Source organism: Lycium barbarum, chromosome 7, assembly GCF_019175385.1.
Source record: "Lycium barbarum isolate Lr01 chromosome 7, ASM1917538v2, whole genome shotgun sequence".
NCBI classification, from domain to species: domain Eukaryota; kingdom Viridiplantae; phylum Streptophyta; class Magnoliopsida; order Solanales; family Solanaceae; genus Lycium; species Lycium barbarum.
The window spans coordinates 128,061,505-128,205,683 of record NC_083343.1 but is presented as its reverse complement, the minus strand read 5'-3'; the positions used below and the strand labels follow the sequence as shown (position 1 = coordinate 128,205,683).

Here is a 144,179-nt window from a genome sequence, read left to right as displayed (position 1 = left end):
TTAAGGAGTCGCCACCTAATTAATTTAACGGTGAATTAGGACACCTAAATATTAACTAAGGTAAAGTTAAAAACTAAACCTCCGTTAATGGTCTGCTTAACCAATGTGATTCTAGGTAAGGGCTCTATATTATCCTAAAGGGAAGGGGTTAGGCATCCTTTAGAATCCGTTAACTTACGGTTATCCGACCAAACTTAGGTTAATTAATTAAGGTTGAATATAATACTTAATTCTTAAAAAAAAATAGGTTATAAATATTATTGAGATTTTAAGGGAAAACATAATGATGCTATTTAAACTGACTTGAAGAAATGCATAGTAGTCCACTTAAAAAATAAAATTTATAAATGTTTGTTAAGCGAAAAATAATAATTTTGTTATAAAAGTGAGACTACAAAGTATAATGATTTGTATAGAAATAGAAGCTTTAAAGAGAAAACCTAGCCAATATGATGTTATATCAGTATAATAGTGTAAGAAATTTAAATTTGTTTTAAAAATAGAATACAAGACGATGAATCTCTTCCTCTTTTTACTGATTTATTTAATTATACTCGACTAGAAATAGACGTGATTGATTCAAACTTGAGGAGTTATTTAAAATATGTTTGAATTTATGGTTGCATATTAATGATGTTTTGTAATTAAGATAATAAAATTATGACTCCTTTAACAAAAAAAAAAAATATGAATTTTATACTATCACCTTTTTTTTTGAAAATAAATTCTATCACCTATTCTAGAAGTAAATATTATGGAAATAACTTTAATATAAAAAAGAAGAAAAAATGGAATTTATGGAATTAATTGTTGATCTCCCTTTAAATTAACTACCCATTACTAAAACTAACCTACTAATTCATTAGTATTCTTCTAAACTAAAAATGAAAGTGTCAGTCATGCGTAATGGAAATCAAATACTTAACAAAAAAATAGAAGGGATGGATGCCAAATAAATGGATCTGGTTCGTTTGGACCACTGCTGCAATCTTTTTCTGTCTCTGGGCTTTGGCCCAGAATTTTTTTTAACACTGCCTCAAATGGAATGTGGTTCTGTTTTTGCTATATGGACCTCGGCCCGGAATTTTATTTGCCGCGGATGGATTGAATGAGGGATGACTCGAGAAGATTATTTCGTTGGGATTTAGCCCAACACCAAATGCGGAGGGAGACGAGTCCCTCGGACTCGTACGCGAGGTTCATGCAAAAAAAAAAAAAAAAAAAAAAAAAAAAAAAAAAAGAAAGGACAAGAGAGATTAGTATATAATCAATAAGGTAACACATATAAAATACAAATTCAAAACAACTCTGTAGGTTATATATATACTATGTATATTTAGGTATATTTCATGTATACATATTTACAAGAATGTATAGAAGGAACAAATCTAAAATTTAATGCTAGCGAGATAAAGGATTCAGAAATTAGAAACAAGACCAACAAAACAAGAAGAGGACCGAACCAAATATAAACAGTGATAGTGCAACATCCACAGTTGAAATAAAAATGCTTAAAACACTCAAAACTGAACATACGCATGTTGCATTTAATTCATTTTAGGCATGCTGGGGTATGGAAATCAGTTCCTATTCTAAGATATTGACTCATGCTTCTTTTATGCTTTTAGGACTTAAAACTCAGTCTCAAAATAATCATGCAAGTATCACAAGAGGCCAAAATTATTTAGGGATAAGGAAAGGTTCATACAGGACACAAAATTTGCACAGAGATATGGGGACAAAACTCAAGGGCTGCAAGGAGATCTAGGTAATTCAACAGGGCAAACATGCTAACCAATAGCACAGACAAACAAAGACAATCTCTTAAGTCGGCCAGATGCAACACATTTGAAAAAAAGAACTTAGCAAAACTGTAGAGAGAACAAAGAGAAATCTGCAGGGGTTCCTTTAATCCATGGCATTAAAGAAACCTCAAACCTTTTAGTCACAATAGAATATTTTCAAGGACTGAGTTTAATATTTGCATCGAGATTGTCCTAGGATAGGGACTGATCTCTAATGTCTGCTTGGTAAACATCACAGTGGTGGTTGGTAAAACCAAAAGAACATGCTAAACATACCTTACTTGATTAATACTGGAAAAGGAAATTCGACTGTATATTAGCATCATTTCAAACAGAAGCCAACACCCCTGTTAATCGAACCAAACAATGACCTTAACACAGAATAGCTAAAACTGACCAGAGTAAGCAAAGGGAACAAACCATTGTAAACAAAGGGATAGAGCAGAGCTGCTCAATTCTAGCGAACTTGAGGGATGAGAAGTATGCGAGTATATATTTGGATGATAATAGACTTATTCAAAAACATAAGGATAATCTTGGGTTAAGAACACATCAGACCATAATAAACATCAACTTCTAGGTTTCAATTAGTCCAATCACAGCATTACATCCACTTTAATAATAGACTAACAGAACCAAAGCTTAGTATTAGACAGGATATCTGGAGGAAAATATACATTAAGCGCATTCATGTGATACTTTTAAGGGTAACGACTATATGCAAGAAGGCAGAATAGCTTCAGATTCTGCAGAAGGTAACACAAGAGCATGCAACCAAGCGTACTGTCACTTAGGCAGTCAACCAAGCCTATGGGTATGTCTAAGTGGAATTATATAGACCTAGATGCATAATCAACCATCCCAGTCTAGTTATTAGCAAATTAATAATCCACTCCACATATTGGGATTAAAATAATAATCTCAGGATGTTCAAACTCGGGTGATGGCCTTGAGTTTACTTAATCAACAATATACGACACCACTTTTAAAACAAGCCTTATAGCCATTTATATTTGATCCGACATAGAGATTAACACCAACCAATCGAGCCTTAACATCAACCAGTCAAACCTTAACATCAACTAATCCCTTAAAGTCTATTGAGCCACGAATGGTACAACCAAGCCAAAGCATGTTAAAATAAGCCAAATAAGAAGGCAACTACCAGAAACTTATCATAATAGATCGAAACAAAACAGGGAAGTAACTACCATAACTTGCACATAATAAACTTAACAAAACAGGAAACCAAACACCATAATCTAAACATCATAAGCTGAATGGAATCAAGGAAATCAGTCCCTATAGACATGATGTATCATATAAACAAGAAAAAACGAACAACAGCCAATGCCAAATTAATGTAGAACTGGAACGAACATAGAAAAACGCCGACGATAGGAAAATTACCTTCTTCGGGTGCAGCGAAGTGGGTACGGGGGTTTTCAGATTTACCTCGACGATTGCAAAACGGAGCTCGACAGGCTCGGATTCACAGCAACGAACAGACGAATAAACAGACAAACAATTGTGTTAACATTTTTGACTCGATATTTCGAATTGTCACAGCCACTGCAAACTTGTTATTTTTAGGGGGGGATTTTGGACGACTCAGAGAGCTCTATTTTTCAGGGGTGTCAAGCTAGGGAGGAACTCTTATTTGATTAGCAATTTCACGGCTAAACAGGCTCTTGTTCAAAGAATTTTCTGAGGTTCCAGAGACTTCGTATTTCCGGGGAAGGGGGGAGGTTTCTTTTTTCTTCCTTTGAGCGATTCAACTCGTCCCCTTTTATAGGGGTTTGCTTTGTGCTTGAGGAAATAGAGAGAAGGAGGAGCGGTGGAAACAGACGCTCTGGTGGGGTTGAGATGAAAAGGAAGCGGCGGTGGTGGGGTTGGATGTGGCGTGGTGGGGTGACGATGAAAAGGAAGCGGCGATGGTGGGGACAGGGGTAAGTGGGGAGGAGCGGGGTGCGAGGAAGAGGGAGAAGGGAGGAGGAAAGGGAAAGGGAGAGACGAAGAGCGTGGGAGTGGGGTAGCGGTGTGCAGGCGGCGGTGGTGGGGCGAAGGAGATGATGACAAAGAGGAGGGAGCGGCGGAAAAGGGGATGGAAAAATGAAGGGGAACCCTTTTAGGGTTTCCCTTATTTTGTCTGAAAATGGGTCGGACCCAGTCCATAAATGGACTGGGTTGATTTTTTAGACCGGATATTAAAAGAATGGGTTAGTGAATTAAACATGGATTGATCAAAAATTGAGATAAGAAATATGGTTTAGTCTAAAAAAACATTAGGAATTAATCTGACTTTGATTTGGGGTCCGGTAAGTCAAAATACGGACCGAGTGCAAGAAATAGTTTGGCTTCTAAATTTGAATAAGAGACCTATTTAAATAACTTGTGTTAAAATATTGCTCAACATGAAATATGCAAACATTAATGCTCAGATAAAAATGGCGTCGTAATAGTCGTGCAATAATATTTCGAAAATCCACAGTAAGATAAATACTATTATTTAATTATGCAAAGATAAATGTGATGCGTGTGCGTAAGCTGGTAAAATACTGAAATGATAAAAATTGTGAACTGTAATAATAATAATAATAATAATAATAGTAATAATAATAATAATAATAATAATAATAATAATAATAATAATAATAATAAGAGTAACTGCAACAGAATAATAAAGTGCCGGTATTGATGAGAAGTTGATAATTTAGTAAAAAATGACTATATATATATTTTAATTTTTCTAAAAATATTAGAGGCGTAAATAGGTATTTTGGAAGAGAGGCGGGACAAAATTGGGTGTCAACAACTTGTCCCTCTTTGCCCGGTAATGATGAAAGAGTTGTCGGGCAAAGACGTTGACTCAGTAGCCTATTTTGTCCCGGCTAAAAGAAACTTGAGAGGATTATGACCGAACTCCGGCCTCTGAGTTGCCTACATATCTCGGGCTGTACGAGAATCAGGTCGAGTGTAGTTCTGGGATACTTACGACACTTGAACCCCGATTGGCGCGAAGCTTGCAAAATATTGTCCCAGTGTTGAATTATGATAACACTGGGTATTATGATAGAAACTTGAGAATTCTTAAAAAAATTGAATTGATAGAATGCAAGAGAATACTTGTAATTAGAGACGAGTGTTCGAGGTAGATCTTTGACCCGTGTCGGAAAGTCTGATTATCCTTCCCGACAAATTGCCCCAGTTCGCTGCCGAAGAAATAGTTCCACGAGTTGATGTGTGATGCCAACTTCGATATTGCCAAAAAGCCAACAGCTAAAAACAATTGTTAGCAATAAAGAAATATATGTGTAAATAAGACGAGGTTGGAGAAGTTACACTTGCAATCCCTGTTTTGAAAGTTGAATCCACATTCGGAGGTGGGTGCCTGAACTGAAATATAAAATACCCGCATTCGGAGGTGGGTGACTGAACTGATATATAAAATACCCGCATTCGGAGGTGGGCGCCTGAACTGAAATATAGGATACCCGCATTCGGAGGTGGGCGCCTGAACTGAAATATAAAATACCCGCATTCGGAGGTGGGTGCCTGAACTGATATATAAAATACCCGCATTCGGAGGTGGGTGCCTGAATTGATATATAAAATACCCGCATTCGGAGGTGGGTGCCTGAACTGATATATAAAATACCCGCATTCGGAGGTGGGTGCCTGAACTGATATATAAAATACCCGCATTCGGAGGTAGGCGCCTGAACTGAAATATAGGATACCCGCATTCGGAGGTGGGCGCCTGAACTGAAATATAAAATACCCGCATTCGGAGGTGGGTGCCTGAACTGATATATAAAATACCCGCATTCGGAGGTGGGTGCCTGCACTGAAATATAAAATTCCCGCATTCGGAGGTGGGTGCCTGAACTGAAATATAAGATTCCCGCATTCGGAGGTGGGTGCCTGAACTTGAATATAAAATACCCGCATTCGGAGGTGGGTGCCTGAACTTAAATATTAGATTCCCGCATTCGGAGGTGGGTGCCTGAACTTGAAATATAAGATTCCCGCATTCGGAGGTGGGTGCCTGAACTTGAATATAAAATACCCGCATTCGGAGGTGGGTGCCTGAACTTAAATATAAGATACCCGCATTCGGAGGTGGGCGCCTGAACTGAAATTTTAAATCCATGTTCACTTCCACGGTGCAAAATATAAATCCACGTCCGCATTTCATGGTACAAAAATAAATCCAACATTCATTTTCACATCCGTATTATACGGTGTAAAGAATAAATCCACTTCTACTTCCACGTCCGTATTATACGGTTGTTTGAAATAAATCCACTTCTACTTTCACGTCCGTATTATACGGTGTAAAGAATAAATCCACTTCTACTTTCACGTCCGTATTATACGGTGTAAAGAATAAATCCACTTCTAGTTCCACGTCCGTATTATACGGTTGTTTGAAATAAATCCACCTCTACTTTCACATCCGTATTATACGGTGTAAAGAATAAATCCACTTCTACTTCCACATCCGTATTATACGGTGCAAATAAATCCACTTCTACTTTCGAAAAATAAATCTGTATCCACTTTCTATAATTATATGTGCATTTTCTTTTGTAATATAAATCTACTTCTGCCTCCTTGCTCACATCCACAATGTAAATGTAAATCCACGTCCACTTAAAATGGTATTGTAGAAAGGTATCCACGCTTATACCCACAACCAATAACGGGTGACCACAGTCAGTCCCTTTTGAAGAAAGTTAAGTCCACGATTATGTGTATTTGATCCATCGAGAAATGCCACGAGCTAAAGCAACTGTTAGTGATAAGGATATGTAAATAGCTGGGTTTGAAAGAATTATACTCACAACCCTTTGTTGAGAAGATAAATTCGTGTCCACTGCTGCGATCGGGATTTCATAACGAGTGGTACGACGTCCACCGTTCATCATAAGCTACCTTTGCATCCAAGTTGAACAATATTTGCATTTTAAAGGAAGCTAACTCTTGGATCATGTCTATAATTTAAAATATGCACCACGTTCATGTTAGTTGAACCTGTCTCATCAAAGAAAAATTGTGAGTTTAAAAGAAAATTGGTTGACTTGTGCATGTTGGGGAACTTGGCCCTTGACTTGATTTTTGTCTCGGTCGCGTCCACGTTCTTCGATGTCTCACCACATATCTTGCTTTGCCGGGGAGTTTCAGTTATAAAACATATTTTGCAAAACATGAGTAACGAGATTTGTATGACTCTGAGGGGCAATATCTAAAAAATGATTGTGAAGACTTGATTTTTTTGAATTTATTAGAAATATAGATGGACTTTTATTAAAAAAACGGTTAAATATTTAAGACAACTTTTATGCTATTTCTAAAATTTTGTCCCAGTTTAAGTCCTGGAGACGCTTGATTCTGGACAATTGAAAAGTAAGAACTTATAATGAAAGCTTTTGAAAGTGATTTGACCGACTTCAAGATTTTGTCCCAGTTTCCAGTCCTGGAGGCACTTGATTCTAAACAAATCGAAAAGTGAGAAAGTTGTAATATTTGGCCGATTTCAAAAATTTGTCCCAGTTTCAAGATACTAAGACACATGAATTTAAACGGTGGGAAGACCAAAATCTTATATAAAAAATCCTTATGTATGTTATAGGAATTAAAATGTTTGGACAAACTGAAAAACTTTAAAATAGAAGGGCCGAACCCGCCTCGGGTTGCCTACGTATCCCAAAGGAATCAGGCCAGACGTAGTTCGTGATAAAAATAAAGACTTTTGAAATTTTTTTTTAATAAAGGGGGGGCCGAACCCGATATGGGTTGCCTACGTATCCAAAAGGAAATCAGGCCACACGTAGTTCCACCCATACAACAAAACACTGAAATATTTTGAAAAAGTGGCCGAACCCGATGTGGGCTGCCTACGTATCCAACAGGAAGTCAGGCCAAACGTAGTTCCAACCATAAACAAAGATACTGGAAATGATTTTAAAAGAGTGGCCGAACCCGACATGGGCTGCCTACGTATCCAACAGGAAGTCAGGCCAAACGTAGTTCCAACCACAAACAAAGATACTGAAATGATTTGAAAAGAGTGGCCGAACCCGATGTGGGTTGCCTACGTATCCGACAGGAAGTCAGGCCAAACGTAGTTCGTTACATAACAAAAATGACAAACTCCGAATTCAAAAAGGCCGTAACAAAACATAGAGGCAGCATGACAAAAGGAACTAAATGTTCTAGTTGATGCCTCCGGCCTATTACAAAAGGAAATTTAAACTTAAATTACTGAAACTCCCGGCGGGCTGGGGCTAAGATAGAGGTCCAATTCTGCAACTCAGGTCCTGGCTCAACAACCTATAAAGTCAATATTTCAGCAAAGTCTTTGATTATCACAGCATGATCATCTTCATCTTCCACGAACAGGTTCTTGATTCCCTCCATGATATCATCATAGGCAACCTCAATAATTAGATCTGAAGGTTTTGAGAAAGTTTGATCAATGGTAGGAATAGGTTTTGGCAATGGAACCTCCTTCCTTTTATTCTTTCGTGCTTTCTTCACTTCTTCCTCAGTTGGCTCATATCCCAAACCGAATGTAAACTGTTGCGTAGGGAGAACGACTGGCTCAACCCGCCCATTTAGTGTTTTCCCTAGCCCAAATCCAGGTTGGTACCCATTTCTCAGCATTTCTTTTGCAACCATAATCGCGGCGCATGACCTTTTAAACTCTTGAGTTTGACAGACTTCACCCACTTTAGTGACATTCACAACCTCCCAAGCGTGGTAAGCTGCTCCGTCGAACCCTCCTTCTGCCTCAATGAATGGGATCGATTGCTCTCGATAGAAAGACGTATCCCCTTCTCCATGTATACATATTTGTTGCTGATCCCACTCGAATTTGACAGTTTGGTGCAAGGTAGATGGTACAGCCCCAGCCAGATGTATCCACGGTCTTCCTAACAGCATGTTGTATGTCGTGGAAATATCCAGTACTTGAAAATCCATAATGAATTCCACAGGACCAATCAACACTTTCAACTCTATTTCTCCAATAGGGCGCCTTTGAGCCCCATCAAATGCTCGAATATTCACATCACTTGTCTTGAGCTCACTAACATTATATCCGATCTTCTTCAGACTTGTTAATGGACAGATGTTAAGTCCAGAACCCCCATCAATCAACACTTTAGCCACAAACATGTTACGACACTTGACAGTTATATAGAGCGCTTTGTTATGCATGCATCCTTCTGGCGGCAGTTCTTCATTATCGAAACTGATTCGATGACTGTCAAGCACGCGCTCGATCATCCCAGCTAACGCCTCACTAGTTGTTTCACCTGGAACATATGCTTCATTCAAAATCTTCAAGAGTGCATTTCTGTGCACATCCGAACTCAAAAGCAAAGAGAGAATAGGAATTTGGGCATTGGTCTTTTTCAACTGATCCACAACTGAGTACTCACTAGCTTTAATTTTCCTCAGAAATTCTTCTGCTTCGAATTCAGTCACGACCCTTTTGGGAGGTACGTTGGTTTCCTTAAGTTGCCCCAATCTAACTAGTTCTTCTGGAGAATAGCACCTCCCAGACCTTGTCATTCCTGACGTCTTAACCTTGTCAGTGATCGTGTCCTTTCCTCGACACTCCATCACAGTTTGTTGATAATTCCATGGTACGGCTTTTGTATCGAGCACTGGCAACTGATTTGGTGCTCGAGCTACTTCCACAGGTATTGATGAAGCTCCTAATATCTCGACAGGCACACAACCCCTTATCACTACAGCCGGAGAAGCAACGGCTACAAAATCATGATCCTCCACACGATCCACAGGCACTATAAATTCGGCTGGGTCGTCAACATTTTCATCTATTCCAATCATATTTATCGTGGCCCCATCATGGGTCGGGAGTGGATTGTTAACCACATTTGGTGTTGGTGGTTTGACCGTGATCTGTTTTGCTTCAATAAGATCCTCAACCTTATGCTTCAATGCGTAACAACGATCAGTGGAATGGCCTTTTACCCCCGAATGATATGCACATGTTTTAGTGGGATCAAAGCTTCTGGGTAATGGATCTGGAATTCTACCTTCTACAGGATATACTAATCCTGAAGCTTGCAGTCTTTCAAAAACAACGCTCAGTGGCTCTCCTAATGGTGTGAAATGGCGAAACGGTTTATTTGGGCGAGGTGCGGATGCATTGTTTGGATGATGAGTTTGTGATGGTGGAGTTGGATATGTTGGTGGTCGTGGAGCTCGATATGCTGGTTGTGTGTTGTAAACAGGGTAGGATATTTGTGGTGATTGAGGTTGGTAAGATGACAAAGCTTGGTCGTAGGGATGTGGAGAATATTGGAAATATTGTGAGTGGTGAGCGTTAGGCTGGTATCGCGGGGGTTGTTGATGGTGGTATGATGTGTTTCCCAAAGCCATTACCGATGCTGCTTCTTTCTCTTTTTTCTTTCCGTTCCCGAGAGTACCTGTTTGTATGGCCCTACTAGTAGACTGTAAAGCCGCAAGACTTGTTATTCTCCCTGTCTTAATGCCATCTTCAATCATGTCCCCGGCTTTGATCACCTCTGCAAAAGTTTTTCCACCCATTGTCACCAAACGTTCATAGTATTCCGGCTCTAGCGCTTGAATGAAGAAAGTAACCATTTCTGTCTCCTCCATGGGTGGGTGTACTCTAGATGCTTCTTCCCTCCACCGTATAGCATATTCTCGAAATGATTCGGTGAACTTCTTCTTCAACTTTGTAATTGAGATTCTGTCAGGAGCGATCTCAACATGAAACTTGTAGTGATCCACAAAAGCATTTGCCAAATCATCCCAAGTACGCCATTTGGTTGTATCTTGCTTAGAATACCACTCCAAGGCTTTTCCACTCAAACTCTGATTGAATAGTTTGACTCTTATCCCTTCATTCTTCCCCACACCAATCAACTTTTCACAATAGACTTTCAAATGGAAGAAAGGGTTCCCCGACCCATCAAACTTCTCAAATTTTGGAATCTTGTAACCTGGTGGCAATTCTACCTCAGGAAATGCACATAATTCTTCATATCTCACGCTTTGGTTACTACCAAGTCCACGCAAACTTCTCATGGCATCCTCCAAACTTTTGAGCTTTCTATTTATCATTTCATCATTAATTGACCGTGCCTCATTTTCAACTTCGACATAATGATCAACATCTGTGCGACATTGTCCCTGGATTTGTGTCATGGGTGGAGCTGTGGTGTAAGTATATATGGGTGGAACTTGATGCGTATTGGTAACATCATGTGTCGGCGGTATGAACTGAGCTTTTGAAGAGGTGGCTGTAAATAAAAGGGGAGCATTTTGAGTGAGGGGTTCGGAACGAACCGGCTGGGAGGTGGTAAAATAATTTGCTTGGTTAAATTCGTCCAAATTTGGGAATGGAGGTGGCATAGGCAAAGTCTGACGAACCCCATGAGATGGAGTCATATGTGGTGGCGTTTGAGAAAATGACCGGTTGTGAAGTACCATGTGACTTAATTCAGTAACTCGTCGCTCCAAACGAGCAATGATCTCCAAATGTGTTTCTGGTTGATTAGAAGATGTGGGATCACTCGTGATCGGTAAACTAAGAGATGGCTCAGATGAAGTGGTTGCATTGATCAAACTTTGATCCATTTTAGAACGAGTCTTTTTAGTTAACCAGATGATTAGTGATGAGTCAGAGTCTGATTTCTTGGCTCTAGACCGTGTGAAATATGGATGCTCCGCCAGTTCCCCTTTAGCACAAGTCAACCTTTTTATTTTGAAAAATCAATTTTAAAAAGAAAAAAGATAAAACAAGAAAAAAAAGAAAAAAGAAAATGAGTCAGTATACGGTAAGGACATATTATTGCATATAAACACATTATTGCACATAATACATCGCGTTCTAATAATGCAAGGGACCTCTTTATGCCAGAGGTAGGCCTAACGAACATTTGAAGGACAAACATGTTTTTTGATGTGTCATTCCATAACTCTTTCTAAAACTAGTTTACAAGAGTAATAAAAATTTATTACATGCCAGTCAATAATACAATTCAAAGTTAATCTAAGATATCTAATACTTCAACTCCACTAATTTCCTTTGGCTGTCTTCAAACCTCCGGCATTAATTTTGGATGCTCCACAACAACCTGCAACAAAAGGTTAGTTTCCTTGAAATATTTATCTATAGAGTATTAGGTCCACATAATCCACATATTTGTCCTCCAAATAATGCGCATAGATAGTGAGTAGTGTCACTTAGAGTCATAGACTCATTTGGACATTCGGTAAGGTTGACTAATGGACTTAATACACCAAGGGTATTAAGCCTCCTAGGTTCAAAATGATGCATGTCCTTACAAGGTTTTGGTTTTCGCTCTACCTAGGTAGACTAAGAATGGTTTTCCTATGACACAAGGCTCCCCCAAGCGGACAACTTGGAAGTGGAAAGTCCGTGGCCGTCGACTGCACCGCCGATCGACTAAATCCACAAGACCAATCCAACTAAAAGGGTAATTTAGTAGTGCACGGGCGCAAACTGCGAAGCCGCTTTAAGTGTGTGAATATGTGTGAGTTTTCCAGGAGTGGAAGAAATATGAGCGGAATGCCAATTTAAGGAAAGCAATAACATACATATTACATAGAAATGCATATAAAGAATAAAACAATAATAAACATTTAAAAGCATATAAAGCAAAAATACAAAAAAAATAAAGCAAAACAAACAAAACATCCAACAAATTATTTATTAACCTAAGTTGTTATGGTTAAGAACCTAAAGTTCCCCAGCAGAGTCGCCAAGCTGTCACACCCCCATTTTAACCCGGTGTCAAAATTAGGAGTAATGACGTATTGGTGATTCCTATTTTGTTTTGATTTTAAGGAGTCGCCACCTAATTAATTTAACGGTGAATTAGGACACCTAAATATTAACTAAGGTAAAGTTAAAAACTAAACCTCCGTTAATGGTCTGCTTAACCAATGTGATTCTAGGTAAGGGCTCTATATTATCCTAAAGGGAAGGGGTTAGGCATCCTTTAGAATCCGTTAACTTACGGTTATCCGACCAAACTTAGGTTAATTAATTAAGGTTGAATATAATACTTAATTCTTAAAAAAAAATAGGTTATAAATATTATTGAGATTTTAAGGGAAAACATAATGATGCTATTTAAACTGACTTGAAGAAATGCATAGTAGTCCACTTAAAAAATAAAATTTATAAATGTTTGTTAAGCGAAAAATAATAATTTTGTTATAAAAGTGAGACTACAAAGTATAATGATTTGTATAGAAATAGAAGCTTTAAAGAGAAAACCTAGCCAATATGATGTTATATCAGTATAATAGTGTAAGAAATTTAAATTTGTTTTAAAAATAGAATACAAGACGATGAATCTCTTCCTCTTTTTACTGATTTATTTAATTATACTCGACTAGAAATAGACGTGATTGATTCAAACTTGAGGAGTTATTTAAAATATGTTTGAATTTATGGTTGCATATTAATGATGTTTTGTAATTAAGATAATAAAATTATGACTCCTTTAACAAAAAAAAAAAATATGAATTTTATACTATCACCTTTTTTTTTGAAAATAAATTCTATCACCTATTCTAGAAGTAAATATTATGGAAATAACTTTAATATAAAAAAGAAGAAAAAATGGAATTTATGGAATTAATTGTTGATCTCCCTTTAAATTAACTACCCATTACTAAAACTAACCTACTAATTCATTAGTATTCTTCTAAACTAAAAATGAAAGTGTCAGTCATGCGTAATGGAAATCAAATACTTAACAAAAAAATAGAAGGGATGGATGCCAAATAAATGGATCTGGTTCGTTTGGACCACTGCTGCAATCTTTTTCTGTCTCTGGGCTTTGGCCCAGAATTTTTTTTAACACTGCCTCAAATGGAATGTGGTTCTGTTTTTGCTATATGGACCTCGGCCCGGAATTTTATTTGCCGCGGATGGATTGAATGAGGGATGACTCGAGAAGATTATTTCGTTGGGATTTAGCCCAACACCAAATGCGGAGGGAGACGAGTCCCTCGGACTCGTACGCGAGGTTCATGCAAAAAAAAAAAAAAAAAAAAAAAAAAAAAAAAAAAGAAAGGACAAGAGAGATTAGTATATAATCAATAAGGTAACACATATAAAATACAAATTCAAAACAACTCTGTAGGTTATATATATACTATGTATATTTAGGTATATTTCATGTATACATATTTACAAGAATGTATAGAAGGAACAAATCTAAAATTTAATGCTAGCGAGATAAAGGATTCAGAAATTAGAAACAAGACCAACAAAACAAGAAGAGGACCGAACCAAATATAAACAGTGATAGTGCAACATCCACAGTTGAAATAAAAATGCTTAAAACACTCAAAACTGAACATACGCATGTTGCATTTAATTCATTTTAGGCATGCTGGGGTATGGAAATCAGTTCCTATTCTAAGATATTGACTCATGCTTCTTTTATGCTTTTAGGACTTAAAACTCAGTCTCAAAATAATCATGCAAGTATCACAAGAGGCCAAAATTATTTAGGGATAAGGAAAGGTTCATACAGGACACAAAATTTGCACAGAGATATGGGGACAAAACTCAAGGGCTGCAAGGAGATCTAGGTAATTCAACAGGGCAAACATGCTAACCAATAGCACAGACAAACAAAGACAATCTCTTAAGTCGGCCAGATGCAACACATTTGAAAAAAAGAACTTAGCAAAACTGTAGAGAGAACAAAGAGAAATCTGCAGGGGTTCCTTTAATCCATGGCATTAAAGAAACCTCAAACCTTTTAGTCACAATAGAATATTTTCAAGGACTGAGTTTAATATTTGCATCGAGATTGTCCTAGGATAGGGACTGATCTCTAATGTCTGCTTGGTAAACATCACAGTGGTGGTTGGTAAAACCAAAAGAACATGCTAAACATACCTTACTTGATTAATACTGGAAAAGGAAATTCGACTGTATATTAGCATCATTTCAAACAGAAGCCAACACCCCTGTTAATCGAACCAAACAATGACCTTAACACAGAATAGCTAAAACTGACCAGAGTAAGCAAAGGGAACAAACCATTGTAAACAAAGGGATAGAGCAGAGCTGCTCAATTCTAGCGAACTTGAGGGATGAGAAGTATGCGAGTATATATTTGGATGATAATAGACTTATTCGAAAACATAAGGATAATCTTGGGTTAAGAACACATCAGACCATAATAAACATCAACTTCTAGGTTTCAATTAGTCCAATCACAGCATTACATCCACTTTAATAATAGACTAACAGAACCAAAGCTTAGTATTAGACAGGATATCTGGAGGAAAATATACATTAAGCGCATTCATGTGATACTTTTAAGGGTAACGACTATATGCAAGAAGGCAGAATAGCTTCAGATTCTGCAGAAGGTAACACAAGAGCATGCAACCAAGCGTACTGTCACTTAGGCAGTCAACCAAGCCTATGGGTATGTCTAAGTGGAATTATATAGACCTAGATGCATAATCAACCATCCCAGTCTAGTTATTAGCAAATTAATAATCCACTCCACATATTGGGATTAAAATAATAATCTCAGGATGTTCAAACTCGGGTGATGGCCTTGAGTTTACTTAATCAACAATATACGACACCACTTTTAAAACAAGCCTTATAGCCATTTATATTTGATCCGACATAGAGATTAACACCAACCAATCGAGCCTTAACATCAACCAGTCAAACCTTAACATCAACTAATCCCTTAAAGTCTATTGAGCCACGAATGGTACAACCAAGCCAAAGCATGTTAAAATAAGCCAAATAAGAAGGCAACTACCAGAAACTTATCATAATAGATCGAAACAAAACAGGGAAGTAACTACCATAACTTGCACATAATAAACTTAACAAAACAGGAAACCAAACACCATAATCTAAACATCATAAGCTGAATGGAATCAAGGAAATCAGTCCCTATAGACATGATGTATCATATAAACAAGAAAAAACGAACAACAGCCAATGCCAAATTAATGTAGAACTGGAACGAACATAGAAAAACGCCGACGATAGGAAAATTACCTTCTTCGGGTGCAGCGAAGTGGGTACGGGGGTTTTCAGATTTACCTCGACGATTGCAAAACGGAGCTCGACAGGCTCGGATTCACAGCAACGAACAGACGAATAAACAGACAAACAATTGTGTTAACATTTTTGACTCGATATTTCGAATTGTCACAGCCACTGCAAACTTGTTATTTTTAGGGGGGGATTTTGGACGACTCAGAGAGCTCTATTTTTCAGGGGTGTCAAGCTAGGGAGGAACTCTTATTTGATTAGCAATTTCACGGCTAAACAGGCTCTTGTTCAAAGAATTTTCTGAGGTTCCAGAGACTTCGTATTTCCGGGGAAGGGGGGAGGTTTCTTTTTTCTTCCTTTGAGCGATTCAACTCGTCCCCTTTTATAGGGGTTTGCTTTGTGCTTGAGGAAATAGAGAGAAGGAGGAGCGGTGGAAACAGACGCTCTGGTGGGGTTGAGATGAAAAGGAAGCGGCGGTGGTGGGGTTGGATGTGGCGTGGTGGGGTGACGATGAAAAGGAAGCGGCGATGGTGGGGACAGGGGTAAGTGGGGAGGAGCGGGGTGCGAGGAAGAGGGAGAAGGGAGGAGGAAAGGGAAAGGGAGAGACGAAGAGCGTGGGAGTGGGGTAGCGGTGTGCAGGCGGCGGTGGTGGGGCGAAGGAGATGATGACAAAGAGGAGGGAGCGGCGGAAAAGGGGATGGAAAAATGAAGGGGAACCCTTTTAGGGTTTCCCTTATTTTGTCTGAAAATGGGTCGGACCCAGTCCATAAATGGACTGGGTTGATTTTTTAGACCGGATATTAAAAGAATGGGTTAGTGAATTAAACATGGATTGATCAAAAATTGAGATAAGAAATATGGTTTAGTCTAAAAAAACATTAGGAATTAATCTGACTTTGATTTGGGGTCCGGTAAGTCAAAATACGGACCGAGTGCAAGAAATAGTTTGGCTTCTAAATTTGAATAAGAGACCTATTTAAATAACTTGTGTTAAAATATTGCTCAACATGAAATATGCAAACATTAATGCTCAGATAAAAATGGCGTCGTAATAGTCGTGCAATAATATTTCGAAAATCCACAGTAAGATAAATACTATTATTTAATTATGCAAAGATAAATGTGATGCGTGTGCGTAAGCTGGTAAAATACTGAAATGATAAAAATTGTGAACTGTAATAATAATAATAATAATAATAATAGTAATAATAATAATAATAATAATAATAATAATAATAATAATAATAATAATAATAAGAGTAACTGCAACAGAATAATAAAGTGCCGGTATTGATGAGAAGTTGATAATTTAGTAAAAAATGACTATATATATATTTTAATTTTTCTAAAAATATTAGAGGCGTAAATAGGTATTTTGGAAGAGAGGCGGGACAAAATTGGGTGTCAACAGTGTTAATATTATTACACTATCAGTACATAGAAATTAAACCCATCTAAAAAAAAGTATGGACTTCTTTTTAGATGAATTATTGTTAGAGGGCACTACTAGATTCAATTTCATGTTACTAAGTACTAACGATGCTAGAAGATGCTAAATATTAAATTAGCTACATAGTTTTTATATTTATGAGGGCAATATTTAAGAGAGATTATGAAAGGTAGAGAACTAGTAGCCTGTTTGGTCAAGCTTCTAAAAATAATTTATTTTCAAAAGTACTTTTCAAAAAAGTACTTTTGGCTAAAAACAGTTTGTGTTTGGCCAATTAATTTAAAAAGTACTTTTGAGCAGCAATTAGTGTTTGATCAAGCTTTTAAAAAGTGTTTCGTATTTTTCTTAAAAGTACTTTTCAAAAAAGTGCTTTTGGGCAAAAGCTATTTCTTTTAGCTTCTGAAAAACTGCTTCTGCTACTCCCCAAAAGCACTTATTTTCTCCTAAAAGTTTGATCAAACACCTCGCTTTTTTTTTTTAAAATAAGCACTTATTGAAAAAATAAGTACTTTTGGAGAAAAAATAAACTTGGCCAAACAGGCTATAAGAAAGCTACCAATATTTTAACCTGATTAACCTGATTTCGTTTATAATCTATCAATAGTAGTAGTAGTTTCTTGTTTGCAAAATTATGACATGAAAATATAATGGAAATCAGGTTAATCGACATGAAAATATAATGGTAGCTAGGAACCCCCCCCCCCCCCCCCCCCCCTCTCTTTTTTTCCCCATAGTTCACGATTAAATGTCAAAAAATCAAAAGTGCTCATTTTGATAAATTTGAAAGTTCAGAACTGCTTAAGGGTATATTTGAGGGGACCTATTTCAAAAATAAGGGACCATTTTTTGGTCATTTTTCCGGAATTTTCTAGGCGTTTGGAGATGATGTGATTGAAAAATACTTTTAAGTTGAAGTTGAAAAAAACATTTGAGAGGAACACGTTGAAAGTATTGTAGTTTATTTGTCCAACCTTTTAGGAAAGCTAAAAGTGCGTATATAGTTAAAGATGTCTAATGAAGTTATTAAGAAAAAAAGAAAAACGTCTTAAATAGAACTCTTTATATTCTAATTTATGTGACATTTTTTTCTTCTCGAGATTCAAACTGCATTCCATTTTAGCCAATAATTTAAGATGTATTTTTCACCAAATTGATATGAAAAAAGTTGCTACTTATAATATTTTCATGTAGTTTTCGAATATATAAATTTTTAATCTTAAAAATTGAGCTAATTTAATCCAATTTAGCTTCAAAGTTTAATCAAATTGACACTCAAAAAGCAAAAAATATCACATTATTTGAGATGAAGAAAGTAGTAGAAATTATTTTTCACGAGCGGTAAAAAGAGTAGTAATTTTGTTGGAGAAACACTTTTGAAGCATTGATTGAGCATAAATTATTGCTCAAATACTCACACTCACACAAAAATGGGAAGCAAACATCATCATTGATCTACAATCAAAATTCTTTTCTTTTTTAAAAGGAAAATTTATGTTGTGTGTCCATTTAGACATCTAGTTTGTCAATTTTAGCTCACCTTTCCACTTCTTACCCCAATTAACTCTTCGGCAATTTAATTTGCAAGAACCACGCTCCGCTTTTATTTTTATTTTTTATCTACACTTTCCCTAAGCTTCCCACTTCACTTCTCCTCATAGTCCTTTTTCTCTGCTCCTCTCTCGACCATGCAAAACTTCAAGCAAAAGCTCAAACATAAAAACCCACAAAAGAGATGCATGCATTTTTCCCTACGTTAAAAATAATGTAATTTTTAGTCACAAACTTCAAGTTAAAGCTCAAATCAAACATAAATACAAAAACCCAGAATAGATATACAATTGGATAGAAGAAGAAATACCTTGTTAGAATATTACCTGAATAAGAAAAACACAGAAAGAAGAAGAAGAAAAAGAAGACAGTTTACTTCTGGAAGACTTCTCCTCAATGGGTTCGAATTTGGAGGTTTATTCAATTATGGTATCTGCTTTAATTCACGGAAAAATTAAGTTGAGTGTCCATTCGGATTTACATACATGGATGGTGGTGTGCAGAGAGATATGGTGGTGTTTTAAGAGCCCGTTTGGATTAGCTGGAAAAAAAAAGTGGATTTTAAGTAAAGGTGTTTAAAGTATTTTTTAAGTGCTAAAAATTATTTTATAAATAAGCAATTACGTGTTTGGATAAAAGTGCTGAAGCTGAAAATAAGTTGTTGATATGTTTGGTACACAAGTGTTGTTAAACACTTTTTTTCAATCAAAATGACTGAAATACCCTTAAAGACGATTACTATAAGATTTTTAATTCTAAATTGATTCAAATTAATTTTAATTCAGTTCCAATATAAACTGATTATTTAAATTAATATTATAAATATATGTTATTTTTAATTTTAACAATATATAATTTGGATAAAGATTGCACCATAATATAAAGTTTTAGGGATAAAATTAATCAAAACCACGAAAGGCCATAATTAGCGTGTACAAACCAAGGAGCGTAGAACTCAACGAGAGCGGCACGATCTTGACCAATCTCCTTCTCGAATTTTCTTCGGTTAAAATGGTAACTTCATCTGCCAATAGACTGACCAATGGCTCCTTTTAGTATATATATAGAAAGCATTTTGTTTTGGTACATGTTTTTCTATTTTCGAATCAAGTCTGTAAGAAGGATGAATGAAACGGCAGTCACCAAGAAAAGAGGGAGAAATATGATAGTTTAGGATTTTTAGTAGCGAGGGTAACATTGAAATTAGAAGAAAATATATGGGATAAAAGAGTAAAATCGTTGGTCAAATCAAAATGACTTTTAAGCCGAAAAGAAAAAAGTTGGGGTAGACCCACTTCTTGATTTTGGCTTATTTTACGTTGTTTTCTATTTTGCCAAATACTCAAAAAAAATTAAAATGGCTTATCCAAACGGGCTCTAAGAGTAATTTTTGCACCCCCAAGAAAATACATTGTTGATACGTAGTTATACAATGTTTATACATTGTTATACAAAACATATATATTATTTATACGTTATGCTACAGTGTATAAGAATGTGTTGTAATATATAATTTATTTATAAGGATTTTTATGTAAAGTTACAAAAGAAGTTGAACAACTTTATATAACTATACAAAATAAATATATTATTTATACACCGATAATGCAGTGGGCTATATTGGCTGCAAACTAGATTCTTGAACCATACTTACGGGTTATTTCCCCTTTTCAAAGTCCAAAATCCCTGTTGGGCCTCACTGGTTGAGTTTTTGGGTCAAAGTTCCTTCCATTTTTTGGCGCGGCTTGCCCTTCTTTTGGGTGGTCTTTAATTTTTGTCCCTCAAATTATTTGTCTTTAATTTTTGTCGTTCGCTTAAAAAGGTGGCCGAAAATATCCAGAAATTTTGGGTTTGAACTTCCGCTCAATTAAAAAAAAAATCGCAAGATAAAGCTTTTGCAAAAAGTCAGTCTTATGCTGCATATTTTGCCTTAAGACATAACTAAAAGTCTGTCTTACGAGGCAAAGTCTGTCTTCTCCGGCACAGGTTCTATGTAACTTCATCTGAATAGGCATAGGTTCATAAAACCTATGCGTTACGAAACTATTATTATTTTTTATTCCGCTGGGTTTCGAACCTAGAAAAAGGACAAAATTAAAGACCAGCAAATTGAGGGACAAAAATTAAAGACCAGTCCGTCTGAAGGGAAATCGTGCAAATTGCCCAGTTCCTTTTCCTAATTTCTGACTGGGCTGGAAAGCTATGTACATTCAAGCTAATTAGCCCATTAAAGCTCCGTTCTGAAGGTCCACTCTTTATTATTTTCTTCTTAATTTCCGTATTTTATAATTGTAGTGACTGCTTCATTTGTCTTTCATGTGTTATGCAATATAGATTCTTATGGTCAAGGTTTATATGTCCTAATGTTTAAATAATGTTAATTCTCTTCATATTTATGCTGAAAAAAGAAGGCCAGATATATAAGTTTGTAAGAAGAACAGGAGAAAGTAGGGGGAAAAAAAAAAAGATTGGCCTGAAATTCATTTTTCCTGTGAAATTTCAAGTTTTTTGGCAAAAACTTCTGTAGTAGCTTAACAACAACAAACAATGAACAACATAACCAGGGTGATCTCATAAAAATGGAGTCTGGGAAGGCTAGGATGCAGGCGGACATTACCCTTACTTTTGTGGGCTAGAAAGGTTGTTTCCAGTAGACCATCGGCTCAAAAGAAAAGTATTCGAACACAGGATTGTAAGAAAAAGGACAACAAAATAGCAAGATACAAAACAAACGTGGCAACAGATAAAAATACACATCGAGGAATAAGAAACTACGTGTATCACTGAATACTACTGCTACAAGGAAAAGAGAATAGGAGGAGCCTAGCCCCCTCCCTCTCTCTCCCACGCATAGTGCGACAACACTCAGCTACCTACTAACCTTCTATTCTAATTCCCGACCTTCAAAGCTTACTAGATGTTAGGAGGAAAGTCATCTGCTATGTCAGCATCTTATGTTTATTAGACATAGTTTTTTATATTGTCAGGTTTTCAATGGGTCGGAGGCTTAGTTAAGTGTCTAGATGAAAACTTTGGACAAATTTAAGGGTTGCTATGTATTCAACCATAAATAAATAACAATAATTATACTCGATCTGTTCCCTTTTTATATGGTTTAATTTCTTTCTCTTTTTAATCCATTTCAAAAGATTAACACATTTCTATAAGTTTAACATCTCATTATGCCCTTAATGACATGCTCTTATAGTAATTATTCTGAGGATGACATGCACTCAGAATAACTGTGATGACATGTTGAAAAACCAGAAGGATACTAAAAACCAGAAGGATACTAAGGCATATGTTAAATATATTTAGTTTGTGTCAGAAGTCAATGCTTATTTCTTAAATTTTGTACACATTCAAACACTATCATACAAAAAACAAAAAGCACAGAGGGAGTAAACTAATGACAAACATGATACAAGACTTAATACCTCCAGTCCATAGTCAAACAAATATATATACACAGCAGATATAATATCTTAACTAAAACCTTGCTAAAAGGGGAAACAAGACCTCCAACTTTCCCATCTTTTGCTTCAAATTTGCCATCCCAAATTAAGCATACATGTCCACTTGCCATGCTTTGTTCAGTCTTACTTGAAATTACTTATAGTCCAACCATCAACAGATGCATGACCTGAATAAAGAAACCAAGACCACAAATAGAGAACAAATAAGGACCTGCATAATAAGCTAGCTCATATCAATGGAAAAACCAGCTTTTACTATTTAAATTAGGAGTCCAAATAGTTTTCTATCTGATCATGTAGGTTTTAACTGAAATACAGATTTAGATTACAACTAATGTGAACAATCATTACTGTTTTTGCGGTAGTATACATTAGTTCCATGAAATAAGCATTTTGCTGAAATGACTCTGCATAATAGATTTGCTTAAACTCGATAACACATGACTTCGAACTTGTTAGACATGGCACTGTCTTAAGATTCAGAGGTAGTTTTCTTACTGAAAAGAAAGCTAAGTATGTTTAGCACAGAAGATTGTACACGATATGCATGGGAAATGCTTTTGTTGGAGTTAACCACAGTCTTTACTCTTTAGTATGAGGGTTAGTGAAGTTTTAATGGTTTGTGATGAAAAATTTGACAAGTTTATGAGTCTCTTTATTACTAACCTTCTAGATATTATCTTCCCTTTGAGTACTTATACCCTCTTCCATTCCTTTGGTACTGTTGATGGACAAATGGTCTGGAATAATCCGCCTAACTTATGTCCTGCACATGTAAATAAGGGATACTTGAGAATTCAATTGATGATATATGGATTGTGGAGATATAGGGGCATGTTAAATCTCAACATAAAGGTACAATTCAGTTCTTAGAATACGCGATTAAGTATTTAAGCAAAATGGACTGCAGCTAATTTGTGACCTATTATGACTAAATACCTGATAATAGTATTTTGGGTTTAATCTTGGGAAAATTCTTCGTGCCGAAAAATTTCCTGAATTGAACTTTGTAAAAGTCTTCCCCTTGAACCTCTTCAAGCCTGTTTTGGAAGGTATCTGGCATGTCTATAATCGTTATCTCCTGTATCTTAGTTAGATATTTCAATCCATCCGGAACCTTCTCCAATTTCTTGCAGTCTTCAATTTCTAGATAAATTAGATTGGGCATGGCCCCTGTCTCCACCCTCCAGCTTTCTAAATTTGGCAGCCCTTGGATCTTAAGAGTTTTAAGGAGGGGAAACCCTTGTGCAGAACAACACATTTCCTTTCCAACGAACGCGTTTCCACGTAATGACAAGGTAAATAGTTTAGGCAGCTTCTGCAGAATAAGCATAGGGTCTTCTTCAAGTCCACTCCTTCTCAAGGTTAACTTAGTGAGGCTTTGTGAAAAGAAGTAGTGTTCTGGTAGCTTACTGATATGTCCAATTAAATCTAACTTGCGGAGGTGGTGACAACCTAACAGTCTCTTCAGAAGGTTTAGATCTTTTTCTGAATTAAATCTGTAGTAAATGCGGAAGGATGTTTCCCTGAGTCTCCCCGTTTTGTGGGTAAGGTGTGTGATAATCTCATCCATCTCATTCAACTCCAGTGATAAAACAGCTGCGAGTTTCTGAAGTTTTGTTAACTTGAAGAGATCTCTAAAAGGAGAAACTTGTGTATCAAAGTTCTTGAGCATTTCCAAGTGGCTTAAAGGACTTAGCTCCAACTTATACGTGTTATGATGTGAAGGGGGAAGATATAAATTCCGCAAGTTTTGCAACTTCTGTATAGTATTCGGCAAAGTCAAGTATGAGAAGAAATTCACCCTCAAATCAAGTGTCTGTAGGTACTTAAGATTACCTACAGATGATGGAAGTTTCTGAAAGCGTGAATGTCTGAAGCTCAGGTATCTCAAGTGCACCAAATTACCAATCGCTTTGTGCAGGTTTTCCTCGAAAGAAAACTTCTCAAGGTGCAAAACCCTCAAAATTGTGAAGTTATTGCACAGACCTTGGAATATAGGCAGGGGATATGCTGTTCCTTCGCGCCCTGCCTGTATTGGAAAGAACAAAGCTGATCTAACATGCTGAAAGGACTTATCATTAGTAGAGAAATAGTTCTGGACTTCATTGTCTACGGTGATAGAGAGTCTACGTACGGTGCGTGTTGATGTTGCTTTAGCTGAAGAAGAGCAGCGCATCGATTGAACCAAAGGCTGAGGAGAAATTGTCTTGAGAAAGTTTTCCTCCTTTGCTTTCGACAAACATGTATCTCGCATGAGATCATGAAGTCGACAGGATTTGATCCTTCCGGTTGTTTCGTCTAGTTCCACTTGAACCATGTACCTTTGAGCTAATTCGTGCAAATAACATTCCCCTACTTCCATCATTGCTGTCTCCTCTCCTTGGTTACCTTCCAATGATATAATACCTTCAGCAGCCCATAGCTGATACAACCTTTGCGCAGATATCTTTTGGTCCTCCGGAAAGTTGCCCAAGTACAAAAAACACGGCTTAAGCTGATATGGTAAGTCATAATAACTTAAAGTTAGGGCACCATGAATTTTTCCATCTTGTTCAAAACTTTCACCACTCATGCGAAGGTTAAGGTTTTGGCTCGTCCTTCTCCACTCATCTATTTTAGGTCTTCTAGCCAAAACTCCAGCAATCACAATAATGGCTAAAGGCAAGCCTCCACATTTATTGACCATCTCCTTTCCAAGCCTCTCTAATTCCAAATCAATATTTAAATCTGCATAAAAACAAGAAAGAATTTTCATTTCGCGCTGAGTAGTAGTATGCTATAGTTCCTCGGTCCCGATTTATGCGAAGGTGTTTGATTGGGCACGGAGTTTAAAAATGAAAGAAAGACTTTTGGAACATATGGGCTAAAACAAGCCGTAGATATTTGTGTGACTATAAATTATTTCAGAAATGGTAAATTAAATATTTTAAAGTTAAATTGTTACTAAGTATAGAAACATGTCATTTTTTTGGGCTAACTGGAAAGAAAAGATTGTCACATAAATTGAGACAGATGGAATATTCAATTGATAACACCCTCCAACTTTTGTGTGTTAGAAAATGGAATAGATTATTAGTTTCTAATCTTATTTCCTTTTCTGATACTCTTGGCTTCTTTAGTTGATTGTTGATGCTAAACTTCTTGGATTTTTAGACCTATTTGAGGAAATTATTTAAATCAGATTTCATTGAATTGAAGATAATTACCTGGAGTGTTTACTCTGGGGAATGCTTTCTTATGAAGCAACTTCCAACTCTCCTCAGCATTCAAACAGCTCGGTTCACAGATAAAACAAGTTGGATCTATGTGTGTACAAACATCCTTCTTGCGCGTTGTGAGCAAAATTTTGCTTCTACTCTCTTTCCCCTTAGGAAAAGCATGCTTTACACTATCCCAGAAAGTTGTTGACCAAATATCATCCAGCAATACCAAGCATCTTTTACTCTGCTGAATTTTGTAAAGTTCCTTAACGAGCTCGTCGTCCATCATCTTGTTAATTTGTTTTCTGATTTTCGGTTCAAGTTTCGTGAGGATCCTCTGTAGAACATCTCTTGCTTGCCATTGCTTTGATATACTAGCCCAAGCAAAAGCCTGAAAATGACTTCGTACATCATTGTGATGATATGCTTTTCGGGCAAGTGTTGTCTTGCCTAGACCTCCCATCCCACATATCGCCAAAACTCCATGAAAGTCTACATTTTCATCACTTGTCAACTCTTCAACCAACTCATTCACCTCTTTTTCTAATCCGACGAAATCTTCATCTACAAGATGAGAATAAGATCTTGTTAACCATTGACTTTTCTCAGATGAGGGTTCTCCTGGGGATATAACTCTAATTCCAGTATCAACATAAGTTTTCATGCACCTTCTTATGCTATCAATTCTTGACATAACATCCTTCGTTTCCGTCCCTATGTTGTGTAGAGCTATATTCTCTTTCCAAATCGATTGATCCTTTCTTGAAGTAATTTTGTGGGAGTATTTCTCAAGAATATTCTCCACATCATAAGCAACTTCCCTAATATCTGCTAGCCAGTTCCGAACTGTCTCGTATTCAGGTTTTTTAGCATCTGCATCTTGTAAAAAGCATTGTATTCGGTTTATTTCTGCTCGAATAGCTTGGATTTGGTTGCCAACATTTAACAGGAATTTCGCCTCGTTCTTCAGTGTGTCGTATAACATTTGCAGGAGACCAAAGAGAGAACTATCATACATTTTGTTTTGTTTTGAGAAAATTGTACCATTTAGGGGATTTAGCTATTAAGGTTGCTTGAATTAGAATAGAATAGAGAAGCTTTTGCACCTATTCAGTGAAATTTTGGCAGCAGACAAATTTCCTAGAAACTTCGTACTTACAGAAAAGTATTTTAAGATATTAGACAGTGACAGATTAACTACTTAAACAACTTGACTAAAACAAATAAGTTGATTGTAAGCTTTTCTTGATCAAGACTCAAGACTATATATTGTATTTATCAGAATTGACTTTGGAATATTTTATAGATTTTGATACCTCTAGAATCGTATTTTTTCCTACTTTGATACAGAAAGACAGATTTACAATATAATATGTGGATTCACGTGAGTGTCCAGATGCCGTATATGTATTAAAAATTTCACCAAATATCTATAAATGTTCTACTGTGAATCAAGTTATTATTATATGTTAACTTAAAATTGTTGTATGAACTCATAAACTTCAGTTCCTGAATCCGCCTATGGACTTTTCTGCTGTCTCAACGTATGTTCATTCATGTTACACCAGTGCTTATGCTTGCATAATTTGTTAGACTAAATATTATTTTAACAGATTTGTAGATGCTGCCGGCCATCGGTAATTATCTGGAACAGATTTATATTAGTGTAACTCTTTTGATATTCCAACTTAATTGTTGGATGTTGATAGATTGACAAGTACATTACTTTCATATATTTAATTGAAAATTCTCTGTTTTTAATGAAGGTATAATTAAGCGACTTTTCTTCTTTCCCCCCACATGAATATATAGCAGATAATGCATAGATGGATGTACATTGTACACCATACCTATTGCTGTCCACTCAAATCTATCATATCAATTATTGACATACCAGAGTAGAGAGTGAAATGGATCTACGATTAGGTGAATCCTTTCTATCTGCTCAAATTTTGATGGACAGAATTACTCGATATTTGTGTTGGTGGAAGCTAACAGATACCCTATAGAATTAGTCGTGTGGCAAGTTGGCCCGAACATGATTATCAAAAGAAAAAAAAAGTTAAACATTTTGATTGAGAACTCTTCTCGACTAGTGGTTTTGTGATGAAATGTACAATTGAAGTGTGCTTTCTAGCTTGTTTAGAGTGTCAAATGAGTGAGTTGGACATGTTAAAATGGGTTGAACTGATAAAAAGGTTAACACACCCAAAATTTGCTTTGGCCAATTTGAATGAACAATTGGACATAACTTAAGCCGTCCAACTCAAAGTTACGTGATAAAAATTTATGTGCATCCGGTGTTTATACCAAGATTATTTAATAGCACATGTCTTAACTTACACTCTTATTGTTAAATCATGGAGTAGTTATTTAATACACATTAACCTTAATTTTGGCTTAATCATGATAAAGTAGTATGATTTGATGTAAACATCGGGTGCGTGCAAGTATTTACCGAGTCACATTTGTTTGTTTGTTCTTTTATAATTTGTTTAAATTTGACACTCGTAAATGCCGGTGCAGTCAGTTGATTCTTTCGAATTGTATGACCATATCTTAAGAGGGGTATATTTTCTTGCTTGCTTTATTTCATGCCCAATATAGGCTTGATGTACTGGGATCTTGATAGTTGTAGTTTCCTCAATTTCCAGGAAGTTCATTCCAAGTTTATCATATTTCGATGACTAAGGAACCTGTACCATATTTTAGTAGTTGTTCACCATCTTCCTATTTACTTGTCAAAGTCGTGTTCTGGTCATGGGAGCATAATACTCACGGATATTTAAAGTTTTTAAAGTAAACATATATTTTTTCGATTAAAGGGTGCATCAATTTTTTCAAAGCAAACTACGTATTAGTTCCGGTAAAAATTTACCCACACCGAGTGTTTGCACCAAACTAATTGCATGTCCTGTGTATGAATATACGATAACATCACTTAATCATGATGTATACATCCATTCCATTAAATTACTTAACTACAGTAATTAAATTATATGAGTTTGGTGTAAACACGCGGTGCGGGTAAGTATTTACCCTTCCTCAGTTCCTTTTTATTTGTTGTTTTCCCTTTTGCAAGCATATTAAGAAAATTACTTCGAAACATTAATTAAGAATGCTATCGGCTATATTAACCTTTATCTCTAATTTTCATACGAAATTGTAAGGACTTCTTAAAAGTTTGTTTACTGAAAATTTATTAGACAGGGGTAACTTGAAATTCTAATTGTATGTTAATTTCAAATTGTCATAGGAATTCATCAATTTTAATTTATGAATCTGCCTACAAACGTGACTGTTGTATCAAAGTGTATTCATTCATGTTGCATCAGTGATTATGCTTTCATAATTTGTTGACTAAACATTATTTTAACCAATTTTGGAGACGTGCTAGCCATCGGTAATTATCTAGGACAGATTTATATAGTATAACTCTTTTAATATGCCAATTTAATTTGTGGATGTTGATTGTCTGACAAGTACATTATTCTTATTTAATTGAAAAATTCTCATTTTTTATAGAAGGTAAATTTAAGTGGATTTTGGTCTTTCCCCTCACACGAATGGCATAACTTAAGCCGTCCAACTCAAAGTTACGTGATAAAAATTTATGTGCATCAGGTGTTTATACCAAGACTATTTAATAGCACATGTCTTAACTTACACTCTTATTGTGAAATCATGGAGTAGTTATTTAATACACATTAACCTTAATTTTGGCTTAATCATGATAAAGTAGTATGATTTGATGTAATCATCGGGTGCATGCAAGTGTTTACTGAGTCACATTTGTTTGTTTGTTCTTTTATAATTTGTTTAAATTTGACACTCGTAAATGCTGGTGCAGTCAGTTGAATCTGTCCAACTAGATGACCATATCTTAAGAGGGGTATATTTTCTTGCTTGCTTTATTTCATGCACAATATAGGCTTGATGTACTGGGGTCTTGATTCCAGGAAGTTCATTCCAAGTTTATCATAATTCGATGACTATGGAACCTCTACCATATTTTAGTAGTTGTTTACCATCTTCCTATTTACTTGTCAAAGTCGTGTTCTGGTCATGGGAGCATAATACTCACGGATATTTAAAGTTTTTAAAGTAAACATATATTTTTTCGATTAAAGGGTGCATCAATTTTTTCAAAGCAAACTACGTATTGATTCCGGTAAAAATTTACCCACACCAAGTGTTTGCACCAAACTAATTGCATGTCATGTGTATGAATATACGATAGCATCACTTAATCATGATTAATTAATGTATACATCTATTCCATTAAATTACTTAACTACAGTAATTAAGTTACATGAGTTTAGTGTAAACACCCGGTGCAGGTAAGTTTATTTACCCTTCCTCAGTTCCTTTTTATATGTTGTTTTCCCTTTTGCAAGCATATTAAGAAAATTACTTCGAAACATTAACTAAGAATGCTATCGGCTATATTAACCTTTATCTCTAATTTGCTCATAGGAAATTGTAAGGACTTCTTAAAAGTTTGTTTACTAAAAATTTATTAGACAAGGGTAACTTGAAATCTTGATTGTATGTTGTAAAACTATAAAAATGTAAAAGACAAATGATGAAAATTTTCCTTCCCTTGTATATGTTCTGTACAGTGCACGTTATATAGCAATACATGGAATGAGAATAGCAAAACAAATTGTGCAGGTGTCCTATTTTAATTTGTCACTTCCTAACAAACTAATTATTACATATCATATTTTGTAAAAAGAAAATTAATATGTAAATGTGGAAATTGCTTGGAAGCTTCTTGAATGTGTAGCAACGTGTGCAAAATTATTTTGAATCAGCTGCTAACCTTCCCATGTGAACACTTCTGCACTTCTTTCTTTCACATTTCCACATTTTCACACACACATTTGTATATCTTGTATATTCACACACACACTTCCTTTTCCGGTGAACTGTTTTCTTTGTCAAGTTCATCAATATTTCCAACATATGTTAATTTCAAATGTCATAGGAATTCATCAATTTTAATTTATGAATCCGCCTACAAACGTGTCTATTATCAACGTGTGTTCATTCATGTGACATCAGTGCTTATGCTTTCGTAATTTGTTGACCAAAGATTATTTTAACCAATTTTGGAGACGTGCCAGCCATCGGTAATTATCTGGAACAGATTTATATAGTATAACTCTTTTAATATGTCAATTTAATTTGTAGATGTTGATTGTCTGACAAGTACATTATTCCTGGACCGTTCATATTTAATTGAAAAATTCTCATTTTTTATAGAAGGTAAATGTAAGTGGATTTTCGTCTTTCCCCTCACACGAATAGCATAGCAGAGAGTTGTCAAGGTCTACTAGTTTGATGTAAACATGATGTGCAGGTAAGTTTTTACTAGTAGCCAATGCATAATTATATATGTACAAGGATAAAACAATTGAATAAGTTTACAAAATTATTTCAAACTAGGTGTCACGTTTCCCTTGAGCAATTCATAACTGTAGCAAGTTTTCCTCAATTGTTTCTGTTTATATAGTCTGCAGAGTAGGTGTCAAGTTAACCATCTTGACTGGGAACTCTTCTTGACTAGTGATTCTGTGTGATGAAATGTACAATTGAAGTGTGTTTTCTTATGTTTACGCTAGTTAGTTAGGGGTGTCAAATGGGCGAGCTGGATTAAATTTGAACGGACTAAAACGATGTTAAGTGCATAGATAGCCAGTTTTGGGACTAGTGTTTAAGTCATGCCCTATGTCTATAAATTATAAGTGTCATTTCGGAACAACTTCACCCTATCTTCCGAGATAGCGGTAAGGTCTGCGTACACTTTATCCTCCCCAGACCCCACATTGTGGGATTTCACTGGGTATGTAGTTGTCGTTGTTGTTGATTTAGGAACAACTTCAAACATACAAGAGTGAAGTTGTAAAACTCACATACATAATTGAACTTCAATCATATGTGGTTGAAGTTCAATCAACTCTTTTTTTTTTTTTTTTTTGAAGCTGGATTGAAGTTCACAAATTTTTGCATGCACTTCAGACACGTTTGACAAAATTTATGCCATGTTGCATGTACTTCAGCCACAGATGACTTAAATTCAGCCATATCTACATGTAATTAAGCTGAACAAGTTTTTGCCAAGAGATATCAGCTTATTCTTTGAATTTTAATAATTCAACACACGAGTTGACTCAGACTCGTGTAATTAATTTTACATTAATGCTGGTGGGGTACTCGAATCTTCAAGCTAGATGACCATGGTGAGAGGGTCGTATTTCCTTGCTTGATTTATTTTCTTCCACAAATTCTCAAGCAGTAGGCTTAATATACTGGGATCTTGATAGTTGTTTCATCTATCTCCAAGAAGTTCATTCGAAGTTTACCATATTTAGATGACTAAAGAACACGTAACATATTTATGTGTTGTCCATGGGAGCAAAATACCTAACGGTAAAATTAAAAATTTCACTGATGGTATTCAAAATTTAATATTCAGCAGCATAATATAGGGCAATAAAATTTTCAAATCAAACTACGTAGTAGTAATACTTAGTTAATAATAAAAACACTTGTAATAAAACTAGCAATTAAATAATTAAAAACTAACATAAAGAAATTCTACTAGTGATAAATATAATTCAAATATATTATTAGAATCGTACTCGACATTTCAACTATCTAATAGGTCATTCTCCTTAACTAGATATCATGACTTTTCCTTATGCTATAGTAATGTGCTAACTTTGATTCTTGACCAAAACTCGCAAATTGAAAAAACGAAAGGTCTCAGTCTAGGAAAAATTGCATCAAGTTTAGAATTAAAATATATTGAATAAACAAAGGACTTTCCGAATGCGGCAGATTGCATCTTTTCAAGACATATCTCTAAAACGATAAACATGATAATGCTACTTTAAACCAAAGAATACGAACTAGTATTCACTAACTTCTCTTATAATCGAGAAATCCGAGTACCAGTGGCGCACTGTCCGTAATTCCGTGAGCGATAGATCCATCTCACTATTCTTCTCCACTTAAATATCGGTGTTTTTTTTTTTTGAGTAACGTTCGAACCCATACAATTGAACTTAATAAAATGTAAGTTACTATCCAATTTTGGAGGATCGGTGCTGCACCATTTAAAAATAGGTGAAATAGACCTGTCTCACTGCCTTTCTCGAAAACTGGATAGCAGCAAGGTTTGAACCTTATACTATTGAACTTTATAAAATGCAAGATGCTATCCACTTAAATATCAATCTTTTAAGTCAATAATGAACCCACTTCATTACCTTTCTCCACTTAAATACCAGTCTTTTGTTTACAACATGATCCGAGCTAATACTATTGAACTTTGCAAGTAAGATATATCCAATTTTTGGACGACACCTAATTGGGCCAAAATAGGTTCTTGAAAGTAAGCTATAATCTGGAATTTGATTATTTATCTCAACAATCGTAGTTGCACATGCAAGCAAATCTATTGAAGATATTTTCTTGGTGAACCGTGAATAAACAATAAATTTGGGCAGGTTAGCTCAATTAATTAGTTGTTGTAACATTAGCCAATCAAACTCTTCGATTAAATTACTTACTTGTCCAACATGACCAAATACTGATGTTCCTATAGAGCTCCTATATATTTTCATTCATGCATTAAATGTGCCTCCTACTCAATCATTTTCTAAAATATGGATGATAATATTGGAATATCATTGTTAAATTGTATCCACAGAAATTTCACTAATTCCTTTATTAAGTCCTACAAGTCAATACCAGTGAAGACACCACAAATTTTGTAATTTATGGTACGTATTAATTTATGTGATAGAATTTTTTATTTTTTTAGTTAGTTTAAAAAAACTGACATCTTTCTATTTAGTAACAATTTAATTTTAGACTTTTTAATTTACCCTTAATGAAATAACTTACAGCCAAGATTTTCATGCTTGTTATAGACTATAAGTTTCAAAAGTCTTTGTTTTCTCTTAAATTATGTGCTCAGTCATATACTTTGACATAAGTTAATATAGAGGGAGCATAATTTGTAGTATGTAATATCTAGCCATCTCATCAATGGGTCAATTGATTTTGTAGTCCTTTATAAATTTATTTTTAGTTCTATGTCTTTTATTTTTTTATTTTTATGAGGGATCTTTAGTTTTACATATAAGAAATCAGAAAATAATACACAAAATGTTTTGCCGGATCATTTTCTTCTATTCAAATTGTAATTTTGTTCACCGATTTCCTCCTCATTCAACTTATTTTTGGGTTTCTGAATATTTTACTACTTGATATGTCGCTATTGTTTTTAAGCTTACATTTCAAAGTTGTTGAATCATTCGTACTCCGTACAAGTTTTACCGGCCATTACAAGAGAGTCTACAATTGCGAAGTGCTTGAAGTTTCAAAGTCATGTTACATACAAAGAAACTAATAGTCAGTTCATCTGGATCAACTTAAAGATATTTTAAAACTAATATCACTCCCTCTGTCTCAATTTATGTGATAAACTTTTCTTTTTAGTCTGTCTCAAAAAAAATGATACATTTCTATATTTAGATATAATTTAACTTAAAACTATCCCTTTTACCCTTAATGAAATGATTTACAGCCACACAAAATATTTATAGCGTGAGAAGTCTTCCTTTCTTTCTTAAACTCCGTGCCTAGTCAAACTATATCACATAAATAAGCCGGAAGGAGTATTATATTGCCCATTTTCTTATCAATATCACACGATTTTTGTCAAAGGATCTTAAATGAATTATCCCAAGTTTATCTAACCCGTCCAAACTTGAGTGACGGGTTTTATTCTGCTAAATTTTACATCCTTAATGGTGGTTGAGTCATTTTCCTGCAATAATTTTCAAGAGTTAGGCTTGATATACTGGGGTCTTTGATAGACGTTTCATCAATTTCCAAGATGTTCATTCGACTCAACATGTGACTAAAAAAACAAAACTTGTGTAGTTCCATTTTAGAAAGTATAGTGCTATTTTGCCTTATAGAGATACTCTAGCACGGACCCAATGTCGTCGTACTATTCTACGGAATCTACCATTATTATGTTACTATGATGATATAGGTGATTCATTTGATTTTATTTGTCTTTGCTTATATAGGGTGATTCATTTTGAGTTGTTCATAACTTTTGGAATTAAATTTTGTTGCCACTCAAATAATAATCTAACTGTGTTTTTTTTTGTTTTTACTTATTTTACAACCAGTTAATATGTATGAAGAGATCTTGAATGATTAAATCTATAATAAAATTTTAATATCATTAAAATGTCTATTCAAACTACAAGAAAACCCTGAATTGCCAACGGATTTTACCAACGACCAAAATCCGTTAGTATATTAGTAACAAATTACTAACAAATTTGTAACTGATTTGTTATTCAAAATTTAGCAACAGATTTCTAACGGAATACCAACTAAAATTTTACTAACTAAATAATTTAGTTGGTAAATATGGCGGGAAAAAATGGCGCCTAATCTAGCAACTTTTTACCAACAGATTACCAACTGAAAAATCACCAACAGACACCTTTCGTTGGTAATATTACCAACAGAGTATATGTTGGTAGGTAAATATGGCAGAAAAATAGGGAATATAGTTTATTAACAATTTACCAACGAATTACTAACTAAGTAATTACCAACAAAAGGATTTTGTTGCTAATTTTACCAACCAATTAGGAATGCATTGGTAAATTACCAATTGATTGTTATCTGTTGGTAACTTGCCAACGAATACTCAATCGGTTGGAAATTTTTACCAACTAATTAATTTTGTGGTTTGTAGATTACTAACATATTAGAATCAGTTGGTAACATACCAACAGGTTGTTAATCGATTGGTAAAATTTACCAACCGATCCATCTTTAGTTGGTGATTTTACATACAAATGTCAAATATTGCTACCACCTGAGATCAATTTTGTTGGTAAATTACAAACTGATATTGAAACAGTTGGTAAATTTACCAATGAGAAGGTTAAATTGGTTGGTAAATTACCAACTGGAGCTAAAACAGTTGGTAAATCAAGAAATGCTAAATCAATTGATATAGAATTTAGTGGTTAATTTATATTTACTTATCTAGTTTTTATTGTACAATACGTTCACGAATATTATTACTAATTTCGTCAGATTGAATGGACTTACCATGATTCGTTCTTTAATTCTTTTATGAAAGAAAAAAATAATACATAGATACCAGTAATTTATTTCTTTTGTTATTCCCAACATGCCAATATTGACACTAATGATATGTAAATATTTCAAAACATCTATTCAGTCTAGAGTTTCTAAAGCTCATTGTAAGGCTCGTTGGAAAACCCGTTATCAAAATTTCAAATAATTCATTTTAGCTATGTTAATAGTTCTACATTATTGATTAATAGAGAAGAAAATTGATTTACCAATGAATCGCTAAATGCTATGGTTCTTACATATAATTTCTGAATTTATTCAGAAGTAATACACGAAAACATGCACCTCTCTTTTCTAGTTATTATGGAAAAGGAAACAACTTATTGGTTCAGCCTATGCTTGAAATAAACAACTTGCACACACTCCCTTGTAAAGAAAAAATACCAAGCACTAACACTTAAATTTATTGTTAAAATTACCGGTATTAAAGTCCTGAAATTTTGACATACGGCCAACGGCCCACAGAAATGAAAGAATCGATTGCGTTTTTCATGTGATATCATCTTATAAATCGCTAAAAATTCGAGTGGAGTTCTTTTTATAGCATCTCACCCCTCTTTTTATTTTTTATTTTTGAAATTGGGTCAAAAAATTTAAAGATGTTCGAGTTAATTAGTTATATATTATGAACTAATGACTAGCTCTTTTATTGGTTATTGGACCGTTAACACTTCTTAAAAGAGTTTTCCTTGGACTATAAATGGAAATGATAGAAGTGAGTCAGTATACTAATTCATCATCCACAATAAGCCTGTCGTGTAGGTTCTTTTCTCAAATAACAATTACTTAAGAGGAAATCATAATAGAATTTGAAAAAGCAAATGACAATAAGTCGAAGACAATAAAATATAGAAAATATATTTATTTTCATATTTCTAAGCTAAGATTAAACAAAAGTCTTTGAAAATAAAAGTAATACTACAATCAGTTCATAAATTGTTAAAGCTTCCATAAAACTAGACTAAGCAATAGAATACCTCATATTTTTTCCTCTGCCTCAAGTTCTCTCATGATACCTTCTACAGCTTAACCTGCAACAGTCCATTGATCAATTCCAGGTCCAATAAAAGCAAGTATAAATCAGTGGATTCATTATAAGTTCCTTGTACAAAAAGAAATAGTTAATTGACGATAACAATCGACCGATGATATTTGGCACAAATATCTATAGTTTCGTGTCGCTTTCCCTCTAAAACTTAGAACTTTACTTGCTTTCTTGAAGACAAAATCGTTGTATCCGGGCTGATGTTGTAATGTTTTGTGAATAGGTGCAACGCAACCATTTGGAGGAGAAATGGGCAATTTGGTGGACTTTTTGGAAGCTTTGGCATCTGATCGTGGCGACTGAGAAGCAGAAACAGTAGAGAAGAAGTGACGAATTGAAAAGTTGGCTATCCATCCGCATCGCGGAACAAAAGCAAAGGAATTCTATCTCTGATCAAATTGCACAATCATGCTTTTCATCCGCATCGCGGGGAGAAAGCGGACAAAACAAGCTCCTGACCAAAATTCACCATCAGGCTTTTCTTCGGCATAGCAGAAGAAAAGCGGAAGCAGGCTCGCGCGATCCATCTGCATCGCGGAAGGATAGCATAGTTACGCGCAGCTTTCCCATTTCGATCGGGATTAGGTTTATTTATTTATTGTTTTAACCCTAGGCTATATATAAATGTTTTATTGGCTGTCAACGGTGTGCTGGGATATTCTAAGACTTGGAAGCCACCGTTCTACTTTCTCTCTAGGTTTATTTTATTTTCCATCTTTTCAACCCTAGTTTCTTCATGAATTCTTGTTGTTCATTGAGAATCATGAGTAGCGAAACTTCTTAATTTTGGGGTTGTGGCGAAAGACATTATAGTTGGTTTAACGACAATTTCTATCAATTAAATTTCCATATTTTGGGTTGCTTATTTATTCTTGTGCTTAATTGTTTGATTATCTGGTCAATAGTTAGACACTATTTGTGGTGTGTGAATTGGACTTGAGAAAGGGAATTCATGTACGTAATAAGAATAAATATAGTTTGTTTGATTTAATCGCTTCACTACTGAGGATATAGATATACCCTTTAGCCCTACTTAGTTGAATACGGAGAATTAAATGCATTCTTGTTACCTCTGATGACCATAGAGATATAGGCGTTATAGTAACATCTACAGGTTTGTGAGTAGTTCGAGAGAATATCATCAAATTATAATTAACTCGTCAACTAGTAACCCAGGAAATAAGATAGGTAGAATTGTCAAAAGATCAACTGGATTGTCGAAAGCCATGACCCTAGAACTTTCTCTCATCTGATAAATCTTACAGTCATTGTCAAAATATTCTCAGTCACAAAAACACCAATCATGACTTGTTTCTTTTTAGTTTTAGTTTAGTTACAACAAACACTTTGATTTTCACTTTCTTGAATAGTTTGATTCGAATTTGAATTAGTTTAACAGTAGAATCTAAGTCTCTGTGGGATCGATATCTGGACTTAAAAGTTCTATATTACTTCTACGACCACATATACTTGCGTGTGCGTTTGGGAGTAACAACCAATGAAGACTTAACTATTTTCTCGCTAGGATTCATGAATGAAGAACTTCGGATTGAAGTCTGAATTGTTAGAGCTACTTCGATATATATATATATATTTTTAACTTTTTAGCCACATAGTCGTCGTGAACCCATATGTATTTCGTTCTTCTATTCTTTGGTTCGAATTGTTAGTTAAATATTTGATTGATTTCATCTATTTATTCATTCAATTCACATGTGTAAAGGGTCGAAAGCACTTCTAGTCCATTTGAATCCCCTAGGATAGTAGGAAAAAAGAAATATATTTTTATTTCATTTCGTATATAACTAGAACTAGTCAATATCTAATGTCACACTCCAACATTACAAGTGAACAAATATGAATCCTTTTTTTTTCCAAACTACATTTAATTTTTTTGAGTCACAGTCTCAAGGCTTGTTCGACAGTTCGAGTATAGACACGCTGAAATTTGAAGATGAGACTTCAATTTGTAGATTGATTTTATTGCACCAGTTTCTTTTGACCAATAGTCTAAATACCAAAGTGGTCCCTTAATAACAACTTCCAATGTAAAATCAAGAGATCCTTTCACGTCGGATAAGCATCTTGTTCCTAATTTTGTGCCCCTTTTCTCTTATCCCAAAATCTTTCAACTTTGTGTGTCTGGAATGGAGAATTCACATCTCATCGAATGAGTTTCCAAAATGACGAGCTGCTTGATTCTTTCGAAACTAGACTCGGAGGACTACATCATGTCAAAAGTAAAAGCAAAACTCTTTCTAGATTAGCTAGAATTAAGTTTTAATGTTTATCTACACGTTTGGCTTGTCGAGCTCACAACTTTGCATACTCTCTACCAAAAAATCATATCTCAATATAGGAGCCTTAAATCACGAGCGATTTGATTTTGTAGAAACTAGACATTCGAGACTGTAACATATCAAAACAAAATTCAAAATCCTTCTATATTGGCTAAAATTAATTGTTGAAGTTGATCTACACGTCTGCCATGTTTATTTCACAGCTCTGCACTCTCATAAAAATAAATTATTTTATTTGCTATGAGAAATAAATTAAATAGTTGACTCATTCATTGTGAAAATTAAAATACGTAGTGTAGTGTTTTTACATGGTTGATTTAATAATACTAAGTATTTTAATTAGGTGTTCGTCTTTGCATATTCAGACGACAACCAATGATTATAATTTTTTGTATTAATATTAATTTCATCGTACATCCGAACTTTAAAAAATTAGCTATAAACTTTTTTTGGACTTAATTTGTATTTTGAGTTCAAAAAAATAATTTAGTGCAGTTAAATACTAAGTGCAATTAAAATTTTACTACTCTTTTATAATAATTTAATAACCAAGAATCCAGTAATATAATATAAGATTCTTAAAAAAAATTGCAAAAAAGGGCTCCAAATCAGAAACGAAAGAAGTCAAAGTGTCCACAGAAAAAAGGAAAATTAAGAAGAAGCAGAGAAAAAAGAAAAAGAAAAAACAATGCCGCCTAAACTCTCCACCTCCTAAATTATAGAGACCCTCGCGCCGTTATTTCAATTTCTTATTCTCCAATTTCAGCCCACGTTCACGATGCCAGTACTTTTATGTAAATCCCACAATCTGCCTGTCACTCTTGGATTCTCAGTTCCACATTCCTTTCTACTAACTGGCAATTAGTCTTTATCAATTTTATTTTCCTCTTTTTTGTTTGAATCCATCCGTCCATAGTGTATCTTCTGATGTGCTTTATTTGTTTGGTTAATATATAAGATTTATTTAATTTGTGTTGATGGTTCTAGATTAAAAAAAAGATAGAATATATGGCTACCTGTGTTTTTGAATCCCCTTAGATAAGGAGAATTATCTAAGATAGTTGTGAAGTGGGTTCAGGAGTTCTGTTAGGTTTACAATTTTCGAGCCACCTGTTACATAAAACTTAATTTCTCCAGTTTGTTTCCCCCCTAGTTCCTTGTTTAAAAGCAGAGGAACATTAGACCTTTTTTGGGTGGAAACATTTGTCTTACTGCCTAATTGTATATTGTACCCTTTTTTACTATCCAAAGATTTCATAAATTATGTTGCTCTTTTGAAACAAACTGAAAATAGACTGCTTATATTGAACACTAAACTGGGATTACAAAGTAATTACAAATGATAGTAAGTAAAAATCCAACAGAACCTAAGAAGAAAGGGAAGAGAATTAGACTGATACATAATTGGGATGACGAAGTTACAGAGCAGGGAGATGAGAGATAACTGAATATCATAATACGCATAAATCGTTCTATCTAATCCCTAATCCCTTTTAACTGATTACTAATTGGGTCTGGATCCTAAATAAAACCCTCCAAAAGTTTACTTAGCCCAATAATTTCAACTAGATCCGTCCTATTTAACACTTTTAGACCATAGGCCCTTATGTCATCCGCTTGGTTCACAACATCTTTACTCTTCTCCAATCATCAGAAAAGAGGTTTTAAAAAGAAAATGAGTTCAAATCGTCAATGGATGTACAAAAGGTTAACTAAAGGTCTGGATAATCCAAAATTCATACGGGGCGCAGAGCAATTTATTGAGTCCAAAATAAATCACCCCCAATATAAAGTTGTAGATATCAACCATAGAAGGAAATTTAAAAAGTATGAACTTAAGAGACGAGGATGATGATTCAGACGATGAGGTAGAATTTCATGACAAATCTGAATTAAATATGGATGAAGATGATGATAATGAGGATTAAGAGGCATATTATGCAAGTGCAGTAGAGTTAAAGTGCTCTAATCTCTTCAAATAGAAGAGTCAAAATTACTGAAACATAGTCTATAGGTTGTTTTAACTATTGAATTTTATATTTCTTACTGGCAAACTTCTATTTTAGATCTCGTCGATTTTACATTTCTTTGTGACCAATTTAAGTATTTGTATTTAATAGTTTTTCAGGTTGTTTGTTTGAACGATTATCCCTCGCTCTCATTTTTGTGAGAGAAGTAGCTGATTCTGAAACTACATGAAGCGTAGAAATATCTCGGTATTTATTTGGGAAAGCTAGAAACCTCATTGGGAAACGGAGGAATTTAAAGCCAAATCCGCACAATGTTCAAAAAAATCGACTAAGCAAGAAAGGTGGCGAAGGATCGGACCCTTCACACCATACGGGAGGCTCCAGAACTCACCGAGAACATGCAAAACTACTGGTATATTGATTTTAATTTAGCTAAATCATAATTTCTTTAAAGCTACTCCTTGTGTATTAAACGTGGTAAATGTGATTTCAATTTTAGGCCAAACAACTAGGAAGACCACCTCATCCACAGGAGCTTCTAAAGAAGACACATCTCAGAGCTAACAATGAGTTTGTGGACCAGAAGTCTAAAAGCACATATGTAAGTGACGTAAGCATTGCTCATTACATTTCTAGATTTGTGTTTAGTTTTTCGCGTATAACATCCCTCATGTTTACTCCAAGTCTGATCAAGAAACTACAAAAAATGAAATGAAATGTATGATAATGAATTCAAATACCAAAAGGGACTTAGGTTACCATATTTTGAAGAATTGTCAATTCTTTTACCAGCAACTTTCATAAATCAAACAAGGAATACTTAAATCTAGGCATGCACTCAAGACACCAGCCGTTGCCACTTTATCAGGAACAAATACCTCTTGTTTCGTCAAACAGAAAAGCTCCAGTGTCTTATTTCCAAGTATATACTCCTTTCAATGGACTCATGCAATTTTTTACCCAAAACAAAAATATCAGGAAGCTAGAATAGTAACAAAAGTATCAAAATCAACTTTTTTAATGGATTATCAACATGCAGGGTTAGACGGTCCTCTTCCATACAAATGTACAACTCAGTTACCTCCTTTACAAGTCCCTTCTCAGCACATCATATTATAACTTTCTTCCATGAGACCAGATTCTTAGGAGGCATTTATCGACCAACATCCACACCATATCATAGCCCCTGCCTTGTAGTAACTTGAGATCATCAAAGCTTTAATCTTAGCTGCACAACCATTTAATCTACCACCATGTCCCTTCAAATTATAATTCTGGCATAAGAAATGAATTCAATAGGAAATAGCAGATATTTTTTTCTTAATATTTAGAAGACATTCTATTTTAGTTAAAAAGCAATAGAAAATTACCACCTTCCAAGTGCATACTTAACTGCACCAGATTGCACTTTATAATTCATTTTGTCACTAATTAAAAGAAACAACAATATCTCGAGAAAAGGTGACGAGAAAAACAATCAATATTATGTAGTACACAAGCCGAACAGTTTGGATGGATTCATATTTACTGATGGAAGCACTTTCGGCTGACAAGACCAAGCTCTTTGGCAATATAATTAGACTAAGAAAATAATCCTAATTGTATCCATATCCTGCTGAAAACTTGGCACATTTTTGTACAGTGTTTATTTTTTAAAACTGTTAGAACGTTTCGTTTTTATTGTTTCATTATTTTCTTCAATAGTTCTTGAATCCTGACTAAGATTAGTGGTGACTTTTATTTTTGTTGAGTAAAGTACTGTCTGCTACTTGATTCAGTGTTTGTTCTTAATAATGTGAAACAAGATAAATGTTGAGTACTTTAAGGATAGTGAGTGATGTGCTTTAGAAGGAGATTTTTTCTGTTGCCTTCTTATTTTTCTGTGAGAAGCTTCAGTTTGTGTTCTTATTTTCTGCGTGATAAGCTTTAGCTGTGGATACTAAACTCTGACTGTTGTATCAACTTGCTGTTGAGGTGCTGTTTAGAAAAAGAAACATTTGACTAGCTTGCTATTGAACTGTTGTTGAAAGAATGTATACTTTAATTGCTCTTCATTTATAACAGTCATTCATATTTTCCATTCCTTCCAGTCGTTTAAACTTTGAAACTTCCCACTTGCTAGGAGAATAAAGATTTTATTGAGAATTAAGTGTAATAGAATGAATCAGATAGACCAGTAGTCAATGTTCTGACATGTTATAAGTTATTATAAGCCTTTTAATTTGTTAGCATTTTGATTTAGTCTATTAGACTGTTCTTGATGGTTTTTTCTTTCAAAAAAAATTACTATTATAGAATTCATATCATATTTTTTGCTTTGAGGATGCTATAATGTCTAAAATCACATCTGCATCTCAACTTGAAGATGGAGGTAGTGAGCCTCCTACAGTTGATTTCTCACAAATTCATTTGGATGAAGTTGGCTGGGTTAAGAAGCCGTGCATTTATGGTCTTGGTTTTCTCAAGCACCTTTCTACGGACATGTTGGTGCATCATCCTCTTCAACATCTCGGCCTCCAGATCTAGACTTTGATGCTTGGGTGCCTGAATGTGTTGGACAACGTATGCAAGCAATGAAGGAAGAGATGAGAGCAGAGATTAGACAAGAAATAGGAAAAGAAATGCGACAAGAATTGCGTGAAGAAATGAGACATGAAGTGCAACAAGAGGTGCAAGAGCAAGTTGATCAAATACTCCAAGCACTCATGTCGCTCATCCTAGCTGGCTTACCTACACCTCCTTCTCGTAGACGTGACTCGTCGTCAAATAATGACAAGAGTCCTATTTAGAATTATTTTAGAGTCTTTTACGTTAGATACATTTTGGATTGTTTATTAACTTTATGATGGATGTTATTGTTTATAAAATAGCTACTGTTTTTGTTTTATTGTAGTTTTTTAGACTTTTCAAAGCTTTAAATTAATATGAATATTTAAAATGACAATTTTAATGTTGAATTACTATTCGGTTAGTAATATTTCCTAACAGGTTTAGAATCTGATATTAAACTTTCTAACGAATTACTAATGGAATTTTTCTATTACTAACAAATTACTAACGTAATAATAACCATATTTACTAATGAATTTGAAATTTGTTGGATTACCAACAGATCTTTTTCGTAACTAAAATTACTAACGGATTAACGATGTATTTTGAAAATAATATGACCGGACTTACCAACCAAGTTGTTATGTGTTAGTATAGTTTCTAACGGGATACCAATGACACTTTTTCTGTTAATACATTTACCAACCAATTACAAACGAAATTTGAATAATAAAGGACCAAATTTACTAATCTGTTCTCTGTCCGTTAGTAAAGTTACTGATGGAACACCAACTGAATTTTAGTTAGCAAAGTTACCAACGGAAATCATAGAGTCAAGATTCATAAATTGCCAACAATTTTTTTGTGGCTTTACCAACCGAATTTTAGTTGGTAATGTTACCAACGATATCAAATTGGTTGGCAAAATTTACCATCGAGCCTTTTAGCAACGGATCAATATCCGTTGGGAATCCGTTGATAATTCAAATTGCCAACTGATTTTGTCAATTTACCAACTAAATTTGTTGTTGGTAATTTGGGGTTTTTTTGTAGTAGTTTCTACAAAAATTACAGTATATCACTACTTTATTCACTTTCCTACAGCTAACTGGCATCCCTATTATTATCAACTACTACTACCACCCACAACAATGCACCATTGTCCTCAACCACAGCTACCAACATTACCGTCAATCACCATCAATCATTATATATCGTCAATCATTGCCATCATTAATCATTACCATTAGTTCTTACTATCATCCACACAATTATTAGACGCTGCCACTATCAACCACCACTGTCAAAACACTATCACCATTTGTTACTATCTATAACCAGCACCATCAGTCAACACCATCTTTAGTTAGTACCACAACCATCAATGCTAGCCGTCATCTGTACCAACTATCGTAATTTTTTAAAATATTTTATCCATAGAGCATTATATTTTAGTGTTTTATTGAATTCTATATTTATTAATTTTTAAAATAATGAAAGTTTTATATATACATATGCGAGAAAAGAAATGATCTTAATTATTTAGTATTTAGATCTTAATACAATATTTTAATATTCAAATATATATTCTGATTTAGTTGTTTTAATTCTAAAGATGCTTTGATGTAAAAAACCTTCCATGTCCAAATATCATAAATAATGTAGTATGTTTTCAAGTTTAGTATTTGAATTAATGCCACGTAACCATATACAACGTATATTATAACTTATTAATCTCCTTATTTAAATTGATGAAATATTAATTTTTTTAAATTCTATAGTGTTTGATCCAAATGAAGTACTTAACTTAGAAAGTCTCTTTAAGAATGAAACCTAAGTAATACTGTTAGAAAGATCAAAAATATTTTAATATTTAAATATGTATTCAGTAGTACCTCAAGTTTTTTATCATTAAAAGAATAACGAAGATAGCTGAAATTATATTGTATCATGCATTAAGGAGTGACTTTTCCCAACTATTTTTGTTTTACAAATTCTGTTTCTACTCCTTCAACTTTTGATCTGGAAATTGTAAAAGTAAGGCCTAATTTATTCTGTCTAAACTTTTAACTAATGTTTGTTTCTTTATTCTCATGATGAAATTGATTTTATTATTTTATGTACTGATATATGATTTGTTGAAATATTACCTAATTGTAAAATGCAAGTATTTTCAGCATTTCATAGCACAAGTTTATCTTAAGAGCATTCATGGCAGAGTAAAGTATTTCTTTATGCCATTAAGTGCATTAACAAATATTGCACTTTGCGTTTAACTTTATTCTTATAAATGAAAATACTTCTTAAATTTCTAGAAAGAAAAGTAATTTACAAATATAATTTTGGAAGAACATGAAATTGAAGAAAGAATATTAAGTGAAATAAAAAAGAAAAAGAAATTCAGGAAAAAATTAGAGTGGGGGCAGAACTGTGACCCTACAGTTCCACATGTCCAATTGATAGTAAACCTCAAATTACAATTAAGTGGATGTGGGTCCTTGCACGTGGCCAGGGATCATGAGTTTTTCAGTATTTAAAAGTGCTCCAAACTTTTGCTATATTTACGTAAATGTTTGAGGACAGATGATGAAATAAATGAAAAAAGCAGGGGCAAAATTAGCACCAGAAGAGGGCCTATATTTGGATGCTGGGGTAAATTTTGAAATTACATGACACTATAAATGGTTTTACAGTCAACATCGCCTATGGTACAAATTTCAATCCATGCCGTCTTTCATGAAATATAAAAGGCAAAAGTCATAAATTGAAATATACTTCAAAAGTTATTTTCACGCTTAAACTTTAGTGGTAATTTATTACACACCTAATATATAAAAAAAAAATATTAATTATCCTTCCGGACACTTAAATTCAAGTTTTAATAAAAATGTGGTAGTCACGCGCCCTACCCTGTTGCCACGTATTAAATGAATTAATTTACGTTGACCCAATCCATTAAACCCAAACCCAATTCGTTTCACCCCTCCATTTCATTTACCCCACCCCATTTACACCTAATTTACTCTTTCTTTCACCCACCCGTTAAAAAATCCCTACGTACCAATTGATCCATATGAAATCCTTCAATTCTGACGAGATTCAACACGATCTGGTCAATATTTGTTGGATTTTCTTGTGTTTGTTGAGTTCATCTTTCTATTACACATATAATTAAAGTTAGGGTTTTTTATTTAAGTCTTATTTAAGGGTTGCACTGGTGTTTTTGGTGATTTTTGTGAAGATCACACCTATTTCACGACTAGGTAAAGCTTTTTTGTTAAAAGGTTAGCCTGTTCCCTCACTTTATTTTGTGTAAATCGACTACATCTAGGGTTTTTTACATGTTTAGTTTTTTATGGATTATACTGTGTAAATGTCATGGTAAATGCTTGAATATGTTTAAAAAGTAGTATTGTGTTTATAAAAGTGGTATAATGTTAGTACTGTTTGTTGCGACTTGAATAAGGTTATTTTAGACATTTTTTTCTTCAATTCTACTGTGTTTCATGCTTAAATATGTCCAATATGTTGTAATAAGTAGTTGTGTGTGACTTTACTTCTTAAAAAGAATTGTACAATTTTCGGGTTGTAAAATGTCTTTTGAACTGATTACTTTGAGATTTTACCATGGTGGACTTTTAAAGGGTAGGGGTAAAGAAAGATATGCTGGGGGAGAGGTTACTGATATTTATGATGTGGACATAGATAATTTTCCTACTTTGAATTGATGGATTATGTGAGAGATTTAGGCTATGACCCCGGGAGATGCTTACTTTATGCTAGGTTGCCTAAAAGCTTACCCTTGATACCAATAACATCAGATAAGGATACAATGGGAATTGCAGCATGTTTGGGGCATGGGGATATTTTGGAGGCATTTGTATGCCACATAGTTGAAGAGCCTCAACTGGTCCCACTCTTATTAGAATATACAACCCGTGGGTGGAGGGGGGGGGGGGGGGGGAATTGGAGTATCTTTTGAAAAAAGGGGTAGTGAGGGAACAACTCATGTGGGAGATGTGTAAAATGCCACTTTTGATGAGGCTGTCCAAACTACTAATCCTCCCACTTCTCCTCTTATCCAAGAAAATATAACTCCACCTCAACAACCTACTACTCCTCCAATCCATTCCCCCATTCCAACTAGTCCTACTACAGCCCCTAATTATCCAAGTCCTGCCACTGTACTGTCTACCACTGATGATTCTTCACAAAACAGAACTGGAATTGATAATGATGAGTGTGATAAGGATGAATTAGGATCAGATCTAAAAGGATTTGTTCAAAAAAAAAAAAAGTAGAAGTTAGTGGGAGTGATATAGATAAGGAGCTAAGGGCTTTTAGAGAGGAAATGAGAGATGGAAAGAAAAAAAAAAAAAAGGGGGGGGGGGGGGGGGGTGAAAGACCTCATGTTCCTGCACATGTTAAGTTAGGAACAAGAAGAACAGGGGTTTGATGAATCAAAAAGTGGTACTAAAGATGGTTTAGAAGGCAAGTTGGCTGGAGATGAGCCATATTACCTTTCTGATGAAGCTACTAGCTTTGAGACTGATCCAAATGACTGTACTGATGCTGATGGAGAAGTGGTTGAACAAAGACCAAAAGCAAGAAAGAAGGTAAAAACAGGAGTTGTGTTTGATAAAACTTGCATGAAGGTTACATGGGAAACAAGTCTACAGTTTGAGTGTGTTGATGATTTTAGGGCTGTTATTACTAAGTATGTAGTTGTTGAATATGTTGCTATTGAAAAACATGTTAATGAACCTTTTAGGGTAAGGGTTAAGTGTGTAGAGGTTTGTCCTTGGCTTTTATTTGCCAGTTCTGACTCTAAGACTTACAATTTTGTGGTGAAGAACTATAATCCAATTCACAAATGTGACCCTACAAATAGAAACAAATTTGCAACTCCAAATTTTTAGATAATCACTATAATGAGAGGATAAAGGAACAACCAAGCATTAGAATTCTTGAGTTCCAACAGCTTATTAAAAAGGATTTGGATCTTTATGTTGGGAGGACTGTGTGTAGGAGAGCAAAAAACAAGGTGATTTCAGAGATAATGGGTGACCATGTAAAGGAGTTTGGCAGAATTTGAGATTACAAAGATGAGTTGCTAAGGTCTAATCCAGGTAATACATGTGTAGTGAGGCTTAGTGAAGAGACAATTGAAGGAAGAAAAAGATTTGTAAGCTTCTACATATGCTTTGATGCAATGAAGAAGTCATACTTGGCAGGATGTAGGAAATGTATTGGTTTGGATGGTTGTTTTTTAAAGGGAATTTCAAAAGGTCAGCTGCTTGTTGTTGTTTGTAAAGATGGAAATAATCAGCTGTTGCCACTTGCTTGGCAGTCGTTGAGGTTGAAAACAAGCATAATTGGACATGGTTTATTAAAATTCTAAAGAAAGATCTCCAGCTGAGAGATGGGACGGACATGGCAGTTATAACAGATATGCAAAAGGTAATATGAGGTGTTTAATTACATCATATTTATAATTGTTTCTTACACTTTATTTTCTGTTTAATAACAACCAACTTTTTTATTATTCATAGGGTCTTGAAGGTTCCATAAAGGAGCAGCTGCCAAATGTTGAGCATATGATGTGTGTTAGGCATATGTTGGAAAATAGGTCCAAAGAATACAGAGGTCTTGAGAGAAGAAATTGTTTTTGGAGGTGTGCAAGGTCCACATTTGAGGCTGATTTGAATGATAACCTTGACTACATGAAAACATTGGGAGAGGCATGTAACACCCCAAAATTTTCTTTTTTGAAAGTAACACCTCAAATTTTTGTAGAAGGAAAAAAATATTTTTTTTTTGTTATGTTTCGGGTGATCTGACTTCGGGAGGTCGTAACCTCATCCGAATTTGAGAATTTAGGAAAACTCATAAAATAAAAGTTGTAGATAATTGAAATACCTTTCCAACCATATATTATAGGCTTATAGGTGACATCTAGATAAGGAGATATGGACGATGCAAGTTGGGTTGGCGGAACAGCAACTTGAGACCCAACCCAAGCATTTACATTTCGGCCCATGAGTATATTTTGACCCATGAGGCCCATTAATGTTAACATATCTGGAAAATTCAGTAAATGGCTGATCATTTTACATCTAGGAACTTCCAAAATATTAGAGAGAGAGAGAGAGAGAGAGAGAGAACTCCTAGGCTAAGAAAAGTCATTTTGACCAAAATCGGAGCCTCGAATTTCAAAGCTCGTGAAGAGAAAAGTGTTGTACGTTGCATTGCCTTCATTTTGAGCCAAAAATCAGCTAAGAAGGAGAGTGGTGACTTGGTTGCTGCATACTTAAGGTAAGATTGAGGTCCATTTTTCATTTTTAACAAGTTTGTTTAGAGATTTAACGGATTAGAACGGATAAAATAGCGTTATAAACTTGTTTATTATCTTGTTGAGATTTATGGATTAGGGGCTGTTTTAGTTGGATTAAATGGGTGGAATTGGTTGATTTATTATGTATAATGATTGTTGATGTTGTTGATAAGTTGCTGTTTTCGAAAATGGGAGAATAAAGTGTATGAAAATATTGTATACAAAGCGTATACTGGGCTGTTTTGTATGATTTTTATGGCTGTTTTGTGATAATATTTTGGGGCTGTTTGATATGATTTTTTTGTGGTTGTTTTATGATAATATTTTGGGACTGGTTGGTGGTTGTTTTGAATTGTTTTGTGGCTGGAATATCAAGGGAGTTGCTGCCCAGATTTTTGTTTTGCAAACCCGTTTTTGGATTGGGACTGCTGTTAGTGTTTTTAGCATAACTCCTTGTATACAGCTCCGTTTTGAGTGCTTCAAGATGTTCTGGAAAGCTATTTAATAGACCTAAAACTTTCATCAAGGATGTAAAACCCAGTTTTGCCTTTAGCTACCCGAAAAGGGGTGATGAAGTGCAGGGGGAGGTGCTGTCCAGATTTCTGTTTTGAACACTCTACATGGACTGCTGTTAGTATTTTGAGCATATCTTTTTGTACAAAATTGATGTAGGGGTGATTCGAATTTCTATGAGACCCTAAGACATATATCTACAACTTTCATTAAGGACACAAAGTCCAGTTTTTCCATTTACCCCTTCGAAACTGAGCAACAGTACAAGACAGTAGCGCTGTCCAGAATTTCTATTTTGGTAGTTTGGGCTGATTTTCGTTGATTTCGTGTTTAGTTGTGATGTGCTGGGACTTTTGAACTTAAGTAGATATTTTATTTTGTATTTAAGGTATATATGCTCTTGTACAAGCTAAGAGGAATTATTTGACGAAGTGGACTTTGGTTGGTCTATGGCGTAGATGATTTGAACTCCTCGAGTTGTGGTAGAACTTGTTGTGTGGTAAAACGCCAAGGTCTGTGTATAAACTTGAACTTAAAATATTTTTATTTTTCTGGAATTTTGAAGTATCTTGATGAGTTATTTCTTTACTCTTTATCTTATATTATTGTATGGTTATTGTCTCAAGTATTGCAAAACTTTTGCTAAACCGCCCACTTGTACGAATTGCTTGATCATTTTGCATTCTTGTTGGGACTTGGTCCTTCTCGTTATGGTGACTAGTCATCGATATTGGCATGCCCCTCGATTCGGATCTTGCCCATCTTGACTTTGGATTTACATTTCGTCTTGACGATGGATTTTCGTCCATTTTCGAGTACGAGTGGAAAGCCACTTTCAACATGGTGGTTGATTCTCTTGATATTGGGTGACGACCCTTCTTGATATGGGATTCGGTCCTTCTTGATTTCGGGGCTTCGGCCCATCTTGATATTGATTGTGCTTAGTGTGATGGCATGACGTACATAATGGGCGAAATTGATTATTTGACAACTCTCTTGAATTGAATTATAAGCTTTCTTGATACTTGAGCCTTAGAATATTAGTATTGATATTTTGAAACTCTCCAAGGTTTGTATTCGATACTTTGATATACTTGTTCACTTGGGCTTATTGTTACCTTATTGAGCCACCTACGACGAACAAGGGAATTGGAGAATTTAATGGCTCCAAGCCCAAAGTTTATACACCACTAAGCTTCATGCTTAGCGATAGTTGTTTTCTATCGTAGGTAATGCGCGAGATGAGGTATGAAGATGACCATTTGGAGTAGACTTTTTGGGAGCCCTTGTGAAGATCACATCTGCATATGCATCCAGTTTTTGTAAATTTTTGGGGACTTGTACATGATACATGTGCGGCACTTATGTATGAAATTTTGAAGGCTTGTGGAAAAACAAGACCATGTGCTTGTAACTTAAACTTGATGACTGGTTTTGCTATTTTAGGGTGTGTTTTTAACCCAAGTCATGCCATATACTGAATTTGTATTTTGTCTTGTAATTATGTACAAAGGATGATAATAGTTTTGTGAAAATCACTAGTTTGAGTTTTGTGCATCTTATGGACCCGTAATGGTGTTGATTTGGTAATAAAATTTCAAAACGAAGCTTCTTAAATGTGTTGACTATTTGAGAAGGGATTACCATTTTAAAATGATACTCTGCTATTGTATTTCATCTAAGAAAATTTTCGGAGGGCGCAGTGGGAAAAAAAAAAATTTAAAAAATGTCGTACTTCCAAATTTTTCCGCATGAGCCTTTTCCGCTATTAAATATATTTGTGAATATATTTTGGCATAAGTTCCTTCTAAACGGTGTAAGTGAAAAATTGGCTTTTGTTCGTAATAGTGTCCTCCCAAAGGGGGGTGCTACAAGGCAGGTCTTGGTAAGTTGATGTACTGCAATCTAGAAAGATGTGAGTAAGCTTTACTTCAAATATACCACACAAGTTGATAGTGTAGATAATAACATGGCTGAGTGTTTTAACTCTTGGATATTGGCTACAAGACACAAAGGTATAATTACAATGCTTGAGGAGATAAGGGTGAAAATGATGAAGAGAGTAGGACCAATGAGGGAGTTTTGTAATAGTTGGATCTGTGATGTTTCTCCAATGGCAATGAAGTTACTAGGAGACAACACAAAGAAGTCCATGAAGTGTAGTATTTAATGGAATTCTGATACAGGGTATGAGGTGCTTCATGGACAGTATAGGCATATTTTGGATCTGCCTAGGCAAACTTGTACATGTAGAGCATGAATGTTGAAAGGCATACCATGTCCTCATGCAAGCTTAACCCAGTGGACTACATTTCTCATTGGTATAAAAAAGAAACATACATGAAGACATTCAGCCAGTTCTGAATATGAAGATGTGGCCAGAATCAACAAATCCTTTTGTTATACCACATGAAGTAAAAAGGTTACCTGGCAGACCCAAGAAAGTAAAGAGGAAAGAAGCTGCAGAAAACTAGAAAATTATCCAAAAGGAGAATTGAGATGACATGCAGCAAATGTCATACCAAGGGTCAACAAAAGGAGATGTTTCAGAGAGCCTAATACTACTGGCCCAAATTCAAGTAATGCAACTGTTGGCCCAAATTCAAATAATGCAGCTACTGGCCCAAATTCAAGTAATGTTGCTGCTACTGTCTCACATCCTACAACCCAAATTCAAGTAATGCAGCTGCTCCAACTAGTAGAGGAAGGGGTAGACCAAAAGGTTCAAAGAAGGTAAATCTACTTTATAATTCAATAATAAGTTATAAATTAATAACTTCTAATACTTTCTTTTGTTTTGTAGAATATTGGTATTAGCAGGCCAAGTATGGTTGGAATGGGGGTGCTGCACACACAAAGTGGGCAAACAATCATTAATGTAAGTTGTTTATCACTCGGCTATCTTTTTCTATTAACTCTTAGTTACTTACAAATATCATTAACTAGCCTTATTGCATTTATGTAGCCTGGGCTGCTAAGTCAAAGGTTTTGAACTGTTAAGTCTTCAGCAGTGGTAACTGGTGTTCTTGACATAAGGCAACATGTGGTGTGAAATGGTAGGGAAAAGATGCTATGACCTCAAGGCAGCTTGGAGAAATGATGGGGAAAATGGCCAAAGTTACACAATCGAGCCAAGGAAGTTCCACTACTCCATTATGACTGCATTCTGTTGGTGTTACTATTTCAGCTTTGACTGCATTGTAAAAATTAACTTTGAAGGTTTTGGTTTAGGATTTAGGCTTGTCCTTAGCAGCTGAGACTGCAGTTAAGACTGTTTTTGGGCAGCTGTGATTGCATTTAACTTTTTTAATGTTTTGTACTGAATTGGCATAGGTAGGGCAGCTGTGACTGCATTTAACCTTTTTAGTGTTTTGTACTGAATTGGCATAGGTAGGGCAGCTGTGACTGCATTTAACTTTTTTAGTGTTTTGTACTGAATTGGCATAGGTAGGGTCGATGTGACTGCATTTAACTTTTTTACTGTTTTGTATTGAATTAGCATACCTGATGAACTATCTTTTTCTGAATGAAAATGAATGGTCAACACTTTGAACGTATTGACATATGTGTATTGAATGGTATTGACTGGTTGTGGTGGTCTAATTTTGAACGTATTTTCATTTGTGTATTGAATGGTATTGACTGGAATTGAATGGTAGGGTATTAACTGGTATTGAATATTAGTGACCGCTTAGTTAGTAGTTAGGGACACTAAATGAATAACACATTATAAATAGGTCTTGCCATTATACCTAATTCACTCACAACTAATTATTCATTCTCCAACTTTCACTCAAATTCTCATTCATTCTACCCCTCACCCTAATATGAGTCTTCAGTCCAAGATGCTGGCATTTGGGAAAACATTAACGAGATCGTCGTTGAAAATAATGACTTCGTAAGTGTTAATTTCATAATGACGAGATCATTTTTTATTTTCAATTGTTTTAGTTTTAGTACTAGCATGTATTTTTTGCAGATCCTTCTTAATAACGTTTTGGAATTTCTTCCAAATTTTGACCACGAAACTATTGTTCTCTACAACCATCACGCGTACCATATGAAGTACAAAGTTGGTGCATATACGCACCTATCTCAAGGCTAGAAACAATTTATTTATGCTAACGGATTGAGGACAGGGAATGTGTTGTGTTTCCAAGCCTGTCAAGTTAGGAACCGTGTAGTCTTCATTATCAAGAAAAAGGGGGAGATCGTAGTATTAGATTAGATCTCCGTGTTTGTCACTTTTAAAGTTTATGTATGAAATTTTTGTTGGCTTGTAATTTATTTATGTTTTATTTCCGAATTTCTTTACTTTCCACTTTCCGAATTTTGATACATACTTGGCAATACCAAACATCAAGGGTTTCAAAAATCAAACTAAACCAGACATTAACAATATCACCAAGAAGTTCTAATAAACATTACCAATAGCCCAAGAAGTTCTAATTAACATTAACACTACCACCAAGAAGTTCTAATAAACATTACCAATAGCCCCAAGAAGTTCTAATTAACATTACCAATACCACCAACAAGTTCTAATAAAGGCTTAACAAGTACACTAACCTCTTAGGGCAACTTCATATAATAACCTCTTAAGTACATACTTTGAAACACAAAACTTAAAACTAAAATGCCAATACACAACAAGGCAATCCAAAGTATTGTCTCCCTTTTGGTGGACTTTGCCAGCTTGCTTTTCCACATCCTCTCCTTTTCTTTCATCTTCTTAATTTGTTCTCCAAAATTATCCATTTCAATCTCTATGCTTTGCATATCAATTTTGCTTTCTACAGATTCTGTAGACATAGTAGGCTTGTCATCAACTTTTGCGGAAGCTTCAAATGATGCTTCAAGTTCACCAATTCTTCTCACTAGTTTAGGAATCACAAATTTGGATCTTGGATCAATCTCATCACCCTTCCAACGATAAAAATCACATGATCTAGCATCTTACAATCAATCAAATATAGGTAAAAGGAATATAACTTCCAACTAGAAAAGTTCAATTCTTGATGAAAAATCACTTACACCATAGTATGGACAACTCCAATAGCTTCTACCCGGGTTCCTGGGATCCAAGAGGTCATCAAAGGCAATAAAAACCCATGATTGCATCGCTCTTCAGAAAGCTCATGATCATCTTCCTCCTTACAAATCTTAGACAAGCCAAATCTAGCCATTATGGAACCTTCATTACCCGAAATTCAAAGGCATAAACGAAGCTAGTCACATACGGAAAAAACAACGGAAAAACACAGGAACTAATACAAAAAAAAAAAATGAAAAAAAAGCATACATTAACAAATCGATAAAAACAGTTCCTACAGGAGAACAAGAAGCTTTACAATGGAAAACAAAAGGGAAAATTAGTTGGAGAGGAACTAATAAACAATGGAGACAAAAATTACCTTTGCTTCAAATTGGGGCAGATTTTGCGAATTTGGGAGACAAAAATTAGGGTTCTTAATATTTGATGGATCGGGTATATTTGATGTGTGAGTAATGGTAATATGACCGTTTAAGTGGATGGATTCGGATTTAAATGATTTTTCCTTTTTTTTTAAAGTTTAATGTGTAATAAATAACTGTTCACGCGCACAAAAAAGTCGGCACACATGCGCTTGGGTTTGGGTGTTCTGAGGGGTAATTAATATCACTTTTTTATATATTAGGTGTGTAATAGATCACCACTAAAGTTTAAGTGTGGAAATGACTTTTGAAAAATAGTTTAAGGGGCAATTTATGACTTTTGCCAATATAAAAATTATCCCCATGGTCGGCAAACATGTTGACCCTCTGGCGCTAGCTTGTTGCCACTTATATATTAGTAGTAGATAGAAGTAAATACTAGATAGATAGTAGATACACGTACTTAAAAGTATGAGTTCCATAGAACTCAATACAATTTTTATTAAATAGGGGTAGGGGAAGGGGAAATGGAGGAGGGAATTACAATGTGGATATTCAAACCCTCATCAATAAGTTAAAAGTTCAGGTAATCAACTAATTGAGCTACTAAGTCCCTGCTACAACTCAATACATTTAATCTAATTCTACGTATTTGTTGAAAAATTCTTCTAGAAAGTATAGTGCAATTTTGTCTTAACAGAGTTATATACAGACTTGTCTGAAGGTAAGTCCATGACAGGTATGATTTGGACAGAATCCAGTAAATTTGATCAAATAATAAAAAAAGTAATTCATAAATTTAAAATTTATAAACTTTAAGTTGTGAATTCGCACGAGACTAAGGACCCGTTTGGCCATGAGAATTTTTCACCTTTTTTGAAAAAATATTTTATTTTATTTGAAAATTAATGTTTTGTCATGAAAATTTTAAATACAACTTAAAGTTGTATTTGGAATTTGAAAACACTAAAAAATTTATTTTCACTTTCAATATATTTAAAGAACCAAATAATCTTTACAAAAACTATAAAACATAACTCCATCTTCAACTCTAACTTCGAATTTCAAATAAAGTGATAAATATTTAATTTTAATCAAATTACCATGATAGAGGCTCAATCAACAAAAATTGTGTGAGGGTCCATTACATTTTTTGCCATGGATATGTGGGCCATCTTTGCAAATGAACTAGTGAAAACAAAAGATGACAAAATAGTACATAGTACAAAAGAAATGGATGAAAGAAAAAGTCATTTTCCCTCCTTTGCTGATCACACCTCACCAAAGATATGCCAGTACGAAAAATTTCTTTCTCAAAGAGACACCATAGCTATTCTCAAGAACAAGAGGCTTTCTACTCTAAATATACTCCCTCCGTTCATTTTTATTTTCCTACTATTTCATAAATAGATTTTTATTTTTATTTATCTACTTTTGCATATCAAGAAAAAAATTATTTATTTTTCCAATTTTACCCTTAGCATTGATTACTAATTCCAATCATTTTCCAAAATCATTAAGACTATCCACCAATTAATATGAGTATCATGGTAAATTATGCACTTCATTTATTATTTCTTAAGAAGCGTGTGAATGAAGGGAGTGATAAATCTATCAACTTTCTTATTCTTTTTCCTAGAACAGCAAACTTTGTGCTCTAAATGTAATAAATCTATCAACTTTTTTGTCATCCTTTTCTTTTTATCATTGTTTGGATCTGTACAACCACCTTCTCTTGCCAAATTTCAAATTTTGGAAAAAAGAGAAGTTTCTCATCAATGAACCTTATTTTGTACATATGTATCATCATCAATATAAAATGTTTTATACATAGCTTGTAAGCACAATGTTCTTATATTTTTTATAGAACTATCTATAGTGTGCTCATGGTTGTTGTTACCTTTACATATCCACCATGGCTGCATATATAACCTTCATGCTTGTTGGAAAATTCTGTCAACATAGAAATATAATTTATTAGAAACTAGAAATAATATTAATATAGAAATTTTGTACTGTTTTCATTCTAAATAATGTTTCCCACTTCCCGCAAGCAAAATTAATAGTGGTTCACATATTCAAAATTATAATTTGATCTTTATAATATCATAAAAGAAAATATATCAATACTTCTACTCTAAGATAGCTTTGGCAGGAGACAACCCTTAATGCAATAGTTTTTTTTTTTTTTTTTTTTTTTTGTACAGATTATTTGTGCTTCAAATCAGGAATGGAGAATGTAAATGTTGATAAAGGGCCTTCGAACCAAGAAGGTAATGTCTCACTTCTATGAAATTTCCTTAATTTCAGTATGGAAATCATTTATTAAATACTACATTTTATTTATATTTTACCTATTCCTTGTATTTGATACTTATAATTTAAAAACTATTATTGTAGATCACAATGTTAACGATCCAGAATATTCCACAAGAGCGCATAATGTTTATAGCATCAACGAGAACTTTGTCTTTGAGATCGGTATGAAATTTAGTTCAAAAGAGGAATCATATAATGCATACAGTTCATATGCTGGGGCAAAAGGTTTTGGTATTCGAAAAGGTGCAAAGACTTATATTTTCTTAGCATTAGCAGGACACCAAGTTGTCAACAAAGTTTTAAGCATCAATCTTCAAAGAATTTGTATATTTAATTTTAATAGATGAATATGTGATTCTAATAGCTGAATAGAATTGAATGAGTAGGCTTAGAACTTAGAAGGAAGAACCAAGTTTTCTTGAAGAAGAGAAACGGCCAGTACTTTGGTAGAAATGAGCATTGAAGAAGATAATAAAAAAGTAGACCCCACAATCCATTTTTTTTTTTATAATTTATTTGACATAATTTTTTGTGGACTCAACAATCCACTTTTAGTAGGCGTTTGGCCATAGAAATAAAAAAAAAAAACACTTTTTTTAGAATTTTAGAGTTGGAGTTGGAGTTCGAGTTGTGTTTGACCATAATTTTTGAAATTGTATTTTTTATTGAAATGTAATTGTTTTGGTTATGAAAAAAGTGAATTTTTTAATAAGTTTTTTTGTTTTTGGAATTCTGGAATACAACTTCAAGTTGTATTTGAAATTTTCATGGCCAAACGCTTCTGAAAAAAAGTGAAAAAAAAAATTGAAATAAGTCTTTTTTTGTCATTTCATATTAGTTTGGAAAATTTTAATTCTATTTCAATTTTTGACAGAGATCTGGACAAACTGCTCCAGAGTGGACGCAGCTCAATGTTTGGCTATGTTGAAACGTTGGTTATCTTATGAGCCTCTTTAATTGACACTAATTGGGAAGTTACAACCTTGTAATATATCTTCTATTTGGTTTTACCCGCAATAAAACACAAAGTTTTCATCTTAACTGTTGTTAATTACTTCCCTTTTCAATTTATGACGCGGAGTTTAATTGGGCACAAAAAAATTAAAAAGGAAGGAATATATCATGATATTTCTATAGGTATAAAAGCATGCCGTTAAGTAAAGGTGTCAACCGGTTCCGTGTAACCGGTAACCGGACCGGTTAAACCGGAACCGGTATAACCGGTTAACCGGATATTAGTTAACCGGTCCGGTTCCAAATTTTTCTTAACCGGAACCGGTTAAACCGGTTAAAATTAAAAAAAAAAAAAAAAAAAAAAAAAAAGGAAAGAGCCGTTGGACTTGGGCCTCGGTAATGGACCGTTGGCAACGGTCGATTTGCAAAAATGTCCGTTGCCAAACGGTCATTTTCTTAATTTTTGGCCCCCAAATTTTTTTTTTTAACACTTTAACCCCTCCCCCACCCCTATATAAACTCTTCTTCATTTTCATTTCAATTCACTCTTCTTCATCTTTCTCTCAAATCTCAATCTCTCAATTATAGTTACTTTGCAATAATTAGCCACAAAGTCTTATTATAGTTTGAACTTTCAATTATTAATTTTGCAATTATAATATTGTTGGTGGAGTTGGTGATTTTGCAACAATCCGAAGTAGCTTTGGTGGATTTGCAATTCTAGCCGCCTTCGCTTTGTTGGAAATTATTCCGGCAATTTGGTACCTTCGTTCCAACTCTATCTTTAATTTTTGCAATTTAATTCTAACAACAAATATAATATTGATAGTGAGGATTGGTTAACTTATAGGCATTGGGAAGATGTTAAAGAATGTATTGAACTCTTAGAAAATTTTTATAATGCAACTCTTGCTTTTTCTAGACAATTCTATCCCACGGTAACCGGAATTTTAGCCTACTTAGCGGAAATAGCTAGAGTTTTACAAGAGTATAAATATAAACCCGATTATCAAGTGGCTATTTTTGAAATGATAATCAAATTTAAGAAGTATTTTTTTCCCATCCCAACTTTATTTATATTGGGTTCCCTTTTAAATCCTTGTTTAAAAGTGTCTTATACTAAAAATTTGGTTAGTCAAATTTATACATTTTTAGAAATTGAAGAGGGAGTTCAACCATCTTTAGCTGAAGCCGATCTCGCTATTGATGATGAGTTTAGAAGAGTTTTTACTCATTATTCTAGTTTGGAAGAACGTGCTACACCAGTTGCTCCACGCCCTACTACTTCTCATAGTAGCAAAAAGGGTTTGTCGGGTTTAAAAGTTTTACATTCACAACCTACATCTTCTTCTACTGCAAACTTTGATGAATTTAACTTTTATTTGATGCAGCCAAATGTGGATATCAGCCAACTGGATGAGGTGGACGTCTTAGCATGGTGGAAGAAGTACAAGGCAAGCTATCCGATACTTTCAAGAATGGCTCGAGATATCCTTACGGTTCAAGTATCAACCGTGGCTTCGGAGAGCGCATTTAGCCAAGGAAGACAGCAAATTGGAGACCATAGACATTCATTATCCGGCTTTAGCTTGCAAGTACTAGTGTGCATTCGAGATTGGATTAGATCGGAGCGACGCAACCAAAACTCAGAAGCGGAGCAAGGCGAAGAGGAAGAAATTGAAGATTTGATAGCTAGTGGACCGGACCAAATGGAAGACTTTAAAGATATTTTCATGACCGAATATGATGTGGGGGAAATTAACGAAATGGTTCAAAATTGGTGATTTTATTATTCTACTATTTTTGTATAACTCATGTATTATTTGCAAGTTAAAAAAAAATACAACTTGCAAATAAATGTTATCCAAGAATGAATAAAATATATGGCTCATTGAGCTTTCTTCTATTTACTTGTGTTTATATTTTTACTTTTATTAAGTTAGGAATATACCTAAAATATACTTAAGTTATATAGTATACTTAAACATATATAAGTATATATAGTATATATAGAAAAAATAGTATATATAGTATATATAGTATATAAGTAAGTATATATAGTATATATACTATATATATTAAGTTATACACATATATAAGTATATATAGTATATAAGTATATATAGTATATATAGTAGATATGTATATATAGTATATATATTAAGTATATATTGTATATATAGTATATATATTAAGTTATACCTATATATATATTAAGCTATCCTATATATAGTATATAGTACATATATATAGTATATATATTAAGTTATACATATATTTAGTATATATATTAAGTTATACATATATATAGTATATATATTAAGTTATACATATATATAAGTATATAGAGTATATAGTACATAAATATAAGTATATGTAAGTTATACATATATATGTGTACGAAAAGCACTATTCTGTATTGCTGACTTGCTGTTAGTCAGTAAATATTTAAACTTTAATTATAAAATTGTATAACATATGTAAATATACCTACAATATACAAATAAATACTATAATATATATATATAATACAAAAAACAAAAAAAAAATATTTTAACGAATCCAAACCGGACCGGTTCCGGTTTGGACCTTAAAACCGGTTAACCGGAACCGGTTAGGCGGTTTCGGTTTTGGAACCGGAACCGGCCGGTTTCCTAACATGTTCCCGGTCCGGTTCCGGTTGGAACCGGTTGACAGGCATACCGTTAAGGATACAAATAATAGACTAGGAGCCTAGTAAATCAAATGGACTGCCATAGAATTCCGAACTCAAATTGGTGACATTTAGCTAACTGGCCCTTGGACAATGTTTGGTTAATGACATACTCACAAACTGCTCGATGAAATGTCACATCGAAAATTAGCCTGTTCGACTCCGACCTTTTATAAACATGCAAAGAAATTTGTAGCGGGCCACAGACATAGGTCCTCGCTGCCACAAATAATGACATAAGCTCGACCACTTGGCCCCAAACCTCCTTATTGCATATCACTTGAGAAAATTCAATTTTGGTAAATAGTAAATTACTTCCAGCTGCAGTAATAAATCCTCTTTTTCATTGAGAAAAATTACCTTAGAAGAACATCACAATACAAAAGATTGAAACTAGAATTGAAAGGGGGGTACTCAATGAATGAAAACCCCTCCAAAAATTGGTGTATGTCACTAATTGCAGCGCTCACACGATATTCTTTAGTAAAAAGCGAAAGAGTAGTTCGCTTTGTGCTCACTGCGTGGCTGCATGAGTTTGTTGCTTCACTTGTGCTAGCATTTTATATTTTACAAGAAGTTTGGACTTACTCTTTGTATTTCAATGTGGGAGTCACCACATTTCGTTTCTTCTGCAGAGCATCAAAGTATAGGTCTGCTTGATTATCATTATACTCCAAAGATTCTGTATTCATGACTCATGAACACATTGTTGCACAATAGAATGTGCTTTGTTATTTTCATACTATCACACAATGGATATATGTACAAACTGGTCACATAAAGTTTAAGAATTAAGCTATTTACATTCCAAAAAATCAGGAAACAGGCAATTCTCTCAATAGCTGCTCGAGGAAAAGTTCTCAGCAAACAAATTTAATATTAAGATCAAGTAAGTTGATTCTGCGGTAAGGTTAATTACATGCACACGAGCTGGTCAGTGAAATGTCCGGAGGGAATTAGTTTGTAGTATAATATTTTGCTTAAGAATTGGGTGGGGGCCGCGCGAACGCAGGCCCTCACACAACAAATTATGACATTGGCTAGACCACTTGGGCCAACCTTAAGCGAACACCCCTTCAAAGTGCAAGGAAGGTCATTAGCCTAGGCCATGGACCTTCTTGATTCGGCATTGGATCAAGGGTGTTGTTTAGGAACCGATATCAACAAAAACATATTATTACTGTAAAAATTTGATGAAGTTCGAAATTTGTAAAACCTCTAACAAAGAATCAGGTGTGTTTTATCGACTATCAGATGGATTAGAAGAGGACGATGCACATTCCCACTTGGTAATTAATACATACGTTTATCTGTTCATGAGATTTATTCATAATTATAAGAAAAAAAAATGAACAAGCTTAAAATCAGATTAGTCTCAGAAAGAATTCCCCTGCTATTAGACAACCTCTCTTCTAAAAAACAAAAAAAACAGAAAAAGAAAAAAAAAAAGGGAGTTAGTATTATACAACTTCTGTTGCGAATTCTCTTTAACAAGATTATCAAAAAATCATGTTAGTTACGAGCTTTTTAGCAATAGATTAGTGACGAATTTCATAACTAATTCGTGTTTTTCTTGGCAGTGATATATATAATGAATCACTTCCAGTTGCAGTAATAAGTCCTCATTTTCATTCTGAAAAATTAGCTTAAAGAAACCTCAAACACTTTGTTGCTGTGGAATCTCCCTCCGTCTCAATTTAAGTGTCTTAGTTTGATTTGACACAAAGTTTAAGAAATAATATGTAGTTTTAAATTAAGAAATATTACTAAAATGTCATGTTTGAATTATCAACTTAAACACTCAAAAGTAAACTGAGGGAATATTACATGAAAAGATTGAATCTAGAATTGTAGGGGTTACTCAGTTGAGAACCCCTCCAAAAATTGGCGTATGCCACTAATTACAGCGCGCACATGGTATTCTTTAGTAAAAGGCGAAAGAATAATTCGCTTTGTGCTCACTGCATGGCTGCGTGAGTTTGTCATTTCACTTTGCCAGCATTTTATATGTAACCAGAAATTTTGGCTTACTCATTGCATTACGATGTGGGAGTCACCCCATTCTTTATATTCTGCCAAGTCATATTGAACTTTGTTAGCATCAAAGTCTATGGTTGAAAGTCTACATTTCAAATAGAAGAACTTTGTTTTGATTTGTTTCAGTTACTTGGTGATTGGGAAGAACTAGATTGATGACAAACACAAAGAAAATTTGGTTCCTACTTCTCACCCAATTTTCTTTGTTTATGCTCCCTCCGTCCCATTTTATGTAATATAGTTTGACTAGGCACAAAATTTAAGAAAGAAAGAAAGACTTTTAGAACTTATGGTCTAAAACAAGCTATTGATATTTGTGAGGTTGTAATCATTTCATTAGGGGTAAAAGGGGAAGTTTGAAGTTAAATTATTTCTAAATATAGAAATGTATCATTCTTTTTTTAACAAACTAAAACAGAAAGTATATCACATAAATTAGAACAGAGAGATTAGTATTTTCTTTTGTACATACGTAAAAATTGTTACTGGGCAAATTTTGTTTATATTTTCTTTTGTACACCCAAGGGAAAAATGACAATTTATTCCCCAAATGTAGAAAGTAACCACCACTTATTCAATAGCTAAGACTTCCTACTTTTCATGCAAAGCTTATAGATTAATTTCATCCACAACTTCATCAATCTCCTCATCTCCTTTGATTCTTATCTTTTCCCTTACATTTCTAACACTATTCCTTAATTCTTCCCCTGTTTTCTCCACTACTACATTTCTTATAACTTGTGCTATATTTTGTCCAAATAGTTTGCCTTCATCATTTCTCTCAATTTCCACAGCACTACCAAGTTCCACCAACATTCTTGCATGCATTGGTTGATCAAGATGCATCGGAATGGCTATAACTGGAACACCAAAATCAATACTCTCGAGTACTGAATTCCATCCACAATGACTCAAGAATGCGCCCAAATTTCGATGTCCCAAAATTTGGTCTTGTGGGGCCCATTTCATTACTCTGTCTAAAAACCCTTGTGGTAAGCTTCTTTAATAGTCATTTCAACTCCAACTGGAAACCTTAGTACCCAAATGAAATTCACATTGCTAAGCTCTAGTCCATGAGATATCTCTTCAATCTCTTCCTTTCAATAGAAAATATTCAGTCCCAAATGAAACATATACACTTGAACACTTATCCTTCTTGTCCAGCCACTGCATGATTTCTTGATTCTCCGCTTCTTGATTATTGTCACTTTTGGCCTCCGTAATTAGTGGACCAACGGGCATCACCTTTGAAGACATAATTAAGTAAATATAAGTCAACTCTTTCTAACATAAATTTTTAATTAAAATGATCACAAAATTCAACATGGTATCAAAACAATTAAGCAGAGTCACATTTTAATTCATACTAATTTCTCACCTTCACCCAACAAAAAAGTTTTTTTTATTATTTTTTTTATGTGCTTGACCTATGAAAAAGAATCAGGTCACATGATGTTACGAGTTGAAGATATAAAATATATTATTTCTAACTGCTTGAATTTTTAAATAAGATAGTCAATGTACTTTCCCTCTATCTCCCTGCAGCTGTTGATCAAAACAATGTCGCAAGATCGCTTCATGCTTCCACAAGGGAACTCTTTATCCACGAGCTTAATTGATGATTGCATTGCGATCCTCTGCTTCTTTTTCTCAAAATCCCTTAGATAAATTGCAGGATGGGGGAAACTCTTATCCTTAAACAGAACGTGGTGAGAGGCGAAAGACATTGTCACAGCGCCAATGACACAAAAATGAACCGAAGGAATGTTATACAACGAGGCTATTTCCGGTGCCCATAGCTGAAAATGATCATATATGAGCAAATCAGGATTATGAATCTTGATTATGTCGTAAAAACTTGTAGCAGCCATGTTGAAGGCCTCGACGAGCTTAGGAACGAGATGTCGCGGTAGAACTTTTGTCGTGTGATATTCTGGAGGAAATTCTGGGATGTTCGATGGTAGATTGAGTTCAATTAGTTTGATACTTGGTAGGTTATTATTTTTGCCATGGGATTCTTTTATTAAAGATAGAATCATAGGTGTGGAACAAATGCATATATCAAAGTTCCTTTGACAAAGCTTTTTGGCTAGTTCAAGAAAGTAACTTACATGGCCATGAGCTAACCATGGAAACATTAAAACATTAGGACGATTACTCATGAGTTCCATATTTTCCATGTACTAAGAGTAAGTGTTTTTAGCATTTTAACATTACAAATGATTATATTAAAGAGTTGCCTTTTTAAAGTGTCTTTGAAATGGTCCACCATATTGAGTGCTTGGCAGAAGATGGAGTTTAATGCATTTGAAACTCCTTTATACATTTCTCACGTTTTTTTTGTCCATAAGTTGACCATGTTTTTCACATTTGGGAAGCCACAAAGAAACAAATTTGTTAAAAGTTTCTCACATTTTTTTGGTATATATCCCACTATACCATACCTTTTCATCCATTATAAAAGGATGATATTATTCACCAATTCATATACATAAAAAAAAATAAGTTCAATCCTTAACTTGTGCGTGTAGAGAGGAAAATATATATTCTTTGGAGAATTTATAAAAAGTGAGGAAAGTAAAAAATAAAAGAGTTTATTAATTGAAGGAAGGTGTTCTTCTTTTTTGGTGGAGCTTTGGACTCAACATCTTGTTCAGAGTTTGTTGAGTTATACGACGTGATCGGGTTGTTGTATCCTGGAGGGGACAAGTCAGAAAGATTACTGCTGGACCGGTAAATTTGCTGCAGTGGGCTTGAATCTCCTTAAAATTGTTGGTGATATTGCAATGAAAGATTGCAATAGCACCAACAATCTTAAGGAGATTCAAATGGCTACAATTGAAAAATCGGCGGATGTCAAAGTAGGAGATCTAAACAAGCCATTTCGGTTCAACGGTACTCATTTTAAGAGATGGAAGGGTAAAGTACTTTTCTACTTAAGCCTTCTCAATGTTTCTTATGTGTTAACTAAGAAGAATCCAAATAAAATAGACAATGGTTCCATGAATGATGAAGAACTTATATCTCTTCAAGAAAAAACTGAAAAGTATGATGAAGATTCATACAAGTGTCGGTATTATTTACTTAATTGTCTATCAGATAATTTTTATGATTATTATGATAGAACTTACTCTACTGCAAAGAAAATTTGGAAAACGTTGCAGAATAAATATGATACCGAGGAGGCTGGAGCGAAAAAATATGCTGCTAGTAGATTTTTTCGTTTCCAAATGGTAGACAACAAATCAGTGGTAGACCAAGCCCAAGATTTTATAATGATCGTTGGAGAGCTCAGGTCCGAGGAGATAAAAATTGGAGATAACCTTATTGTTTGTGGCATAATAGATAAACTTCCACCTTCATGGAAGGAATTTCAAAAAACCATGCGCCACAAACAAAAGGAAACCTCTCTTGAGACGTTGATTATGCGAATCCGCATGGAGAAAGAAGCAAGGGGCCAAGATGCACTTTTGCAAACGGAAGAGAGCAACTTACAACCCGTCACAAATAAGGTAAACTTAATTACTTCAAATAATGTTGCTCCTAATGCTAACAAAAATACTTCTATGAAGCCTAAGAAGAAAATATTCAAGAAAAATAATGGTAGACCTTCCAAGAAAAATAATGGTGGTATCAACCAAGCACAAAATCAACAAGCACAAAATGGAGGACCATGATTTGTCTGTGGCAAGAGTGGGCATATTGCTCCATTTTGCAAGTTTCGGAAACGTGGTCCTACACCTCAGGCGAACGTTACCGAAGAGCCACTTGTGGCGATGATAACAGACATAAATATGGTTGAAAATGTTGATGGATGGTGGGCTGATTCTGGTGCAAACCGTCATGTCTGTTATGTCAAAGATTGGTTCAAAGTGTATACTCCATTTGAGGAGCCCAAAACCATCATGCTTGGTGATTCTCACACTACCCAAGTGCTTGGAAAGGGAGATGTCGAGTTGAGCTTTACCTCAGGAAGGGTGTTAACTCTAAAAGCAGGGGCGGATCCAAGTGTAGATCAGGGTGTTCATCCGAACCCCCTTCGCCGGAAAATTCCATTGTATTTGTAAGGTCAAATCTGAATATTATGGATATATGTGCTATAATGAACCCCCTTAACACATCTGAAAATCTTAGCTCAATGGTTAAGGGGGTTCAAACTTTCTCTCAAGGTCGCTGGTTCGAATTTCGACACACGCAATAATTTGTCGTTTTTTTTTTTCTTTGCTTTGGCTTTTCCACACAACAGAGACGGAGATGGCTCAGTTTTTGGGCTCAAATTCCCCTAACGCAATGAAAAGCCTCATTAATTATGGGCTCAATTTGCAGCTTTACTCTTCTACTTCTTTTTTTGTTATTTTTTTCTTCTATTCTATTTCTCCTTCTTCTTTTTTTTCTTTTCTTTTTATTCTTTTTTTTCCCCTTCCATTCAGAATGAGTAGGAGATTATTATTCTTTCGTCCTTCTCAATTTTCCTTTGTTCAAATTTATTAGGCATATTCCTTTTTATTTTTGCCTTTTATTCTTCTTATCTTGATTGCTCATTTTGTTTCTACGTAACTCTCTTTCTATGTGGTAACTCGAAGAAACTCTTTAAGAAAACGATGAATTGTTATTAAACTTGAAATTGAGATAGAATTATTTAAAAAAAAATAAGGTTAATTATTTTTAATCGAATAAAGAAATTTAAAAATTGTGAAGATCCTTTAATCAAAACTGTTTAATTAAAGTTACTTTCTTTGGTTTCATGGTATTTCTTTCCTATATTTTCTAATTCTATTCTTGAGAGAGGAAAACTAGAATTATTTTTTTTTAAAATAAGGTTAATTATTTTTAATCGAATAAAGAAATTTAAAAATTGTGAAGATCCTTTAATCAAAACTGTTTAATTAAAGTTACTTTCTTTGGTTTCATGATATTTCTTTCCTATTTTTTCTAATTCTATTCTTGAGAGAGGAAAACTTAACTAAACTAAACTTCTTTGATTTGTTCGTCATTTGTCTTTTTTTTTTCTTCAAATGAATAACCTAGTAAATTGAACTAAACGAACTCAAAATCGGCGATGCCATTTAGTTAGCCTATGAATATGTATTATAATATTAGTAATTCAATCCCTACACCTTTTTAAAGAATCTTCGCGATTTTCAAAGTAATATATGATTGAATGACCGTTAATTCATAATAAAAAAAAATAAAGTAGAATACTGCAAAGTAAAATTGAAAAAAAACACAAGAAAATTTAAGAAGGCTCGATGGAGCAGGGTGAAAGTAGGAAAATATGCTAAACGGCGCATGATAAGGCAAGTTAAATTTAGCGGGTTAAGGTTAGTCTTTTCCTTTCCCGCCCCACTTGTAGTTTTCGCGTGTGTGCTTCTTTATATTTGAAGCCCCTTAGCAAAATTCCTGGCTCCGCCACTGTCTAAAAGATGTACTTTGTACTCCTTTCATGAGAAAAAATTTGATGTCTAGTTTTCTTCTTAACAAAGCAGGCTTCAAACAAATTATTGAGTCTGATCAATATGTAATAGTGAAAAAATGTATTTTTGTGGGAAAGGGGTATGCTTGTGATGAGATGTTTAAGTTGAATGTTGAGATGAATAAAGTTACTAATTCTGTTTACATGCTTTCTTCCACTAATTTTTGGCATGCTCATTTGTGTCATATTAATAACCGTTATGTGGGAATCATGAGTAGTTTAGGATTAATCCCAATAATTAAAAAGGATTTTGAAAAATGTGAAGCTTGTAGTAAATCCAAAATCACAAAAAGACCTCATTTTCAAGTTGAAAGAAAAACTGAATTATTAGAGTTAATTCATACTGATATTTGTGAACTTGGAGGAATTTTAACTCGTGGAGGAAATAGATATTTTATCACTTTTATTGATGACTTTTCTAAGTATACATATGTTTTCTTGATGAAAAATAAAAGTGATGCTTTTGAAAATTTTAAAATTTATCTCCATGAAGTTGAAAATCAGTTTGGTAGAAAAATAAAAAGAATTAAAAGTGATAGAGGCCATGAATATGAGTCTAATGAGTTTAATTCTTTTGTTAGATCATTGGGAATAATTCATGAAACTACTCCACCTTACTCTCCTGCATCTAATGGTGTAGCGGAGAGAAAAAATAGAACTTTGGTTGAGTTGACAAATGCCATGCTTATTGAGTCTAGTGCACCTTTAAATTTTTGGGGTGAAGCTATTTTAACTGCTTGTTATGTGTTGAATCGTGTGCCTCATAAAAATACTAAATTAACACCATTTGAGTTGTGGAGAGGTCACAAGCCAAATTTGGGATATCTAAGAGTTTGGGGTTGTCTAGCTTATGTAAGACTAATGGATCCCAAAATAAGTAAATTGGGTAAAAAAGTTACTACTTGTGCTTTTCTTGGTTATGCTTCAAATAGTACAGCCTATAGATTTTTTAGTCTTGAAGATAATATAATAATAGAATCAGAAGATGCTATTTTTCATGAAAATAAATTTCCATTTGATTATAAAAATAGTGGGGGTCATAGGACTAACGAAAATATTTTGTCACTACCTAGCTCTTCTACTTCTGTTTTGAAAAATAAAGAAAGTGATGATTTTGAGTTAAGAAGAAGTAAAAGCGTTAGAGTAGAAAAAAATTTTGGTCCTGATTTTTATGTTTTTAATGTTGGAGATGACCCTCTCAATTTACAAGAAGCCTTATCTTCACATGATGCTATTTTTTGGAAAGAGGCTGTAAATGATGAAATGGAATCACTTATTTCCAATAAAACTTGGAAGTTAGTTGATTTACCACCGGGTTGTAAAACAATTGGGTGTAAATGGGTCCTTAGAAAAAAGTTAAAACCGGATGGCTCTGTTGATAAATATAAGGCTAGACTAGTTGCTAAAGGTTTTAAACAACTAGAAGGCCTAGAATTTTTTGATAGTTTTTCTCCGGTAACTAGAATTACATCCATAAGGCTTTTAATTGCTATTGCTACAATTTTTGATTTGCACATTCACCAAATGAATGTAAAAACTGCTTTTTTAAATGGAAACCTAAATGAGGAAATTTATATGGAACAACCCGAAGGTTTTATTGAAGCAGGCCAAGAAAGCAAAGTCTGTAAACTTACTAAATCCCTATATGGCTTGAAACAGGCACCAAAGCAATGGCATGAGAAATTTGATTCCTGCATGATTGAAAATGGTTTTAAAACAAACGAATGTGATAAGTGCATCTATCACAAGTCTTGGAATAATTCACATGTTATTGTTTGCCTCTATGTTGATGATTTATTGATCTTTGGCTCTAACATGAATGGTATTGGTGAAACTAAAAATATTCTTAGAAGTCATTTTGACATGAAAGATCTTGGTGAGGCAAATTTAATTCTTGGAATAAAAATTACTAAAACATGTGATGGAATATTCCTTGACCAGTCACATTATGTTGAGAAAATATTGAAAAAATATAACTTTCTTGATTGCAAGCATGTTATAACTCCTTTTGATTCAAGTGTTCACTTGTTTCCTGTTTAAAGTAACAATGATGTGATAAATCAAAAGGAATATGCTAGCTTAATTGGAAGTTTGAGATATGTGACTGATTGCACTAGGCCTGATATTGCGTATGCAGTTGGAGTACTTAGCAGGTTTACAAGCAAGCAAGGTAGTGAACATTGGCATGCCATAACGAGAGTTATGAAATATTTAGTTGGTACAAAAACCTATGGCTTGTTTTATAAAAAATATCCTGCTGTACTTAAAGGCTTTTCTGATGCAGATTGGAACACTTTATCTGGTGATTCCTGTTCTACCGCCGGTTATATTTTTACGTTGGCAGGTGGTGCTATTTGTTGGAAATCAAAAAAGCAAACTATTATTGCTAACTCTACCATGGAGGCTGAACTAATTGCTTTAGCTTCAGCTAGTGAAGAAGCAAATTGGTTAAGAGATTTATTATTTCAAATTCCTTATTTTGAAAAACCAATTCCTCCTATTTTAATTCATTGTGATAGCACCGCTGCAATTGATAGAGTTCAAAACCGTTATTATAACGGTAAATCCAGACCTATAAGGAGAAACACAGTACTGTGAAATCATATTTGACAAGTGGTACAATTAATGTTGATTAAGTCAAATCTTGTGATAATCTTGCAGATCCACTAACCAAGGCCTTGGCAAGAGAAAAGGTCTGGAGCACATCGAGGGGGATGAGATTGAAGCCCATAAATTCATGAGTCGTATATGAGGAAACCCAACCTGGGGACTAGAGATCTTATAACCAGGTTCAATGGGAAAAACGAATCATATGATGACTGTTGAGAAAAATGCACTATTTTATTTATTCCCTCCCTATGGTGTAAGTGCATTATTCTGTAACAATTTGTGGAGGTTGAGTTTATAAACTCTTAATGAAACTCTGTAGCTCGTATGAGTGGGGTGTTAAGTTACAGAAGCACTCTTGACAGATTTCACCTATGTGAGTGTAGAAGTAGGTCGCTTCCTATGAGAATTGGACTCGTTCTCAAAAGCACTCATGAAAACTGGGATAGCACAAGGCCGTAATGTGCTGGCTATTAAAGCTCATGTCAACACCTTGATTATTATGCGTAAGCAGTAATTCTTTATTTTCCTAAAGCAATCATAGTTCAAGTCTGAGACCACTACGGCTCTGGAGTAAAGATTATTGTTTTACTAAGTGGAGGTTCAATGCAGAGCACACCTTCATTACGCATAATAATCTATCTTCAGCTAGTAAACTCTCTAATGTTAATATTAAAATGAGTGGGGGATTGTAAGTGTTTTTAGCATTTTATCATTACAAATGATTATATTAAAGAGTTGCCTTTTTAAAGTGTGTTTGAAATGGTCCACCATATTGAGTGCTTGGCAGAAGATGGAGTTTAATGCATTTGAAACTCCTTTGTACATTTCTCACGTTTTTTTTTTGTCCATAAGTTGACCATGTTTTTCACATTTGGGCAGCCACAAAGAAACAAATTTGTTAAAAGTTTCTCACGTTTTTTTGGTATATCCCACTATACCGTACATTTTCATCCATTATAAAAGGATGATATTATTCACCAATTCATATACATAAAAAAAATAAGTTCAATCCTTAACTTGTGGAAAATATATATTCTTTGGAGGAAAATATATATTCTTTGGAGAATTTATAAAAAGTGAGAAAAGTAAAAAATAAAAGAGTTTATTAATTGAAGGAAGGTGTTCTTCTTTTTTGGTAGAGCTTTGGACTCAACATCTTGTCCAGAGTTTGTTGAGTTATACGACGTGATCGGGCTGTTGTATCCTGAAGGGGACAAGTCAGAAAGATTACTGCTGGACCGGTAAATTTGCTGCAGTGGACTTGAATCTCCTTAAAATTGTTGGTGATATTTGAATTGCAATTGTACTTTCATTGTAATATCAGCAACAGTAAGTGTCCTAGGAATTTGAAGTGAGTTATCAAATGGGTAGTGGCGTTATAAATATTAGTCTACTACAGCCTTCTACATTATTTTTGTATTATTATGGTCCCTTACAAAAAGTATAGTTCAACCAAGTGCATCGACTCGACCTGTTAATAACATGGTTACTTTGTCCGTAACTTTGCTCTGGATTAACTCCACTACGACGTTATCACCCCAACGAATCTTGAGATATTAAATGATAGATTGAGATAGAAAAACTTATTAACTTACCATAATTAAGTGATAAATTTTAATAGAAGACATGTCATGATGAACTTATTAGTTTGTGCATGCCCTGATTCCGAATAACTTTCAATTGCCAGAATAATTTTGTATAAAAACGTCGCCTTGTAGTATTTTGTTCAACATCATGAAATATTTTCGAATTATGTTGATCATATATATGACCTACAAACACTTTTAACAATTAATAATGTTGATTCCTTTATCTTTCAAAATAATTATATGTTGAAGATATACTCTCAAATAATTACAACAAGAGTATGTAGAGAAAGCCATGAGAATATATAATATCCATTACCAAAATACTGCGTATAAAAGACTTAGGAGTAATTTGGTTGGTGAACAAGTTATCTCAGGATTATAATCCTCACAAATAATAGTCCTTTAAGGGTTTGTTTGGTACGAGGGATAAGAGATAATTAATCTCAGAATTAAATTTGAGATGAGTTTATCCCACGGTTGGTTGGGAGAAAATCAAGTTATAACTAATTCCGGGATTAGTTATGCCAGAATTTTAGTACCCCTCCGGATCAAAAAAAGTGACCAATTAGCCTTTTTTTTTGTCAAAAAAAGTGTCCACTTATCAAATCAAGAAAGTATAAATCTTGTTTTTTCAGATTTGTCCCTATTAAGTGTTATATGATCAAATCTCAATGTCTATTTAATTAGGGTAGTTTAGTTAACTTACCTATTTTTGTCTAGGAGTTAGTATTTTCTTAAAGGGTGTGCAAATGGCTAAGTGGACTCTTTTTTTTATCCGGAGGGATTATTATTTTATCCCTTTAGAAAGGTGACATAACAATCCCGGGATAACTAACCCCAAAATAATTAAAAAGGCGGACTTTCTTTCTCCATATTTATGGAGTACTCAAACATTCTTGGGAGACGGGGCCAGATCCGCGAATATTGCTGTTTCTTTCAACTACTTCGACAGGCAGCTTACTTAATGCAGGGTTAATTTAGTTGGCGCAATTAAATTTATGAATAATTATGCAATCGCGTATAAAGTTTATGTTGGATAGCATATGCAACTACAAAGAAAGTTAGAATTTTCATTAAGAGAATTCAAATTATAAATAATTAGACACATAAAGTTAAAAGAATTCAATATTTATAGTATATTAAAACAAATTGACCTTATATATACATGGTAAAATCCCCCCGCTCACCTTATGAGCTAACTTTTGAAGATGAATTATTATTTATTTTTTATCATGCTATCAAAATCAAGCACATCCCAATTTATTATTTACCCGATATTATACCGTCATTTTATATTGTCGATGACTCTATATTTCAAATGTCTAACCCTAAACGCGTTAAGTATTAAATCCCAAGTCACCTGCGGAAAAGGGAAATTTGACTCATGATAACAAACACAAGGATAATATATACCAACTTAATTATTTCTAAATCAAGCAATGGTTCACATGCAACTCACTATAGCCCGTTCGGTCAAACTTTTAAAAATAACTTATTATAAAAAGTACGTTTTTCAAAAGTACTTTTCAAAAAAATATTTTTGGCTAAAAGCAGTTTGTGTTTGACCAATTAATTTAAAAAGTATTTTTGAGCAGCAATTAGTGTTTGGCCAATATTTTAAAAAGTGTTTCTATGTGTATTTTTCTCAAAAATACTTTTCAAAAATGTGCTTTTGGGCAAAAGCTATTTTTTTAGCTTCTGAAAAACTGCTTCTGCTATTCCCCAAAAGCACTTATTTTCTCTTAAAAGCTTAGTCAAACACTTAAAATAAGCATTTATTGAAAAAATAAGTACTTTTAGGGGAAAAATAAACTTGCCCAAACAGGCTATAAAACTTAGATCCATACGCCATGGCACAGCTAGTTTAATTTAAACTATGAAACCAATTAATTAGAAGGTTAAATCTCGTCTTCATCAGAGTTAATTAATAACCCAAAGAATTATTTCTCTTAATTACAACATCAAAAATTGAAGGTCTCAAAATGGCGGCCAGAAAGTTCGTCTGCACTTTGTTCTTGTTTCACTTTCTTCTTGTGGCTCTACTAGAGATCTGTTTGGCTGGAACTCCAGTCAAGTATCTACCAGGATTTAAGGGACCCTTACCCTTTGAGCTTGAAACCGGGTAAGTTTAAGTTATATATGTTGAGAGTGTAAAGAATTTTTATGATATCAGTACCACTATTTGACTTGTTATAGTTGATTACCTACTACTCCCTTCATTTCAAAATAAGTGTTGTTTAAGCTCATTTCATGTTCATTAAGAAATCAAGAAATACAATGTATAGTTTACTAAATTATCTTTATTTATTACTAGATGTTTCTGAAGAAATAAACACTATTAAGAAGTAGTTCTTTAATATAAGAGTATAGTTGGAAACAATTACTAACTTTTGTCTTGAATTCTTAAAGCGACTGTTATTTTGAGACAATTTTTTTCTGCTAAAACAATACTTATTTTACAATACTTATTTTAGAGCGGAGGGAGTATTTATTAGTACCGGTTACCAATCAATGCTTGTTAAAAGGGATTACTAACAAAATTACCTTCAGGGACCTGATCGTATGAATTATACCGTCAATTCATAAAACTTACTTCCAATTTATTGGTCTATCCTGCTCATTGCTTAATTTCCTTCAGTCTTCTACTTCTTTTTTATTTGTTTCATGCACTCTATTTTTCTTTCTTTTTGATCCTCTGATTATAATTTACACTACCAGTATAGTTTTATCTATTATAGCATGTTATTTACTTCACTTTCTAAATTATCAAATAGAAAGTAAAGTTTATACATATTAACATCGATCCCTGTAATACTTTTAACTTGTACTTGCAGAATATTGGTAAAGATGAGTTCAAATTGAGTAATTAACTTGGTTAAGAGAATTTATATAGACCGATTTCAATTTGTTTGGAATTGAGGCATCATTATTATTATTTTATGTATATCAGGTATATTGGTGTTGGCCAATCTGAGGAAGTGCAACTATTCTACTACTTCATAAAATCAGAATCACAGCCTAAAGTTGATCCCCTTCTTCTTTGGCTAGTTGGAGGCCCTGGGGTCTCTGCTTTGTATTCAATTGCCTTTGAAATAGGTGATTATTACTATTTCTTAAACATCCTATGACTTCCATCACCTTTTTTTTTATGGTAAAACTTACACAAATAACTACCTTTTAATAACTTCTAACTAGTTATAACTACAAGCTGAAGATTTACAATTCGTAGCTGTTTTTAGTTGTATTTCAGTTATATCTCGCATTTTTGAAATACTGTGAAATATAGCGAAATACAAAGAAATACAAAACATGTTAGAGTAAATTTAGGCTCTATTTTTGGAACATATTTTAAAAAAAAAAATCTGAGAGAAAAAATAGGCTATATTTTTGGAACATAATATTCTTTTCCTTTTTAAATAGTAAGTCAAATTAAATCAACCATATTTCACACAAATCACTGAAGAGTAAAATCAGGTCCTATTTATGGAACAGTTTTTTTTAAAAAAATATTATGGGATTCAATTTAAAATTTCCTATAAATCATGCATAATGGTTGTTCTTCCATAAAAGCTTACGAATCTCTCTCAACTTTTATCACAATCAAAACTTTTTGAATTCAAAAACCACTAAAGATCTAAAAACTTCCAAATGCATAAAAATATACACTGAAATATAATGAAATATGGTTAATTGTTTAAGAAATATAAAGTTGTAGTATGCGTATATACAATGGAATACAATGAAATATATCAGAAACTGTTTCATAAATTAGAAATACAAAATGCAGAAACACATTGAAATACAGGGAAATACAAAAGTCGTGAAAACAAAGTGTAGTAAAAATAGGCTCTATATTTGGAACATTCACTATATTTACATAAAAAAAAAAGATAAATACATTGAAATACAGCGAAATAATGTACTGAAATACACTGAAATATACTGAAAATTAAATATACTGTTTGTTAATACACAGAAATACACTGAAATATACTGAAACATTCTATCAAACACTTGGTGGGCATGAAGCTCCACAACTCTCATCAATGGTGTTCTCATGGGAAAGAAGCGAGTCGTCTCAGATTGCTACAAAAAGGACGTTATCCGGAGATAAAGACTTTCAATTGGACTAGTTAAAAGCTTCACTCCGTCGTCCTTCACCGTTGTTAGAGCTCTTTTTTTCACTCCGTCGTCAACCATGGCTCTTTTAATAAAGCTTCACTCTGTCGTCGACCACAGCTGCTGCTATTACTGTAGGATTCTTCTGATTTGTAAGAAAAAATGAGATCTAGGGTAGGTGATGGAACAGAGAGATAAAGAGGGGTGAGGGAGAAAATAAATTTGGTCGGTGAGAGAAAATCAATTTAAAAGACTAGGAGATGGAACGAAGAGAGAAAGAGGGATGAGGGAGAAAATAGATTGATAGGTGAGAGAAAAATATTTGAAAAAAAAAAAGATTGTGGGTAAGTGGGAGAGAGGTACCTTATTTTTAGGGAAATACATTACAGTTACAAAAACAAGTTATAGATGGTAATTTGATAAATAATTAAGCTACCAAATATAATTTTAAAAAAAGGTAGTTATTACTAATAAATAAGTCTTAGAGATAGTTATAGGCGGTAAATTTTCCTTTTTTATTACTAAAAATTTAATGGAGCACTTTTTGAATTAGTATTTAAAGTTTAGCCGTCGTTTGATAAAATTCCTCAACTAAAGTACCAAAAACTTTAGCATAATATGCCGGAGTTCGAACATTTTACAAGTGATAACTCCTTTATACTGTGCTAGAATCCGAAAACTTTCTTACGTGGAACCCCAACACAATGTGATGGAGTTTGAAGTTTTACGTGTGAAACTGAAACTCCAGCACAATGTGATGGAGTTTTGAACTCAAGGACATAATCTTTAATTTCAATCGTTGAACCATGAATTCTATGACTCTTTCGTTAAGTTCGGGGTCTTTTTCCTATGCCATTTATCCCACATTTGTTTACTTCTTATATGCAAATTTGGTTCCAGAAGCCAACTCTAGTATTTTTTTATTTTTTTTTTAAAAAAAATATTGCATGAATTTCTGGCGTTATCACTGCTCGTAGGACCTATTCGATTTGATGCTAGAGAGTATAATGGAAGTTTACCAACGCTTTCATACCATCCCTACGGATACACAAAGGTAATTGCACAATATATATAACTGTGAAAATAACTTTTGTGCATTAAGTATAATTTATTCACAAATTCTTTTAACATCGTTAATTTTCTTTTTTTCATGATGATGATGAATTAGGCAGCAAGTATTATATTTTTAGATTCACCAGTAGGATCTGGATTCTCCTATGCAACAAATCAGAATGGAAAACATTCAAATCCTCTACTAGCCAGTGAACACATATACCAATTTCTTCGGAAGGTAAATGTCTAAATTACTTTCAAGTCATATATATACGAACAATTAAGCGTGCAATCTCTTATATATTTTTGTACACTAAGCAGATTTAATTAATGAAAATATTTCAAGTTATATGTTTGGCTATTTAAGGTTTTACGATGCACAATACATTTTGTTTATACAGAGTTAACAAGGAGTCCCAGATTAATTAGTTTATGTCGTCTTAAAGACATTGGTTATTTAATTTTCCATGATGCACAATACTTCAATTTTTTTAATTTTTTTTAATAGAGAGCAGGCAAGGAATCCCAAATTAATTAGTTATATGTCGTCTTAAATACATTAGCTACTTAATTTTTCATGTTGCACAATACAATTTCTCTTTTACAAATAGCCAACAAAGAATGCCAGATTAATTAGTGATATGTCGTCTGAAAGTCAAGGGCTATTTCATTTTTCACGACGCACAATACAATTCTTGTTGTTTTATGTTATTTCTAAAATTTATTTTCTTGAGAATTTATCAGTGGTTGATTGAGAATCCGAGTTACCAATCAAACGATTTCTATGTGGGAGGCGACTCATATGGGGGGATTTTTGTGCCAATCACTACTCAATTGATATCGGACGGTAAGGCTCCGGAATCCAATGGTTCGACTAATTCAAATTCACCCATATAAGGCCCATTATAAAAGGAAGCGTTCCTGACTAAGTTTTTTTTTTTTTTTTTTACATTCTCATGGCTCGAACCAGATATTTCTAGTTAAGGGTGAAAACTCACTAGTTGAGCGTTATTGTTAAAATGCAGATATTGAGGGAGGTATCGAGCCACGAGTTAATCTAAAGGTTCATAACTTCTACTGGTTCCCATTTACTTAATTAGTCTTAATTTAGTCATCTTAAAACAAATTATATTATCATTAATTTCCTCTTCCAAATTGCTTCAGGGTTACATCCTCGGAAATCCAGTGACATTTCACGGTCAAGTTAACTATAGGATCCCTTTTGCACATGGAATGGCTCTTATTTCTGATGAACTCTATGAGGTTATTATTATACGTAACTATTATTCTTTCTCTTTTCCGCTAAAGGTTGTGGCGGGGTGCTAAATACCCCTCCATTCTTAATCAGATACTTTGGATTCGAATTAGGGGGAATAAAGTCGTCTAGGATGCATTTTACCCGCCCTTTCTCCAGTCTAATTAATGTGAGACTTTTCGGTGCAAATCTGAATTGGTTGGGGGCCAATACAAGTACCGGTAAACTGGTGGGAAACCAAAAAAATACATATATGCACCATTCTAACATTTCTTACATTTGCTTGAGTCAATTATGAAATTTTATCGAATTTAAATTATATATACACATTTTCAATGTGTAAGAAATTAGTACACTGTCAAACCACTTTTATATAGCAGACAACCTTATTTTCTAAGGATTTCAAATGGAACATTTTACGGAGGTTTAACTATCAATATTTTTTGGGTGACTTGATAGCTCTAGCTTAATTTTTTATTTTTTATTTTAATTTACACAGTGTATATGATTTAAACTGAAGTTTATCATTTAAAAAAAATAGTGTAACACTTATTGTAAGTGTTCTGTCAATGTATAGGCATTTGTGAGACACTGTGGAGGAGAATATGAAGATATAGATCCCAGAAACACAATTTGCTTGCAGCATGTTAATTCTTTTAAAAAGGTACGTAAACTAACAATATTACAGCCTTATATTTAACTGATCTCGTTCCAAATTAATTTATAATTATTTTACACGCCAACGAGAAACATGATACACGCTTTTAATTTGCAGTTGTTAAAAGGTATAGATGAGCACCATATTCTAGAACCTGTTTGTGAACCAATATCCTTGGAGTTGGACGACAAGTTTGAAAAGCTCAAGAAATGTCGAGTAAGCTTTATTATAACTATTATTATTGATTTCTAATTGTCTAGCAATATATTAGAGTATATTTTATTTTTTAATTTACCATTTCTCAGATTCAATTAGCAAATTGCAAGAAGGGTTAATACTTAATATATAGCACTTTCGTTTCTTAATTATTGATAAATTCTAATTTTAGTCTGTGTAATATCTAACTAAGCACATTTAATCTTCAATTACCTGAAATGTCGACTTCTAATTCCTTTGCCTAAGAATATTAAAAATAAATAAATCAGAATTATTAACTGTTTCACAGTTTAATAATTCATGTGTTTTGTTAAACTTATAATGTTACTCTATATTTGAGAGTAATATACTTTTAAAATAATCCAAATATAACATAAGTTTTACACAAAAGGGACCAAAAACACATATTTTAATTAATCATATATAAGTATAAAAAAAGGGTCAAGATCAAAATTTATTAAAAATTGATCAGGGACCAAAAATATAATTTTCTCTTGCAAAAAGGTGGAAGATGCTCCCACGTAATGAATATTGGAGATTTCAAAAGAATTGCTGTAACATTTTGTCCTAATTAAAAGAAAAAGGAAATGTAAACCTTAGATGCATTGTGGATATTATGTTTTTTTAAAATGGATATTATGCATTTTCCGGCATCTTATTAATTGATGTCATACAAAGGCACATTTGATTTACTTTTTCCGTCACAATAAAGTTTATCATTTAAGCAGTAACAACTTTCTTTGAATAGTCATTAGACACACATTGTGAAGGGGAATTATATGATGATATAGCACACGACTTGCAGCAAATTGATACTTATCAAAAGGTAATCAATTAGCATTAATTAATGTCTTATATATAGCGTTGTTCTTGAATTGTATTAATATTTCACACTCCAACTAAAACATAATTAATTGCAGTTGTTAAACGGTATATATGATGAACATCATATTCAAGAACCTGTTTGTGACGAGTTTGAAAAGCTCAAGAGTCCATCTTATCTTCCCGGGATGAAATGTCGAGTAAGCTTTATTTGTTGATTCTAAATAAATTTAAATATTGATTTTAATTTCTTAATATTATTTTTCTAAAGTTTACAATTGTCACGTCATTAAATAGGTTTCCTTAAATTTTATTTTTTGGCTAAGATGACCGTGGAAGCTAACTATGCATAGTTGAGTATTTTTGAAAGATAAAATAAAGTTGAGTGACTATGGTATACATCAGTGTTTTCTCCTCATCTTTTGTTTTTTGCTTCTTTGTCTTAACTAAGCTCATGAATTTGCTTCAGCCTTCTCTCTCAATTCTGCCCATCGATCGAGCCATAACACTGCTCCAGTGGGTCTGAGACATGATATCAAAGCACGTAGAAGCAGCACCTCAAGTTAATACTACAATAATAACTTGGTTCTCAATTAATAATTACTTTATAAATAAGTGATAGATTTCTTAATATATATATATATGTATGTATAGGATTCGGGCAAAAGCTACAGAACTCGCATGAACCTGTAAGTGGGCCTATAGAACCGCCCCTAAAAGCAGACAGAAGTCTTTGAGTGTTCAAATCTCCCTGTCACTCATTATAATTAAAAAAAAATGTCGCATAATTGATCCATGTAAAAGCTATATAATCGTAACATGCTACTGTTGTAGGATGACTGGGTGAATCTTTCTGTTTTCTGGGCCAATGACAACATTGTGCAACAAGCCCTTCATGTTCGAAAGGTATATTACTACGTATATTATTTTCAATTTTGTGAATTAAGTTGAATGGAACATGATTTATAAACCTAAAGTTTAATTTGACTGTGAAAACAGGGAACAATAAGAGAATGGACGAATTGGAACCAACAATTGGCATTTACAAAGAGTATCAATAACACCATACCTTATCACGCATACCTTAGCACTAAAAGTTATAGATCTCTTATTTACAGGTCAGGAAAATAACATACTCTAAGGTTACTGATCAACTTTATCCACTAAAACAGTAAAACAACAAAATATTTATTTTTTGATACATTGAAATAATTGAACTTTACCCACAATCATTATAAAAATTGTTAAATTATTTGTTACATTAAGGTAACCAAACTTTCTCCACTACAACAGTAAAGTCATAAACTTTGTCCACACAAACAGTAAAGTCACCTTATCGGTAGATTTTGTCGTTATAGAGCAGAAATTTTCACCAGTTGTCATTTTCTGGGACAACGATTTAGTAAATGATCCTCTTTTTATTTCTCTTGTAATTTATGAACTTCCATACACTGCCTAAAAATAGTTTTGTAACTTTACTGTTACAATAGTTAAAATAAAGTTTATAATGATTATTCTGTTATAATGGGTAAAGATTAATTACTTTATTATAAAAAAAATACATAATTCTTGAGGAAATTAAATGCTTTAATAGTTGAAACAGTGGTGACCATGACTTAATCATACCATATCAGTCTACTAAATGGTGGATAAGATCATTAAACTACTCAATTGTTGAGGAGTGGAGGGCATGGACATATACTGGTCAAATTGCAGGGTAAGTATACGGGTTCACAAGATTAATTAATTAATTATTTCTTGTTATGTTTGAGACATAGAACTATACAAAAGTCCTAAGTTGTTTATTTCCTAATGATTGTCATATAGGTATACGGCAACTTATTCTAACGGAATGACATATGCAACATTAAAGGCAAGAATAATTTATAAGTATCATTTTATTTATTTATTTGTATTGTTAAATTCCAAGTTTCATTTTGTTCTCTATTAGCTGATCTTTTTGTAAATTTTTATCTCAATTATTGACAGGGAGCAGGACATACTGCTCCAGAGTGGAAGCCTGCTGAATGTTTGGCTATATTGAAACGTTGGTTATCTCATGAGCCTATTTAGTTGACATTAATATTATTGTTAATTGTAAATATTCATTTTCATTCAGAAAAATTACCTTAAAAAAACCTCCAATCCAAACCTTTGTTGTTTTGTGAAATGTAACATATTATAAGATTTAAACTAGATTTGTAGTGGGTACATAATGAAGAGAACCCCTCAAAAAATTGGGGTATGCCACTAATTGCAGCGTGCACACGGTATTCTTTAGTAAAAGGCGAAAGAATAGTTCGCTATGTGCTCACTACGTGGCTGCATGATTTTATCGCTTCGTTGTCCTAGCATTTTATATTTAATAAGAAGTTTGGGCTTAAACTTCGTATGTCAATCAGGGAGTTACTTATCATATTTCTTTGGTGAATGACCCAAGTGACTAAAGCAGAAAACAAAGCAGCTGCAGGTATTTAATGAAGCGCGTCTTCTATGGTTAACTTAAGTTGGCTTTTACAATGGTATTGAGTAGTGCAAGGAACCTTATACCTGGAAAACCAATAAAAATGGAGGGATGTGGCTTAGTTTAGAATGATAAAGAGCCCGTTTGGATTGGCTTATAAGTTGCTTATAAGTTGTTTTCAGCTTTTTTGAGTGTTTGGTTGATCAGCTTAAAGTCATTTTGTGCTTAAAATAAGCTCAAAAAAAATAATTGGGCCCATTTGACTTAACTTATCTAAAGTAGCTTATAAGCTGAAAACAACTTATAAGCCAAAAAAAATAAGTTAGACTACCCAACTTATTTTTTTTTAGCTTATAAGCTGCAAACAGCTTATAGGCATAAGCCCATCCAACCAGGCTCAAAGTCTGTTTTTAACGGACATAACTTAACAGACTCCTAAAGTATTATAAATAACTAGGGGTGTCAAATGGGCGGGTTGGGCTGAAATTGGCCCAATCAAAATGGGCTGAGATAGTAAATGGGTTGGGTTAACATTGACCCAAAAGTTACTTGGGCTGAAATGGGTTGGGCTGAAATGGGCTAAAAATGGGTTGGGTCATGACCCACCCAACTTGACCCAATTTTTTTGAAGGTCTATTTTCTAGAAAAACATTTTCGCGAAAAATATTTTTCTTGAAAAATATTTTTGAGGAAAACATTTTCCGTGGTAAATATTTTCGAGAAAAACATTTTTCTTGAAAAATATTTCCCTTCATATTAAACATACCACAATCTTATAAGATACATGATTCAAGAAAAGTGTATACATAAAAAAAAAAAAAAAAAAAAAAAAAATCTCAAGCAATAAACCCAAATTTAAGTAAATCTTAAAAATGGGTTAGAATTGGGCTACTATTGGGCTAAATTGGAGATCACTTTAAAATGGGTTATGTAGGATTGGGCTAAAATCAGCCCAATATAAAAATATCTTGAGCCCAACCCATAAAATTTTGAACGGGTTGGGCGGGTCATCACCTTTTGGGCCAAATTTGACACCCCTATAAATAACTTATACCTCAAAAGCGTATAAGAGGAGGTTTGTCTAAGTGCATAAGGAAGAATCAGTTCACAATTTCAATACTAAGATCAATCTAAGATGACCGAATCGAAAAAGGGTGGTTCTAATTAATAACCTGAGAAAACAACAAATATTTTTTGGTTTTAACCATAGGAAAAGCCCCTATAAATATTTTAAATGGCCTATGAATCTATTCTAAGAGCCATGCTTCATTGAAACATATGGTTTATTAAGAAAATAAACAGAAAACAAGATACCTGGTTTATTTTTCTTTTCAATTCCAGACATTTTAAGAACATAGAAAATTTCATTTAAGAATTGGGTAGGGGCCGCGCGAACGCAGGCCCCCACTACCACAAATTATGACGTAAGCTCGACCACTTGAGCCGACCTTAGGCGGACACCCCTTCAAAGTGCAATGAAGGTCATCAGCCTAGGCCATGAGCCTTCTTGATCACCCATTGACCCCGTCCAGGTAAGTATATTTGCTTGAAGAACCTTGCTATATTTATAACCTCCAGCTCCTTGTTTTCCTTTTGAGTCAGCGATGAGGGATATCTTATCCTTAAGCTGTCCTCTAATATTTTATCTGAAATAATTTATAGCTACTGAGTGTTGTTTATTTCAAAATTAAAGATGCTTATCCGTATAATTTATATACAAGCATATAACCCCTTTGCTTTCCTTTCAATCTCCTCCATTTAATATAACACACCTAGTATGTTTCTACAAAATGGGAATTTGGCAGAATGAAATCAGAAGGAGATAAGTCTGGGTTTTGCTTAAGGTAGAAGTTAAAAAAAAAAAAAAAAAAAAACTTGAATGACATTGTAGTTTTTGTTTTGGTTTCGTTGATAACACTCCCAATATATTATGTATGAGATTGTAGTTGCAAAGCTTATACGCTTATGAAAGGGTGTCTTGACTCTTGTTGTTCTGTATATTTTTCCTACTTCTAAACAAATACAAGAAAAGTACGTTAACACGCTACCCGTCTTAAACTGAAACTATCTGCTCTCTTCTCAGTTCCCTTGATGATCATAAGACAGTTATATTTACGCGCATTCTTTCAATCGCATTTCATTTTTTCTCTTATTTCTCACAACATCAATATATTCGATCACCCGCCGAGCTTCCTCCTCAGTACCAGGAACAACATTCCTGATTTTCAAGCCATTTCGTAGTGTATCTGAGGGGACAGTGAAAGTGAAGTAGAAATTGTTCGAAACCTGTCAAAGAGTAAATCAATAACAAACTAATCAGCTGAAACTGTGGAGGCAGGGAAAAGCAACTGGCTCTACTTAAACATTAATTGGAATTTTAAATCATTTATTAAGGAGTCCATAATGAAAATATACTAATAATCGTATTTATATTTTATTCCCACTTAACATATGTAAAATATTAGTCTGATGGTTTGAAAAAAAAAAAGAAAAAGGCAGCCCAATGTATTAAGCTTTCGCTGTGCGCAGGGTCTGGGAAAAGGCTGGACCACATTTTGTCTTATGCATGCAGTTTTACCTTGTGTTTCTGTAAGAAATCGTTTCGTGGCTTAAACTTGTGACCTGTTGGTTACGCAGCAATAACTTCTACCGTTGCGGTTTCTATAAGAGATTGTTTTCGCCGCATGACTTTCTAGTCAAACGGTGACAACTTCGACCGTTACGATTTCTGCAAGAAATTGTTTTTGTAGCTTGAACTCATTAATTACCTCCTGATCACATAGCAATAATTATAACCATTGCAATTTCTGCAAGAGATTGTTTTTGAGGCTTGAACTTATAGCCTCCTGTCACACGACGACTACTTTTACTATAGCGCCAAGGCTCTCTTATATAACTGGATTCTCACAAAATTAATTACCATTGCCTATATGGATTCTTTTGTTTCTTCTCTCTTTTTAGGTAAATTCTCATTATATTATCACAAACAATTCTCATACAATATCAACTATTAAAGAGTTATTTCTGCATATCAGTAGTAGTATCTATTAATATACAGGATGCTCACCTCAGTGGAAAGATTTTGGGGCTGTGTAACATGAGCCACCACTTCCACATTAATCAGAGGCCTACATGAATTTTCTACTTGTGTATACAAAACACATGATTTGAGGTGGAGGAAATCTCCAACATCTACCTGCATCAGCAAACTGAATCTTAACATATTATGCAAGAGATAAAGCACATTCAAGAATAGATAAAACAATAATCTCATAAAATCCTTTTTTTTTTTTTTAACTAGGCTAAATTCTTCAGCAGTAATTTCAGTAGCACCATGATATCTTAAATTCCAATGTGATTCTATTAATCTGATTACTTTTCAGTGACAAAGAAAAAACACCTTGATGATGTATACAACTTAAGCTCTTCTTTAATCTCACATTCCCCTCTACCTTACAAGTCAGAACCAAACCCAAGCATTATATGTCTATGGAAAGTAATCTGTTTTGTTAAATACTACATGATTAAGCAAATAAGAATGTGTTTTTTTATATCAGAGCACATAAAGGTCCTGAAGTCAAAAAAAGTAGGCTAGCACGTGAACAGACGTATTAAAGACATAATCAAGTAAATAAAAGTATCTTTTGTAACAATTTAAGCTTTTATATAAGATAATCGCATAATGAACGCATTTATGCACTTACAGGTTTCAAGAAATCAACATGGTTCACTTTCACAAAGCAAGGTGCACTTCCAGCAAATGCATAAGCTGTTGCATATGCCAATTCAAAAGCTTTCCTCATTAAATAACCCCCAAATATTTGTCCATGAATATTTTTTTGCTCAGGCTGGCAAACCAAAGAGTTTTGAAGACAAGTTTCCTTTATTAAAATGCTGGTGTCTCTATCTGCCAACAACAATTCACTCAGCCTGTTTATTTTTTCTCCCAAATTGTCTTTTTTCTCTTCTTTTTTCTTCTTTCTCATTTTGTTTCTTTGCTCTGCTTCTTGCCATAGATGTTTTTCTTTTTTAGTTTCGGGTAAAATCGCGTTGATTTTAGCTGATTTTCCAGTCTTAGAGTCTCTGGCTACAAATGTGAAGTTTGCAGTAAGAGATACTGAATCTGTAGTATTCGATGCTTCTGCAACAAAATGATATGTGTTACAAATTACAGCAATTACCAGTTAAGTAAGTAATAAGATAATTTTTAAAGGAAAGCTGTAAAGAAAAGTAGAGAGGAACTATAATGAAATGAAAATTAATTATCCTCCGTTCCAATTTATATGACACACTTTTTCTTCTAGTCATGTCACTGAAAGAGTGATACATTTTTATATCTAAAAACAATCTAATTTTACAATTCGAATTTTACTCATAATGAAATGATTATAGTCAAACAAATTCTTTTGACTTATTTTTCATGACAATAAGTTTCAAGAGTGTTTTTTTTTCAAACTCCATGTTCAATCTGACAACACCATATAAATTGAGGCGGAAGAAGTAGTTGTGATGATTGGATGATGTCCCTTTTTGCAGCAAAGGGGAAGAGAAAAATGAGCCAAAAAAGTCTACTATCATACATGCCTATTATTATCATCGGCGGAGCCACGATTTGAAGTTTGTGGGTTCGGGGTTCTAATTCTTCAAAGTTATTGGGTTCTAAATTAATAATTTGTATATATTTGACAAAAAATTTAATACAAATATATGATTCGGACCAAAACTACTGGGTTCGGCCGAACCCACTCCCGAAAGCCTAGCTCCGCCCCTGCGTATTACCAACAACATAGCTCCGGGATTACCTAAACTTGACACGTTTTATTCAAAAATTCATATAATCGGCTGACTTCTCTGGACTTGATCCACTTTTTATAGGGACCTAAAGTCTCTTCTCCTACTTTTAGTTTGGTAATTGGAGAAAAAATTCAAATAACTCTGGTCCAATTTCTTGCCAAAATTTGGTGCTAGCTAGCACAATTGAAAATATCGAATCATTTATAGGCAGGGGCGGATATAGCTTGTTACGGGTTCATCTAAACTTAATACATCCTCCTCTGCTTTTGTTACTGTATGTGGTTCTTTTTTTTCCCAAAGATAAAGATCCACCAGGCAGAACCCCTAACTATATATTAAAGTCCAAAAAATAAATACATACTAAAAAAATACCCGGTGTAGATTGCTTCACATCTAATTGAATCTCCAAGGATGAACAACCAACCCATGTAGCAGCCCCCTCTATAGTGAGATCAGAGTCAATACGAATTGGCATTTTTAGAATGACATTATCCACAGATGCAGTCACTATTGTTAAGGACCTTGCAGTGCCATCATTACTGGAACAATGCTGTTGTGCAATAAGAAAGAGAGAATATGAGTGCACTACTTTAGAATCGAGTACATGAATTCGGTTTTAAATGTGATAATTAGAAAAAATAATATTTGCAAGAAAAAAAGGGTTGAAAAGAGTACTTGAAAATCAAGTTATGTTTGGACATATATTTAACTTGAAAAAAAAGTTGAAATCTAATGAGTACGAAAAAATTTACTTGAAATATTAATTAAGACCACTTAATTAATCATACTTGAAACTCATCTTCCCCCTCTCTCTTTGAATCACCTTTTCCACAGAAGCAATCACCAGTATTAAAGTCTTAACCGTGAGTAAATATCAAATATGTACATCATCAAATTCAAGTACTACTTTAAAAAAAAAAAAAAAAAAAATCCAAATACCACTTAATTCACGTTCAATGTTTTTTTTTTTTTTTCAAATATCACGTAGTTCATGTTCAAATGCCTACTAAGTAACATGCATTGTCAGTGTAAACAATTCTTACACTATAAGATCATCTTTACATATTGTACCAATAACATATCTTATTCCCATATTTTAAAGGTGACTTATCTATACATATCCTTTAATTTGAATGATCTGATTGATAGTATAAATTATTTACATTGACGATCTATAAAACTTAAACTTGTTTTACTATATATAAAAATATTTCTTTCTTGAATTATGCGTTTAATCAAATACCGTCATACAAAATAAGACGAAGTGAATACATGAATGAGTTAGAAGCATTACTGTACCTTATAGGATATAGTTCCAGCCAGAGCATCCAAATCTTCCAGCAACTTCTCAATCCGAATCTCATTCATTGGGTTTCTATACCGTTCCCTAAGTGCAGAATCCGAAGAAAATTTATACAAAACACTAGTCTTGCTCCTTGACGGTGTTTTAGCAATCAAACAATCACTTGTTGCAGTCGATGGAACAATTGATGATGAAGAAATTGATGATGACTTCCAAAAAATACTCGATCGTGCTTCCCAAAATGCTTTTTTCACAGGCGAATGGTTTATAAATAACAATAAATTAGTACTGATTGGGATTATTGAACCACTTGATGGATCAGATGAAGTTGAAAATTGCCTAGTTTGAGAAACTTGTATGGATTGTGAAGTGAAAAAGGAAGAAACAAGTGTATAGAATGAAGCATAATTTTCTACATTGTTGAAATGGTGACAAATTATAGTAGGTTTTTTTGGAAGCTTCATTGTTGATCCAAAAAGAATCCAAGAGAGTTTGACAGAAATATATAATGTTAGCTAGGAAAAAGGATGACAACTCGAAGAAATTAATGTTAGCTAATTAAGGAATCGTGGATTCCCAGAAAAATAGCTATATTAACTGTGAAGAAATTAATGAAATGTGTATATACAGTTGGGCAAAGAAATTAAAGATGTGTGTATTATTTACAGCTCAATGTGTGAAAATGTACGTAGTGTTCCGATATCAGCGCTAGCGTGACAGCTAATAATAACTGTTCTAACTACTCCACTTTGGTCCCATACTTTGCGACCATATTTGACTGAATTAAGTATTAAATGAATTAACTGCGACATGTAAATAATTAAGAAGTATGCAAAGTATAAAGAATTCTGATTACGCATGCTTGTTCCAAAGCATTCTACCGGCATTAAGAATTTGATCGTTCGGTGGTTCTAAGTTCAAGCTTCAATAATATGATAATAGATAAAAAAAAAATTACGAAATTTTTTAAGAAATATTTATAAATTACATTACAAATAAATATTTTTATGTATAAAATATTTTAAATCTTTTAAAAATTGAATACATGTAATGTCGGGTTGGTTTGATTCAGTTTGACTTTTTTTAGCTAAAACCAAACCAAACCAATTATAGTCGGATTTTTTTTTTCAACACCAAACCAAGTCAAACCAAACCACTAGTCGGTTTTTTTTCTCGGTTTGACTCAGTTTATCGGTTTGGTGCGGTTTACTTTGTACACCCCTAATGGAAAGAATGAGTCATTAACAAACTTGGCATCAGAATTTTGTTGTGAATGAGATTATAGACTTATATTTTTCCTTTCTTTTTAATTATTTACTTAAGTTACGTTAGAACTTACTTATGTAATGTTGGAATTTGACATAAGAGTATTATGTTAAATTTTTCTTTTGGATTTTGAATTTGGGTTATATTTTCAATTTTAAGTTATTTACTTTCACATTGCATGTTGTTTATTTTTCACTTATATTTGATGGAATTTTTGTGTCAAACATTTGAATAATGTCATGGAATTATATTTATAAATTATCATTTTTTGTGAAACATCCAATCCATGACGTTCTCACAAAAAGAGTCTTCTTTTAAATTTTATAATTAATTAAAATTAAATATTATTAATTTGAAATATATATATATGAATTATTTTTTACAATATTAGTAACAAATATATGATTATTAATTAATATATTTTCAAAAAACAATGTGTTATTAAATAACTAATTTAATATCATAAGGCAAATGTTTTTTATATATTAATTTTAAATTTTTTATATATAAATTTTATTTTTAAATTAAACTAACTGTGTAATTACACTAGTGCAACCAAACAACACGCTTGTAATTACACTGTAATTATGTTATGACAAACAAACAGGTCGTTATAATTATACTACTATGCAATTACTAGGCTGTGTAATTACTACCCTAGTAATTACACCAATTCCAATTACTAAGTGGCTTTCCAACCAGGCCCTTAATATGTTTTTACCCGTAAAATTTCATCAAAGTGCCTTCTATTTCTGATAAGTCATGATCTAGATCAAAGTCATTCTCAATCAATTCATAAGAAGTAATCCCATTTTTCCCTTCTTCTTTTTTTCTTCCAGCAGAATAAACAGATCCGAATGACATTCACCTTTTTAACACATACTAAAAGTAAAATGTATCACCTAATTCAAACAGAGAAGATAATAATTAAGAGGAACTGGTCTATATTATTTGATAACACGTGATTTATGAGTTTAACATCGCAATCAAGACAGCAAACTACCTCCAGCTGTTTTGGCAAGGCTTTAAGTAAAGTATTACTCCTAAAGATTATGGCTGAGCAATGCTTAATGCTTAATGTTTTTTTCTTAATTAAATTTCAGCATTCAATATTCCTCTTAATGCTGGATTAATGAGCTGGCCTAATAGATTGCTTAAGAATTATATTTCTCCATAGCATGTTCCGGCTAATCATGTTTATTTACACTTTACTTGCACTATAAATAGGAGAATAGGAACTTTGTGGAATTATATTATACTCCGAGTCCCATGTTTTCTTCTTTAAATTTGAATCTGTAAGTCCTATAAGGTGTTTGCAATAGGTAGTTAATCCAATAAAAATTATAAACTTATTCGAATTATGCACAATTTTGACTCGTAAGTTTTTGAGAATTGACTGATAGTTTAGGAGAAAAGGCCATAAATAGTCTCTTATCTATGGGAGTAGGTCTAAAATGGTCCCTTAACTATACACTTACCGGTTTTAGTCCTTTAACTATCCAAAAACATATCAAATTTGGTCTCCGTCTATTTTTTTATACAAATAGCGTACAAATTCATAAACCTTCATGAGATTAATTGTTAAACCATTCCTCAGACCTATATTTCTCTCTTTCTGCTTCTTTTTCCTCAAGTTCCTCTTGATTAAAAAAAAAAAAAAAAAGAGCATTCTGGCACTGGTATCGCTCTTGAGTCTCTAAAATTCGAAAAGACAAACTCAGGCACAAAATTTCTGCAACCATTCTTCTCAAACACTACTAAAAAACTGGTAAAAACCGACGAAAAAAACCCGATGGAAAAAACCGACGGAAAGACCGACGAATTCCGTCTGTTTTTTCAATAATTTTTTTAAATCTTTTTTTTAAGAAAACCGACGGACTGCGTCGGTTATTTTTTGCACAAAAATGCGCGAAAAAAATATAATTATTTTTATATTATTTTCTAAAATAAACCGATGGAGTCCGTCGGTTTTTTTTTCCGTCTCCGGTTTTAGAGCGAAAAAACAGTATAAATTAAATCAATGTAAGTATATGAACAAAAAATATCAGTAGTCTAGTGGTAAAGCCCTTTAATGCCAAGGAACATACCCGGGTTCGATTCCAAGTTCCCACATTTCATTCTTCAATTTAAAAAAAAAAAAAAAAAAACGACGTGAGACCGACGGTTTTTTTTAATTTTTTTTTTTTAACAAAATCGACGGACTGGGTCGGTTTTCCGCCGGTTTTAATCGACGCAGTCAGTCGATTACGAAACGCGAGAGAGAACTTGAGGAAAAAAATTGAGGTTAAAGAATGAACTTGAGGAAAAAGAAGCTGGGAGAGAGAAATATAGGTCTGAGGAATGGTTTAACGATTAATCTCACGAAGGTTTATGAGTTTGTACGTTGTTTGTATAAAAAAATAGACGGAGATCAAATTTTATAAATTTTTGGATAGTTAAAGGACTAAAACCGATAAGTGTATAGTTAAGGGACCATTTTAGACCTATGGATCCCATAGATAAGGGACTATTTACTTACGGCCATTTCTCCATAGTTTAGTGACAGATTGTTTATACTTTTCGCATACCAGGGCGTATCATATTTTATTATCACGAAATCTTTTTTTGCCCTTTTTTTGCCCTTTCTCCTATGGTGGGCCTTCTCTGTATCTGAGTGTTGAAAAAAATAAAACACCTCGTGTAATTAATATTAATAAATAATTAAATCTGAGATGTAGTTAAGACATCGCTTTTTTAAAATTTTAGTTTTTGAACTCTAGAATCAGATTTGTATTTTTCATTGTGATTTATTTTATTTTTAAATCAGCAAATGGAATCGGATCATCGGCAAAAAATAGAATACTTATGGTATAATGGCGGAGCCGAGATTGTTACTGAGGATGTTAGATAGTTTGTAATATATATGAAGTGGATTTTCACACAACATAATGCAAAAGGAGTTTGAAGACTTTACATATGAATTTAAATGGACATGTTTGTTCATGAAAAGTCATGACTTTTCACAATAGTTACTTGTGTAACTCTATAAATAAGGCCTTCCTTCATGAAGAGAAATAGAAAAATCTACAAGTATAAACAAGGGCTTTGTTGTATCCTGAAGGGAATTGCTTGTATTTTTCTCAATATATATATGGATAATATCTCTTTAAGGAAAGTCGATTCTTCACGCCTCAAAACTTTTTTTTTTTTCCGATTATGTTTACCTAATTTTCTAACAAAGGGGGTTCAAAGATATAAAGAAGTAAACATGAAGAAGTTAGCGGGTTCAACATTTATTATATAAATATAAAAAACAACTTTAACCTTATATATATATATAGTATATAGTATATAGTGTAATAGTTGTTAGTATATGCTAATGACTTTGTCATCTTTAATAGATTCTAATTTTTTTTAACATAATCAAATGTGAAAGCATGTCACATCACATGTTTGGATTAACAGAATAAGAAAAGCAAAAGAAGGAAAAAAGAATTAAAGACAAGAATGCAGAAACTCGTGTAATACTTAAATATTATGGGATTAGGCGGTGCAACTTTTACGTGCAAGCCAACTCTAGAATTCATTAGTGCCACTTCTAAAATCACTATAAACATGACATTTGACAATCAAAGGAGAGAGGCCTTCCATTGTTTAATTTCTTGCCGATTGTGATTGCACTAATTTATATCTACATCTATATCTATACTATTATAAAAGCACGAATAATAATATTGGTTGACCAATATATCCTTTAAATATTGAACGACTTTTATACCCTTTTAGTTTAATTTTATCATATTTCTATTGGTTATTTTCGTAAATAGAAAAAATATAATGATTGAAAATAGAATTCAAAACAATTACTACTGCTGAATTCCAATTATGAATCTAATTAATTAAAGAGTCTTTACCTATCACCTTCAAATAATGAGGAGATATCCACCCAGTAGTCGTATTTTGCCTAGGAGTAGTTTTGTTATTGAATGTTGCTTTGTTCGTATTATTTTTAGACAATGATTAGGTTAATATTTTATCATATTTTTATAAGTTTAGGTATCTTTATATTACCTCATATGTTTCGTCTTAAAGATAGAATAAGAGTTCATTAAAGTTAGGTACCGTATTCATTTTAAGATAATGAGTATAGTAAATGTTGGATAAAACTATAATCTTGAAGAACTTATCACATAAAAGTCAAAAAATTAAAAAAGAGCATTTGTGTGATAAACTTTAAGTGAGATGACTTTTATATAATTAAAAAAGAAAAAGTGACTTTTGCGTGATAAATTCAAAGTTGAATAATGATACAGATATACTCAAAATAAAATAGAAAAATGCAAGAATAGCTATCATAAAATTAATTGATTATCTTGCAAGTCGAAAGATATAAATTTCTATGTTGAAAGAAAATAAAATAGTTGAAATTGTTTCTTCGTATAAACATTTCATCATGAAAACTACCATGAAGTCAGAAAAATTTACTACCAGGGGAGGACTTCATTTTTTTAAAAATAATATCATATTTTACTTTTGTGATCAACTTAAATTTATTTAATAAATAGCTAAATAATCTTAAAATTGGGAGATATTCTTATAATTTAATTTTGCTTGGTAACAATTTTCAGGGAATAACATGCAACGCACGCACATAGAGACTGGTATTATATTAAAAGCACGAAGGGCTTTAGAAATGTTGATTGAACTTTTTGCCCTTCATTAAAAGACTCTATAATTGACTAAATAGCCATTTACTATTTTCTTAATATTTAAAAATTTAAAATTAATTAAAATTTTAATTTTTAAATCTAAATAAAAACCTACTTAGGTTAGAAGAAGGCATCTACAAAACCCTTATTGTGAACATAACATGAGTTAGCCGCTAATATTAGGATCTGTGGTACCTGTTAGATTTCATATGTTTGTCTCACGTATATTGCAATTGAGTCAAAATTGAGTTGTACTCCTACAACTGTGTCTAGGTTATTTGACTAGGAAGTCTCTTGTTTGTTTTTACACGATTCCTTTTTTTCTCTTTGCGTTAATCATATATGTTTATGTTTATATTGTATTACTAATCTTTGACAGTTTAATATGTAATTTTGTTTTACTTCGTTTTTGTGTGGGTTTATTAAGATTTATGGTACCTGTCGATTTCATATGTTTGTCTCAGGTATTGCTTCTTTCATTGTAAATAAATTTCGCTTAGTATTTATTTTCTGTTAAATTGTCACCATTTTTTTTCAATTCTGATTCTATTTGTTTTATTTTGCAGCTATAAAGAATGGAGACAAAAGTAATAGCCTGTTTGGCCAAACTTCTGAAAACAGCTTATTTTAAAAGTATTTTTTTCAAAAGTACTTTTAAAAAAAGTACTTTTGGCTAAAAGCAGTTTGTGTTTGGCCAATTAATTTAAAAAGTACTTTTGATTAACAATTAGTGTTTGGTCAAGCTTTTAAAAAGTGCTTCTATGTGTATTTTTCTCAAAAGTACTTTTCAAAAAAGTGCTTTTGGGCAAAAACTATTTTTTTAGCTTCTGAAAAACTGCTTCTGCTACTCTCCAAAAACACTTATTTTCTCCCAAAAGCTTGGCCAAACACCTCACTTTTTTAAAAATAAGCACTTATTGAAAAAATAAGTACTTTTTGGGAAAAAATAAGCTTGGCCAAACACGCTATAAGTAGAATCAATAGTTTATTTTTTCTTTTTGGATCTGCGATAGGTGATTCGAGCAGTCTTATATTATTCTTTTTTTATTCTTTTCAATTACATTTATAGATAAATTCTATACAGTCCGATGCGTTGCATCATGCACAAAATATCATTCTTCTAAGAGATCTCATTTATTGCACCACTGGCTTAGCGAATTGTTGGCCTTTTTAATCTTTTAGAAATAGATTTCACATCAGACAGGGCTGTAATTTAATTAGTTTTCCTAATATTTAAAATTTTGTTATCAACTAAAATTTTGGTTATTAAATTTTTTTCTTATCCTATTTATTTAGGAAATTCTAATATTTAGACTTTAAACCGAATAGAATTGCTCCTTATATGAATATTTCTTTGAATGTTGGGAAACTTATTCTCGGACTTACAAAGATGGTGATAATAGGCTTACATAAATCATTATTCATTATTGCTTTTGGTTTTGAAAGCTCAAGTACATCAGATGTTGAAGAATCACAACATTACCAAGCCATATGCTATAAAGGAAGTGAAAAAGAAAATTCTGAGCAGTAGAAACCCATGAATAATGTAGTTAGAAAAATGGGAAGGATATGCCGCACGTTATTGGCCTCTTCAATATAATGGCTTAATATTTTAGCTCTTCAGTTATCTATTTTGATTGGTGAAATTGATATGCATTATTGTCAAATTCATTAAGATACACACTAAGTTTAAATATTTAGCACTGTTAAAATAGATATTGTTTGAGACAAATAGGAGTACTATATTTTCTCTTCCTTATATTTGCCGACTATTTAACGTACTTTTTTTTATAGGACACTTGTAATTAATAATTAATAGGTGAAGTTTCGATATATTTTTATTGTTACTACCATTAAAAGTGAGAGGTTTACACTCAACTTAATATTTTATTAATTATTTGTTTTAATTTTTTACTTTAGTTTTTAAAAAAGGTAAAATATTCATTCAATTATTTTCCTAATATTTAGGACTTTGAAGTCAACTAAAATCTAGTTATTAAATGTTTTCTGATATGACTTGGTAGAAAGTACTAATAGTTAGAACATTAAAATTAATTATGATTAAATTAATAAAAAAATAAGATTTACCTTATATTAATTATATACTAATATTTAGAACTTTAGGTTTGTAACCACGTTGAATGTATGTATGTTAGCTAGAGATGGACCAAATCCCATTTGTATTTATTTATTTTATTTTATTTTGCTAAAATTTGTATTTAAATTGAGTATGATAAGATCATAAGACTTCTATCTCAAAGATAATTCTTCCAAAATTTATATTAAAAAAATTGAAATATTTAGAACTTTACCTTATATACGACTTTGAATATACAATAATTTCCTTAAAATTGGATCTTCTTTACTAGAAATAGAATTCTAATTAACACGGTATTTGTGATTTAAAATATATATATATATATATATATATCCTCATGATCATAATATTAATCTTCCATGTCGTTTTTTCTTATCTCTTCTTTATAGGAGTAGTGTTTTTTGATGTATTTATTAACCAAAAAAACTCACTTTCAGTTTCAGTTTTTTATCTCTTTTGTATACGAGCAATTTAGCTATGTTAACGATGAAGTTCGAAGCTAAGTTCATTTTTTCTTGTAGTGTTTGTTGTCAAATGAGGTACACGCTTTGGTCACGCGCAAAGCACGTACTCTGAGAATAGTTATAATTAGAAACAGGAAAAGTGGTACCAAATTGTAGTTAAAAAGGTCTCAAAGTCTTGTAAAATCGTTATTTGTAGTTTGAATTTCGCTCTGCCCCCTTCGGCAGACTTTTAGTTATATTTAACTAAAAATCTGCCGGAGGAGGCAGACTTTATATATATATATATATATATTTACTTTAGTTATGCCTTAAGGAAAAGTTCCGCCTTATGGGCATACTTTTATTTATGCCTTAATTAAAAGTGTACCCCATAAGACATAACTAAAAGTATGCCCCATAAGGCGGAACTTTTCCTCAAGGCATAACTAAAAGTTTGCCTTATAAGGCAAAGTCTATACCTTAAGGAAAAGTTCCGTCTTATGAGGCATACTTTTGGTTATGCCTTAATTAAAAGTCTGCCCCATAAGGCATAACTAACTATGCCTTAAGAAAAAATTCTGCCTTATGGAGCAGACTTTTAGACTTTAGTTTTTCTTTAAGGAGTGTATACCGGATTTGGCACACACGTCCCCTAGCGTTGCCTTGCAAAATTATTTTTTTATTTTATGCCTGAGCGGGGGTTCGAACTCAGAACCTCAGGTATTCTCCCACCTTTTCAAGAGAAGGACAAAACTTAAAGACCACAAATATGAGGGCCAAAATTTAAAGACCACGAATATAAAGGGTAAAATTTAAAGACCATCCCAAAAGAAGGACAATCCGCGCAAAACAAATGAGCTGGGTCGTGGTCAGGCTTTCAACACATTACAGGCCATCCCTAGGACTGGCCCATCTCTAGCTATTCTTATGGCCCAAGATAATTTCCATAAGGACCTATAATCTATTATTCCCTCCGTCTCAAAATAAGTTGCTGATTGGCCATAAAAATTATTCACTTTTTTTCGGAATTTTTTTTCACTTTTGGGCGTTTGGCCATGAATATTCCGAATACAACTTGAAGTTGTATTCAGGAATATCAAAAACTCAAAAAACTTTAAAAAAAAAAAAATCACTTTTTTACAACTACGTTTCACCAAAAACTACAATTTCAAAAACTATGGCCAAACACAACTCCAACTCCAATTCCAACTTCAAAAATTCTAAAAAAAGTGAATTTGTTTTTGGTATCTAAGGCCAAACGCCTACTAAGTGTTCACTTAGTCTTTAGCACACCTCTTAAGAAAATCCTAACTCATAGGTAGGGGTGTTCATGGTTCAGTTTGGGTCGGTTATTGATTAAAACCATAACCAAACCAATTTAGTCGGTTTTTAAATGTCTAAAACTATAACCAAACCAAATAAAATAATAACCACCGGTTTGGTTATTGTCGGTTTGGTTCGGTTTAGTTGGATTTTTCGGTTTATGACTAGCAGCCATGAGACCTATCAGTAAAACATTAAAAAGTTGAAAAAGACATGTCTTTTTTTTTTGTTCAAACGATAACTTTTATTTATCGTTTAAGGTGGAACATACATCATAGAAATATTTTCACTATTAGTGATAGTGTCATACTCAAGTTACCCAAAGTTGCTAAACTATTACATATAGAGCTAAAAACTAACTAAGTAGTGGTTGCACCATTTTTGTCATCTTAATACACATACCTAGAAATAAAGTAGAGCGTAGGAGCTTTTAGTTGTTGTTACAAACATACATATTAATTAAACATAAAGACTACCTAAAATTAAAATGAAAATATATGAAATAAAAAAACTTTGTGTAATGATCCCAAACTTTGGGGCAATACTTGCATTTTATCCTCAATTCTCCCATTTTAGTAAAAACACTTTGTGTAATGATCCCAAACTTCAGATATTTTTCTATCATTATCCCCGGGGCTAGGGTCTCGACTACAAAGAGTTGTTCTTTTCTGCCTTTTAGGAGGATTACTCACGGAAGAAGTATTAGGGCATTACCATGTGCTTGAGTTACAGCAAATGTTGATGTTACTGAAGTATCTTCTATAGGAACCTCCAAATCTACAACCTCTGTCCTTTTCACATGAAAAATATTAGAAGTTTAGGACCCATTCAGACAAGAAAAAAGAAAGGTATAAATTCGGGGAAAAAAAAGAAGAAACAACCTAAAATCAAATGGCTGACAAAGAAAGACTAAAAAATTAAGTTAAAGACAGTAGACTCTAACGTGAACTTCTGTTAGTAGGTTTACATTTAACACTTAAAGAGTTAAAAGACTTAAAGACATGGGCTTGAACATATTCTTAAAAACATGGGTCTTAAACAATCATGTGAAATAAGTAGACCAAAAATCAAATTAATGATTAAAAGGTATAAAATATTTATAATTATTTATGAAAAACTAATATTATACATATAAATAATTATAAAATTTATATATATAATTTATCAGTTTGGTTCAGTTATTTATTCGATTATTTTTTAATATAACCATAACCAAACCAAATATTATTGGTTTTTAAAATTTAAAACCAAATCAAACCAAACCAAACCAAATATCGATTTTTTTATTCGGTTTGGTTAAATTTTCGGTTTGGTTCTGGTTTTAACCAAAAACCGTGAACAACCCTACTCATAGGAATAATAGGTATTTTCACCAAATTATTCTTAATTAAAATTTGCATAATACTATTAACTTGATACATTGGATTTACTCACTTAGCACTTAATAAGGAAAAATTTGAAAGAAAAAAAGAAGAAGCTAATTTCATTATTATTACGTAAGTGCACACTTATTTTGAACCTAAACAAAAAGGATAAGTGAACGCTTAATTTGAACCGGAGAGAGTATTGAATTTGCCTACGTATACGTACCATGTCACTACTCAATACGTTCTTGTATTATTGCTTTCAAATTGGTATAGACTAATGATTCCCTACGTGTGTACGAACCACGTGGGCTGTATAATAAACTGGTTAAATTAACCTAAAATTTTAGAAATATATACTTTTAATGCATAAAAGTTGAACTTTTTATTTTTTTGTCGTAATGATAAAGAGTTGAACAATGATGCCGACGTGTATGCCTACCACGTCACCACCCAATCCGTTCTTGTGTTATTCTACCCAACTTAGAGACTTTAATAAAATCATTGTTCAATCATCAATCACTACTTTTACTTTCCACTCCATCAAAAGGAGTCGACTTTTTACTAAAGGAAAAATGCTCGATGCAATTTGCAAAGATATTTCTTACTCACTGGCTATTTTCAATTTACGTGACATATTCTTTTTAATCTGTCTCAAAAAAGAGTCACATTTATATATTTAGAAAAAAATTAATTTTGAGATAATTTACAGCGACACAAATAAATAATGCTTATTTTGGATCACTAATTTCAAAAATCTTCTTGCCTTTCTTAAAATCTGTGACAAATCAAATGGTATCATATAAATTAAGACTATAGGGAGTATTATCTTTGTAGTTTCTTCCTCTTTTTGTCCTCTCGCTCTCGCTCTCTTCCTTTGATATTCAATCTAAGACTTAGATATTTAACCTCTTCTATGGGGGCCAAGGCACTAAACAAGTATGGTCATGAGTTCAACAGAATTCACTATTCTTGAGTCAAATTTTAGTTATATTTGTTTAAAGAAGTTTATGTAATATGTATATAGTAGCTCTAGAGGGTTAAAATTCAGAATCTATAGGCGAATTTAAAAGTTGAAGCTTATGGTTGGTGCATTGACTTCAAGTTAATATATAATAATAATTGAGTTTACCATCAAATATCTATTGATATTTAGTGAATTTCTTAATATATATACAGAGTTTGAACAAAAACTTTTGAATTCACGTGGACTCATATGCGACACTCTAAATTCACCCTAGCATAAATATCAAATTCTGAATCCATCCTACCACTAAAACCTACTCCATCTAATCCTCTTCTTCCTTCATATATAAAGTTAATTGTTTTATTTTTAAAGGAGAGGTAGTTTCTCCTTCTATCACTTTCATAAATAAAGAGCATACTTTATCTGATCTTCAATAGCAAAAAGAATGACATTATATTATTCACAGTGGCTCGTGACCTCTACAGTCTGCATGGACATCACTGGGCCGGTGCTCTAGCACTCATTTCTCCTAACTTAAAGTACTTAATATTAATATATAGAGTTTGCTTGTTAAAATTTTCAATACATGCACATTACTAGTAAACTGGTCTGCGCTACGCAGTGGCGGATCTAGGATTTTCATTCAGGGTGTTCGGAAAAAACAACTGAATCACTTGAGCTAGTGTTTTGTATTTGTTCAAGGTGTTCAAAAGTTAATATATATACATAAACACATAAAATTTACTCTAAATAGACACTGTAATTTTTTGCCCAGGGTGTTCGGGTGAACACCCTGGGCAATGGCTGCATCCGCCCCTGGCGCGGTTGCGAAACATTTCAGTTACGAAATACAATTTTCTTATTGTTAAACATCAAATAATTATATTAAAAAAATTACAACAACTATAAATGTCATTAAATTTATTTAGAAAAAATAATCTAAAATACAAATTTATAATTTCAACTTAGAGATATTTCATAAAACTTTTAGGTAAAAAACAAAGCCAAAAGTTCAACTCGTAACTTAATCTTATGAAAGTATAAATTACCATAGCAGCATCACAATAAAAAAAAAATTTACATCATAAATATTCTTCCTAAAAGAAAATTCAAATATTTCCTCTAATTTTCATCATTTAGAAATATTAAAAGGTGAAATTACTTTTTTAATTATTAGACCTACTTTTGTAAATATATATGTGTAGGTAAATGTATTATTGTACATGATTGTATTGTTTAAAATATATTTGATATATGGCGTAAGTTAAAATATAATTGTCCTCGAAAGATTTCCTTAACCTAAGAATTTAAAAATAAAATCAAAGGTAAACGAAAAGCAACAAAATAAGGAAAGAACACTGAGCTTTATTTATAAATTCCCCATTATGTGAATGCACAGGCACAAATTTTGACCACAAATATACGTGGATGATGGAATCAAGATGGGGATATTTTGTAAAATTTATCTTCTTTCTTTTGCTACTAGTATACGTACCCGCACGATGCGCGGTTATTATAATATAAAATTGAATCATTTAAAAAATCTTATACATTTAAAGGTAAAGGAGCAAGTCATACAAAAAACTTATGGTTTATATAAAAATATACTTCGTACGATTGAAAGTATGTGTTTGAGTACAATATGTCTTATTATTTACCGTTCGAGTAGCGTTCTTTGCTTTCCTACTAACCTCAAATAAGAGATAATACAATCACTTGATAAAAATGCTATATAAAATTCACCATCTTCTTTGCTCGTCTTGTCTCCTTTTTGTTTGTTTGTCTCTCGTCTCCTTTTTATCGATCTTTAATTTTGAAATTGAAGACTATCAAATAGCTATATTTTTTCAACTAATTTAAATATCCATGGCATGAAAATATTATCCATCTCTATTCTAATATAAGCTATTGACTTACTAAATTAATTTTGTATTTGAATAAAGAAATTACTAAACTTAACAGTTTATTTTTTCTCAAAAAAGAAAAATAATGTGGATAATTAATATCATTTCGCAAATAATATTCTTATTCCAAACCTATGTTGTGGATACAATGTTCAACCTCCTCATATGTTTCTTCTTACTGAACTCTCATTTTGAATTAGTAATAACATTCATCTACGTGCTTGGTCTCTTACTCTGCTAAAACCTGATATCAAAAGATTAAAAAAAAAAGATCAAGAAAGTTAATCACCTTCGTAATAATGCAAGACCCCAAAATAATATATAATGAAGGAACTGTAGATGGATGTGTAGAGAGTTCTTAAGTTATAATCCTAAAAATTGAGCAATGAAAAGCAAAAGCAAGTAGGGATGTTTGGAGAATCGGTTGATGGCAGAAAAATAGTGACTGAGTATTTATCACTCTCTTCTTCTTTGTAACTACATCAAATCTCTCTTAGTTAACTTCCCCTTAAATCTTGGATTTAATTATATTTAATTGATTACTTTATTACCTCCATAATTGTAGAGATGGTTTTCCGGACTAAATACGGTAGCGGTAGTTTTCCCCCTAAAAATCAGTTATTTAATATATATATATATATATATATATATATAAAGTAGAAATTGTATTGTTCTTGAGTAATTTCAAATTTATTTATTATTTTTAAATTATAATTCAAAAACAATAACTAATTATTGTCTAACCTAACTAATTTGTCCTAACACTACGTACCACTTGTCTTTCTCCTACACGGCAACTTGCCATAATCCTAGGCTAGACTTATTTGTCATATATATCAATATCTCACAGATAAAATTAGTTTTCGAAGTCGTTTCTTTGAAAAAAGTAATGACCTCAACCTAATTCTTTTTTTCCATATGATATGATGTATACGCTAAAGATTCGTATTGTCCTAGTGGTTAGAATCTGAATATATAGTAATCCCCATAATATTTTTTTTTTTTTTGAAAAGGCTCTTGCTCACAATATTATTTTACCATATATGTTGCTTGTTTGTTAATCAATTATTCATTTTCATAGTCAAAATTAATATTTGTCTTCAAAATCTAAACAGAGTAAAAGAAATAAATGCAATAAAATAAATAATATGCAGATCATAATATTATTTTTTATATGTTAAAATTTGAATTGTATATATTCTAATTTATTAGTAACACAACTGTAATATGCAATGTTAATCTATTTTAATTGTTATATGATAAATTTGGCAAGTTATGGATGGAGAAAATTTATTTTATTGTGCTATGTTAAATTTAGAACAATCTCACTATAGTATTGGAAGTCTAGAACAACCAAATCTTTTTCTAAATGTGGAAAGTAAATCAAGACTTCAGTTTTTTCCCTTATCTAATGACTCACACATTTTTAATGGAGCTTTTAATGACAAATCATATGGGTTGGCAATTTTCTGTTACTAACCCAAAATTAAATCCTTTTTTCCTTAAATAATAACCCAAATGCAAAAATCAGAATCTTATAACCAAATTAAAGCGATTATTAATACAAATAAAATTTTCATCTAAAAGATCTATGTATAGATAATTCTAATTCAATAAAATAAGTATAAAATTTTCTCTTCAAAAAATATTCAATGTAGGTCAATATATCACATCTAAATGTGGGAAAAAGGTAAGATAGGCAGAATTACGTTCGAACATAAATGGTAGAAATCTAGGAAACAATTTTGGTAATGCAATATTTGGATTGAAATTGACAAAGAATTCCATTTAAATTTATATTTCACATACAATCATTTTACCTATAACATCAATAACCAATTTTATAACACTACACTCTTTGACTTAATATTAAGCTAGACTACTCTCCTTTTATTATAATATATATATATATATATATATATATATATATATATATTATTATTATTATTATTATTATTATTATTATTATTATTATTATGTTTATTATGTTTATGTTGTTGTTGTTGTTGTTGTGCTGATAGTATCCTAGTATTTGAATTGAAAATTTTCTAATTTCCCTAAAAAGAAAAATATAGTCTGCACATTTTTTGTCATATAAAATTATTTCTTATATGGTAATTTTTTTAATTGTAAATATTCTAAAATCCATATAAGGAATAATATTATATGAATATTTTTAAAATTATTTGACATGATTCTTTATATGGTAATATTTTAATTGCAATTAATAACTCTTTTTAAAATTCAATCATATAATTTTTTTGCCAAGTGGCTTGTTCATATTACGCCACTTGGCTTAATATTAAGCTAGACTATCCTCCTTTTATTATAATATAGATATTTGACATGATTCTTCATATGGTAATATTTTAACTGCAATTAATAACTCTTTTTAAAATCCAATCAAATAAAATTTGTTGCCAAGTGACTTGTTCATATTATGCCACTTGGCTTAATATTAAGCTAGACTATCCTCCTTTTATTATAATATAGATATAGATAGATTATTATTATTAATTATTATTAGTAGTAGTAGATTATTAAATTAGGAAATATTTTTAACTACAATTAATAACTTCTTTAATAATTAATGCAAATAGAATTTGTTGCCAAGTGGCTTGTTTATATTACACCACTTGGCTTAATATTAAGCTAGACTACTCTCCTTTTATATACATAATATAGATAGATTATTATTAATTATTATTATTGTTATTATTAGTAGTAGTAGATTATTAAATTAGGCAATCTTTTGAACTACAATTAATAACTTCTTTAATAATTAATGCAAATAGAATTTGTTGCCAAGTGGCTTGTTCATATTACGCCACTTGGCTTAATATTAAGCTAAACTACTCTCCTTTTATATATATAATATAGATAGATTATTATTAATTATTAGTATTATTAGTAGTAGTAGTAGTAGTAGATTATTAAATTAGGCAATATTTTTAACTACAATTAATAACTTCTTTAATAATTAATGCAAATAGAATTTGTTGCCAAGTGGCTTGTTCATATTACGCCACTTGACTTAATATTAAGCTAGACTACTCTCTTTTTATATATATATAGATTATTATTAGTAGTAGTAGTAGTAGATTATTAAATTAGGCAATGTTTTTAACTACAATTAATAACTTATTTAATAATTAATGCAAACAGAATTTGTTGCCAAGTGGCTTGTTTATAGTACGCTACTTGGCTTAATATTAAGCTAAACTACTCTCCTTTTATATATATAATATAGATAGATTATTATTAATTATTATTATTATTATTAGTAGTAGTAGTAGATTATTAAATTAGGCAATATTTTGAACTAAAATTAATAACTTCTTTAATAATTAATGCAAATAGAATTTGTTGCCAAGTGGCTTGTTCATATTAAGCCACTTGGCTTAATATTAAGCTAGACTACTCTCCTTTTATATATATATATAGATTTTTTCTCTCTTTCGTCATTACTTTTTTTTCTTCATATCCTTCTTTCTACTCAAAATCACTCATCACACCCCCCCCCCCCTCCACATAACCACTTCAAATTGCCACCTATTGTTATTTTTGCTTCATCTTTTGTTTATATTTTCTTCATTTATTCATCTCGATTTTAGCGCAACATAAATTAAATCCATATTTTACTCCAAAAATGTATGATAAATCCCCACAATACTTTCTCTTTCCTTTTATAATTTTTTTACCATCTAAATACATCTACAATTATCCTACAAATGCATCATATAGTATAATGTTAAGGAGTTCAAAAAAGAGAGGAGGAGGAGTATAGAAAAACAGAAGAAAATAAGTATCCCTTGAAATCTTAAATACACTCTTTTCCGCTATCCTGTGAAATTCATCTCTATCTTTCTCGTCGAACTTTTTATTTCATCCTCATACTCATCAATTAACGTTGACGCAACAGGATGAGAAGGCAGACTTCCAAAAACTTTGGCGAATCTTCTGAAGGATCATTTTTCTATCTTCTTGTTAATCCTTTGAAGGTGCAGACTCACAAAAAAAAATAGTGAGACTGAAATCTCATATGTATAAATCCAAAAACAAAGTTGGTTTTGAAGTGGAAGAAGATTTGTGGTTGAAATAAAAATGCTACTGTATATTTATAGGTTTAACGCTGGCTGCAATTATATTCACGTTATCCATGGTCGAAGTAATGAAATTTAATGTTAAAGGAAATATAGATATAAAAAAATGGAAGTAAATGAGTGATAATCATCAGGTTGAGCCGAAAGGCTTTCCTGTGTGCTAATTAAAAAAAATTATATAAAAAAAACATAACGGTTATTATAACTAAACCGTGCATTAATATTGACATTCATGAATTGGTGTAGTGATTCAGGCCTAAGAATTTCAACAGCCACCTTTGTAAACCCTTAACTACTCTCTCCGTGCTTCCTCTTATTCCTTACATTTACAATTATTTTACATTTGACTTTCATTCACTTCCTTTTCATAATTTCTTTATCCAATTTAACGTCCTCATTAATTGTATCAGTTACAAAACAAATGACTGTTGTTTTGGGAAGCAGCTGAAAATTCACATAAATAAATGTCTTCCAAAAGCATTCAAGTGTTAGACTATGTGCATGCACTCCTAAATAATAATGGAGTAACAATGAATGAAAATAAAGAAGGTGAATTTATTTATTTATTGCAGATTTATTGGACATCAAATAAGGGGAAAATCCCAAAAAAAAATGAGAAAAAAGATATATAGGAATGGTGACCATAGAGAGGTGTCACATCACCTTGTCTATGCCTAGCTTTATATTATATATAGTCAAACCTCTCTATAAAAGCACCGTTGAGTCCAATTTTTTTTGGCTGTTATAGAGAATGACTATTATACACCTATAACAACATTGACATTTCAATAATATTTCGTTGTTATAGACAAAAAAGATGCGTAAAATCTAATCTTTTATTTTTAATTGCCAAATTTTAAGCTTAATCACACTTTGTATAACGAAGTAAAATCTTTTAACGATGAAAATATATATATTCATATGATATTCTTTGTCATAAATAGTGTATTAAAGGATCAAATATTTGGTCAAAATCTCTATATTTATTATTGGTAAGCATAGATATTCTATTTTTAGAAAGATGGTAATTAATATATTAACAAAAAAGAAGATAGCTGTTATATGGGGGGTAATTTTACAAAGAGTGTACTGTTATAAAGTTGGCCGTTGCTGTTATAGGTAAAATGTTGTTATAGAGAATTAAAATATAACATAAAAAATCGGTTCCGAAAAAACTTGGCTGTTATAGAGAGGTGTTGAATTGTTATATGGGGATGCTGCTATACAGAGGTTTGACTGTATATATATTATACTATGTGGTTCATATCAACTTTACGACGTGGAGTACCCATAACTTTAAATTTCTCAGTCCACCGCTAGTGATTCACAATATATTTGGGATTCGGCTCATTTATAATTCTTTGTAAGAATTCAGATTTCGATTTTTAAATTTTTTAGACGGTTTGCATATTTGTAAATTATGTAAAAAGTACCGCAATCACAATTTTTCTATTGAAGTAGCTCTAATTTATCTAAACCTTTAAGGGAAAAAATAGTTTGTACTCCAAAAATTATACTTCTATCAAGCCAATAATTTGAACAGAGTTTCAAGACTTTGCTGCTATACAACACGAACATGTAATTGTAAAGATTTCAGTTTATTCCAAGTTAATTAGCTTGCTTAAGTTCCCTTTATTTATTTGTCTTAATTTCTCAAAAAAGATGTAGAAAATAGAAAAAAGATCCATAATAGAAAAAAGATCCATAGCCCTTCTTTTTCTTTCTGATTGAAAATAAGGTGATTGAGACGTGACTTGCTATATTGTGATCATGAGTGAATGCAAGTACATGAAAAATACTGAAATATAATGTTGTGAAGTGAGAATAAATAAAAATTTATGCCCGCTAGGTATAAATTCAATTGCCAAAGAGTAAATCAGCCCATCCGAAGGACAAAAATTAATGACCATGCATCCCGCTTGAAGGACAAAAGTGCAAGTTTTTCGTCTAAAATGTACTAGTCTGAATTAGATCCAATCACCCTATACTAACATGGGTTTAAATTTAACTTTCCCATTTATTTTTCTGCGGTTTAAAGATACAATATATTTTCAGCTAACGAAAGCCAGCTGCTACTAAAACCTACAAGTCTCTATATAATAGTATAAACTAATTGGATCATTGCTAACTACTAGGATAATCTTGTCTCGTAGTCATAGTTTAGTAAAACCTCTGAGAAAATTCAAATAATAACATTAGAAAAAGTTGCATGCTCACACGTCAATTCAACGAGTGTACGTGTCTTTTCATTGTTTTCTACCGCACTTTCACGATTTAAAATTTATAAGTTCTGAATTTGCTACTAAATTCAATTATTTAGTTTAGTTACTAGGTTCATATTTAATAAATTTTCTAATTTAATTACTCGGTTTACATTTAAAAATTTATACATATTTAATTAATTTTGAAGCAAAAATTACCGCGATCATATACTCGGTTTACATTTAAAAATTTATACATATTTAATTAATTTTGAAGCAAAAATTACCGCGATCATATGCACCGGTACCTAAATACTGTAGCTCTGCCCCTAACTGTTTATCTTCTATATAAAAAAAACTTCCATCCCTCTAACTCATCACCATGCCACTCACCCCATTCTTCTCTCTTAAAGCTAAGTATATATAACGATTTTATATGCATAGATATATAGATTGGAGAAATGGGTAAAGATCTATTGCCTTTCTTGTTAATGGTGGTGGTGCAATTTGCTCTTGCTGGCACAGCTATCATAACAAAGCTTGTTATGGATGAAGGCATGGACCCTTATGTCCATTTATCCTATCGACAAATTATTGCCACCATTTCTATTGCACCCTTTGCTTACTTTATCGAGAGGTAACCCCATTCAAATTTTGTGCAAAAATATTTTTTGTCTGAATTTTCATTCGTTGCTCGGTATCAGTATTGAGGTTCGATTAATTTAAATTCGGGCTGTATAGACCTATTTAAGGGGGAGCGCTTCCTAACAGGATTATTTTTCATTCGAAGGGCAAACATGAGATCTCAGATTAAGGGTAGAGGGATCCTATCCATCTCACCATAACCTTTGTTTGTTTAAAAAAAAGATATGTTTCTACATGCTCCATTTTTGTAGATTTTTTCTAAAAAAAAGTTATTTTTGTGGTACAATTTTTTTTGTTTAAATCGGCTGATAAAATATGTTTTAAAGATCGCTCAGTTTATTACTCAAGAACTCAGAGCACAGTTTCACATTTTCTTATTGCTTCATGCTTTCTTTACTTTAGATATGTAATTTGAGCTCTAGTCTTCCGTCTCCATGTAAAATTGTTTGGCTGTGTTTCAGTAGAATTTCATCTCTCCATAAAATTTGGCATATTTTTGCCATCAAGATTCAACAAAAAACTTAGCTAAAAAGATTAATATACGCTAGTTTGTCTTGGAATGGATGGAATATTGAAGGTTGGAACTTGCTATTTTCTATATAATAATATACGTAATCGCAAAAATGTTGTTGAAAGTAAAGGTGTCAACCGGTTAAACTGTAACCGGTTTAACCGGTAACCGGAACCGGTTAAACCGGAACCGAACCGGAACCGGTTATACCGGTTAACCGGTTCCGGTTAACCGGATATTAATTTACCGGTCCGGTTCCAAAATTTTTTTAACCGGAACCGGTTAAACCGGTTAAACCGGAACCGGAACCGGTTAAACCGGTTAAACCGGTTAAAATTAAAAAAAAAATAGTATATATATTAAGTATATATTGTATATATAGTAGATATGTATACATAGTATATATATTAAGTTATACTTATATATATATATATATATATATATATATATATATATATATATATTAAGTTATGCATATATTTAGTATATATATTAAGTTATACATATATATAGTATATATATTAAGTATATATTGTATATATAGTATATATATTAAGTATATATTGTATATATAGTAGATATGTATATATAGTATATATATTAAGTTATACATATATATAGTATATATATTAAGTTATATATATATATATAGTATATATATTAAGTATATATTGTATATATAGTATATATATTAAGTATATATTGTATATATAGTAGATATGTATATATAGTATATATATTAAGTTATACCTATATATATATATATATATTAAGCTATACCTATATATAGTATATAGTACATATATATACATATATATAGTATATATATTAAGTTATGCATATATTTAGTATATATAGTATATAGTACATATATATACATATATATAGTATATATATTAAGTTATGCATATATTTAGTATATAGTACATATATATACATATATATAGTATATATATTAAGTTATATCTATATATATATATATATTAAGCTATACCTATATATAGTATATAGTACATATATATAGTATATATATTAAGTTATACATATATTTAGTATATATATTAAGTTATACATATATATAAGTATATAGAGTATATAGTACATATATATTAAGTAGTATATATATTAAGTTATACATATATATAGTATATATATTAAGTTATACATATATTTAGTATATATATTAAGTTATACATATATTTAGTATATATATTAAGTTATACATATATATAGTATATATAATAAGTTATACATATATATATAAGTATATATAGTATATAGTACATATATATAAGTATGTATAGTATATATATTAAGTTATACATATATATAAGTATATATAGTATATAGTACATATTTATATATAAGTATATGTAAGTTATACATATATATAGTATATATATTAAGTTATGCATATATTTAGTATATAGTACATATATATACATATATATAGTATATATATTAAGTTATATCTATATATATATATATTAAGCTATACCTATATATAGTATATAGTACATATATATAGTATATATATTAAGTTATACATATATTTAGTATATATATTAAGTTATACATATATATAAGTATATAGAGTATATAGTACATATATATTAAGTAGTATATATATTAAGTTATACATATATATAGTATATATATTAAGTTATACATATATTTAGTATATATATTAAGTTATGCATATATTTAGTATATAGTACATATATATACATATATATAGTATATATATTAAGTTATATCTATATATATATATATATTAAGCTATACCTATATATAGTATATAGTACATATATATAGTATATATATTAAGTTATACATATATTTAGTATATATATTAAGTTATACATATATATAAGTATATAGAGTATATAGTACATATATATTAAGTAGTATATATATTAAGTTATACATATATATAGTATATATATTAAGTTATACATATATTTAGTATATATAATAAGTTATACATATATATATAAGTATATATAGTATATAGTACATATATATAAGTATGTATAGTATATATATTAAGTTATACATATATATAAGTATATATAGTATATAGTACATATTTATATATAAGTATATGTAAGTTATACATATATATGTATACGAAAAGCACTATTCTGTATTGGTGACTTGCTGTTAGGCTGTTAGTCAGTAAATATTTAAACTTTAATTATAAAGTTGTATAACATATGAAAATATAGCTACAATATACAAATAAATACTATAATATATATATATAATACAAAAAACAAAAAAAAAATAGATTTTAATCACTCCAAACCGGACCGGTTCCGGTTTGAGGTTTAAAACCGGTAAACCGGAACCGGTTAAACCGGAACCGGTTAGGCGGTTCCGGTTTTGGAACCGGAACCGGCCGGTTTTCTAACCGGTTCCATAACCGGTTCCGGTTCCAACCGGTTGACAGTACTAGTTGAAAGTGAATCCAATTTTTATGTACTCTAGAAACTAGTAATTAAGTAAAGCTCCATAAAAGCTGCCTCACGTTTAAAGGAATTTTTATTTTTCTCTTAGGGATGTTTGCAAAACACTCCCGTCTTTTCTATTTTTTAATAATAATTATTATTAGTATTCAATATTTTTAAAATAATTTAGTCATACAAATTATTGCTTTGATAACTCTTGTATAAAATCCCTAATTGAATGTTATTTTAAATAAATTGATTTTTTGGACTTCAAATCCTTTGTTAGACAGAGAATCTTGTCAACGGCAGCCTCATTTATTAGTAAAGCCTGAGCAATGCACACAATCATATGAAACAAGTACAATGAAATCACAATGCAAGAAGTACAATACAATATATTTAACGGAAAAGGGTCAAATATACCCCTGTACTATTAAAAAATGGCCAAATATATCCCTCGTTATACTTTGGGTCCAAATATACCTGTACCGGACACAAATATATCCCTCCACCGTTAAATTTGATCAAAGTGGACATGTGGCATTGACATTTTGGAGAAGTGAACACCATATGGCATGCCACCTCACACCTCCGATCCATTTTACATCCTCCTCTCACATCCTCACTACCAAGAACATTGAACAACTACAGTACTACAAAGAAAAGAGCTGACACAACTTGTTTATTAGGCAGAAATCCTCTAGCCTGGCAAGAACACATGTACCTGGACTCAATTTAAACACCAAACCCTTTGTCATGAACATGACAAAGCAATAACAACAAAACATACAGCAAGTCAATGTTTAGAGAGCACTAAGGTTTAACTTTCCATTTTACTTAGACTTGTCGTTTCTTTATCTTTGAATCGTGTTTTCAGATATCAAAGTTTACGAGTTTTGAGGTCATCAAATTTACTTTTCCATTTTGTTTGGACTTTTCATTTCTTCTTATATCATGTCTTCAGATATAAAAATTGATGGCTGATGTACACTTTTCCCTATATTTACCACGCGAATAAGATGGAGCATAGAGCAAACTCAAAAATTCCACTAGTATCTAAGTTTCAGTATCAGATGGTTCAGTCTATCCCTCTTAATATATAAATAACACTAATATTCTGGCATGATTATATGCCAACCTACAAATGTCGCCAGTTAAACCAAAATTACCCCTCCAATGTTCTCAGATTTAAGATTTTACAAGCTATAGTGAAGGTGGATAACAAATCACTCCCTAGCCTCTCATGACGGTCTAATTAATATGGTGTCAATGTTCTTGGTAGTGAAGATGTGAGGGGAGGAAATAAAAATGGGTTGGAGGTGTGAGGTGGCATGCCACGTGGCATCCACCTCACCAAAATATCAATGTCATGTGTTCACTTTGGTCAACTTTAACGATAGAGGGGTATATTTGTGCCCAAAGGATAACAGTAGGGGTATATTTGGACCCAAAGCATTACGAGGGGTATATTTGGCCCTTTTCCGATAGTACAGGGGTATATTTGACCCTTTTCCGTATATTTAATAGTACAAAGTCTCATCAAAATGTTCTCCAATTTGCTACAACTATTATTTTAGTGTTAATAGAGCTTTTTGTTCCTCAATTATAGCTAAATTCTAATTTTATATGTTCTTGTTTTATATGATTAAGAACATTATATTTAACCTTCAATTAATTAAAATATATATTTTTCATCGATTTATATAGAAAATATGTAATACTTGGACCGTTGTTGAACTGTATTACCGTCGTAACATACTTTTCATTCACTAAGTCAAATACCAAAACACATTTTTTCGAAAAAAAAAAAAAATTCCGTCACACCAAACACTCACATATTAGATGTTTATCCTTTTCTTCTTTACATCTTTTGTACATATATAATTCATTGGTAGACTGATTATTATATATGTCCTGCCACAGGAAAACAAGGCCTAAGTTGACACCATTTACACTTTTCCTAATCTTCATGTGTTCTATTATTGGGTAAGATTTCACTTAATTTCCAACCTAATTTCCCTTGTTTCACGTGATTAATATTTTTTAATCAAATTATATTATGGAAAAACTATAATCGCTATGATTTGTCGGTGTGCATGATACTTGCAGGGTAACAGCAATGCAAATGACGTGTTTTATCGGATTAAAGAATTCCACAGCAACTATTACAACAGCTTTGTCTAACTTAGTCCCGGCAAATACTTTCCTTCTTGCCGTCATTTGCGGGTAATATTTTTGACTTCATGTTTTATGCATTAAGAGTATAATGAATTAGTTTTTGAGATTCAGTTAGGTCCAGTATGAAGATTCTTAATATTGGCATCATAGTCAAACCTATCTGAATTCTTGATTTACCTTATGTTAGGCCTTCGTATTATGCTATCCACACTTCAGTTGATAGGCTCAACATGTGAAAGGCAATAATAGTCGCACATCACATGTTGGATGGGCAATTGGACCTTTTATATGATCTTGGATAATATAAACTCTTCATAAACTAGCTCTTAGGGTTAAATTAGGCTCAAAGTTACGTTTAATTTTTAACGAGGTATCATAGTTAGGCCTATTAGAATTCTTGAGTCACCTAATGTTGGCCTCCATATTATGTTATCCACGCTTCAATTGGCAAGCCTGGATGTGTGGTGGATGTTAGTCGTCCCACATCGTTTATGGGATGACCAATTGGACTTTTTTATAGTCTTGGATAATCCTCATCTCATAAACAATCTTTTCGGATTGAGTTAGGTCCAAGGTTCGTCTTCTTAACAAGGTATCATAGTTCATGGTGTTCGCGTCCCAGTTGGCAAACCTACTTATGCAAAGGGTGTTAGTAGTTCCTCATCATTTATGGGATGGACAATTGAACTTTTGATTTGATCTTTAACAATCTTCAGCTCATGAGCTAGCTTCTAAAATTGAGTTAGGCCAAGGTCATTTTCTTAACATATGATATGTCAAATTACATTGATACTGCCAAAACTTGTCTACACAATAAATATAATGTATATAATTTACAGGGGTAATTTCATAAATATACAATTTGGTCACTTATGATGAAAAAAAATAGTCCAAAACTTACATTGCAAAGCTTCTACCCATATACACTCATATACAATATTATAACTCATATTCCCATATACACCCATATTTTCCCATGTACAATATTATAACTCATATACCCATATACACCCATATACAATATTATAACACATATACCCATATACAAAATCACTTTTAGGCTTTAGCAATTTGAGCAAAAGAAACCACAAATGTGAGTTATTAAAAAAAAATCGATCTCTGGAGAGTACTAAGGAAACATTGAAAATGCAAACACAAAACGAATACTCCAATCACAACGACATGCAATATTATGAAATGTTAGCGAAAGATGGAAAAAAAATTGAGAATTGAAACGATATAAACAATTATCTCACACCAACATAAAAGAAAAATAAAAAAAATAAAAAATGAGAGTGTGTCGTCTGCTCAGGTTCAGATCAAATCCACAATAACAACTACGAATGAATCAAAGAAAGAGAGAGAGAGATTTTACCAGAGGGGGAAGAGAGAGAGAGAAGGGGGGAGGAGGATGAAATATATACTCATAATAACTAAAATTTAAGCTATGTATACCGCATAATTTTCCGACGAAGGCTGTGCACCTGACCACCCTTCGCCTAAGGTGGCTCCGCCCATGGGAGGGAGTGGGTCATTTTTTGAAAAATTTAGCAAAATGAGTCAATTTTGATAGCATTGCTACCCTAATTGACATAGGGTGTAATTTTCTCTAATTTAAATTCATTCATTCTTGTCCCTTGAGCACATATGTATATATATGTCTAATTTAGAAAACTTTGTTTTACATATGAAGGCTTGAAAAAGTAGGAGTGAGAACTAAAGCAGGACAAGCCAAAATGATGGGGACAATACTGTGCATTAGTGGAGCTGTGTTGCTATCATTATATCACGGGAAAGTGGTGATTGACAATCTGGGGATTCATTGGAAATATTCATCACATAATACGAGCAAAAATAACAGCCATGGCAACTTCTTTACTGGACCCTTTCTAGTCATAATCAGCACTATGGCTTATTCTGTATGGTTAATCATACAAGTAAGATTACTAATCTTTCTCTTAATTAAATTTCTAATAATTTTCTTAAACTTACCACTAATTATACTTTTGTTTTTCTTCTTATTTTCGTTTTGGTGTTAGCCAAGTGTTATTTTGAGGTACCCTGCTCCATATTCTAGCACAACATTGATGTTCTTCATGGCAAGCTTGGAGTGTGGAATTATTGCAATTTGTGTTAATCATGACAAAACTGCCTGGTCTTTGAATTCCATCAGAGCTATTTCAGTTCTTTATAACGTAAGTATATATGTTTTCACTTTTCATATGCATAAATAGTTTTTAAAAATATTTACAGATGAAAATCAGAATCTAAGTTATATTATCACTCTTAGTATTTTTAGGTCTAAACGGTTTCTCATACTTAATGAGGTCTTTTTATAGTTCATGAGCTGCTAAAAGCTAACTCTATTGTCAATAACTATTGGAAGTTGTCTTTGGGTTTGCTAATCCCAACCCAGGCCCCTTAAATCCCCTTACCAGGTATCGTGACCAATTTCCAGGCCCACGATTGGCCCGATCCGATCCCTTTGACAAGTATTGAATTCAGGAGTGAGCATGAAAAGCTGATAATATTGTTTGATATTCTAATAGTAATTAAACATATAATACAAGCAATCTCATAGAGAAAGATTTCGCTTTATGAATTATTCATGCATATATGCCAGTGTTTTCAACTTAACACTGTCATTGTGATAAACAACTTGTCTCGTTGTGACTTATCTTCCCTCGTTAGTTTTTGTGCTTATATAGACTTACTTGAACATGTAACATTTTTTTTTATATTAATATATACTTACACTTTTTTTTAGGGAACTGTGAACTCGGCACTAGCATTGTATTTGGTTACATGGTGCATCAAAAGAAAAGGACCTTTATATGTCTCTATGTTCCTCCCCTTGATGTTAGTCATTTCTGCCTTTTTCAGCTGGACACTGCTCGGTGAGAAGTTATACGTTGGAACGTAAGTTGAAATTCAATTGAAAATAACAAATTATCAATTAATTATATTTTTTGTTAGTACATTACAATGAATCTATATATATAATTGATTAGTCTTTTTATTTTTATTTTTTACCAGAATTTTAGGGTCAATTGTGACTCTTACTGGATTCTATGTTTTTTTATGGGCGAAGAAAAAAGAGATAACGCGTGCCACAGAACATGTTGAGGAGGAGACGGAGGAGGAGGTGCGTAAAGAAAAGGACAAATTGACTAAGATTGATGACTTGGAAGTGCAATTCTCACAAAATTCAAATGCCAACTCAAATTAAATCTTCCCCTATGCCCAAAGCCATATTTATGATTAAGGATACATATAACTTTAGGGAACATAACAAACTAACAGATATATAAGCAACGCATGAAACTATTGTAATAGTAAGACAGCAATTTTTTTGACAATTCCTCTTTTGTTTGCGTTGGATGCTGTATAAATTGACAAGTCGAGAACAACATGTATTAGAACCTTGAATTGTAAAGTGAGCTAGAGTATCGCTACAAGTTTGGCTGTATGTCTAGCTTCTTTTCGAATTTTGTATTTTTTTTAAAAGTTTATTGAATTTGTGTACAAATTATTCATGTGCAACTCAGTAACTTAAAAATATATTAAAATTCAAAACCTATAAATTTCAAATTCCAAACTTTACTTCTGACTATTAAAGGGTACCAACCACTTTGATTGAAAAAGAGCTGACTGGTGTCTGATGCCATCGTTGCAGCTTAGCTGGCGTTAAAGTTAAATTGTGTCTGATATCACAATTTATGTGATACACTTTCATTTTTAGTCTATAAAAAAAGAATAATACATTTCCTTATTTGGTAACAATTTAACTTTAAATTTTACCTTTCTCGCTTAACGAGATGATCTATAACCACATAAATATCTTTGGCTTATTTTAGACCACAAGATTCAAAAGTCTTCCTTTAGTTTTTAAATTTCGTGTCCAGTCAAACTATATCAGATAAATTGGAACGGAGGGACTACTCCCTCTGTCCCAATTTATGTGACACTTTTCGCTTTACGAGATTCAAACTGCATGAACTTTGACCAACATTTTAAGATGTATTTTTTTACCAAATTAATATAGGAAAAGTTTCAACTTATAGCACTTTTCTTGTAGTTTTCAAATATATAAATTTTAATCTAAAAATATTGAGTTAATCTAGTCCAATTTAACTTCAAAATTTGATCAAAATAACTCTAGAAAAACGAAAAGTGACACATAAATTGAGACGAAGAGAGTATTTATCATGTCATATTCCAATATGGCTTCAGACATCCTCCAACTCCCCTTTCATCACCACATGGAAAAGCCTTCGACCACAAACTTTTTGCCAGAATTAGGGTAGCCATCAGGGGCGGAGCCATGCTAGCTCCAGGATTTCATCCGAACCCTCTCAGTGAAAAATTACAGTGTATTTTCAAAGTTAAAATTATTTTACTATGTATATATAGTAGATGTTGAACCCCCTGACTTGTTCGTGTATTTACTTTTTAGAATTTTTAAACCCCCTGGATGAAAATCCTGACTTCGCCACTTGTAGCCATTGAATCCGACGTCCCACACATTTACAAACTCATTCGACAGTTATTTGTTTATCACAACATCTCTCATCTCTTAAAATCAACTGAGTCCTCAATTGCCTCGGCGCTATTTAACCCAAAACTTGCTCATCTTGCCCCACTGGCAAGGTCGGCTCGAAGGTAAAGCCACTGAAAGTATTGCTTTGAAACCCAAGAAATTGAAGGCCTCAACATATATATATCTATTCATATATAAGTATCAGCGGTGAAATTAAAAATTTTACTAACGAATTTTAAAATATAAAAGGATAAACACTCGAAAAAGCTAAATGAATTGAATATATAGTATATATCCTTCTCTAGTTGGAAGTTGATTATTCATTTTTTTTCCTTCTTCACTTCCATGCGCTTTAAAGAAAGTGTATCAGTGCTCTGTGCCACGTAAGCGTCCAACAAAAATGAAGGCTATCAAACTGCTAAGTTCGAACTTCGAAGGGAGGGATAATTAGGACCTGGAATAGATTAATGATGGTTTCCAAAATTTATGTTTTTATTATTAAGATAATGTGGATAAGGTTGCACGAACGAGTGAATAAATTATGATTTTAGGGTTTTGAGTTTGGCTGGTAAGGCTCTTGAAGCATTTGACAATGATAATTCTAACTAATAGCTTGTTTGGATCGTTGTTACCTATTGCATATATTGTCGTATTTGTTACTTTAAATTATATAATATTTGTTTTGATTATTATTATATCGTATCATTAAATTCATCCTTATATAATGACAAAAATTTCATTTTGTTTAATGACATATTTGTGATCATGTTATTTTATAATCTTATTTTATATTTTACTCTACCCGTACCTTTTTTTAATAATAACTCTTCCTGTACCATTTTTTTCCCTTTATGATATTCGTTTTATTAAATCTCAACAAATATTAAATTTGAAATCATAATTTAATAGTACAATGATTTAAAAAATATTAAAGTTGAACTCATTAAATTGAATTATTGCCGATGTAATCATAAAAAGCTAGCTTTTTAGGAATTTTAGATCAAGCTTCTGAGAAACTTTGATTTTCTGCTGGCCCAGCACTAACTCTTCGATATATTTCTTGCTGGAAGTACCTCTAATCCCATTGATAACAAGTAGGCCTAAATAATTCAATCGGGATTGTTGCTGAACCATAACACATGGTTCCGGATAGACCTCAACAGAAAACTGAAAAATAAAGATAGCAAGTGACTGAGTTATAATAATATGGAGAAGAAAATAAATCCTATATCCGACTCTATCTAATATCAAACAACTTCTCAAAAAGCAATGAAATGTTTTATATTAATTTACATTTCAATTTCTATCTACATAGTGATAATGTAAAGTCCAGATGTAGCTCAATAACTATAAAACTAGTTATTGGGCAACGATGGACACTTTGAAGAGAGATCAAAATGTAAGATGAGAAACCGATCTAACATTTTTACTCTCCTCACCTTTGTTTTCCAGACATGTAACGGTGTCCACCAATTGACATTTGGTGGACACCTGACTATATGTCTGGTATTAAATAAGTTATATATATATATATATATATATATATATATATATATATATATATATACATGGACAATTTAATTGTACATAAAAGTTAAAACTATAATCCAAAATATATATTAACTGGATCTAGAATATAGACGAATTATGTTGATATGAAATTTTGAGAGATTTAAGAGTACAAACAACAATGTACCCAGTGTAATCTCACATGTGAGTCTGCAAAGAACAGAATATACACATACATTAATCCTATCTTTATGTGATAAAGAGTTTCCGATAAGACCCTGGACTCGAAAGAAATGTAAACAGATAGCAGTAAAATTGAATGGGCAGAGGAGGAAGAGAACGACTGATATAAACTGGGTGTCATCTTATAATGAAAAAATAGCGGCCGAAATAAATATAAACTGGAATTAGGGCACCATTTTGGAGTTCATTTGGGCCTGAAGTTTCAAAGCTGTAAGGCCCATATTATTTTTAATTACTTATATTGGTTTGTACTGATTTTATTGGAGATTTGCACGAAATGATACATTCGTGCAACTATTAAAATATTGTTCTCGGTTTAGATATTTGCAAAACGGATCCCATTAAATTTCATAAGTAGCTATAATTTATAGCGTAATTACGAAACATAGTTACAGTTTGCCTATGTATGAAACGTAGCTACAATTGTTGTATCACGCGATTCTATCAGCGAAAGAGATGTATTAGACGGCGGTTATCAATTATTTTTGGAGCGCATATTGTAGCTGTATCTGAAAACCAAAAAACGCATATTGTATCAGCACATACAATTATGCATGTGTATTGTTCATTTGCTACAAAACCCAAAATATAGGCTACATTTCGTAATTTTGAAAACTATAGCTTATACCGTAAATACAGTCTAAATGTTTGTCACGTAGCTTAATTTTTCCCAAAAACAATTATGTACTAAAATATATTCATAAGTTGAGCGGAAGGGATGATAAAGAAACACCGGCAAGAGGAACCAAAACATATGTATGTAAATGTCGTGAAGCAACAGATTGATTGAATCTCTTCAATACAAGTTAAGATTTTGAGTGATGTTTTGCTATTGACCTAAAAAGAATGCACCAATTTGGATTTGCCTTCCATTCAGAAATATCTTAGCTTTTAGCAGAGGTGTCAAATAGGCGAATTGGACTAAATTTGAACGGTCAAAATGAGTTGAGTTAATAAATGGGTGGGTCATTGACACACCCAAAAGTTACTTGGGCTAAAATGGGCTGAAATGCGGGTCATAACCCAATCCGCCCAATTTTTACTAAGTTTTAATTGCTTTATTTGTTCTTTTATAATATTTTAGCACTTTGTAAAATTGTTATTTTTTTTATTATGGCTATATATAACATTCCAAAATTAAAAAAAAAAAAAAACTTTTTTCAAAATATTTTGTAAGATTTTTCATGAGTCAATTTGGGCTACATATATATCAGGCTATCAACCCAACTGGGGGGGGGGGGGGGGGGGGTTTCCATAACCTGCCCTAACTTGAACGGATTGGACAGGTTATATTTTCATAGGCTAATTTTGCCTCCTTTGAGCACAAGTTAATTAAATGACCAAGGAAGAACAACTTCAATTTTGAATATTTGTCTCTTAAAAACAGGATTCTTTTCATGTTGTACACACATGAGACAAGAATGAAATTAAAATGGAATAAGCTTCAACAACATTATTTTACAATGAGCAAGTATGAATAAAAGAGGGAGTCAATTAACTTCACAGGTACATATTATATAGCTCATGCTAATGTAATGTTAAAAATGTATTACTAAGTACTAACTCACTCAAGCTCTGCTGTAATTGTTAATAAGCATCATCTGATTGTGTAGTTGCACTATCTGAAATATTACAGTAAGGGATAATTTGAGCCAGTCCACTAACAGTAAACGGTATATTTGGGACCAACTTCAGACGTATGGTAAATTAGTTTTATTTTTCATAATTGAGGGGCAAATCTAAGTCAATAATCCACTAACAGTAAAAGTATAGTCATGATCAAATTCACACGAATGGTAAATTTACTATATATACTGTAGTTGAGTATTTTTTGAGTCCGGCGCCAAAATGACACGTTTTTGAACCTTGAAGATAAAAATGGTATGTCTTTTTTTTTTTTTATACCAAAAGGGGCTTTTCGTTGGTTATCCAACGAAATGTTAACCCCATTTAACATTTCCATCAAATGTAGAAAAAAAAAATGTATTTCGTTACATACCTGACGAAATACAATTTTTTTTTTGTATTTCGCTAGGTTACTAGCAAAATGTAATTCATTTAAAAAAAAAAAAAATTCACTTTTTCGTGCATTTTTTTAAGTTTCCTAAAATAAAATTATGAAAATATAAATTTTTTAGGACACAAAAAAATCAATTTTCCTGATTTATTGTTTCAGATATTTTAATTAATTAAAAAAAATCCAATTTTTCATTTCTTTTCAAAAGCAGGTTTAAAAAATGAGATTCATTTTTCCTGATTCTAAAAAACCATTTTCCAGATTTAAAAAAAAAATAATTTGCCAGTAATAAAATACCATAATTTACATATATATATTTTTAAAAATTTAGTATTGACCGTTAGTCAAAGGGCATAAATGAGCCAAAAAGTTGAATTGAGGGGTATTCGTAGCAAAATAGATGAATGAAGGGTATTTTTAGACCTTTTTTAAAAGATCGCAACATATTCGAAATAAAGTTACGCATTACAAAATAACACACTTAAGGAACACTTAGTGTTTTTTTTTCCATAAAAAGATCGCAACATCTTATTTTAATAAAAAAAAAAAATTGGCAACACTCAGTGTTTTTTTTTCCATACTTTGACCAACGATTAGTCGTGTGTCAAGATTCCGAAATGTCAATATTTTATATAGAACCTGATATTTTTTTTCTGCGTACAATAATGTAAGCTCAATACATCAAGGATACATAGATGTTCAGATTGTCGTTTTAGGGGTTGAAAAGGTGCCCGAAGTAAGTTTTGTTTGGAAACTTTAGGTTTAAGTGTTTTATTTTTTAAGATTTTGATTCAAGCTGTTATTTTTTAATCAAGACATAACTTTATTTTGAATATAAATTTAATTCAATTAGATAAAAACATAGTTAAAAAATATAGGAGAAAGAGTAGTTGTAAATTGGTGAAAGAGTAGTTGTAAATTGGTGAAACTTTAAACAGTCATAACTTTGCGCTCGGATATCCGATTTATGCAATTTTCTTTTTTGATTTTGCATATTTTTCCGAGATCTAGCAACGCAAACCGCCACCCTGGCCGATTTTCTAGAAAACCTCTTTTTTCCCTTCCAATTTTAATTTTCCCCCAAATTGGCGGGAAATTTTCAGTTTTCTTTACTTATAATATGATGATGCGCAATAGACTTCAACATAAAAATTTCGAAGTAATGTAGCTGTGAATGTCAATTTCACTTATGTGGTTTCAATTTTTGAAAACAAAGCTGACTAATTTTCTCGACATATAAAGTTCTAAAATAAATTTACAAAAATATAACACTTAAACCTAAAGTTTCCAAAACTACTGCAGTAAAATACTGCTTTATACAAAAAATAATATTTAACGTAGTATTTTACTGTGTTATTGGACTTAACCGCGCCGTTACAATTTAGTTTTCGAGAAAAGAATCAAAATAGTATATTACATTTAGGTTTGGACTTAAAACTATATACGTTTTCTTACATGGAGCATTATGTTTGCATAAGTGGTGTGCTTTTAGTCAACTCCCAAATATTTTATTAAAAATTTAACAGAAAATGGCAAAAATGCTCCTGAACTATTAGAAAAGGTCTAAAAATACCCTTCATTCATCTATTTTGCTACGAATACCCCCCAATTCAACTTTTTGGCTCATTTATGCCCTTTGACTAACGGTCAATACTAATTTTTTTTTAAAAAAATATGTAAATTATGGCATTTTATTACTGGCAATTTTTTTTTTTAAATCTGGAAAATGGTTTTTTTAGAATCAGGAAAAATGAATCTCATTTTTTAAACCTGCTTTTTGAAAATAAATGAAAAATTGGATTTTTTTTAATTAATTAAAATATCTGAAACAATAAATCAGGAAAATTGATTTTTTTTGTGTCCTAAAAAATTTATATTTTCATAGTTTTATTTTAGGAAACTTAAAAAAAACACACGAAAAAGTGGATTTAAAAAAAAGGGAAAAAAAGTGAATTACATTTCGCTAGTAACCTAGCGAAATACAAAAAAAAAATTGTATTTCGCCAGGTATGTAACGAAATGCAATTTTTTTTTTTTTTTTTAACATTTGACAGAAATGTCAAATGGGGTTAACATTTTGTTGGATAACCAACGAAAAGCCCCTTTTGGTATAAAAAAAAAGAAGACATACCATTTTTGTCTTCAAGGTCCAAAAACGTGCCATTTTGGCGCCGGACTCAGTATTTTTTACCCTTTTCTCTTAAATCAATGCTTTTGTAGTCGTGTATATATAAAGTGACAGATTGATATCTCTGCATCAATTTAGACCATCGATTCTCCAAAAATCTTGATATGAATATGGACATTGCTGATTAGCATTTACAAAATCAGGGAGAGCCTAGATAGTATCTGTGGAGAATGTGCTTAATCAGACGTCATATCATTCATCACTGACGACCGTGATGAGATAAATATGATTCCTTTACCGAATATTACTTAGTATGAACAAAATTAGCCAGCTGGAGGAGTTCTTCTAGAAAATAAGTCATAAATGATATGTTTTGATAACAGCAGAAATCTTTTATCATTAACTTCCAACGGTTGGTATAGTTCAACAAAAGTGAATAGTAGATAGGTCAAATCTGGTTCTTTCCGAAGGGAAAACTTTTTAAATTTGGACTCTTAAATATGCCATAATATTTGTATGGCGATAACTTTGAAACTTGTAATCTTAAACATGCTATAACATTTGCATGACTATAAAACATTCTCATAAAGAAACAACAAAAACATGTCATTCTGTTTCAAACTAACTAATAAGAAAATAATGTCAAACAAAGTGGAACACAAGAAATAAAATACTTATAAAATTTGAGTATTGAATTTTCAAAACAATATCTTCATCGCTTGACATATTCTCTCATTCTACAAAGTCACGTTTTTATAAATTCTATAGCGAAGGATTTCCCAATGAAAGAACTTCAATCATTTGCTGTTATTTGTTGAAAAGGACTTGACTAATGTCTGATGAAATGGTTGCATGTGAACAACAAACACAAAGACAAAATGATTTTTTTTTTGCTTTAAAAGAAAATGTTTTCAACCTGCCACTCCTATTAATTCAGAGTATCATTAGATTTTTCTTACCTACCAGGCTACCATATGTGCAGAGGCTACCTTTAAAGGAATTTTGCACTTTTTGAAGTAAATATTATGAATGTGAAAGCTAAAATTTAAACATATTATGTGTCCGCTAATCCTCCACGTTGAAAATTGTCACTTAAGATTCATTTTCATAAATCAACAGCAATATATAATGTTATCAGAATCAATATATTGCTTACCATTATATCAAAAGATATACTTAATCTAGAACTTTATTTCTTAATCAAGTACATAAAGCATGCATGTGTCACGTTCGACCCACCGACTTGGACCATCTTCTGATATGAGCCTTGCCATAGACAAGATATAAGACTAAGTTTTGAGTGTTGTTTCGATTATATACACTGAATATTGAATTGAAGTTAGTTCGGTTTAGTTCGATCTTTCTTCTTCGATTCGGTTTAGGTTCTTCGATATAGGCTTGGTATACTAGCTATTTTTCTACTTAAAATGAGCTATATATTTTCTGTTTTAAAAATTGGCTATTATCCCTTCTCTTATAAGTTTAACATTATGAAACTCATTAAAGACGACGACAACAACAACAACAACAATCCAGTGAAATCCCACAACGTGGGGTCTGGGGAGGGTAGAGTGTACGCAGACCTTACTTCTACCAAGGTAGGACGGCTGTTTCCGAGAGACCCTCGGCTCAATAAAAACATAAAAAGAGGTCAGATACGGCTAAGAGATTCAAAGCGATATGGAAATAAGTAACGCAAGCGACACAGATAACATAGAATAATCAAAGCACAGGAAATAACAGATAATAGCATAATAGCATAAATTAGAGCACAAGAAATTATACTACGATAATGCGACTACTAATAAGACAGGGTAATGAGACTATCTACTAGCCTTCTACCCTAATGTGGGTCCTCTAAACCCTCCTATCTAAGGTCATGTCCTCGGTAAGCTGTAACTGCGCCATGTCGTGTCTAATTACCTCTTCTCAATACTTCTTTGGCCTACCCCTACCTCGTCTGAAACCATCCATGACCAACCTCTCACACCTCCGCACTGGGGCATCCGTGTCTCTCCTCTTCACATGCCCAAACCATCTCAATCTCGCTTCTCGCATCTTGTCTTCCACCGAGGCCACTCCCACCTTGTCCCGAATATCCTCATTCCTAATCCTGTTACTCCTGGTGTGGCCACACATCCATCTCAACATTCTCATCTCAACAACTTTCATCTTTTGAACGTGAGAAATCTTAACTGGCCAACACTCCGCCCCATACAACATAGTCGGTCTAACCACCACTTTGTAGAACTTTCCCTTAAGTTGTGGTGGTACCTTCTTGTCACATAGCACTCCGGAAGCAAGCCTCCATTTCATCCACCCTGCCCCAATACGATGTGTGACATCATCGTCAATCTCCCCGCTGCCTTGCATAATAGACCCAAGATACTTGAAACTACTTTTCTTCTGGATGACTTGGGTACCAAGCCTCACTTCCAAGCCAGCCTCCTGAGGTGCTTCACTAAACTTACACTCTAAGTACTCTGTCTTGGTCCTACTCAGCTTAAACCCTTTAGACTCCAGAGTTTGTCTCCAATCCTTCAGCTTAGCGTTAACTCCGCTACGAGTCTCATCGATCAGGACTATGTCATCCGCGAAAAGCATACACCATGGCACCTCACCTTGAATTTGCCACGTCAATCCATCCATCACCAAGGCAAATAAGAACGGACTAAGAGCTGATCCTTGATGCAACCCCATCACAACTGGAAAGTGCTCTGAGTCTCCTCCTACTGTCCTTACCCTGGTTTTGGCTCCCTCATACATGTCCTTGATCACCCTAATGTACGCTACAGGTACACCTTTAGCCTCCAAGCATCTCCATAGGATTTCTCTTGGAACTTTGTCGTAAGCCTTTTCTAGGTCGATGAATACCATGTGTAAGTCCCTCTTCCTCTTCCTATACTGCTCCACCAGTCTCCTCAGAAGATGGATGGCTTCTGTAGTTGAGCGTCCCGGCATGAATCCGAACTGATCAATATTTTATGTAACAAGACGTGTATATATTTTATGTAACAAGAATAGATCAATATTCCAAAGCAGTAAATTGCATATAAATAATCAATTTCACATTTAGATTCTTGGACTACTATTACACATTTGATTTGGGAAACTATGGCATTAGTCTACATGGTCGGGTTGCCAAATATACCACTACCTCCGTCCCAATTTATTTGGTCGTGATCGAATTTCGAAAGTCGAATAAGTTTTTGCTTGACAAAAACTTTTTCATAGATATGCCTTTTAATATTTGAATTATTGTAACTATTATGTAGTTTTCAAATATATAGCCTTAGCTTCCATTTTTATCATCTTCCTAGCTAATTATCATCATTCATCCTCTACCCAAAGGTTCTGGTACAGTTAAAGCTGATAACGAACCTAACGGCCCTAATGAGATCTAAAATTTGGACCACAAAAAGATTGGCTGATTCTACACACTACAAAAAAACTGCTATATTGTGGCGGTTTATTTACGGGGTTATAAGAAACCCCCACTATACATTCAATTTGTGGCATTTGTGCCAACCCCCACAAAATAGTTCTTTTTGTGGGGGTTAAAGTGTGGCGGTTGAAAAGACCCCCACTATACATTCAATTTGTGGCGTTTGCCTCAACCTTTCCAATTTTTTTTCTTGTTGTGACGGTATTTTTGTGTAGGTTTTTGACAACCTACGCAAATACATCAAATTTCAATTACTTGAGAAATTATTGCAATTTGATACAAATTAACAATTACTAAATAATACAATTTTTAGTCGGGTGAATTTCGAGAAGCGAAAAGTATCACATATGGAGCGAATGAAGTACTATAAAGACTTCTCATTTTAACAAGTAAAAAACAAAGACATACATTTTTTTCTTCCAGTTCCTTAGATATTAGGTATGAATCATTATTCATGGACATGAAATCATTTATGGATTTGTTTTAGGCCTCATTTGTTTTTATTAAGATTAAGACGTCTATATTTGAATGCAATTATGATATTAAGATGTGCGTTACAATTCAAATATCTGAATACACATCTGAATATTAAGATGTTGCATTAATGTCTGAATACTAAATAATCAAGAATTTATTTTCTCAAATATCTAAATTATATAAAACCTGTCTTATTTAAAATTAATAAATATAAAATTTATATTAAATACTAAATTGATCTAATATATGCTATATCAATAAAATAGTTTTTAAAACTTACCTTTTTTTAACAACTAGGAAATATAAATTTAAATATAATGCTAAATATCAATAAATTATTTTTTAAAATTATAGGACAGTTGGAGGTGATGATGGTTATCGATGGTGATTATGGGTACTGATTGGGAATTGTGTTGGGTGATAAGGGTGGTTTTGGGTAGCAGCCAGTAGTGATGGTGGCTGCCATTAGTGATAACAATAGTTGTTATTCATGATAGTTGGTGGTGGAAACTAACAATTGTGGTGGGGGATAGTGATATAACTAATGGCGGTGGTGAATGATGATGGTGAATTGTGATATATAGTGATAGCTGGTTGTAGTGAATGTCGTTGGTGATTGGTGGTTGTAATAGTGATTGGTGTTAATGATTGTAAATGGTGGATAATGGTGGTGACGACTGATTTACACGATTGATGGTGCTGGTGGTTGTGGCTAGGGGTGTTCATGGTTCGGTTTGGGTCGGTTATTGATTAAAACCATAACCAAACCAATTTAGTCGATTTTTAAATGTCTAAAACCATAACCAAACCAATTTAGTCGATTTTTAAATGTCTAAAACCATAACAAAACCAAATAAAATAGTAACCACTGGTTTGGTTATTGTCGGTTTGGTTCAGTTGGGTTTGATTTTTCAGTTTATGACTAGGAGCCATAAGACTTATCAGTAAAACATTAAAAAGTTGAAAAAAATATGTCTTTTTTTTTTGTTCAAACGATAACTTTTATTTAGTTTAAGATGGAACATACAACATAGAAACATTTTCACTATTAGTGATAGTGTAGTACTCAAGTTACCCAAAGTTGCTAAACTATTACATATAGAGCTAAAAACTAACTTAGTAGTGGCTGCACCATTTTTGTCATCTTAATACACATATCTGAAAATAAAGTAGAGCATAGGAGCTTTTAGTTGTTGTTACAAACATACATATTAATTAAACATAAAGACTACCTAAAATTAAAATGAAAATATATGAAATAAAAAAACTTTGTGTAATGATCCCAAACTTTGGGGCAGTACTGCATTTTGCCCTCAATTCTCTCATTTTATTAAAAAAACTTTGTGTAATGATCCTAAACTTCAGATGTTTTTCTATCATTGTCCCCAAGGCTAGGGTCTCGACTACTAGGAGTTGTTCTTTTCTGCTTTTTAGGAGGATTATCCATGGAAGAAGTATTAGGGCATTACCATGTGCTTGAGTTGCAGCAAATGCTGATGTTACTGAAGTATCTTCTATAGGAACATCCAAATCTACAACCTCTGTTTTTTTTCATATGAAAAATATTAGAAATTTAGGACCCATTCAGACAAGAAAAAAGAAAGGTATAAATTTGAAAAAAAAAAAAAACCCTAAAATCAAATGGCTGACAAGGAAAGGCTAAAAAATTAAGTTAAAGACATTAGACACTAACGTGAGCTTCTGTTAGTAGGTTTACACTTAAAAGAGTTAAAAGACTTAAAGACACGGGCTTGAACATATTCCTAAAACCATGGGTCTGGACATATTCTTAAAAACATGGGCCTTAAACAATCATGTGAAATAAGTAGACAAAAATCAAATTAATGATTAAAAGGTATAAAATATTTATAATTATTTATGAAAAACTAATATTATACGTATAAATAATTATAAAATTTATGTATAAAATTTATCAGTTTGGCTCGGTTATTTATTCGATTATTTTTTAATAGAACCATAACCAAACTAAATATTATCGGTTTTTAAAATTTAAAACCAAATCAAATCAAACCAAACCAAATGTCGATTTTTTATTCGGTTTGGTTAAATTTTCAATTTGGTTTTGGTTTTAACCAAAATCGTGAACAACCCAAGTTGTAGCTGATGATGATGGTAACGGTGGGAGGCGACGGTTAACGGTGACAATGAATGGAGTAGTGATGAACTCATTCCATCTTTGTGAAACATTTAAATAAACATCTTAATGAAATTAAGACTTTATTATAGATCTTCGTCACTTAGATCTATTCAGTAGTTGTAAAATTTTTTTTAAAAAAACAAACACATTTAACAATTAAGATTGAGACCTTAAAATAAGACTTAATGACTGAGATATAATGATTAGGATTAATACTTTCATTAAGTGCAAATAAATGAGGCCTTACTAACTCTAAGACTGATATGATAAAAGAAATCAAGTTCAATTATACAATGGTATGTATATTACTTATGGTGACTTCTAGGCATCTCATGTTTCAGTTGAGGTATAATAGTTTGGAAAGGAACAATAAAATAAGTGTTTAATAAAATAATTAATGTTGATAATTAAGCTTCATATTACATAAATTTGGCAGTGTATATTGCTATTTAAAATAATTAGAGAAATCTCATAATCTGCAGTATAAGTTGTTTCTTTTTCTTAAATACAATTAAGCACACTTGTCCCCAATTCTAAACGGAGGGAAAAATTATCTCATTTCAAATAGCTCAATGGAAAAATTGATACTTTTCCCTCTTGTTTTGCAGAAACCGTTAGCAGGACGGGTGTTTTTGAGCTACTTGGCTAATAGGAAGGTTGATTAACGGCGAGGGCACATTTATGCCAAAAATGTACCAAAGGGTAAAATTGACCAATTTCGAATAGTTTAGAGGTATTTTTGACCTTTTTAATTCCTTTATTCTATTATTTTTGTATGCATTTTAACTTTATTTAAGCTGTTATTAAAGTAATTGATTTTGCAAGGACAACACTATAATTGGAGTACTAGTTATTAATACTACTGCTAATAACCAAAAAAAAAAAAAAAAAAAAATAGTAGTAATAGGAGCAGTTTTTTATTTGTTCTATATACGATAAGAAAGTTTCTTTTATTTTTCATTTGGAGCCAAACTTTCCCTCCCAAACACCAAATCATTCCCTCAAAAATTTAAACCAAAAATTTAAAACCCAAGCATAAGCCAAATCAGCAGTTCCTTCCCAGTTCCCACGAATTAAAAACTGGAATTCCAAATCCCTTTCCCCTTTCCCTTTTTCCCAATTCCCTTTCCGCCAAAGGCAGGCCTCATCGACAATTCACCAGCGGCCTATATCTTCTCCTTTCTCCCTTCGCCCCTTACATTTTCTTATCTCTTTCTGGTTGAAATTTGTGGGTCATTTACCTCTTTTGACTTGTTCTTTTGTAGGTTTTATAAAGTGGAGATCTGAAAGAGACGAATTGTATAATATGATTGTTGTTGTGGATCATACTTCTGTGGATGTGAAGGTAATCCTCTGTTGTGCAGGCTTTACGATTCACACTTGATTTTGAGATCTGTATCTTTACTTTTTCAATTGTACCGTGAATGTAGCATTAATACATCTTAAAGCCATTCGTGAATATTATTTGACTATTCCAATTTTCGTCAAATTATATCCGACCTTTAATGGATTTCAGGTAAGCCTCAATTCTGTTTTTCTTTGTTAAGGACCATGTAATAACTTAATTCTTGATTGAATATGATTACTGCTATGTCCTTGTAACGTAAGGCTAAATTGCTAATAAACCAATGCTGGCCTTGGTGATTAGTAAATCAAGTTCAGCTTCTTAATCTCTACCAATTAAAGTGATCTTGCTCCAAAATTGCTGGTGAAATGCTAGAGAATCTGATAAGGCATAACCTATACCCCAAATGTATCAAATGCTTCTTGATCTTGGATCATAAAGGTGGCTACTTAAATCTTCACACGTGAAAGAGTACTAGAATTGCTATTACTAATTAAATGACAGCTTTGTAGATTAAATTTTGATTGATATTTGCATGACTTACATATTGGGTTCTGTTATTCTTTCAATATGTTAAATTCACTAGATTCATAGGTGTTATTCAGGTAAACAGAATGGAACGTGAAGGTCAAGAAAAGACCAACTTATAAATTACCAAAGAAGTGAGAAACACTTCAGACTACATACTAAATTCAATAAGCACCATGATCTGATTTCGGTAAACATAGGCTTAGATTGTGTTTTGGGTGCTTACTTAGATTAGGAATAATTCATGAAGTTGTTATTATTAGCTATAGTGTGCATTGGAGGACATTAGAGACATAGGAACTAAAATTTTATGGTGATATGTATCTACAATTTACTTGTTAGTTGATGCTAAATTACTACTTATTGTGGTTGATTCTTTTTGATAGTCCAATAACCATTAATTGCTTTTAGGCATGCTATCTTAATTATCTATAAAGTTTCTAGTTAAGCCGCCTGATTTTGATGAAGATCATAGTTTTGTTACATTATGTTTGTGGTTTTTCTTTTACTTTGTCTCTCTAATTTTTGCTTTCTTATTGCAAAATTCTTCAAGCACAATATTAGGTTTGACCATTATCAAAGTAAATTTATCCTTCCATCCATGTTTCAATAGATCTTTGTCAAGATGAAAGCTTCGTATGAACTTGCTTTTGAGATGAATTGAATTATGAATTTTCTTTTATATGTTTGCACATTACTTTGGTTTATTCGTACAAGGATATGTTATTTTTCTAATTACATGTACATTTTGTTGATCATTTTAGCTTAGTGATGCAAATACTGAGCTTGCTTTACCCTGGGAAGAAAGAAGATAATGTGGTGAACCAACTCGAATCAACAAATGTTTAGTGCTTTTTTATGTTTATATGATACGGAATTATTTTTGAACTTTTTAGATTTGAAGTTGTAACATTTAAGTTATCATATACGAGTTTGTATTACTTAAGTTTGACATGAATTTAAATTTGTGTTGCTTCGTACTATGAATTTATTTAATGAAACGTGATTTACATTATATGTTATTTAGTAAATTCTTTGTATGTATGTTTATATAGGCTTGATGTAATTCAAATTCAATTTTCTTTTTAAAATAAAAAAAATCAATTTGTGGCGGTTATAAGCTTGCACAAATTAAGTCGTAATAAATAGTAGATATCATATTGTGACGATTTTAAACTAACGCTAGTTTAATACTTTAAAATATTGAGATCATATTGTGAAGGTTCTAAACTGTCACATATCGATGTTGAAAACTGTCACAAATTAAAAAATCATTTTGCGGCGGTCGTCGTGGAGGTTGTAAGAAACCGACGCAAATATGCTCGTGGCGGACGTAATTGTAGCGTTTTTCAAAACCGCCGCAATTTAATTTGTGGGAGTCAAAAACCGCCACTAATTGAAGAAATACCCCCCCACAAATTGAGTCTTTTCTTGTAGTGACAGTACTTCTTGTTCCACCTCTCCAAATATTTGTGTGGTTAAACGTCGTTTGTCCACTTTCCAGTGTGGGCACCCTTTTGCTCACATGTGAACCAATTTTGAATATACTCCCCTTTCAATTTTGATTCTGTATGAAATTAACACGAAACGGAAGATTTTGAAATTTATGGTGTTAAATAGTAGTACTACATTTAAATGACCATAAAAACTTCTCAATAATGGTAAAATGTGAAGTTTAAAATTAACGTTTTTCTAAAAAAATTAAAATATCATTCTTCTTGAAACAGTCTGATAAGGAAATTAAATAGGGTAAGGTGAAGTGAAACTGGAAGAGTACATTACGCCGGGGCAGAGGTGGGTTTTAACATATAAGTTCGGTAGAACTTAATAGCTTTGGCTCTAACCATGTATACATGTTAAAAAATTTGCTAAGTGTGTATAAAATTGGAATTTGAAACCAGTTACTAACAATTTTTCATAGTCTCAAAAGCTAGAAACCGTAAAATTCAAATCTTGGATCCGCCTCTAATTACAACACGAATATAACACATGTATCACGTGTATAAGTTGCACCCAACTTTTAGTATAAATGTGATCTAAGATGCTACTATTGAAAAACAAGATAGCTAAAAGTAAGGGAAAAAGAAAAGCTGCGGAAATGGAAAATATCACCAACAAAAAAACTCATGTTTTAGTTCTTCCTTCCCCAGCACAAGGCCACATAAACCCAATAGTTCAATTTTCCAAAATTTTGGCATCAAAAGGAACTAAGGTGACAATTCTCACCATAGATTTTGTTTGTAAGGCCTTGTTATTGGATTGTGGCCCATTAATCAACATTGAGTCCATTCAACACGGGCCATTTCCACAAGAAAGTGTTGACAACTTTCTTGAATGGTTCCAATCACTTATTTTGGAAAAATTCAGAGCTATTATTGACAAATTTGCTAATTCTGAATACCCTGTGAAAGTTCTTGTTTTTGACTCACTAATCACTTGGATTATTGATTTAGCACATCAACTAGGCCTAAAAGTGGCTGCATTTCACACACAACCTTTTGCTCTTTCTGCCATATACTATCATATTGATCATGAAGATACTAGTAAAATTCCTTTTGATGGTGATGATGTTGTTAAGTTGCCTGCAATTCCCTTATTGGAAAAAGAAGATTTGCCTTCTTTCATCATTGAGAGTGATGCATATCCAACTGTGAAAAGACTTGTGTATGGCCAGAACTTCAATTTCAAGAAAGCAGATTGGCTTTTGTTCAACACATTTGACGTGTTGGAGGAGGAGGTAATGTATCTCTCACCGTGTCTAGATTTAGATACATTTTAAACAAGTACATTACTCTTTTCATTTCAGTTAATGTGGCATGTTTGATTTGACTGATCACATAGTTTAATTAGCAAAAAAGGACTTTTGGCACGTGCCAAAATACGCTTAGGAGCCGTTTGGACATGTAATTTGGATATCTTAAGTTGTATTTTTTCTTATAGACTACTAGCAAAATATTCTGATTCTTATACAATCTTACCAAATGAGCAAGTCAGAGTTCATAACAAAATTAATACGCTATTAGAAGGCCTTTCTAAAAAATACTACATTAATTGATCAAATTTTAGTTCAATAAAAAAGAAAAATTAACATGAATAGTAATGTAACTACTCTTTAATATAATCCTCCCACATGGTAGACATAAATAAATGTTGGTGGAAGTTAATGAGGTTGGTAAATGGTTGGTGGCAGTAGTTGTTAAAAATATTTACCAACTTATGGGTCTTTTTTTATAAAATATGAGCTTATGGTCAAGTTTTATATTTAAATTTTTTGAAACTATGATTTGAAACCCCAAATCATGCCTTTTTGAATGATTTGGGGTTTCAAACCATGAGATGAAATGCATGTCCAAACGCTGATTTCATCTCATGATTTCAAGCCATAATTTCAAACCGCATGTCCAAAGGCCTACTTAGAATTTGTGGTCTTAAATATGTATCTCACCGAAGATAAAAATGGATAGTTTGAAGTTATAAGATTTTCAAATATAAAAATGAGTCATGTTTTATCAGATAAAAAAAAGGAAAAAGTGTCATAATTAAAGATGAGAATATTATTTAGCCATCATACACAAAGTCACCACCCCAAAGCTCTACTACAGCATAAGTATTACTCTATTGGTTTCAGTTTACGTGACTCTATTTTCTTTTTGGTTCGTTCTTAAAAAAATGACATCTTTCCAAATTTGGAAACTAACCGTTTTACCCTTAACGACAAACTTTTACACCGTATAAATATTATAACATGTTTAACACCACAAATGTCAAAAGTCAACAGTCAAATAGGTTTACATAAATTGAAACAAAACGGAGAAAAAACGTAAGTCTTTTCTTAAGCATGCAGATATACACACATTTCTACAAATTGTCATATTAATAATCATAAGATTTTTGTGCTGAATTTGTACAGGTGATCAACTGGTTAGGGACCCAATATAAAATAAAAACAATAGGGCCACTTGTTCTGTCAACATATCTTGACATAGAATATGGCTCGAGTCTCATCAAGCCTAATTATGAAACTTGCAAGAATTGGCTAGACTCGAAAGAAATTGGCTCAGTTGTTTATGTATCATTCGGAAGCTTGGCCAGTCTTGGAGAACAACAAATGGAAGAAGTAGCTTCGGGATTGATGATGAGCAATTCCTACTTCTTGTGGGTTGTTAGAGCTACCGAAGAGAACAAACTCCCCGAGGAATTCATGTCCAAGGCAAAAGAAAAAGGACTAATCGTGAATTGGTGCCCTCAGCTCGATGTCTTGGCTCATCCAGCCGTTGGATGTTTCTTTACTCACTGTGGATGGAATTCGACGCTGGAAGCACTGAGTCTGGGAGTGCCAATGATAGGAATGCCTCAGTGGGCGGACCAACCAACTAATGCAAAATATATTACGGATGTATGGCAAGTAGGAATTCGAGTTAAGGTGGGAAAAGATGGGGTAATTACAAAAGAAGATGTAGCAAGTTCCATAAAGGAAGTCATGGAGGGAAAGAAAGGAGTAATTCTCAAAGAGAATGCAATTAAATGGAAAAAATTGGCTAGGCAAGCCGTAGATGAAGGAGGGAGTTCTGACAAGAATATTAAGGAATTTATTCAAGATTGTAATGCATTAAATTGAGCAACAGATTGAAAGAACATATGCAATATGTTTAACAAGTGCTTCTGAATTTTTAGAGCATGTTTGGCCTTTGTACCCAACGTATATCATTATGTATTGTTTTTATTAAGTTGAATTCTATTATTTTATTGATAATAATGTTTGGGTAGATTGTATTTATATTTTTGTTATAATTTAATAAGCATTTTTCTTGTTTGATCTGATTGTATTAAGCTGTACAATAACTATTAGATTACTAAAATATCCTTAACTACTCATGTGAGGATTAATAATCTTCGTGAGATGATTTATAGCCAAACAAATATTTATGCATTGTTTTGGACTATAGATTTTAAAAATCTTTCTTTGTTTCATTTTGAACCCCTCTTAAAGTTTAATTTCGTAATACTAACTTTACCTAGTTTTTTGATTTCTTTATAACAACAATCTTAAACTATTATCTTCAAAGCAAAAAAGTACTCCCTCCAATCTATATTATATGGTCTTTTTAGTTTGAGTACACCCCTTAAAAAATTCACTCACCCCTAGAAAGTAAGAGGTGTTTTACTAAATTATACTTAATATTAAACAATACTTATTTAATATGATTTCTTAATTATGTAAAAACTTATTTAAATAAGGATAAATTTGAAGAAAAAGAAGGAAACACGATAAATACCTTCTTGGTTACGTAAAAAAATCATTTAATTTGAACCAAATGAAAAGTTAAAACACCATAGAATATAATATGGATCAGAGAGGGTAACAATCTGACCCAGAGGCGGACTCAGGATTTGAGCGCAACGGGGGCACATTATCTTTAGCATGTCAATTAATTACTAGCGACAAAGTTAGGCGTGCAACTCTTAAAAAACTTATTAATTACAATAGCAAAGAACAAAAAAAATAGGGGGGAAAGAATTTAATGAAAAAGTAAAATGGGAGGGGACTAAAAAATAAAAAGATTAAAAAAAAATTAAAAAACTTGCATTAATGCAAGTTGTACAGCAGTAAAACTGCACAATTTTTTTTTTTTTTTTTTTAAAACTGTGTTGGACCTGAGATTCGATCTCAGGCGGCAACTAGTGACTACTTAGGGATACTCCTACCAACTGAACTACTTTTATAATTATGTTTGAGTGATCCTTTTAAGATATATTATAATTTTCCAAGATATATAAATATATACATATAGGATTTTCTCAAAGTTACGGGGACACGTGTCCCCCACCCTTCACGTTGGGTCCGCCCCTGTAATTCTGACCAATTTAATTATTTGGTTACGTCTCACTAGAGGTTGTTGCTAGGTGTTAGTTGTAATCTTTCTTTTGATTCGAAACAACCAACAAAGACAACACTTCACTATTTTTACTTCCATAATAATTTTAGAAAGGTCATTTATCAATACGTTAAATTTCATCAACTTGTTTTCATTTGCAATTTATTCCTTTCCGAAATTTAACCTGTTTATGCATGTATAACATCTATTGTGTTAGAGATTAATTACGAAAGATAAGGTGAAAAAGAATAAACTTGAAAACAGTACTACTATTATCTAAACAATTCTAAATTTTCTAAAACACCGAAAATCAGAGAGAACTTTCTTTTAACGTAAAGTTTATAATAGTTGACACGTTTTGAAAGTAACTAGTAGTATTAATATAAGGGAAAAGGTGCAAATATATCCTTTAACTTTGCAAATTAGAGCTAACATACCCACATTAAAAAATGGTGCATCTATACCATGTCGTTACACAAATAGCGTAAATATACTCTTTTTCCCTGACGAAATATTTTTAAAAAACATTTAGCTTGTTTTTAGGGAAAAGGGCCTGATTTACCCCTCTACTTTGAGAAAAGGTTCATATTTACCCCCCGTTATACTATCAGCCCATTTATACCCCTACCGTTACAATAGTTGAAACATTTGTCCCTATTTTTAACCCCCTGTCCCTGATAGTATAACGGGGGGAAAATATGAACTTTTTCCCAAAGTAGAGGGGTAAATCAGGCCCTTTTCCCTTTGATTGCCGATTCATCTATTTTTAGATAACGTTGCAGGTTTCCTAACTAGTTATGATTTGCTAAAAGAACAATATACACAATAATTTTATGCAAAAGTAAGACATTGCTTCATCCAAAAGAAGGTTTTACAATGGACATATTATAACAACAATTTATCCAAACGAGGGCATTACATTACATTCATCCAAACAAAGGCATTTAAAACAACTTCATGATAATATTTTTCAAGTTACACCAAAAACATAAATGGGTCAACTTTGGAAGACAAAGTAACAAAGATGTGGATGGTAATTATAGTTTCATTGGCACTTTTCGTGGGTTTCATTACAGCTCCAATGATGAAGTGATTGCCCTTACGAGACTAGTATTTATGTTTTTGGTGTAACTTGAAAAATATTATCATGAAGTTGTTTTAAATGTCTTTGTTTGGATGAATGTAATGTAATGCCCTCGTTTGGATAAAGGGAAAATACATTAAAAACCCCTAACGTATAGCCGGATTAATTATGACGCACCCAACTTTTGCGGGCGACCTATTACCCCCCCCCCCCCCCGGTCTTAATTTTTCAGTATTTTAATAGCATTTTCGGCTGACGTGGCAAAAAAAAAAAATCTGACGAGTGAAAATGATCCAAATGTGATATTTTAATCAAAATTAATCTTTAAAAATTTATTTATATTAAAATATCTCACCCACCCCCACCCTCCCTCTCTTTCTTCTTCTTTCTCCTCAACCACCGCTGCCACCGCCGCTGGCAACGCCGCCGCCGCCGCAGCAGCAACCGTCGCAATATAAAAGTTGTCTCACTCTCATTTATCAAAATTGCAATGAATAACTAGGAAGCAGCGCCATCAAAATTATCTCTTCATAATTTAATTAAGCAGTCACGAAGGAAGAATGGATCTAATTAGTTTAATCAATTTTTTGGCCCCTTTCAATTGTGTTATTAAACAAAGCATCAAATTAATGGAAGGAGGAAGATTCATGGGCGAAGCCGCCGCCGTTACACCCACTGCGCCACCATCAACCACCATTGCCATCATAGCCGACGAAATTCTTCTTTCTTCCTCACAGATTTATTTCTTTCACATAACCCACTTTCACGTCCATTGACACACCTATTCATAAATTGGGAATATATGATTGAAACTTGAACAAGTTTAATCCTATGAATCAACATTCATACATCTCATTTTACCAAGATTTGTTGTACAAGTTCTACTAGAAATTAAGCGTAAAATGACAATGAAAACTGTATAAAAGAACTTGAAGTAGAATACACGACGTTGACTGCAATGGAGTAGTTGTTTAATAAACAATCGGGTGGTTACAATGGCATGGTATTCTCAAGTTAAAAAGCTAATTAAAGAAAAGATAATTAAATGAAAAAAAAAGTGGCAATGACGTGGCGGAGAGTGTGCAACACTATCCATTGTGCAATTGGGATTCAATTTTTTTTTTTTGCCACGTCAGCCAAAAAATGCTACTAAAATACTGAAAAATTAGGACTGGGGGGGGGGGGGGTGTAATAGGTCGCCCGCAAAGGTTGGTGCGTCATAATTAATCTGGCTATACGTTGGGGGGTTTTAATGTATTTTCCCTTTGGATAAATTGTTGTTATAACATGTCCATTGTAAAACCTTCTTTTGGATGAAGCAATGTCTTACTTTTGCATAAAATTATTGTGTATATAGTTCTTTTAGCAAATCAGAACTAGTTAGGAAACCTGCAACGTTATCTAAAAATAGAAGAATCGGCACTCAAAGGGAAAAGGACCTGATTACCCCTCTACTTTGGGAAAAGGTTCATATTTACCCCCCGTTATATTATCAGGGACAGGGGGTTAAAAATAGGGGCAAATGTTTCAACTATTGTAACGGTAGGGGTATAAATGGGCTGATAGTATAACGGGGGGGTAAATATGAACCTTTTCCCAAAGTAGAGGGGTAAATCAGGCCTTTTTCCCTTGTTTTTAATTAAAAAATGCCACGTGACTTTTAAGAATTAAGCATTTTTTTAAATAGTTTTATTTTTCTAAAGCCACGTGTGATGGGCTTTTAAAGCCACGGAGATATTTTTTTAAAAATGAACAAGACAACTCACTAGAAGAAAATTTTCACGTGACTTTAAAATAATAAATCCACTAAAAAATGCGTAGACTTATTTTTTAAAGCCATATAACATTAATATTTAATTAAAAAATAAGCTAAATGTTTTTAAAAAATTCCGTCAGCGAAAAAAGTATATTTCCATCATTTGTGTAACGGCATGATATATATGCACCATTTTATTAACAAAAGATATATCTGCTCTAAATCGCAAATTTAGGGATATATTTCCACCTTTGCCTTAATATAAAAGGTCCAACGTTACATTGCCACTTCTGCCACGTTATATTGTTGTCCTTTTGACTTTTCGCTTTGTTCCTCTTTTGCCTCACATGTGAAGGCAAGCAGTAGTCTACTAATTTTAATGAAGATGCTACAAAATTATATCGTCAATTTTTTTAAAGTTGACACGAGGTCTAGTTAATATTAAATCATCACAATATACTATTTCAAAACAAACATTACCTGCCCTTTTATGTGTTTTATTTTTCTATTTTAGCCTCCTTCGTTATAGTCAGACTCTCAGTTCTATTCACACAGGTTAATTAGTTAATAAATAAGTTGAAAACTATACAATAGTGCGACTAAATCTTATTTAATGACTTCCGCAAGGGAATCATCAAACGTGCATTACAGT

The 144,179-nt window shown here is 32.6% G+C and overlaps 6 protein-coding genes, 1 long non-coding RNA gene and 4 other non-coding genes across 13 annotated transcripts; 4 read left to right on the top strand and 7 right to left on the bottom strand.

Annotated features, from left to right (window-relative positions):
- Positions 1 to 22,173: 22,173 nt before the first annotated feature.
- Positions 22,174 to 26,784, bottom strand: LOC132604332 (probable disease resistance RPP8-like protein 2). Its single transcript, XM_060317785.1, has 4 exons — positions 25,572 to 26,784; positions 23,302 to 25,092; positions 23,029 to 23,128; positions 22,174 to 22,529 (listed from the first exon to the last, which is right to left on the bottom strand). The coding sequence occupies exons 1-3, from the start codon at positions 26,581 to 26,583 to the stop codon at positions 23,058 to 23,060; spliced, it is 2,874 nt and encodes a 957-aa protein (XP_060173768.1). The 5' UTR covers positions 26,584 to 26,784; the 3' UTR covers positions 22,174 to 22,529; positions 23,029 to 23,057.
- Positions 26,785 to 49,609: 22,825 nt separating this feature from the next.
- LOC132604331 (uncharacterized) lies at positions 49,610 to 54,030 on the top strand. The gene is made up of 5 exons (XR_009568705.1): positions 49,610 to 49,954; positions 50,875 to 50,998; positions 51,716 to 53,219; positions 53,290 to 53,364; positions 53,452 to 54,030. It is a non-coding gene; the product is annotated as an uncharacterized LOC132604331 (long non-coding RNA).
- An 8,266-nt stretch (positions 54,031 to 62,296) lies between these two features.
- Positions 62,297 to 62,414, bottom strand: LOC132604675 (U5 spliceosomal RNA). Its single transcript, XR_009568790.1, has one exon. It is a non-coding gene; the product is annotated as a U5 spliceosomal RNA (small nuclear RNA).
- Positions 62,415 to 63,741: 1,327 nt separating this feature from the next.
- Positions 63,742 to 63,858, bottom strand: LOC132604674 (U5 spliceosomal RNA). The gene has a single exon (XR_009568789.1). It is a non-coding gene; the product is annotated as a U5 spliceosomal RNA (small nuclear RNA).
- A 1,568-nt stretch (positions 63,859 to 65,426) lies between these two features.
- LOC132601934 (UDP-glucosyltransferase 29-like) lies at positions 65,427 to 66,104 on the bottom strand. Its single transcript, XM_060314981.1, has one exon. It carries the CDS (start codon positions 66,102 to 66,104, stop codon positions 65,427 to 65,429), a length of 678 nt encoding a protein of 225 aa, XP_060170964.1.
- Positions 66,105 to 75,495: 9,391 nt separating this feature from the next.
- Positions 75,496 to 83,792, top strand: LOC132601933 (serine carboxypeptidase-like 13). Its single transcript, XM_060314980.1, has 16 exons — positions 75,496 to 75,718; positions 76,547 to 76,692; positions 78,693 to 78,769; positions 78,884 to 79,006; positions 79,513 to 79,615; positions 79,794 to 79,831; positions 79,933 to 80,031; positions 80,601 to 80,687; positions 80,799 to 80,897; positions 81,646 to 81,723; positions 81,818 to 81,919; positions 82,554 to 82,625; positions 82,719 to 82,837; positions 83,323 to 83,436; positions 83,547 to 83,592; positions 83,709 to 83,792. Exons 1-16 carry the CDS (start codon positions 75,579 to 75,581, stop codon positions 83,790 to 83,792), a joined length of 1,527 nt encoding a protein of 508 aa, XP_060170963.1. The 5' UTR covers positions 75,496 to 75,578.
- A 134-nt stretch (positions 83,793 to 83,926) lies between these two features.
- Positions 83,927 to 84,043, bottom strand: LOC132604673 (U5 spliceosomal RNA). The gene has a single exon (XR_009568788.1). It is a non-coding gene; the product is annotated as a U5 spliceosomal RNA (small nuclear RNA).
- Positions 84,044 to 85,562: 1,519 nt separating this feature from the next.
- LOC132604647 (U1 spliceosomal RNA) lies at positions 85,563 to 85,723 on the bottom strand. The gene has a single exon (XR_009568767.1). It is a non-coding gene; the product is annotated as a U1 spliceosomal RNA (small nuclear RNA).
- A 63-nt stretch (positions 85,724 to 85,786) lies between these two features.
- Positions 85,787 to 90,916, bottom strand: LOC132604330 (acyl-coenzyme A thioesterase 2, chloroplastic-like). Of its 2 annotated transcripts, none has more exons than XM_060317784.1 (5): positions 90,277 to 90,914; positions 89,350 to 89,527; positions 87,888 to 88,324; positions 87,251 to 87,379; positions 85,787 to 86,469 (listed from the first exon to the last, which is right to left on the bottom strand). In XM_060317784.1, exons 1-5 carry the CDS (start codon positions 90,742 to 90,744, stop codon positions 86,296 to 86,298), a joined length of 1,386 nt encoding a protein of 461 aa, XP_060173767.1. In that variant the 5' UTR covers positions 90,745 to 90,914; the 3' UTR covers positions 85,787 to 86,295. The 2 variants fall into 2 exon arrangements, 1 of the variants encoding a protein (XP_060173767.1); XR_009568704.1 differs by having other exon boundaries at positions 86,332 to 86,469; positions 87,251 to 87,375; positions 90,277 to 90,916.
- A 20,083-nt stretch (positions 90,917 to 110,999) lies between these two features.
- LOC132604329 (WAT1-related protein At1g09380-like) lies at positions 111,000 to 119,909 on the top strand. 2 transcript variants are annotated; one of them, XM_060317783.1, is made up of 7 exons: positions 111,000 to 111,274; positions 116,167 to 116,229; positions 116,353 to 116,469; positions 118,115 to 118,358; positions 118,461 to 118,616; positions 119,189 to 119,340; positions 119,513 to 119,909. In XM_060317783.1, exons 1-7 carry the CDS (start codon positions 111,099 to 111,101, stop codon positions 119,523 to 119,525), a joined length of 921 nt encoding a protein of 306 aa, XP_060173766.1. In that variant the 5' UTR covers positions 111,000 to 111,098; the 3' UTR covers positions 119,526 to 119,909. The 2 variants fall into 2 exon arrangements, with proteins under 2 accessions (XP_060173766.1, XP_060173765.1); XM_060317782.1 differs by having other exon boundaries at positions 111,001 to 111,274; positions 119,458 to 119,909.
- Positions 119,910 to 136,855: 16,946 nt separating this feature from the next.
- Positions 136,856 to 139,588, top strand: LOC132604328 (UDP-glycosyltransferase 74E2-like). The gene is made up of 2 exons (XM_060317781.1): positions 136,856 to 137,548; positions 138,722 to 139,588. Exons 1-2 carry the CDS (start codon positions 136,910 to 136,912, stop codon positions 139,427 to 139,429), a joined length of 1,347 nt encoding a protein of 448 aa, XP_060173764.1. The 5' UTR covers positions 136,856 to 136,909; the 3' UTR covers positions 139,430 to 139,588.
- The last annotated feature ends 4,591 nt before the right edge of the window (positions 139,589 to 144,179 follow it).

Excerpts from the sequence above, each read along its gene's own strand:
- LOC132604332 (XM_060317785.1), bottom strand. The coding sequence starts at position 26,583 with ATGTATGATAGTTCTCTCTTTGGTCTCCTGCAAATGTTATACGACACA. Across the intron at positions 25,093-25,571 it reads CCCCAGAGTAAACACTCCAG|ATTTAAATATTGATTTGGAA; the intron begins GTAATTATCTTC and ends GTTTTTATGCAG. Across the intron at positions 23,129-23,301 it reads ACCCAAAATACTATTATCAG|GACATAAGTTAGGCGGATTA; the intron begins GTATTTAGTCAT and ends TTACATGTGCAG.
- LOC132601934 (XM_060314981.1), bottom strand. The coding sequence starts at position 66,104 with ATGGAAAATATGGAACTCATGAGTAATCGTCCTAATGTTTTAATGTTT.
- LOC132601933 (XM_060314980.1), top strand. The coding sequence starts at position 75,579 with ATGGCGGCCAGAAAGTTCGTCTGCACTTTGTTCTTGTTTCACTTTCTT. Across the intron at positions 76,693-78,692 it reads TTCAATTGCCTTTGAAATAG|GACCTATTCGATTTGATGCT; the intron begins GTGATTATTACT and ends CACTGCTCGTAG. Across the intron at positions 83,593-83,708 it reads TGACATATGCAACATTAAAG|GGAGCAGGACATACTGCTCC; the intron begins GCAAGAATAATT and ends AATTATTGACAG.
- LOC132604330 (XM_060317784.1), bottom strand. The coding sequence starts at position 90,744 with ATGAAGCTTCCAAAAAAACCTACTATAATTTGTCACCATTTCAACAAT. Across the intron at positions 88,325-89,349 it reads TGTGAAGCAATCTACACCGG|AAGCATCGAATACTACAGAT; the intron begins GTATTTTTTTAG and ends ATTTTGTTGCAG. Across the intron at positions 86,470-87,250 it reads CCCAAAATCTTTCCACTGAG|GTTTCGAACAATTTCTACTT; the intron begins GTGAGCATCCTG and ends ACTCTTTGACAG.
- LOC132604329 (XM_060317782.1), top strand. The coding sequence starts at position 111,099 with ATGGGTAAAGATCTATTGCCTTTCTTGTTAATGGTGGTGGTGCAATTT. Across the intron at positions 116,230-116,352 it reads TTCATGTGTTCTATTATTGG|GGTAACAGCAATGCAAATGA; the intron begins GTAAGATTTCAC and ends TGATACTTGCAG. Across the intron at positions 116,470-118,114 it reads CTTCTTGCCGTCATTTGCGG|GCTTGAAAAAGTAGGAGTGA; the intron begins GTAATATTTTTG and ends TTACATATGAAG.
- LOC132604328 (XM_060317781.1), top strand. The coding sequence starts at position 136,910 with ATGGAAAATATCACCAACAAAAAAACTCATGTTTTAGTTCTTCCTTCC. Across the intron at positions 137,549-138,721 it reads TTGACGTGTTGGAGGAGGAG|GTGATCAACTGGTTAGGGAC; the intron begins GTAATGTATCTC and ends GAATTTGTACAG.